At 37.6% G+C, this 144,179-nt stretch overlaps 4 protein-coding genes across 6 annotated transcripts; 3 read left to right on the top strand and 1 right to left on the bottom strand.

Moving 5' to 3' along the window:
• Positions 1-26,042: 26,042 nt before the first annotated feature.
• On the top strand, positions 26,043-69,255 carry kifap3b (kinesin-associated protein 3b). Of its 2 annotated transcripts, none has more exons than XM_022672890.2 (20): positions 26,043-26,229; positions 27,899-28,030; positions 28,590-28,741; positions 28,849-28,907; positions 29,793-29,934; positions 30,981-31,080; positions 33,392-33,516; positions 33,639-33,737; positions 34,475-34,653; positions 38,646-38,808; positions 41,126-41,226; positions 42,973-43,081; positions 44,575-44,687; positions 45,304-45,469; positions 47,697-47,822; positions 48,336-48,434; positions 49,918-50,003; positions 55,828-55,993; positions 57,654-57,732; positions 64,863-69,255. In XM_022672890.2, exons 1-20 carry the CDS (start codon positions 26,198-26,200, stop codon positions 64,939-64,941), a joined length of 2,307 nt encoding a protein of 768 aa, XP_022528611.2. In that variant the 5' UTR covers positions 26,043-26,197; the 3' UTR covers positions 64,942-69,255. The 2 variants fall into 2 exon arrangements, with proteins under 2 accessions (XP_022528611.2, XP_022528562.2); XM_022672841.2 differs by having other exon boundaries at positions 28,846-28,907.
• A 1,419-nt stretch (positions 69,256-70,674) lies between these two features.
• Positions 70,675-72,579, top strand: mblac1 (metallo-beta-lactamase domain containing 1). Its single transcript, XM_007245066.4, has 2 exons — positions 70,675-71,171; positions 72,259-72,579. Exons 1-2 carry the CDS (start codon positions 70,764-70,766, stop codon positions 72,505-72,507), a joined length of 657 nt encoding a protein of 218 aa, XP_007245128.3. The 5' UTR covers positions 70,675-70,763; the 3' UTR covers positions 72,508-72,579.
• Positions 72,580-73,944: 1,365 nt separating this feature from the next.
• On the bottom strand, positions 73,945-128,120 carry niban1b (niban apoptosis regulator 1b). Its single transcript, XM_022672993.2, has 14 exons — positions 127,967-128,120; positions 100,797-100,927; positions 97,976-98,104; positions 96,710-96,824; positions 94,348-94,512; positions 90,484-90,599; positions 86,198-86,302; positions 83,460-83,622; positions 82,057-82,244; positions 80,691-80,837; positions 78,495-78,605; positions 78,018-78,125; positions 77,526-77,637; positions 73,945-76,081 (listed from the first exon to the last, which is right to left on the bottom strand). The coding sequence occupies exons 1-14, from the start codon at positions 128,019-128,021 to the stop codon at positions 74,970-74,972; spliced, it is 2,757 nt and encodes a 918-aa protein (XP_022528714.2). The 5' UTR covers positions 128,022-128,120; the 3' UTR covers positions 73,945-74,969.
• A 2,214-nt stretch (positions 128,121-130,334) lies between these two features.
• Positions 130,335-139,406, top strand: rnf2 (ring finger protein 2). 2 transcript variants are annotated; one of them, XM_007245065.4, is made up of 7 exons: positions 130,335-130,396; positions 132,719-132,838; positions 133,874-134,034; positions 134,309-134,524; positions 135,933-136,205; positions 136,584-136,755; positions 137,304-139,406. In XM_007245065.4, exons 2-7 carry the CDS (start codon positions 132,752-132,754, stop codon positions 137,403-137,405), a joined length of 1,011 nt encoding a protein of 336 aa, XP_007245127.1. In that variant the 5' UTR covers positions 130,335-130,396; positions 132,719-132,751; the 3' UTR covers positions 137,406-139,406. The 2 variants fall into 2 exon arrangements, with proteins under 2 accessions (XP_007245127.1, XP_007245126.1); XM_007245064.4 differs by having other exon boundaries at positions 136,566-136,755.
• The last annotated feature ends 4,773 nt before the right edge of the window (positions 139,407-144,179 follow it).

Genomic DNA, 144,179 nt, shown 5'->3' with positions numbered 1-144,179 from the left:
TATCAGTGGTTAAAGACTTCCTCTGTAAAAAGTGTCCTAAATATTTTGGGAGTGAAGTAAATTAAAGCTCTTTATTTATTAGTCAGAGTCAGTGTGCTGCTGTACTCATCCATATACAACTACAGCAGAGCAAAAGTTTGGAAACACTATCAAGTACAAAACAAACATATCCTACATGGTCCAAATATGTGTTAACACCACTTCTAATGCATGCATTCAGCTACTTTATGGTACATAAATTCTTGGTTTCTGTGGTACGAGGCAGACTGTGCTTACATAACCCAAGACTGGATACAGAGTAGAAGGTAAAGCAAGATAAATTGTAGTAAAGCAAAGCATTATAGAGTGGGGTAGAAAGAGGTAAAGCGAGGCAGATTGGGCCAGAGTAAAGCTAAACAAAGTAAAGTGAGTTTGAATTAGGTAGAGTGAGGTTGAGCAAGGTAGAACAAGGTAGACTGAGGTAGACTGAGGAAGAGCAAAGCAGAGGGAGGAAGAGCAAAGTAAAGTGAGGTAGAGTGAGGAAAAGCAAGTTGGAGGGGGGTAGATTAAGGTAGTGTAAGGTAGAGTGAGGCAGAGTGATGCAGAGAGACATGGAGCAAGATAGAGTGAGGTAGAGCACAGTAAAACGAGGTAGAGTGAGGCAGAGCAAAATAGAGGGAGGTAGAGTGAGGCAGAGTGAAATAGAATGTGGCAGGGCAGGGTAGAGTGTGGTAAAGTGAAGTTCAGTAATGTGGGGTAGAAAAAGGTAGAGAGAGGCGGAGAAAGGAAGAGTGAAACAGAATGAGGAATAGTGAAATAGAGCATGACAGAGTGAAGGAGAATTTGGTTGAGGAAGGTAGAGAGAGGCAGACTGGGGTAGAAAGAGGTAGAGCAAAGCAGAGTGAGGTTGAGCAAAGTAAAATGAGGTAGATAAGAGCAAGGTAGAGTGAGGTAGAGTAAAGTATATGGAGGTAGAGTGTGGCAGACCAAGGCAAAGGGAGGTAGAGTGAGGCAGATTGGGCCAGAGCGAAGATGAGCAAGGTAGAACAGGGTAGAGTGAGGAAAGTAAAGTGAGGTAGAGTGGATAGAGTGAGATAGAGAGAGGCAAAGTGAGGCAGAGAGATACTAAGGAAAGTAGAGTGAGGTAGAGCAAGGTGAAATGAGGTAGAGTGAATTAGAATGATGAAGAGTGAGGCAGAGAGAGATGGATCAAAGTGATATGAAGTAGAGCAGGGTAGAATGTGGTTAAGTGAAGTTCAGTAATGTGGGGTAGAAAGAGGTAGAGAGAGGCAGAGTGAGGTAGAATGAGGAAATGTGAAACAGAATGAGGCATGGTGAAATAGAGCATGACCGAGTGAGGTAGAGTTAGGTTGAGGAAGGAAAGCAAGATAGAACAAGGTAGAGTCATTACAGAAAAGTAGAGAAAAAAAGTACAGAGAGAGATGAATCGAGGTGATATGAAGTAGAGCAAAATAGAATGAGGCAGGGCAGGGTAGAGTGTGGTAAAGTGAAGTTTAATAATGTGGGGTAGAAGGAGGCAGAGTGAGGTAGAATGAGGAAGAGTGAAACAGAATGAGGCATAGTGAAATAGAGCATGACAGAGTGAGGTAGAGTAAGGCATAGTGAGGTAGAGTTAGGCAAAGTGAGGTAGAGTAAGGCAAAGTGAGGTAGAGTTAGGCAAAGTGAGGTAGATTTAGGCAAAATGAGGTAGAGTAAGGCAAAGTGAGGTAGAGTAAGGCAAAGTGAGGTAGAGTTAGGCAAAGTGAGGTAGAGTAAGGCAAAGTGAGGTAGAGTAAGGCAAAGTGAGGTAGAGTTAGGCAAAGTGAGGTAGATTTAGGCAAAATGAGGTAGAGTAAGGCAAAGTGAGGTAGAGTAAGGCAAAGTGAGGTAGAGTTAAGCAAAGTGAGGTAGAGTTAGGCACAGTGAGGTAGTTAGGCAAAGTGAGGTAGAGTTAGGCAAAGTGAGGTAGAGTTAGGCAAAGTGAGGTAGAGTTAAGCAAAGTGAGGTACAGTTAGGCAAAGTGAGGTAGAGTTAGGCAAAGTGAGGTAGAGTTAGGCAAAGTGAGGTAGAGTTAGGCAAAGTGAGGTAGAGTTAAGCAAAGTGAAGTATAGTTAGGCAAAGTGAGGTAGAGTTAGGCAAAGTGAGGTAGAGTTAGGCAAAGTGAGGTAGAGTTAAGCAAAGTGAAGTAGAGTTAGGCAAAGTGAGGTAGAGTTAGGCAAAGTGAGGTAGAGTTAGGCAAAGTGAGGTAGAGTTAAGCAAAGTGAAGTAGAGTTAGGCAAAGTGAGGTAGAGTTAGGCAAAGTGAGGTAGAGTTAGGCAAAGTGAGGTAGAGTAAGGCAAAGTGAGGTAGAGTAAGGCAAAGTGAGGAAGAGTTAGGCAAAGTGAGGTAGAGTAAGGCAAAGTGAGGTAGAGTTAGGCAAAGTGAGGTAGAGTTAGGCAAAGTGAGGTAGAGTTAGGCAAAGTGAGGTAGAGTTAGGCAAAGTGAGGTAGAGTTAAGCAAAGTGAGGTAGAGTTAAGCAAAGTGAGGTAGAGTTAGGCCAAGTGAGGTAGAGTTAGGCAAAGTGAGGTAGAGTTAAGCAAAGTGAGGTAGAGTTAGGCAAAGTGAGGCAGAGTTAGGCAAAGTGAGGTAGAGTTAGGCAAAGTGAGGAAGAGTTAGGCAAAGTGAAGTAGAGTTAGGCAAAGTGAGGTACAGTTAGGCAAAGTGAGGTACAGTTAGGCAAAGTGAGGTAGAGTTAGGCAAAGTGAGGTAGAGTTAGGCAAAGTGAGGTAGAGTAAGGCAAAGTGAGGTAGAGTTAGGCAAAGTGAGGTACAGTTAGGCAAAGTGATGTACAGTTAGGCAAAGTGAGGTAGAGTAAGGCAAAGTGAGGTAGAGTTAGGCAAAGTGAGGTAGAGTTAGGCAAAGTGAGGTAGAGTAAGGCAAAGTGAGGTAGAGTTAGGCAAAGTGAAGTAGAGTTAGGCAAAGTGAGGTACAGTTAGGCAAAGTGAGGTAGAGTTAGGCAAAGTGAGGTACAGTTAGGCAAAGTGAGATAGAGTTAGGCAAAGTGAGGTAGAGTTAAGCAAAGTGAGGTAGAGTTAGGCAAAGTGAGGTAGAGTTAAGCAAAGTGAGGTAGAGTTAGGCAAAGTGAGGTAGAGTTAAGCAAAGTGAGGTAGAGTTAGGCAAAGTGAGGTAGAGTTAGGCAAAGTGAGGTAGAGTTAGGCAAAGTGAGGTAGAGTTAGGCAAAGTGAGGTAGAGTTAGGTAGAGAAAGTAGAGTGTAATAAAGTGAGGTAGATGGAGTGATTTAGAATGATTTAGAATTCTCCATATTATCCATCATGCTAATGCTAACAGGCTAATTGTCAGCAGCATGGCGCTGCGTGCTCTTTTGAACCGATGTGCTGCATGAAGAGCTTCCCCAGTGGCTTCTGTTGTCTGTGTAAACAGGTGGGTTGCTATGGAGGGTGGTGTGGATGATGTGTGGCATTGCCGCGCTGGTGGAGCTCCAGGCCGTTTGGCTGGAGCGAGCGGGCCGAGATCAGAGCGCCGCTCCGGGCGTCTTTCTCCACCTCGCTCTCTGACAGCTCTTAAAAAGCCATTAATGAACATCTGGTTGAGATTAGCTCGGTGTTGCCATCAGTAAGACAGAGCCGGCCGCTGGCAAAAAAACTAGCGTCCCCCTGCGAGTGTGCCTGCCCTCCCCCCTGCGCTTCCCCCCTAAAAATAGTTTATATATTCTTTCGAGTAGCGTCGGTGATAATGAGAAAATAAGCAGTTGGAGCAGACCGGAGGACCTTCTGAACCCTGAGCTCAGAGAGGACTCCTGCAGTGCAGCGCAGAATTAATCAGTACTGAAGATCCTACTGGAGAAAAATTGGATGCGGTGTGCTCTGGACCAAAGATGACAAAAATAAATAAAATAAACTAACATCCAGAATGTTATTAGAAACCAAAATCTTATTAGAAAAGTCCAAAAGCGAGGGTCTGTCATTGTGTGGAAGTGTGTCAGTAAACTTCTCTTATGCAGCATTAATACAGAAATTTACATTGAAATCTTAGAACAACATGCATGTGTTTCATTCTTCAACTCGACAATGCAAAAAAAACACGAGCCGCACACGTCATGCAAGTGCATCTCAAAAAATTAGAATCATTGAATATCATTAAAAGGTTATTTTATTTCAGTAATTCAGTTTAAAATGTGAAACTCATATATTTTATAAATGTAATTACTAACAGAGTGATCTATTTTAAGCATTTTTTTTATTGTTGATGATTATGGCTGGCAGCCAATAAAAACCCAAAAATCAGTGTCTCACTGAGTTGTTACTTTTGGTAGCCAAATCCTGCTGGAAAATGAAATCTGCATTTCGAAAGTTTCGTTTTTACAGTGTAGTGTTGGTGATAATGAGAAGTAAGCAGTTGGAGCATGCAGGAGGACCTTCTGAACCCTGAGCTAATGCTGTTATTCTTCACCGCTAAAGTGAATCTGACTGTGTTCAGATTTGTGAATATAACATTTTTTTTGTATTCAACTAATATTCATTCTGAGCTTCTTGGTCTCTATATATAAATCCAAGATATGTCATGCTTTATCTTCTAAACTTCATTTCATTTATTAATATACATCCATTCCTGCATTCCAACCTTGATACACATTCATACACACAAGTTGGGAAAGGGCAATTTTGAGTTAGTAACGATACTAACCCTTTATTGCTGAAATCTGTAAAATACTAAAAAGCAGTCTCCATGAAAGCCTGAGTCTCTGAGGAGTACAGATGATCAGAGGAACATTGCTTTTAAACTTTTCAAGAAACTGCAGTGAAAGGTGGCTCTGCGAAGTACTGATATAGGGGGGATAAATACTTTTGCACATCACACATTTTTTAGATTTTTATTTGATTACATTTCTTTAAATCTACGCATCATTTTCGTTCCACTTCACAATTATGTGCTATTTTGTGTTGGTCAATCACTTTAAATCTCTATAAAAAAAACATTGAAGTTTGTGGTTATAAGGTGACAAAATGTGAACATGTTCAAGGGGTATGAATACTTTTGCAAGCCACTGTAAGTGTTGTGGGAAGAAATGGAAACATTACAAAGTGGTTTATCACAAAATTGTTTATCACCTTAGTTTGGAGTGTGCAGCAGGTCTGAAATGCAGGAATGGATGTTTATTAATAAATGATCTGAATCATACTGAGATGGTTGCACAATTTGTAGGATGGACCACAGTGGAGAAGAAATGCTACTTTGGTTGGGATTATTTTGTCGCTGCTGTTGTTGTTGTTGTTGTTTTTAACATGTCCTGTTTCGTGCATTCTTATCCCAGTGATTCACAGATCAGGATGTGGTCCCAGAATAAAAACTCCAGGGATTCATAAGTGAGTCACAGCAGAATAAAACTTGTGACATTCCTCCGGGCTTTGCACTCAGCAGAGACAAACAACCAGTCTGAGAAGCAGTTCATCTCGCCTACCAGTGTGTGTTTTAACTGGCACTGCATGATGATCATGTAACAGATACACGGATCACACGGACGATAGTGCAGAATCAGCAGAATCCTGCAGAACGGGTCCGGCCCACTTCACACAGTAACTTGCGTGTCTCTGAGTTTCACCCTAATCAAAGCCTACTGCTGCACTCACAACCAATAATGTTCATGGCAGTGTATCAGCGTGTGTTTGTGTGTGTGTGTGTGTGTGTGTGTGTGAGTCACCGTGTGAAACCCAGTTGCCATGTGTAGAAGAGTCTATAATAAGTGCAGCAGCTGGAAAGCGAGTGATATACGTTCCATCTGGAGCCAAACCCACCAGCCTGTCAACTCCGTACTGACCCACAGCCAGCAGAGCAACTTCAGCAGCAATATGATGCACACAATCAGTACCAGCAGCACCATGTCAACACACTGCTAATCCTAAACACCAGCAGTGTCATTACTGTAACACAGCTTATTAGAAACATCAGAAGTGTCATTAGTGTACTACTTCTAATTCTAAACACCAGCAGAGTCATTACTACTGTAACACTTCTAATTCTAAACACCAGCAGAGTCATTACTGTAACAATTCTATTTTAAACACCAGCAGAGACATTACTGTAACACTTCTAGTCTAAACACTAGTAGAGTCATTACTTCTGTAATACTGATAATCCTGAACATTAGCACTGTCATTACTGTAACACTGCTAATACTAAACACCAGCAGAGACATTACTGTAACACTGCTAATCCTAAACACTAGCAGTCATTAATATAACACAACGCTAATCCTAAACACCAGCAGTGTCATTACTGTAACACTGCTAATTCTAAACACTAGCAGAGTCATTAATACTGTAACACTGCTAATTCTAAACACTAGCAGAGTCATTAATACTGTAACACTGCTAATCCTAAACACTATGAAATGGTCATACTGTAACACTGGTCTTCATAAACACCAATCAGTACTATATGTAACATCAGCTGTAACACTGTAATTTTCATACTGTGAACACAGTATATACATATTGTAACACCCGATGTAAAGCTTTAAAATGTTCATACGGTTAAGTTTGTTCTTTTAAAAGCCAGCCATGTCATTACTGTAACACTGCTAATCTTAAACACCAACAGTGTCACACTTTAACACCAGCTGTAACACTGTAAAATGGTCATTCATAAACACCAATCAGTACTATATCATTTTAAAAACCTGCAGTGTCATTGGTAACACTGCTTTTCCTGAATACTGAATACTAAACTCTGAAACTGTCATTCAGTAACAATCCTCCCTTAACACCTGTCCTGTCAAATTGTAACACCAGCATCTTTACATGTCTAACCTTGAACACCAACTGGAACACTGGAGCCCATCCTCCCATGGTGCCTCCATGGGTTAAAAAGTGTCGCTAAAGTGTCTTTTAATGAGACAAAGTACCCTATTGGCTGCCCTTCCAATGGGGAAAAAAGTGATTGAGTGCCCAAAATGAAGTGCCCTTCAGCCCTTCCAGTAAAAAGGGCACTGTTATGAAGTGCCTTCTATGTTACACGATAAGAAAGTTCACCTTAAACACCATCAATATCCCAAACACAAGTGATAATATACAACCAGGCATAAAAGCACCACAAACCTTTTTTTATCCAACTCACTGTAAAAATCACTACTGATAACCACCATCAACATCGTACCAATCATCCTGAACCTCCTTCATTATCCTAAACACCCATCACTGTCTGAACCGCTGTCTTCTGAATCACATATACATATATCCCTCCACCACAGCTTTGAACGTAATAAACCCTCACTTCCTCCTCAGCTTTGGGAACAGTGTCAGTTTTGAGTTAGTCCTGAGAAGTTCCAGGCATGGAGAGTGACGTCTGGATTCAATGTAATTTCACTGATTGGTTGCACACACCGTGCACAAAGGTTATTCGGCTTAAAAGTGACTGGCTTGTATTTGAAGAAACAGCAGGAAGTGATTAAGTTGCGTGGAAGTCATGGTTTGTTCTGCGATGTCCTGGAACAAGTGTAGCAATCTCCTTCACCGTTCTCCAGCGAGAGGGGGGGTTTGGTCAAGCGTTCAGCACTGATGCAGTCCATTAAAGTGGTGCACTCTGCTTTAACCACCTGGTATGGCTGCCAGTCTAAGAATGGTATTAGGCGAATAGATTGTTAGGAAACTCTGTAACGCTTTATAATACAGCCGGTGTTTTAAAGGGGAAAGTGTTGTGTACTATAATACTAATACACTACATAATACAGCCCCCTCCCTGTTGTTTCTGAGTACTTACTGAGTAAAGTACTGTGTACTTAGAGAGTAAGAACAGTAAAAATCAGGTGAGATGTGTGTTTATTAACCATTATTATAAAACCTTGTGGTTTCTGTGTATTAAGGAATGCATTTTCTTTAAAATCTCAGCATTCATGATTGTTTTATTGAAGATATATATATTAATATTGGTGTATTTTAGTCTTGACATTACAAACTATACGTTTTCTACTCTACTCCACCCTGACTGTTTTTAGCTGCTCCACCCTTGACATTTGTCTCATCTTATTTTTCAAATTGAAAATAATTATTAGAATAAAAATTGGAATAATTCCCTGGAGTGTGGCTGGAACGAAGCCTTCATAACTGCCATGAATAAAAGGAAAAATTATTATATATTATTTAATATGAAATTTGCACAACAAGTTTAGGGAAACTGCAGGTTCTCCTGTGCTTTATTTTGACCTACATTTAAGTTCGAGTAGGACCCCATAAGTATTTAGTATTTACTGATTCATAGAGAGCAGATACACCATAAGTGTTGGGAAAGTACATGGTAAGTTTCAGAAAGTTACTTTGTTGTTACACTCCTGTTTCTGGTTGTAATTTATTTATACGTACAGTTAAAGTACATATAGGATCTGGTAAGTATTTTGAACGTACTGGTTAATTTAGAGAAGTTACACCATAAGTAAAGGGAACTAAAGGAAACTTACCCTCTAAAACCTGGGCTGTATTATAAAGCGTTACCGGAAACTCTTTCTGAATTTTTAATTTGTGATATTTTGTTGCACAGCTAAAAAAATGTTATACTAAGAAGAGAGCATATAAGGGAGCACGACATTCTAGGATAGTTTAGTATCTGACACATCAGCAGTTGTTGGCTTGATAAACAGGCTCAAATATCCAGAAAGATACAGCTTTCTTTAGATACCTCTCAGTCTACTGTTTTGTTAAAAAAGGACATTTCAAAGAAACTGAAAACATCTTACCATGCTGTTAAGTACTTCCTTCAAAAACTAGTGTCTAAAAACAGAGAACTGTAATAAAAGGATGGAAAAAGGAGTGGGAGACCCCGATGCACAACTGGGTTGTCAACTGACAGCTGCGCTAAATGGATACCGTGAAACACCAGAATCAGCATCAAAGGTGAAGAGGAGTCTTCAGGATTCTGGACTTTGTAGCAGATTGCTAAGAAAAAGCTCTATTTTACACTTTCCAATAAAAAGAAAAGACTGACATGAGCAAAAGAGAAAAGACGTTGAATAATACAAGTTTTGAAAAAGATGTTGTAGATAGATGAGTCCAACTTTGAGATCTTTGGCTCAAACTAAAGAACATTTCTGAGGCACAGAAGCAATGAAAAGATGCAAGAGTTTTAGTGCTTTTAATGGCATCTGTTAAGCATGGTGGAGGATGTGTGATGGTGTGAGAATGCTTTGGAGGTGGTAAAATAGGAGATTTAAATAGAGTGAAAGGTAAGTCTACCACAAGATTTTGCAACGCCATGCCATACCCCGTGGAGAGCACTGGATTGGGGCCAATTTCATCCTACAACAGGATAATGAAATTACCTCCAATTATCTCAAACAATTGTAAGATAGAATGACTAAGGTCTATACTTGCAGTGGCTTTTATTACGGTGGCTTTTTGATTAAGACAAAATATGAAGTAAACAGTCATCATTTCCATTAAAAAGAATATTTCTTACTCTGAAAATGTCTGCATGTCCTGTTTATTTGCCGTATTACCTGATTATCTTATTTGTGTTCGACACTAATTTTTAAGTTTAGACACACTTTCTCTTTTTTTTTTTTATTTCTTACATTGTCAGCTACTACTATCGTCTAGACTACAAAGAAACAAACCAAAATACTTTGCTTTTATTTGGGGAGCTGTTTGTTAACTTGCGGTTTCTGAGACTGGTAACTCTGATGAACTTATCCTGTGCAACAGAGGTAACTACTGCTTTTCCTTTCCTGGGGTGGTTCTGATGAGTGCCAGTTTCATCATAATATTTTTGATGATCTCTGCGACTGCATTTGAGAGTACTTTTAAAGTTCATTGATCAAAGTATTATTTTCGTTGCTTAGTTCAGTAGTTTTTACATAATCTGGATTAGAATATTACTCAAACAGAGCTAATTACTGTATACCTGTAACTCTACCTCTTCACTACTTTACTTTAACTGATGCTCTCAAACACTTTATTAAGAGACAATAAATTCAAGTAATTAACTCTTGATGAGTTCAGCACAGCTGTTAACTGAAAGCTTGAATTCCAGGTGATTCTACCTCAAGAAACTGAATGAGAAAATCCAGCCAAGATGTGAAAATCTGTCTAATCTAAGCAAGAATCTAAAATATAAAACATTTTTTAACATTTTTGTTTCATAAATAATTCTTAATGTTTTTCTTCATAGTTTGGATGACTTTTGTATTAATCTACAATGCAGCTCTGACTGGATGTCAGTGATAAAGGCTGAATGCTGTGGTATTTTGCTAACATTTTAATGGAATTCCTTGCTGTGGAAGAACATGTACTGTCTCCAGAACATTAATGGCTCGGAGCAGTGTAAGAGTGAGTGTTAATACTTAGCTTTAGCTCTTAAACTAAGGATGAGCTGCCACACAAGAGCACAGCAGGAAAATAAACAGCCCGGATCAACCACAAACCAGCATGGGGAACTCCAGCAAAACCAGCTCATTTAAAATACAGTGATGTGGCAGTCTGGATCTCCACTGCTGAAGTGCAGCCCGCAGGCCAGATCTCACCCGTGACATTCGAGTTGGCCCTCTAGAAACCTCTCCTCTCCACCCAGTGAGAGAACATTCATTTTATTATTATTTACCATGTTTTACAGGTAATATATTTATTTAAAGCTGATGTCTGTAAGTTTTGGGATTTAGGGTCCTCTCTGGTGAAAATGAGTAATTGCACCAAACATGCGGAAGAATCATTTTAAACTGGGCGGGTGTGATGCGGTCTCCTTTCAGAGCGGATGAATCTGAATCCAGGTTATGTTCAGTTAGAGAAAGATAGAGAGTGCGTTTAGTCAGAAATTACACTCCTTAGTTTCTTTGGTTTTACTATGAGTGAATGAGCTACTCTTCTGAAGTCTCCATTGCTCCACCAGCCGCTCGCGTTCAGTAAAACTGAGCTGGATCCTCTTTTAGAGGCTGTACGTGTGATGTAAGTACGTAAAGACACGTGAAGTGGCCAGAAAAAGAACTCCCGCGACAAAACATCCCAGTTTTTAGAATAAATATAATAAATAAGGCTTAGCAGAGGTGGTCATTTCAGCACACTGGTACCATTAAACACAATATTTTGTCCATATTCTTCTCCACTCAGAAATGTTTTTGCTTTCAGCTTAGAAACTAAATAATACGGAATGCCCTTTAATTTATAATATTATATATTTTATGTAATTAAGTTTAAAAATAGTTTATAAAAAGGTTTATTGATTGATACACTGACAATATACATGAGCAGTATGAGAAAATGTGTTAATGAGCCCTATCTTACACCCTGTGCAAGGCATGTTGCAAAATTAATTGCTATCTTACACCCCACCAACAGTCTATTTTCATGTCTTGTGCCTGTGTCGTTTAAATAGCAACACTGATTGTGAATATATCTACAATGTTGGACGTGGTGGTCTGGAAATGTGGGAAAAATGTGTGTTCAGGTATATTTCTAGCATATAGCTATCTTGACAACAGAAAACACAGGTGCCCCACTGACTTATTAAAACCCTGACAACAGTAATCAGTCAGTCAGTGGTCTGGTAGGTATGTGGCTGTGATTGCTCTTTAAATTTAGAGATAAAAATAGAGATAGATCGATCAGTGTTTTTGTGGGCGATTATGATCGGCTGATCGCCTATACCAATCAAGGGCGGGGCCAAATGGAATATTAACCATTCCAGGCGATTTCCACTTGGTAATGTGTTGTCATGCATGGTGTCTGTATTATGCCATTCATCGTCTCTGAAGATGAAATGTAGGATGAATTAAGGATGATTGGGAAAGTCTTTGAGCTTTCTTTATGGAATAAAACAGCCAAACAAATGATTCATTTCTGTAATACTGAAAATGTTCATTTTGATTTCGTGGTTTTACAGCCAGGGCTCAGCAAAAACCTCGTACAGCTCAACTGTCCCACATTAAAAAAACAATACAAATGAGGATTTGGAGAGTCTGTGAATCCCTGTTGATATAGAAATTGTACTCTGTCTTGTATTGGTTGAGTGATGCACTCGGAGGAGGGGTATCCAGTTAGTGTTGTTACTTTTTTAGTCTTTACTTTTTTAGTCTATACACATTCTACAATATGTGTGATTGACTCAGAAACTGCAAAAAAAAAAATCAAAGAAACGACAGACTGACAGAGCCAAGCATTGTGGAACCAAGGAGTAAAACAGTGGCTGTTAATGAGTGAGTAGCTACAGCCATGGTGCAGCTTTGTAGCGTCATCTAGTGGTTGTACGAGGAACTGCAGCTTCATGTGACCAAGCAGCCTCTACAATGCCTCTCACACAGTGTTGTTGTAATTCTTAATTGCTGAAAAAATGGTTTGATTGGCTCACAGGATCAGCTAAATTAGATATAAATATTGACCGACCACCATGTGATCGCATGGTTTGGCTTAGAATTGGCCGATATTTTAATCTCTAGTACTGGTATTGAATTGGTAAAAATTTGAAAATTGAATACTTTCCAATTTCGCAAAGCTTACATAAGATCATATATTTATAATTCTGCTGTTTGTTGAAACCTTCCAGCAGTTGCAGCAATTCCCATTTGGTCTTAAGTTCGATTTGTCCAAAAGGATTGATTTCAGTCCTGATGGTGTTCGGATCCGCTCGCGCTCACCCTGCTGAAGACCCGCTCCTCCGTCCAGATGGTAAAAAAAGAAGCGAGAGAGTGTTGTTCTGCTTTTCTCTAAATCACGCAAGATTTCCACTAAAGCGCGTCTCGTTCTGACGCAGCTTCTCCAGAGCTATGTGAAAGGATTCATATTTTCCACCCTGCGTGTCCAGGACATTTACAGTTGGCGTCAGGATATCAGTTGGTCAGAGAGGAGGCACTTTGAAGTGCTTGTGGTATCGGAACATCTGCAGGCAAGATGTGAGCGGCATGTAGGGAGTGGAGGGGGTAGAGGGGAGGGTTCGGGGGGGCCTTCTGGGCCTCGCCTGTCTTCCCCCACATCATGTGACAATGAACAACATTCCTTAACTCTTTCTCCAGCGACTTCGTTGCAAAACCCGTTCCCGGCTTCAGGCCGGCGTCATAAATCTGCCGGCAGCGGCGCGATCGTCAGCGCAGCGGCGTTTTTCCCCATCTCCTGAATAATGATGTACTTGGCTGAGATGCCTATAAGACCCTGGGGGTCCGGCGATGGTTAGCAGCCCCTGATTATCTTCAGAAGGTTCTGCTGCAGCAGGTTATGGAGGGGAGCTTCCTGCTAAGCCGCACGACCGTCTCCAATTTCAACGGCACTTACAGAAGACGGCTCTGCGCTCTTAAAATTAAAGCATGCTGAAGAGTTCCTGGCTTAGAACGTACCATTCTAGGAGTTTTACTTGAAGTTATCCCTATTGGTGATCTATACAAAACTTGCCAATCCCTGTAGTAGAGTAAAAGTACTACCAATAAAATCTGAAATGAACATGAACCTACAGTATTTGCACCATACCTTATGCCAGGCATCTTGGGCTAAAAGGGTATACACCGCATTTCAAATTAATATGCAAATGATATATTTGCCTGATTTTTCTAAATGGTTGATGCAAATGACAGTCAGTATAATAAAAGTCATCACCTGTTAGAGTATAAATCGAATTTTATTGAACAAACCTCACGATGATAACAGTATATTCCTCAAAAATAAAAATAAAAAACTCAAAATTCACTGTTCCAAATTATCATGCACAGCAGAGTTTCAAAGTTCAGAGTTTTTTCAAACATTTTAGAGGTTGTAAAGAAGCAAAAATGGTCATTTGTTGAATTTGCAGCAACATCAAAAGCTATTTCAATCAAAAACATCCTAACAGGCCAAGTTACATGTTAACATAGAAACCCTTCTTTGATATCACCTTCACAATTCTTGCATCCATTGAACCTGTGAGTTTTTGAAGAGTTTCTGCTTTAATTTCTTCGCATGATGTCAGAATAGCCTCCTAGAGCTGCTGTTTTGATGTGAACTGCCTCCACCCTCATAGATCTTTTGCTTGATGATACTCCAAAGCTTCTCTATAGGGTTCAGGAGGTCAGGGGAAGATGTTGGCCACACCATGAGTTCCTCTCCTTTTATGCCCATAGCAACGACACAGCCAATGACACAGAAGTATTCTTTGCAGCATGAGATGGTGCATTGTAATGGAAGGCTTTTTTTTTTTTGTACCATGGAAGAAAGTGATCAGTCAGAAACTCTGTATACTTTGCCGAGGTCATTTTCACACCTTCAGGGACCCTAAAGGGGTCTACCAGCTCTCTCCTCATGATTCCGGCCCAAAACATGACTCCGCCCCCTCCTTGCTGACGTCACAACCTTGTTGGGACATGGTGGCCATCCACCAGCCATCCAATACGCCATCTATCGGGATCATCCAGGGTTGCATGCGTCTTCATGTATGTCTGGTTCACTGCAGCCGTTTCTGCTTGTGAGCTTTGGTTAGGGGCGGCTGAAAAGTAGGTTTATGCACCACAGCAAGCCTTTAAAGGATCTACACCTTGAGGTTTGCGGGACTCCAGAGGCACCAGCGGCTTCAAATACCTGTTTGCTGGTTTGTAATGGCATTTTAGCAGATCTGCTCTCTTAATCTGTTGAAATTGCCTGACAGAAATCTTCCTCATTTTGCCTTCATCTGCACAAACCCGTCTGTGCTTTGAATCAGCCATAAATCTCTTCATAGTACAATGATCACGCTTAAGTTTTTGTGAAACATCTAATGTTTTCATACCTTTTCTAAAGCATTGCACTATTTGTTGCTTTTCAGCAGCAGAGAGATCCTTTTTCTTTCCCATGTTGCTTGAAACCTGTGGCCTGCTTAATAATGTGGGACATCCTACTTTTAGTAGTTTTCCTTTAATTGGGCTCACCTGGCAAACTAATTATCACAGGTGTCTGAGATTGCAGATTTAAGTGATCCAAAGAGCCATGAGACACAATACCATCCATGAGTTTTTTGTAAAGAAACCAAAAAGATAATCTTTATGACACTTAAATCTAATTATATATAATAATAATAATAATTTGGAACCAGTGTATAGCGTTTGTATTTTGCGGGTTTCGAGCCACGCAAGGAGTACTTTTCCCGATGTTACGATAGCAAAGACACACCGACACGCTCTAACAGTAGAACAGTAAAATCCTAAAATACAGCCGTCGCTGTCGAGTTTAAAGCGTCTACTGTAAACCCGAGTAATTCCACAGGCGTGTAAATGTAGGTCAGCAGCAGTGGGTTTGGATCTCTGGCACCACGCTGATCCCACAGTCTGACACTTTAAAGAGCCGAATGAAAGCGTCCTCAACTCAATTACAACCCAACCACGGGACAGAGACTTAATCAACAGTTTAGTCTGCAATAACCATAACAACCACACCACAAGACATTTTCACATTTCATTAATAACAAACGCTCCGCCAAGATATCCCCGCCTTTTCCATAAACTCCGGCAGACAGCGGCGGAGCCATTTGTACCCATTATTAAAGTCATATTTCACAGCTTCGTCCATAAATCACTCTGAAATGTTTCAAATTAGCTGGATTACTGCTGTTGCTTATTTCTCCGCCGCCGCTGCGGGGTGTTAAAATGCTCTGACGTGTCGCAGGACGAGCTGCAGTGCCAGCCTGAGCCTGAAAAACTCAAAAACATCATCTGTTGTGGAAAAACTGTGGAAATCAGCTATAGCAGATGATTGTTCCCAGCAATGACTGTATACATTCTAGTGAAGCTACCACAGGTCTGTAGCCTGGCTTGGAACTGGCTGGTTTCAGTATGATGTGTAGCTCCACCCATTCCCAAATATTTCAGTAACAAAACAGACTTGCCCATTTTCCTCCATTTTTTTTTTCTTTTCTAAACTGTCTTTTCCTCTCCAATGGAAAAATAAAAGGTATTTTCATAGTTATCGCAATGAGAGGTTTCAGGAAAAACACATTAAAACGAGCTGTTATAATATTGTTAATAACAGGCAACTCAGCTTCACACCTGCCATCAAAAGTGCTCCTGTCTCTCCAACACTCAGCTCTACCTGCTATCGCCAGCCTCTGGACTACAATACCCAGAATGCACCACACACAGCCATGACTCTCAAACTGTCAGTGTGTCCCAATTCAGGGGCTGCATCCTTCGAAGGACGCTGTTTACGAAGGTGTGTCCTTCGAAGGATGGGTAGGCTGCGATGGCGGTACTGAAATGGGACAGTCTACCCTATGGAGTATTTCCTGTTTCCTGTTTGAGATTCTACCGCCACAACCAAAGTCAGAGCTGAGAAATGAGCCAGAGATTTTGATTCTAGTTTTGCTTCAGACCACAAAATACCAAACTAATAAAGTCCAGGTTAATTAACTGTGCAGTTGATTAAATATTTTAAATGTGAACGGGTGGAACTGAACATAAACAAAAAAAGGGCGTTTGAAATGAAGTTGGAAGTATTATTTAGTTTATATTTATATATAGTATTGTGTAGTTTATAGATAAATAAATACTATATATATAAACTAAACAATACTTATAAATAAACTAAATAATACATTAATACATACACACACACATAAATATATATATATATATAATTTAGTTTATGTAAATAAATATATAAGTATTTATATATCTATAAACTATAAACATATAACAACATAAACATGATACCACATATATAAACTAAATTATATATATATATATATAATTAATAATTAATATATATATAATAAAAGCTAAATAATATAAATGATATAATATATAAATAATATTTATTTTAAAAAAGTATTTATAAGAGTAATTTAAAAGAGAAGGTGTGTCTAAACTTTTGGCCTGTACTGTATATTGAATTTATTTGTAAAAATCAGTTTTTATTGTCCTTTTTTATTGTCCGTCCTCCAGCTCAAAGCTAAAAGGTAAACCTGGCCTGGCTGATGGGCTCTGTGTGAGATAAGGTTGAAAATGAGATTATTGTCTGAAGCATCACTTGAACATGAGCTCAGCGTCAGACCTGCTAACGTCCCCGGAGCCCTCCGAATCCAGCATGGCCCGGTTTCAAGAGCTGATTCGAGCACAGGCCCGGCCCGATGACTCACTCTGAGAAATGAAAACATTTAATTATGGGAGTAAACGGGTTTCGGGGAAGACGATGACTAACATGTGTGAGCCATTTTGGCCCATTATAGAGTAGTATATCTGGTAAAGGTCAGTGGGCTGAATCCAGGGGAAGTCACGTGGAGGGTATCCTGAGATAGACCCAGGCTGGGTTCTGTAAGACCACACATGAAGAGTGATTATGCAGGATTTGGAGCTGTTGTTTATGACATGGTTTCACTGTAGATCTGTCTTTTGTGTAACAGGAATTCACAGCAATGCTAAAAAAAAACAGCTGGACCAGTTTAAGCTGGTTGAGCTGATTGGGTTCGATGGTTTAGCTGGTCTACAACAAGCAGGATCAACTTGACCAAGCTGAAGAACCAGCATCACCACTAAGACCAAAGTGGTTGACTGGTATGACCAGCAAGGCCACAAAGATGTTTAATTACCTTAGACCAGAGACTGTAAAAAAGATGGACGCCGTGTCTCCGTTCCCATTCATTTCATAAAAATGAAGCCAAAATCATCCGCCATGTTGGTGATCCTGAAACCCGATTCTGCGCAGTAGAGACCAGAGGAGGGAGAAAGACTATGGAGAGACAGCCTACTCATTTAAATAACCCCGCCCCTGAGGGCTACCTCGAGGTCACAGGCTGCAGAGCTGAGCGGAGCAGAGCTGACGATCTGTTATTGGTCCCGCCCATAACCAGCCCTTTTACAATAACCACACCTTTTTGAATAGAGCTGAATAACGTTTTTAAAAACCGAATTCTGTGGGGATATAAAATTTAACAGTACAAGCAGAGGTTACTCTAGCTGCTGCATTTAAATAATGGAGATAGAATTACAGTATATTAGAAAAAAACGTGATTGAAAGTTGTCTGTTTTGCCATTGAAACCTATGGGGATGGGTGGGGTTACACAGCTTTCTGAAACCGAACAGCAGGGGGCACCCGACCTGTGGTGGCTTCACGTTTGAGAGACGATGCTCTGTCCAGTTATACACAGTCTATGCCTTAAACACATAGAAAATTAATAATGAAGTTATTCAGACTGTGAAGAAACACATAAGGACTCATGTAGTAACTTAAAAGTGTTAAACAACCCAAAATACTTAGATGCACCTATCTGGAACTCTGTTAACTTGCGGTTTCCAAGGCTGGTATCTCTGATGAACTTATCCTTGTTCTTGCTTTCCTTGGGCAGTCCTTTACTTAGTTGAGTAGTTCTTGCTTCTCATAATCTGGATTAGAACTCAAATAGAGTTATTCACTGTATACCAACTCTACCTCTTCACAACTTTACAACTGATGCTGTCTTACTCATTAAGGGCCTTTACACCCTGTGCAAGGCATGTCATGATGCTCTTTGCTACCTTACACCCTGTCAACAGTATATTTTTACACAGGAATATATCCATGTCATAGTTTGTGGTATTCTCCAAATGAAGTTAAATTTATGCCGTGTTTCATTCTGCAGGAAACACAGTTGATTTAAACCCTGACAACAGTCAGTAGTCAACAGTCCATACCTATCTTAGGTACGCATGCTACGCCATGCTCGTGCACACCCCCGCTACTTACACACACACACACACACACACACACACACACACACACAGATGTGCTGTAGCATGCAGTTCCAGCTTTTACATCAACAATAAACTAAATAAAGAATAACATAACATTACTGTTACCGTAAATTACCTTCTGACACACCTTTACAGCGTTAAGGAGCAGGTCAGTTTCCTTTACAGGGAAGTGTAGAAGTGCTGCGCTGTTGAGATACCAACATGCCAAAGTCAGAGCACACCTGCCTCTTAAAGGAAATGGCAAGTGACACGTTGATTGATTTATTTCACAACATACGCAAAACACACCAATAATTAATTTAGAGAATTAGTTCATGCCTTTGGTGCCTATAGATTGCTAAATAACTCCACATGTTTTTCTTCATAGGGTAACACTTTATAATACCTTTCATTAATATATTTTTAACTAATGATCAGTAGATGTGAACAAAGCAGTAGTTCACCAGAATTTGAATATTAACAAATGCTCACAAATGACACTTATTTATTAGCATGGATATTCATATTAAAAATGTTAGCAAATCATTAACTCATCAGAATTTGAATATTAACAAATGCTCACAAATGACACTTATTTATTAGCATGGATATTCATATTAAAAATGTTAGCAAATCATTAACTCATCAGAATTTGAACATTAATAAATCGCTAGTAAAGAGTTTTTAAATAGTTAAAATGTTAATTAATTGCAGTTCATGTTGCCAATGCATTCATTAGTATTAGCAACTTTTTAGTTTATTTAAATGTGAAAAATAACAGTTATTAATTATTAGTTAATGGTATATTAATGAAAGTTATTATAACGTGTTACCTGTGTCCAGACGTTTAACTGTACTGTATATAAAGTCATGCTCAGCAGGCCTTCAGCTTGGAGAAGAACCAGTAATGTCCCAACCCAAGCCCTTAACCACTAGGACACAATGTAAAACACGGCTTCAAAGCCTCAGATGGGGCCGTTTTCATTTCCAGCGGCTCTGAAACGGCCTCGCAGCATTTTGTCTGGATGGAAACGAGCGAACTGTGTTCCTGTATATTAAATCAGACAAAGCTGAACGAGCGCCAGAGCGGAATACAGAAACACTGTCTGAGAAAGACAACAATAGAGCCCCTCTTCTATCTGTCCTCCCATCTGAAAACAATTTCTTCCTGCAGTGTGGGTTTCTGATTGGTTACTGGAAAATGCTTATGATCCCATTCCTGAAAGACATGCACTTTTTTATCCTTGGGTTTGGATGAGAGCGAGAGAGAGAGAGAAGGTGGGGGGGGGGAGAAAGGTCAGGGGGATGTTTTAGAGGATGATGAAGGACAAATTGGATTTTGGAAAGGCCTCAGACATGCCAGCACATATCAATTATGTGTTTGGTCCAAACTTCCTTTAGCACAAGGGTGACCTCCAAACAAACATTTCAAAGCTCTTTTGCTGTAAGAAAGCACGGATGTTGTTCTGCACTCTATTCTATAAAAATAAAGCCAGAAATGTCCACCATGTTGTTAAATCTTTTGTTTGTCATGTTGTCAGATTCTGTGTTCCAGCGTGTACAATATATCTGTGTAGTGTAAAGCTGCTTTAACACAGAACACTGAAAATTTACAGCTGCATTTTCATACACAGTGTTTTTAATGGGACGTGCAGCGTAGATGTGAGCAGTGAATGCAGCACATACTGCGCTCTTAGTGTATAAACAGCACGGAGCAGCAGAGACAGCGTTTGTTTATAGCAGTATATTGTCTAGCTAATTTATCAGAATAAACTGCACCTTATCAGCAGTTTAGCTCAATTAAAAAGAAGTATATTTGATAGCTCGGTCGGATCAAGACCAATCACTTTTTTTCCAGAAAAAAAAAAAGAAAAATCTGAACTGCAGAAGTTGGGGTCACAATTGGTGCCGTAATTAACTTGCGTTAAAAAATAAATAACCCATTGCTGATTTCAAATGAATTGCGTGCGTTAATGCTTCAACGTTGACAGCCCTAATATACAGTATATACACCTGGGAAACAGGTGTATAACTGGTGTTCTTATAGTTACGATGTTCTTAAAGTTGTTCAGAAATCGCTAAGATCCTTCGTTATTGGGAAATGGATCTCTGATCATTGGGTAATATGACACAAACCAGCACAGTGCATAGGTTTGGGTTTCAAAAAAGAAAATCTCCCATTTAGATATTCATTTAAATGATCCGATATCAATACATAAACCAAACACTTATCTATAAAATTTGCATATTTTTTCCAAAGTACTGGTATATGAATATAGTAACACTCAATGTTACTAAAAGCTAGTTAAACATGACGTGTCACATTTTAGTGAATTTATATCTCACTCATATTATCGGAAAAATGCATTTTCTAAGTTTTCCATTTAACCTTATTTAAAACTGACTTGGGCAAAATGAAAAAAAAAAAGATTAATAAGATCCTGCTTTAACCTGTATTAGTGGATTGCAGGGTGAACTGAGCTTATGCAGGGATTTCCAGTACCGCAGTGCAGCTTGAGGGCCTGAAGATCACCCATATCAATACAATATCAATACAATCAATACAATCATTTACAATTATCAAAAGTCTTTACAATTTTTTATTTGAGGAATATTTGTCTAAAATTGTTTCATAGTTATCCACCCTTGTTGTCCACTCTGTCGTTTTTCTACCCTGTCGTTTTTTTACCACATCTTTGTCCACCCTGTCACTGCTATCCTGTTGGGTTCCACCTCGTCATTGTCCACTCTGTTGTTGTCCTCCCCATCATTGTTCACAGTGTCACTGCTACCCTTTTATTTTCCACCTCGTCTTTGTCCACCCTGATGTTGCCTACCCTGTCACTGACATCCTGTTGTTTTCCACCCTGTCGTTGCCCACCCCATCTTTGTCCACCCTGTCACTGCCACCCTGTCGTTGTCCACCCCAAAGTTGTCCACCCTGTCACTGCCACCCCATTATTGTCCATCCAGTCACTGCCACCCTGTCGTTTCTTACCCTGTCATTGTCCACCGCATTGTTGTCCACCCCATTGTTGTCCACCCCATCATTGTCCACCCTGTCACTACCACCCCATCATTGTGCATCCAGTCACTGCCACCCCATTATTGTCCATCCAGTCACTGATACCCTGTCGTTTCTTACCCTGTCATTGTCCACCCCATTTTTGTCCACCCCATCATTGTCCATCCAGTCACTGCCACCCCATTATTGTCCATCCAGTCACTGCCACCCTGTCATTTCTTACCCTGTCATTGTCCACCGCATTGTTGTCCACCCCATTGTTGTCCACCCCATCATTGTCCATCCAGTCACTGCCACCCCATTATTGTCCATCCAGTCACTGATACCCTGTCGTTTCTTACCCTGTCATTGTCCACCCCATTTTTGTCCACCCCATCATTGTCCATCCAGTCACTGCCACCCCATTATTGTCCATCCAGTCACTGCCACCCTGTCGTTTCTTACCCTGTCATTGTCCACCGCATTGTTGTCCACCCCATTGTTGTCCACCCCATCATCCAGTCACTGCCACCCTGTCGTTTTCTCCACTTTGTCATTGTTCACTCTGTCTTTGTCCACCCTGTTGTGCTGCTTGTGGAAACAGGATGGACAGATGCCTGACAGGAAATAAAAAGTAAAAATAAAAAGTGATTAATCTGGGAAATATAATTTCTGTGTAGTCTGAAGTCTTACAAACATGATGAATATTCAAAAGAATTAAAAATCTTAAATCTTTGGTCTGTCATTTAAGTTTCGACAGACAAAAGGCACAATATTCTGATAATAACTCTGGTGTTCACAGTTAGAATGCTAAAAAGAGCAAGAACAGTTTGCAGGCAACATAATCTTTTTTATTTTATTTTATAATTTTATTTCTAATTTTTCCCATTTTTCTCCCCAATTTACACGGCCAATTACCCAACCCACTCATTAGGACTCCCCCTATCACTAGTAATGCCCCAACACACCAGGAGGATGAAGACTAACACATGCCGTAACACTTTTCGAGCTGCTGCTGATGCAGCATTACCGAGCAGCATCACAGCGCGCTCGGAGGAAAGCGCAGCGTCTCGGCTCCGGTACATCAGCTCACAGACGCCCTGTGCTGCAGACATTACCCTAGGACTGATGGGGGGAGAGAGCGCCATCTACCCACCCAGAGGGAGCAGGGCCAATTTTGCTCCCTCTGACGCCGGCAGCTTGATGGCAAAGCTGCATGAGCTGGGGTTCAAACCTGCAACCTCCTGCTCATAGTGGCAGCGCCTTAGACCGCTGGACCACTCGGCGCCATAATCTTTTTTTTATATTCAGAACACTGAGTACGCACATACACACACATGCATATACACTCATCAGACTGGACAGAAATCCCTCATAGCAGTTCCACTGATCTCAGGTCTTTTCTTCCCCCTGGGTTTCCTCTCACTGACTGATGGCTTTATCAGGGAACTATTGCACGCTGTTCCTGCTCTCTCAGGGATAAATTACAGAGTGATGATTTGTTTGGGTCGGTATGTGTTTATTAGACCTGCTGTCTGATGTAGGAGGGATGTAATGTCAGAGCGAGGTGACGGGGGAATTCCTATCTGAGGTCAGATCTGATCTGACTCTGTAAATGCTTTTATTCCCTATAGAGAGTCTGATCACTGCTGACAGACTAATCACACACAGTGCAGTTCTTTACTCAACACTGTGGCAGTGTTTCTCTCTCTGTAGGTTGTAGTGTATTACCTGCTCTAACACACCTGGTTTAACTCAGGTTAACAGAAAGACCTGATCATTAGGTAATGTGACACAAACCAGCACAGTGCAGTAGGTGTGGGTTTCTTAAAAAAATATTGATGTTTATAATTTATATAAACACAAGTCGGATCTATTAAATTAGCCTATTTTTCCAGTGTGTCAACATCATTCATCTGCAGAGCTGGAGATGCAACTGTAGGCATGCAGTTTAAGACCAACTGTTTCAAAATATGTCATAGATCTAGAGAAGCTAAGCTAACGATAGCAATAAGTTTTATTCTCACTCAAACTTACTAAAGCCTACTGGACTAGTTAAACAAAAGGTGTCAATAAATGTATGATTTATCACTTGCATTTAGCAAACAAGTTAGCATTAGCATTTTCCAGAAAAACAGACGGTTGGACGTTAGCAGGGGGTTGTATTATTGATGGACTAATTTGCATATCGTGAGTGTCCACATACCAAAGTACACAGAAACATCATCCTCACCTATAGCAGCGTTGAACCAGAGATGGCGCTGCAGATGTGGGAATTACCACAATAAAAGCGTTTTTAAAAGGTTAGGAAATGTTTGTAATAATGTTAAGCAGGACTGGTATATTATTACTTTTAAAGGAACACAGCTACTAATGGAAAAAAATATGGTTTAGGGTTTAGTGGCTTTTTAAATGTGGCAGCAGAAGTTTCAAAACATGTAGTTTTAGAGAATCTAACATTAACGACAGGATTTATTTTTGCCTCACTTAATGTTACTTAAGCCTGATAGAGTAGTTAAACAAGTTTATACTTTTTTGAGATTTCTGTTCCATCCTAAATCGGAGGCAGTTAAGCTCAAGCTAAGCCTAATATGTTAATTCTAAAAACTGGGGTGTTGGGTAGCTTTTCGTGGGAGTTCTTCTGGTCACGTTACGCGTCTTTATGTACTTGCGTCACACAAACAGCCTCTAAAAAAGCATCCGGCTCAGTTTTACTGAACAAGCTTCTGGTGGAGCAACGGAGACTTCAGAAGTGGAAACTCAGAGCTCAGTAGCTCAATCACCCATAGTAAAAACAAAGTGTGTAGTTGAAGTGAAGTTTCTGACTGACCGTACTTGCTCTCTCTCTCTCTCTGACTAAACATAACCTGGAATCAGATTCATCCGCTCGGAAAGGAGACCGCATCACGCAGGCTCAGTTTCAAATGATTCTTCCACATGCTCTGTGCAATTACCCATTCTTCCCAGAGAGGGCCCTAAATCCCAAAACTTACTGACATCAGCTTTAAGTAATAAATTCAAAATCTATTTTAAGGTAATTTCTACGGTGGCCGAGAAATCCCAGCGCAGTGCAAATTGAAAAGCGCTGCAAAAGCACAAAACACATCCATCAAAATTATAACACAGGCGCAGCAAATAGAAAAACGCGCTGCAAAAAGAAAAACGAGCTGCAAATAGAAAAAACGCGCTGCAAATAGAACCACAACACAAAGGAAGTGAGTCACAACACAACGGAATTTTCCCGGGGGACCTTAAAAGATGCTGTACCAGCTGTATACAAAGGACAATAAGTGGCAACAAGCTTCTGAAAAGTAAGTTATGTTTATTACCTGTGATTACCACGGTTGTGTGCATATTATTAAAAGTTCTGCTTCACAAAACGCCTTGTTTGCCACTTATTGTCCTTTGTACACATAGTGAAGTCCGAGACGTTACTGAAAACGCAGCTTAGCTGGTACAGTATCTTTTAAGGTCCCCCGGGAAAATTCTGTTGTGTTGTGACTCACTTCCGTTGTGTTGTGGTTCTATTTGCAGCGCGTTTTTCTAGTTGCAGCGCGTTTTTCTATTTGCTGCGCCTGTGTTGTAATTTTGATGGATGTGTTTTGTGCTTTTGCAGCGCTTTTCAATTTGCACTGCGTTGGGCTTTCTCTGCCACCGTAAATTTCTGAGAATCACAGCTAAGTATATGTAAATATTACATGTACATTGTTGTTCGTTGTTATAACATTGTTTTATTATTGACATGTTAAATAATAATAAAAAAAAAGATTAGCCCTTTATGGCACAGTGTTGCCCTCAGGCAACAAATCATTTTTTGGTTATTTTCCCATTTCATACCATACTTTATTTTTATGCATTCATTTCTTTATGTATATTTTATAAAATATTACAGGGCATATGTCCACCCTGGCATATGTCTTGCAAATAGTGACCCTTCAAGATGCCCAGTCTTTGCAAAGCCTTAGCCTGTGACTATTCTGTGAGTAAAAAGTCTACTTGTCTTTAGATATAACAGTTTTGAGGGTGTCAGAGTCTTTTTAGAGTGTTTTCAAAGTCAAATATATAATCAATATATATATATATATATATATATATATATATATATATATATATATATATATTCTATAACACTAATAAGGGAGTATGGAGCAATTTTGGTCACAGCCTTGTTGTATACTTACTAAAACAGTGTATTTTAGTAATTGTTTCCTTTATTTTCTATTTTCTATAATTTTTAATTTAAATTTATATTTGACATATTCAGAGGGAATCACTTAGAAAACCTCCACACAATGTTGCACATACCCCTGGTTGCCTGTTTAAACACAAATTGGACCAAACTGTGTGAGATTAGCAGCAGCCAGTACTAACTCTACCACAGTACTCACACAGCGCTCTTCCGTCCTCCGGGCCTGCAGAGGGCGCTGTTAATGAGCGGGGGAGCGGCTGTGCGGCCGGGCGGATTATCAGCAGGGGGAACGGCGCACTGTGAATGACTGGGATAAAACAGCATATTTAAACCATTAGATTATAAAAACACTGATTAATATCAAACAGAGACACTGCGGAGAACCTTTCAGCTTCATATGAACCGGATAAACCATGCAGGCGGACGAGGCTCAGTATCTGAAACGGTAAGATTTAATATTATTATTATATTATATAGCTAACGTTATAGTATCAGCTGAGACTGAGATTTATGTAGTGTATAAACAGCCGCACACATTAATACAGGGTTTAATATGTGTATTAGAGGGTTTTAATGAGTGTACAGCGGTTTTATTTACAGTATTTAATGTCAGTACTTCTCCTCAGGGCTGTTTTTTTGGGTTTCTGTGATTATTTAGTATCCAGTCTCCTCTCATTCAGGGTCAGCTGGTCTACCAGTGGTCCAGACCCGTTATAAACCTTTTAAATCTGTATTAAATAGGTTTTATTGGTGTATAATCATCATCAGAACAGGTTCAGAGCGCAGATTCAGGCTGTCGGAGCTGAGCTGGTGATGTTGTGGAGATGTAGGTCAGAATCAGCTGGTCTGTGTAATAATGGGCGTGGGCTCCTGTCCTCCTGCCCCCTGCATGATCCCAGTATCAGTGTATACTGTCACTGGTGTAGGTCACTGGGAAATAAATACAGCTCTTTAATATATATATATATATATATATATATATATATATATATATATATATATATATATATATATATATATATATATATGGAAAATATATATATTTATAGGTATATGTCTGAGTGAAAGTCAAATCAACATTGTTGTTTTATTCTATGAACTAGTAACTACATTTCTCCCAAATTCCAAATAAAAATATTGTCATTTACTGAATTTATTTGCAGGAATCAGAAATGGCTGAAATAACAAAAAAAGATGCAGAGCTTTCAGACCTCAAATAATGCAAAGAAAACAAGTTCATATTCATAAAGTTTTAAGAGTTCAGAAATCAATATTTGGTGGAATAACCCTGGTGGTTTTTAATCACAGTTTTCATACATCTTGGCATCATGTTCTCCTCCACCAGTCTTACACACTGCTTTTGGATAACTTTATGCCACTACTGTTGCAAAAACATTCAAGCAGTTCAGTTTGGTTTGATGGTTTGTGATCATCCATCTTCCTCTTGATTGTGTTCCAGAGGTTTTCAATTTGGTAAAAACAAATTTTTAAGTGGTATCTTTTTTCTTTTCCAGAGCCATATATCTCGATTATATGTGTCAATTAAAACATTAAATGTGTTTAATCACAACAATGTAACAACCTGTAATTGATTTCTATGATCCATATCAGTTGATGAGTTTGTTTATTTGGAGTGTTTCTCTCTCTGTTTGGTTTGGTTTCACACAGGCATAAACCTAAACTTACCAAAATGCGCACCAATAAAATACGTGAGCACATCGTCTCCTCTGATTAATCAGAGCTGTCTGGCATGGGAGCAAGAAAGTAAAAATAGTGAGAAGATTCTGTGTTCCTTATCAGCAAAAAGAAGTATATTTGATAACTGGGTCAAATTGAGACCAGACCATGCTCTCATCACAAGCGAACAGCTCCAGAAAAATGTCAGTGCATTGTGTGGGGGCGAGGCAGATTACAGCGGAAGTTAGGGTCAAAATCTGTGGCGTAATTACTTACATTCAAAAAATAATAACACGCTACTGATTCCATGATATGGATATGGTTAACCAGCTCTTGACGAGTGTAGTGTGTGCTGTGTCTTAATATTATTGTACTTATGCTATATCATCTGCCCTTTAATGACAGTCCTTTTGTGTTTTTTGATTGGTCGTATTTAGGAAGGTGAAGCCCGGAAACATAGACGTGCACCCCACTGAGAAAGCCATAGTGGTTCACTATGAGGTGGAGGCGTCTATCCTGGGCGAGAAAGGAGCTGCTGTACATGAGGAGAGGAAGGAGTGTCAAAAGATGTGAGTTTTAATCTTTAAATTAATTAATTTAAAAAAAAGTGTTGCCTTTCCTCACAGTCTCTAAAAACCTTTAATCTTTAATTTTCACGTTTTACTTAATTACAGTAAGTAACAGTAACAGTAAAATCACTGTGATTCTGTGACACTTATTTCACAAGACATTTCTGTGCATCTCTGTTACTGAAGAGAATAAAATACTTCTAAATAAGTAAATACCAGGAATTATGAATTTATTGGTGTCTGTTGAGGAAAATCTTGACAGTTTTTATGTGGCTTTTATAACATTCGTATTAGGGGTGTGTCCTAATATTATTTTAGAGTCATATGGGAGATAAGGGTACAGCTTTTTTTTGTTGTTTGTAACAAAAGGAAAATTCACACTGCTCTCATTTCCCATCAAATAGTATCTACTAGAGACAGATTATATCTGTGTTTATCTTCCATTAAAAGTTAAAATGGGGTTAACATTTTGTTGTGTTCACTCTTCATAAACTCCTCATATTGACAATCTGATCAATCTTTTGGTAATCTCATGTTTTTTCTGTTCTCTGTCTCTCAGTATTCGACTGAAGAGTCTGAACGCCAGCACTGATGTGTCCTCGCTGGCCAGGAAGGTGGTGGAGGAATGCAAGCTCATCCACCCCTCCAAACTGGCCGAGGTGGAGCATCTGCTCTTCTACCTGCAGAACCGGAAGAAGCCCAGCAGTCGAGGTGCTGAAAATAAAAATGTTGTTCAGCAGATCCATTAATTAGATCAAGACAGAGCTTTCCTGATGAATCTGTTCTTACTGATTATTCTCTTTCTTTCTTACTAGCAGAGAAAGAGGAAAAGAAGCTGCTGAAACCCAGAGAGCTCACTCCATTTGAAGGGATGGAGGTAAGGATGGTCAAAAAGTTGTAAATGATGCTGATTTTGTGGTTAAATGATGCTGATGTTACTAGTGGCACATTAAGCGACACTATTAAGGATGCCCACATCGAATTGAGCAAGGGTGTCGCCAAGTTTCCCTTTTAATAGGGAAGCTGGGGGAGGAGCCTAAATAAACAAAACTGTAATTCTTTAAAAAAAAAAAGTAAAAAATGAATTGTTAATCTACAGATTGACTACAGAAAACTGTTTAGTTGGGTGAGTAAAAGCACTAAGAGTGAGTTTTCAGTGAAGTTTCTCCAGCACTAAGGCTGGATGCAGCAGCATTAGCATTAGCATTTGCCGCTAACCGCAGCTCTAGCGGGATGTAATTGCCGCCCAATAGCGCTACACTGAGGAGCCCTGAGTGTTCTAGTAACCCAGGGTGCTATCAGCTAGCAGTTCATGAATCCAATGAACTCTAAACCTCTAAACGGCGAAAGAGCTAGCGCTAAGCTTAGCGGCTAATGCTAATGCTGCTGCACCCAGCCTTAGTGCTGGAGAAACTTGACTGAAAACTCACCCTTATAATGCTGTACTTTAGAGGAGTGGCTTTGCTGCTCCTTAGGTGCACTGTTGATTTTTGGGAAATTTAGAAGTAAAGGCACCCCAGGTCTAGCGCCTCTGCTGGCTGGTTGCAGTACATGTTTATCTTTGCCAGTCCTCATATGTTTATCATCTTTCAATTTTAAACCTTATTCTGCTATATTATCGTGAGAAGGAGGGGCTACACTCTGCATTATGTGGAGTAGCTGAGTTGTAGTCAAGCTGTCACATAGCTAACTATCTAGTTAATCAATAATACTATTATTATTGATCATGTGATCATGCACTGTATAATTGGCTCCATTTCAGCTCGATGAGGAGGCCAACATTAACAAGATTGATGAGTACGTGGAGCTGCTGTATGAGAACATCCCCGAGAAGATCAGAGGCTCCACCCTCATCCTCCACCTCGCCCGCAACCCAGACAACCTGGAGGAGCTGCTGCAGAACGGTAGGAAATCAGCGTCTTTGTACATGAAGAAATGTAATCTAAATATAGTACATTTTAGAGAGAAAGAATGACTAATTTCTCCTGAAAGAGATAAATGGTTGATATGTGGTTATTTGTTGGTCAGCCAAAACAAAAGATATGCTCTATTTTTGTATGAAAATAGAGCAGTAAATAGATGTTCTTTGAGTGCGAAAAATACAGTAGTCACTTCAGACCACCAGTAGTTCATCCATTAAAATCCACTATGTTATATATGTTATACATTTACCTCACGTATAGTTTTCAATACACACACACTTTACCTTCTATTAGAGCTGGGCGATTAATCGATTACAGTTAAGGACGATGTGTTTTTATGAATATCAATTTTCTCTAAGTTTCTCCAACCCTCCCTCCCGCGCTCGCGGCAGCAGCAGTACTAGTTCACCATTCAACAATAAACAAGCAACTGTCCCTAAAACATCTTCCAACTGTGTACCAGGTTCTATATGCACTACAAGTTAAGCTTGTTTGCATATTCATGAGAAAAGATCATCTCATTTTATAGAACACGGGCACTTATTTAAAAGCTTTGTTTTGCAATTCAAGCCCAATGGGGAAAAGTCTTTACTTAATAGGATGTTAAATTGTGCTTGTTTTCTATTTTCTACTTTGTATGTTTTATCAAAAAGGGCACCATTTTATTTCTTTCTATTTGTTTTTTGAGGGTGTTTTTATTTATTTATTTTTTTAAGTTTGAGGGTGCATTGTGTCAGTACCTAAACTATGTTGGAGAAAGCTTTCTAAAAGTTACTAGATGTTCTCACTGTTTACAATAGTTTTTTTGCTTGTTTCTGGTTGCACTTTAACCACAAAAGGGAACATTTTAGGTGAAAACAAATTAAATAAGAACTAGTTTTGTACTTAGTAGTTCATAGGTATTATATTCTTAGTTTACTCTTATTTCTGTAAATTGGGTGCAGTTTGTAATTTTTCATCTGGGCTAATCTAGTGTTAGTATAGGTGATTTAATAATGTGTGTGTGTGTGTGTGTGCTGAACCTACAGAAACTGCACTGGGAGCTCTGGCCAGAGTGCTGAGAGAAGACTGGAAGCAGAGTGTGGAGTTAGCCACCACCATCATCTACGTCTTCTTCTGCTTCTCTAGGTCTATATCTCTATGTTTTTTCTCCTAAATCTCTTGTAATTTAACTATGCAGTCATATTAAGACTATGCTTGAAGTGCAAACAGAGACAGAGCTAAGGGATTAGTACAACTGCCTATGAAACAGTCACGTGTAGGATTTACTTACAGTATTTATATATGGTTTGTGTCTTGTTGGTCACTCTGTTACCGTTTATTGTTTCCACTGGAGCCAAAATGCAGCCAGACATACAACTTAAAAGTAGCAGAAGCATCTTCTATACAAATGCCTGAATTTTCCTCTTCTGCTGAGAGCTGCTCAGCCACCATACTCTATCGCTATCGCTACTGGGTTGCCAGATCCCTCTTAAAAAGTCCACACTTAACTGTTTTTTTTGCCCTGTGAGACAGGTTTAAGCCTGACGAGAAATATCGTCCGTTTTAGTCTCGCGAGATCTCATGCCACGAGATCTCGTCACACCCCTAATAATAAGTGATTCTATCCAAACAAGCTACGCTTTTCATTCAGAACTGTGTGCAGGCTGTGTGCGTGCTGACCACGAAAGAACCCCAGAGGATACCAGACAGATACCAAACACTGGTTCATTTACATTAGCAAGAAGGTTAATGGGGTAAAAACCAGACCAGAGAAGCTTGGAGTAAAGAAACTTTATCACCCAGGGTCACAGATATGAGCTGATGTCCCAAACATGACCTCATTTAGACCTCATTTAGTCAAGAGACCCAGAGAGTCCAACTCTACAGCTCAGCTGCTGCTGGCAGAATGAAATCGGCTCAGTTTCCAGAGCGTGGTCTTGGTGGGATGCAGCAGACGTCAACACTTCACCTCATTATCAGATTGAAAAGCCATTTTAAAGCAGTGAAATCACCTAAAGTGCAGCGCTGTGGGAGGAGCGATGGAAACGACTGATATAAGGTTGCAGGAACGAGACCCCCTGATTGATCACTGGGGAGCTGGGAGACCCTGTACGCTTTGGGCAGGCTTATTTATTTGATCTCAGACGTTTCTCAGTAGATTTGACGTTGGAAATCACAGTAAAGCTTATCAGTTGTGCTCCAAGTGTCACATTTGCTGTGTGAGGGTTGACGGTTGCTGGTGGACGGAGAGTACAGTTGGATGGCTTGCTGTACTGCAGATTTCGGAGGTGGACGGATGTCAAGCATGTTTCCAAATGCTCTCAAAACTTTCTCTATGACTTTGACTTGAGTTTCTAAGGTTATAGTTCTAGCAAATTGCCTAACAGCCACGATTCGTGGTGCAGAAAGCAACCTTTATTTAAATTTGGAGTACATTAAGAGTGGCCCTCATTTACAATGTAGCAGAGGAATTACATAGGGAAGAGATTGACAAAAAAAAAATTAAAAAATATATAAATAATAAAAAACAGCAGTTTAATAAGATATATAAGCTATTTTAAAAAAGATATAAAACAAATAAGGTAAAAATAAGAATTTAAGAGTAGGAATCCTAAAATCATAGGTAAAAAAAAAATCAAAGGTAATAAAACTAATAAAAATGCAACTACAGATAAATAAATAAAACTTAACACATAAAGGAGTAAAATACAAATAAGAAATGACTAAAAACAATAAAAGAAAACAAAGAAACAAAATAAAAATAAAAGAAATGAGGAAAAAAACAGCTAAAACAAACCAAGATTAAAAGCAAAGTTAACTAAAAAAAAAAAAAAAACTAAAACATACCAAAGATCATAATTTTTTTTTTTTAAATCAGCTAAAACAGTGGCAGGCTGTCTAAAGGTGGCTGGAGACTAGGAGTTAAAAATGATTGAGTGACACCAGCGAGCTGAGCTTTAATACAAGCCCACTTCAGCAAAAGTTAGGAATATGGTTAGGAACATTGATATCACAATATACATATATCAGGTATTTAAGTAGCACTCCGTAGTAAATGCAAGCAAGTTGGTCAAATTGATACAAGAGTCCAATTGTCAAGCCAGATTGATACAAGGTTGTGTCTCTACTACGCTAGTGGTGGTGTTAATAATTTAGTCAGCTATGGCTAGCAACCTTACTGAAGCTTAGTGATTACCTGTTAAGCAGAAAAATAGCCAGCTTCCCCATTTCAGTGGCTGTAGCACACTGTTTGTGTGATGTTGTGTTCTATACCTGGCAGTCCTGAGTGTGGAACCACATGGAACACAAGCCTTATGTTCACACATACAGTTACAGTTACTATATTCACTAATACCACTGACAACTTTACTGTACACAACACAAGCCTTATATTCAGCATGTCCTAAACTAAATATATAGAAACTAAATATATATTTTTAATGTGTTTATTTTGCAGCTTCTCTCAGTTTCACAGTTTGATCACGCACTATAAAATTGGAGCTCTGTCTATGAACATCATTGAGCATGAGCTGAAGAGATACGACCTGTGGCAGGATGAGCTGGAGAAGAAGAGCAAGGCTTATATCCTTACATACTTTGCATGGACAGTTTTAGGCAGAAGCTGCCAGTCAGCATCATTACCACCCACCCTCTTCATCCTCACAGTCCTCACAGATAGAGAGTTCTCCTTAACAATCCTTTACGTGATGAAGATCCCGACAACCTGACTCTGCGGAAGGATCATGAGAAAGCCTATAAGAAATACCAAAGCCTTCTGGTGAAGCAGGAGCAGCTTCTGAGAGGTATTGTACTATTTCTAACTGATTTTATTTATTTAGCTTTTTTTTCAGGCTTTTTTTTTTTTTTTACTTATCTTAATATTACAAAAATAGTTGCACCCAGTAGGAAGTGATGGACTGTAATGCTATTCAGAGGAAAGGTAAATGTTACTGGAAACAATAAATTTATTTCAGTAATTCAGTTCAATATGTGAAACTCTTATATTATATACTGGATTTTTCGCAGTATAAGCCGCACCAGATTATAAAAGGCGCTCTATCAATAAATATCTAGTGTATTTTTCTAGTGTATTTTCATATATAAGGCGCACCAGATTATAAAAGGCGCTCCATCAATAAACGTCTAGAGTATTTTTCTAGTGTATTTTCATATTTAAGGCACATTTATCTTTTCCTTCTAATTTAGGAGGTCTCGCTAAGCTAAGCTAATTTAAGTAAACAAAACTGTAATTCTAAAAAAAAAAAGAAAACATTTTCTTTTAAAGTCAAACGAGTGCTGGATGTTACAAATATTTCTCTCCTAAAAACTGTATATTTGGGTGAGTAAAGTGCTTCCGTTTATTTACAGTAAGCTTAAATTTGTAGATTTCCACTAAAGCTAGTCATAGTTAGCGGCTAACGCCGCTCGACAGCGAGCGCTACACTGAGGAGCTATGAGTGCTCCAGTAAGCTAAGGCGATATTAGCCATTAGCTACCCATACATTAATTTAAAACTCTTACTGTGCTTTAACTGTTTCAGTCTCTCTGTATCTGTTGCTGAATTTGGCTGAAGATACCCGGACTGAGCTGAAGATGAGAAATAAGAACATTGTTCACCTGCTGGTGAAGACGCTGGATCGGGACAACGAGGAGCTGCTGGTGCTGGTGGTCTCCTTCCTCAAAAAGCTCAGCATTTTCCTGGAGAACAAAAACGACATGGTAAGTTCAGTTCAATTCAGTTACATTTAATTCAATTTAGTTAAGACAAATTCAGTTAAATTTAAATGAATTAAATTTAGTTTAACTTTATTGTGCTGATACTGAGCTCTACAGAACAAAAAAACACTTCTGGGCAAAATCTCTGCTGCAGTAATAGATAAAGGCCAAATATTTTTGATAGTTTATTAATTATAATCTTTATAGTGTTGATATTCATTTTTTTCCCTTCTATAAGTTTTGGTGTGCCTTTGCTGCTGTAGCAGTTAGAGCTGTGTATTGGCAAGAAATCAGCGATATGATGTATATCACGATACAGGTGTTACAATTCAATAGATCACATTCAATTGCTTTAATTATATATATATATATATATATATATATATATATATATATATATATATATATATATATATATAATATTATTTTTATTTTTATTATTATTATTATTATTTTTTATTATTATATATTTTTTTATCGAAGTAAAAGAAAAGTTGACGTTTTATCCAGTCAGAACAGTAGGGACCTAACGAGGGTTTAAACACAAATCCAAATGAACCTCTGTCTGAAACCAATCATTACCTCGAAATATACAGCATTGCAAAACAAAATATATTGATGTGATAATTATATTTTCTTACTCCCCAAATGATCACCTAACATGGTAACTTGCACCACAGTTTTCAGCTTCATATGTAGTTGCTTTTTGGGGGAAGTTTCTGCTCCAAGGCTGGGTATCAACACTGATTTACAGAATTTATTTGTTCCCAGTTTAATTCAATTTCCGATTCAAATCAGTTCAATTTTATTCAATTTGATTTGATTCTATCTGATCTGATTTTATTTGATTTTATTCTATATTGATGCAGCTAGAAATATTTTAGTTACATTAACGGGTTTGAAAAAGGCTTGAAAAGGCTTGGAATTTATTATAGAAAAAATGTTTGGATTGTTTTTTTTTTACTCTAAATATAAATTGAATAAAAAATGTGAGTGAGATATGAATATAAATAGAATTATGGATATAATATGGATATAAAATGAGATGCATCTTGTTTAGCTGTTCTAACAGGCTTTAGTAACACTAAGCGAGAGTTTCTCTTAACATACAGCATGTTTTGGAGCTGCTGGTCTGAGACTGCTGGTCTACTAGTGCATCTCCAAAAAATAAATAAAAATACAATTGAAAAGTTACTTTATTTGAGAAATTCAGTTTAAAATGTGAAGCTCATATAATATATAGATGTATTACACACAGAGTGATCTATTTTAAGAGTTTATTTCTTTTATGGTTGAGGATTATGACTTACAGCCAATAAAACCCAAAAATCAGTGTCTCAGAAAATTAGAATATTATATAAGACCAACTGGTACATTTGTCAGTGTGGGCAGTGTGCCAAGTCCTGCTGGAAAATGAAATCTGCTTCTTCATAAAAGTTGTCAGTAGCAGAGGGAAGCATGAAGTGCTGTAAGATTTTGTGGGAAAACAAAACTGCACTGACTTTAGACTTGATAATAAAACACAGTGGATCAACACCAGCAGATGACATGTCTCTCCAAACCATCACTGATTGGTGGAAACTTCACACTAGACCTCGAGCAGTTTGGACTGTGTGTCTCTCCACTCTTCCTCCAGACTCTGCTCCCTTGATTTACAAATGAAATGTAAAATTTACTGATGATCAGTGATGGTTTGGAGAGACATGTCATCTGCTGGTGTTGTTTTACGCATCATTTTTAACGTTTTTTGTGTGGGTGGGATGATGTGTCTCAGTGGACAGAGCTACAATAATCCTGCTATCTCCTCCTGTTCTCTGTCTCATGCTTCCCCACTGTCAGCCACCTGCATCCAATTTACTCCAGCTACAGTATATATATATATATATATATATATATGTGCATCTATGAGACCTCCAAATTAGAAGCAGTTGTTTTTATATTACTGTATCCCCTTACGCACTTCTTCTCCCAGATAAAAGAAATGTTCTCCCTGCCTTTAAAATCCCTCAACATGTTCCTGCATAAAAACACGTGTCGGACGGAAGAGTGTGGCTCTGACTGAACCCACTGCAGAAATGAGATTCGGTTTAGATTGATTTCTTCTTCTGGATGTGAGAGCCATTCGCAAATGCATGAAGGATTAAATGCATGATTGAGGTTAAATAGTCATTTAACCCTTGTGTGGTGTTCATATTTTTGTTACTCGTTTACTTTGTTACTTGTATTTAATTCAGCAAAATTAAGCAATTTTACATTAAAATGCTTTACACATGCTTTCTTTACCTAAATTGCAAGCAATATAAACAGCTTACATGGTTAATATTTGCCCTTTACCTTTCTTATGTTACATTTCTTTTAAAAAGTGCTACTCTTTTTTTTATTAGTTTTTTAATAAAATGTAAAAGAAAATGAATTAAACTCAAGATATGAGTCGAAAATTTGTTTAGTTTCAAATTTACAAATGAAGCAATGTTTATTAGCCCTTGGCCAAACATACTGTATGCAATATAAATGTGTAGGGGAGGGGGGGGGGGTGTACAGTGTGTGTTTATCGAAAATGTGTTTTGATATATGTTTTTTCACAAAAAATGAGCCAATGCCAATGAGTTTGAGTTAGAAAAAATATTTTTTTAGTATCATTTGATGAAAAATGAAAACGGGTCCCACAGACCCGAACACCACACAAGGGTTAAGGGTCGTCCCAATACTCAAGTTTTGATCTTGATACCGAAGAGTAGCATCACAGCTCAATACCAAACTATACTGTTTGAAATATTTGACTATATATCCATCAAATTTATATTTACACACTGTTTCAAATACACTATCTCTGGACTGGTTCTTCAAAAACTAATTTGTGTTCATTTTCAAGGATACTTGTTTATTTTCTGGTATATTTTATCCCTCTTTCCTACCATTAACTTCCATTTATTTTCAGCCCCCTACAATGAGCTCTTGTGTGCGACCATTGATTGATTGATTTTTTCTGATTCCACCCTTAGCTTAAATAAAAAAAAAAAGGCTAAAAAATGTAGTTAGGGAGAGGCACTGGGTGATGTATGGGTTTAGAGGTGGGGCAGGAGAAAGAGTGAATGAATGGAAATAATATGATTTAGGGTTTTAGTGGCTCTTTAAAAAAACACTATTTGATTAAAAGATTATTTGTGCTGGGAAATACCGTTAGCATCGGGAGTTAGCCATTAGCCATTGTGGCTAAACCCCTATTGTGAGTTTCATATTAAGAGTCCTCAGGCGAGCTTGTATTCTTAAACTTGTATACCAACAACAATTACTAAGTAAACTTTTTATCAAATATGGAAAAATATATCTAAATTCTCTAAACACATATTTGCATCTTATTTTTAAACATTTTAAGCAGAGCTTTTATACTTTATTACTACAGAGCAATACATTTCAGCTTTTAATGTACAAATGTATTAGTGTTTAGTTACTCTTTGTATTTGAGTAGTCTAGTTTCATGTGAAATGAAGCTCAGGCATTTGTGAGCATCTTTTAAAATGCATAGTAATTTAGTTGTGAAAGTTTCTATTGTCCGGATCCGTTGATGTATTTGTTTATTTGAAGCGTTTCTCCCTTTGTATGGTTTGGTTTCACACAGGCATAAACCTAAACGCACCAAAATGTGCACCAATAAACCACCCAAGCACATCATCTCCTCTGATTGGTCGGAGGATTAAAAAATGGGCCTTATTAGCAGTTTAGCTCAATTAAAAAGGTGTATATTTGATAGCTGGGTTGGATCGAGACCAGATCACGTTCACACCACTTTAAACTATTTAAAAAAATGGCCTTGGGCTGTAAGAGAGATACAGAACTTGTTGTTTACCAGAAGTCAATATTGCCTATATGGGCAGCGATTAAAAACAAAAAGTGAACCTGTAAAACTGTGTTAAATTGTGTTAAATGCAATAATGGTGAAAAATTTGTGTTCACTTAACATTTGTGCTGTAATTGTGCTGTGTTCTCCCGGTCAGGCTGAGATGGACACAGTGGAGAAGCTGGCTCGTCTGATCCCGTGTGAACATGAAGATTTGATGAACGTCACTCTGCGCCTCCTCCTCAACCTCTCCTTCGATACGGGACTCCGCTGCAAGATGGTGCAGGTGGGGCTCCTCCCCAAGCTCACCGCTCTGCTAGGTACCTCTCTCCATTCTGCCCGTCCTCATCGTATAAATTACAGAATTAAACCTAGTTCAGGACTAGAATTTATCTCTGATTGGATGGATGTTGGTGGACACCCCTTTTAATGAATTCATGCAGCTACTTTAAGTAAATTGAGCGCATAAAGAAAAAGAAGGCGTGGTCTGAGTCTGGTTTGGGGTGAGAGAGAGAAGCGTTCCTGGAGCCTCATAGCATTTCTATCCCCCTCTTTTTATGTATTTATCTATTTCTCTCTCTCTCTCTCTCTCTCTCTCTCTCTCTCTGTCTATCTCTCTCTCATTCACTCTCTGTTTTTCTCTGTCTTACTTTCATATTGCCTCTCTTTTTCTCTCTCTATCTCTCTCGCTTTCTCTCATTCTCTCTCGCTCACTGTCTCTCTTTTTCTCTCCATTTGTCTTTCACCTTCATATTGTCTCTCTCACATTCTCTCTCGCTCACTGTCTTATTATCTCTCTCTTTCTCTCTCTTGCTCTCTTTCTCTCACTTTTTTATTGTCTCTCTTTTGCTGTCTCTTTTACTTTCTCTCATTCTCTCTCTCATTGTCTCATTCTCTTTTTTTCTCTCTCACTTTCATATTGGCTTTCTCTCTCTCTTTTTCTGTCTCTTTTTTCTCTCTCTCATTCTCTCTCTCTCTCTCTCTCTCTCTCTCTTATTCTTTCTCTCCTCTCTCTCTGCCAATCACTTTCATATTGTCTTTCTTTTTCTCCCTCTCTCTCTTTCTCTCTCTCACTTTTATATTTTCTTTCTCTCTTTTTTCTTTCTCTCTCATTGTCTCTCATTCTTTCTCTCACTCTCTCATTCTTTCACTCTCTTCTCTCTCTGCCTCTCACTTTGATATTGTCTTTCTTTTTCTCCCCCTTTCTTTCCTTCTCTCTCTCTCACTTTAATATTGTCTTTCTTTCTCTTTTTCTGTCTCTCTTACTGTCTCTTATTCTTTGTCTCTCGCTCTCTGTTTCTCTCTTCTCTCTCCCTCTCTCTCACTTTCATATTGTCTTTCTTTTTCTCCCTCTCCCTCCCTCTCTCTCTTTCTCTCTGTCTCTGTTTCTCTCCCTCCCTTGTGTTTTTTCATTTTCTCTATGTCTCTATATATCTCTTTATTTCTCTTTCTGTCTCACTCTCTCTCTCTCATATGGTCTATCCCTATTTTCTCTTTTTCTGTCTTACACTTTCTCTCTCTCTCTCTCTCTCTCTCTCTCTCTCTTTGCTTTCTCTCTCTTTTTTTCTCTCTCTCTTATTCTGTCTCTCTTATTCTCTATATCTCATTCTCTCAAATTCACTTTGCTTTCTCTCTCTCTCTCTCTGTTCCACTTCCTTTCCCCTCCTTTCCTTCAGGGGTCTCCAGTGTTCACATCTGGTTGTAATGGGGGATGTGTTAATGTGTTGGGGGGGGGGTCTCAGGTTAGCTGCTGTTTTTTTAATGAGTTCTTATGGAGCAGATTCTTCAGTGTGTTTTGTGTTGAGGGAACTGAGGGGCTCCATTACTCTGAAGAGGAAACTGTTATTAATGGGACTGTTTGTCTTGTTTTGGGGCTGTGTGTGTGTGTGTGTGGGTGTGTGGGTGTGGGTGTGGGTTCTAGTTTGGAATGGGTTTGGGTTATTTGCATTAGAGTGTGTCAGAAAAGCTTAAAAAAAACCCCAGCTTTTATAGTTGTCATGTTTACACAAATAGCACCCTTCAAAACGCTCCAAACACACTATAAACACCCAACCAACCACATCGGAGAAACCACGGCAACCATTTGGTCAAACCTGGGTAACCACCTCACAACTCTGAAGCCACCAATTGGCAATTTCCCGGCAACCACCCCGGATAGCATTGCAACGGCTTAGCAACCATCTTGTAACACCATAGCAACACCATGGAACACCATTATAAATCCCCATCAGCACTGTAGGCAGAAGCCACCAGCAATAACTTGGCGACATGGCAACACCCTAGCTACTACTTAAGATTCTGCATTTTCATTCAGGAAATACACTTTTGTAGTTTTGTGTATTAATGTATTACATTTTATTATTATTATTATTATTTTATCTCTGGTAAAAAAAATTAAAATGACAATAATAGAAATAATGTTGTTTATCGCAATTATATTTGGGGCAGTATATGATACAAACAAATCTAGTAATTGAGACAGGTCTATATATAAAAATAAATTTCCACAAATCTTTTTTAATACCCAAAAGCATTTAATTCAACAGGTTTCTTGCAGTTTGGTTTCCATATATGACCTTTTTTGAGCAGGATAATTGATGTTGAGTTTTCCTGTGTTATGATTGTTGTGTTGTGCAGGCAGTGAGGGTTATAAGCAGATTGTGATGTGTATCCTGTACCACATCAGCATAGACGATCGCTCCAAGGCCATGTTCGCCTACACAGACTGCATCCCTCAGGTAAGTACACACTGTACCTGTACACACTCTCCACACAATAAAACCAGTACAGGTCATTCCCCAGTTGCAGTCCCAGTAAACTACGGCTCTGTGTGTTATTTAGCTATTTAGTGAATGATTTAAATCAGTAGTAAACTGATTCAGTTACTGACTGATGTTTATTACAGTTCACAGCATTCAAGCTGAGCACAAAGGGCAGAACACTATAAGCTTCTATAGCCAGCAGTGTCAGTGCGTGATGACGAAGCAAAGGCGGTGCTTTTATACTGTTCTTATCCATATCAAAATTATATCACATTGTGTGCAAACATTTGGACACCTCTAGGATATCAGGGATTCTATAATAACCATTTAGCAACGACATTGCAACTAGGGGTGGTACCTGCACTAAGCTAGCTAAAGCTAGGTATGGTGTGCGCACTACTTTATATAGTTTTTATATTGCTTGCACATTTTTACTAAGTAGTTATTTTCCACTAAACATTTTTATTTACTTAGGCTAAAAAGTTTATATTTTTGTATATAGTTTTCTTTGTGTGTCCTGATCAAAATACTGAAAGGCATAGGCTGCTCTGAGTGTCAGGTTTTTAGTATCTACATGTATCCTAGAGGTGTGATTATTGATTATCAAGAAAAATAAATCCGCCTGATGCTGTTTCTCCATGTATTTTGTCAAAGTAATAATTAATAAACCATGTAATGAACTCAAATCATCAATATTCTTATGCTTTCAACTCATAAACACTCTAGTCTAAACATTTTTGAAAAGATATCTTAGGTGTGAATATATTTAAAGTCTATACATTCAAAAATAAGTAAAAAAAAAAAAAAAAAAGATCGAAACATGATCAGTTCCAGGAAAATATAACAATTCTGCTTCCTTTTACATTTTAAATGATTATATTTTTGAGCAGCTGTATGTCTTCTGGAGTAAAAGAGATCAGGGCATGTGTCTGTCTGATAGAATTACTGTGTTATAAGACCTGAAAGAGGAACTGATAAAAACGAAAAAAAAAAAAACCCACACCAAAACAGCCCAGAGTTCTAAGGGTTAAGCAACACCATAGCTACCACCTAAGATACCTTAGTAGTAAAACAGAATTTCCTGATAAGTTGGTTATGGGAAGTCAGGGAAGCCAAAAATCAAGTCAAGTCAAGTCAAGTAGTTTTATTGTCAATACTGCATATGTACAGGACATACAGAGAATTGAAATTACGTTACTCTCCTTCCCAATTTTACAGCAAGTACAGATAATAGATATAATAAAGGAGAATGGGAGACACTATGTGTACAATACAGCAGGGACACAAATAGACATACATGAGACAAAAAACAAGGTGCAGTGGTGTGGGGGAGGAATAGATATATAAATATAAGTAAATAAGTAAAAATAGATATATAATTATAATATAAAAGAGTGGGAGACACTATATGTTCAATACAGCAAGACACAATAAACATACGTAAGACAATAGTGCAATATTGATGGTGATTGAGATGGAATGACAGTAAAAATAGTAAATAACAGTAGTGCAAATACGGTATATGGTATATAGCTTAAGGCTGGTAAAGTGAATGGGTGCGTAAGTCCTTAAAGTTCACAGTTTAAGGAGTTTAAAGTTCACAGTTTAAAATCGAACCCATTCCAGGCCTCTCTGTGGGTGTGTTTGTAAAATGTTTTAAATGTCTTTTAAATGTTAAAAAAAAACCTCTGTGTGTGTGTGTGTGTGTGTGTGTACACGCAGCTGATGAAGATGCTGTTTGAACACGGAGAAGAGAGAATCGACTCTGAGCTGATTTCCTTCTGCATTAATCTGGCAGCTAACAAAAGGAACGCACACATTATCTGTGAAGGTACAGAAACGCTGTGGAGAAACTCGTCACACAAGCCTTTCTTTAAATGTTTGAAGTAATACAGTGGCTTGCAAAAGTATTCATACCCCTTGAACTTCTTCACATTTTGTCACATTACAACTACTAACTTGTGGTTTGTAAAATTGTCAAGTGAAACGAAAATGATACATGGTTTTTGAAATTTTAATTAAATAAAAATCTGAAAAGAGTGACGTGCAAAAGCATTCAGCCCTCTTTACTCTGAAACCTCTAAATAAAATCCAGTGCAATCAACTGGAGTCCAGCTGTGTGTAATTCAGTCTCTGTAGAAGCTAATTGGCGATTCTATTGGTTGTTTGCTATTAGCATAGCGTATGTAGTTCCAGTGTAAAACCACTGAACCAAACTTCAAACACCAAACATGTGTTATCTATGGAGACCCTAAGGTGACATCATGTTAAAAAAAGAAAAAAATGCATGGCCATGACTTATTAAGGCGTGGGAATGAGATCCTAAGGCATGGCCATGAGTTTAAGTTAATTAAACTGTGGGAACGAGATCCTAAAGCGTGGGAATAAGACAATTAAGGTGGTGAAACAAGAACCTAATGCAATTAAGATTATTAAGCCATGGGAACGAGATCCTAAAGTGGGAATGAGATAATTAAGGCATTTCTATGACTTATTAAGGCATGTGAACGAGTTATTAAATCGTAGCCATTAAGGCGTGGCCACAAGATCCTTTTGTTTCACAGCTAACAAAGCAAGCAGCTCTAAGGGGTTGTGCTCAATATCACTGGCTAAGGAAGGTAAACAGGTCTGTATACTGTCTGCATCTGAGCCAATCAGCTTTTAGTATGATAATTAAGTGTCTTTAACTTAGAATTATGCTATATCTCACTGCAAGAGACTTCAAAATATCACCATAATTCATAATTCATTCAGAGATTAAAATAAAGCCAATAAATCAATTCACTCTCAGTTTTCTTACTAAAGATTATCCTTGGATTAAAGGAGCTTTGATGTCATTTTTTTATTATTTCTTCATGGGCATTAATTTGCCGAAAAGCAAGCATTATTATTATCTGGCTACGACTTCATTATCTCGTTCCCACGGCATAATAAATTGTAGCCATGACTTAATTCAAGTGTGTGAATGAGATAATTATCTCATTCCCAGGCATTAGGGTATTGTTGCTATGCCTTAATAAGTTTTGCCTGTGCATTAGGATCTCATTCCTACGCCTTAATAAGTCGTGGACACGCCTTAGGATCGAATTCCCACGCCCTTATAAGTCGTAGCCACGCATTATTATTTATTTTTTTTTTTTAACATGATGTCACCATAGGAGCTCTGTAGTTAGCTGATTAACTGCACTTGAAAAAAAAGGAAAAACCTTTAAATTTGAGTTTTAATGTTTTAATTAAGACATTTTATTTGTTATAACTGAATATTTTTTATTTTTTTGTGCTTTAACTGGTTTTTTCCTGAAATAAAACTGTCTCTGTTTACAGGGAATGGGCTGAAGATGCTGATGAAGAGAGCGCTGAAGTTTAAAGATCCTCTGCTGATGAAAATGATCAGAAATATTTCGCAGCATGACGGACCTCTCAAACAGCTTTTCCTGGTTAGTTTGAATGCAGTCCAGTCAACCTCATACCTAATATGGCTTTAATCCAGGTAGTGCTGTGCGATATGACGATAAATATCGTGGGGATATCGTTTTTACAGTAATTTGATCAATTATTCATGCAAATATATAAAGTATTCTACGATGAAATGTATTGGCGTGGTCACTTTGCTTAAACTCGGTTTATATAAATGATAATAAAGTAATCTTCACAAAAAAGCTTCATAATGTGGTTTTGCGACACAACGCTGCTTTACGTTATTTGAAGGACACGCGCGGACACGCTGGTTATTAAACTCATGAGAGCTGAACAATGAAGACACATTGTTCTTTAAAAAAAAATGAGCTACTGCATCTGTTTTAATGTATTACATATATTGCTGCACTGTACTACTGGTACAGTGAGTGGATCAGATACAGCAGCACAGAAGTGAGTGGTGTTAATGAAGTGGCTGCTTGGTTTAAGTGTATGTAGTAATTAAAGGCTGCTAATCAGTAAGTGTGTTAAACGTAGCTGTTGTTAAGTCAGGGTGTAGTTGTGTGGTTTGTAATTGCGGTTCTGCGCTGTGGTGTGATTAGCGTAGCCGCTAACAGGTGGTGTTCTGTGCTGCAGGATTACGTGGGGGATCTGGCGGCTCAGATCGGGCCGGAGGAGGACGAGGAGTTTGTGATCGAGTGTTTGGGAACTCTGGCTAACCTCACCATCGCTGACCTGGACTGGGAGCTGCTGCTGAGAGAATACAACCTCGTGCCCTACCTCAAAGACCACCTCAAACCTGGTAACAGCATGCTGTGTGTGTGTTTAATTGGGTGGGGTGTTTGAGTGAGACAGAATAGCCAGAGTTTTTTTGTTGGGGGCCAGAAGGAGAAATATATTTGAAGTCACGGGCCACAGACTCTATAATAAAACAAATAATGAAATATACCACTTTAAATAATACATTTTTCCTGATTATTTCATTTACACACCATTTTACTTGACTTACTATCTTTATCTATCTTTGACAGTGTTGTGTAAACTAAGATTTTTCAAATTGATGTTTCATTGCATGATTTCTCTTAATATTAAACTCCTTAATTACGGCAACTTTTAGACTCTTTGGCCCGTTTTTCTGCGCTAGAAATGCGCACTCTCTCCACTTATAGACTCTTTGGTCCGATTTTCTGCGCTAGAAATGCGCACCCTCTCCGTATTTAGACTCTTTGGTCCGATTTCTGCACTAGAAATGCGCACCCTCTCCGTATTTAGACTCTTTGGTCCGATTTCTGCGCTAGAAATGCGCACTCTCTCCACTTATAGACTCTTTTGCCCCGTTTTTCTGCACTAGAAATGCGCACTCTATCCGCTTTTAGACTCTTTGCCCCGTTTTTCTGCACTAGAAATGCGCACTCTATCCGCTTTTAGACTCTTTGCCCCGTTTTTCTGCGCTAGAAATGTGCACCCTCTCCGCTTTTAGGCTCTTTGCCCCGTTTTTCTGAACTAGAAATGCGCACTCTCTCCGCTTTTAGACTCTTTGCCCCGTTTTTCTGCACTAGAAATGCACACTCTCTGCTTTTAGACTCTTTGCCCCGTTTTTCTGCACTAGAAATGCGCACTCTCTCCGCTTTAAGACTCTTTTGCCCCGTTTTTCTGCACTAGAAATGCGCACTCTCTCCGCTTTTAGACTCTTTGCCCCGTTTTTCTGCACTAGAAATGCACACTCTCTGCTTTTAGACTCTTTGCCCCGTTTTTCTGCACTAGAAATGCGCACTCTCTCCGCTTTTAGACTCTTTGGCCCGTTTTTCTGCGCTAGAAATGCGCACCCTCTCCGCTTTTAGACTCTTTGTTCCGTTTCTGACACGTAGCGTTCAAACTTTGAATCTCACATTATAAAAACCTGTTTAAGAGCGGGCCAACTTTCATTCTATTTCTAAAATACCTCGCGAGCCGCTCCAAAAAAGGAACCGGGCCGCAAATGGCCCACGGGCCGTAGTTTGGACACCCTAGAATTAGTGTAATTAAAATTACAGTTTTAAGGCGATTTTAAAATTGTAGTAATTGCAATTTTACGTACAGATATTTAATCTTTGTAGTCTAAAATACCCAAACACGCTACTCATTTCTGAAGTGTTTACTCGTCTTACCTTGGTTACCGGCGCCTCCCACAGACCAACGCGTGCATATTTTTTTTAACCATTTCGCTGAGTACTAAGCTTAAACTGAAAAAAGTTCCAGCACTTTCAACACAAACACCTGGTGGGATAAAACGTATATTTATCTAAAAATAAAAAAAAACATAGCTTTCTGGTGAGGATCAGTGATTAATTGTCTAAAACAATAATAATCTCTCCTTCGAAGTTTCTTCTGTTTTTTTTTTTTTAAACCTAGTTTTGAAACCCATTTCTTCGTCATCTGTAGTTTGATTATTTTTTTCAGGCCACAATCGCCCAGCACTACCCTCACATGACTGATCACATGACACATCCCAGACCACAGTCACCTGAGTATTGATTTCACCTGTTCACAGCACTCACTCATTCACTCAATCCCTGTCAAGTATTAGATTTGGTTCCGTCCGTCTGTATAAAGCATTTCTCTTTCTTTTGTATTGTTTATTCTGTCTGTGACTCCATTTCGCTTACCTTACTACGATTTATTTATTTATTGACCCTGCCTGTTTTTGACCATGCTGTTGGATTATCCTTTTGTCTCATCCTTTCCTGACTCTGACAAATTGCAGTGTCTGCAGAAATGATTTCTGATCATAAAATCCAAATAGCCAAATTTGTTGTACACTTCTGCTCAATAAATATATATATTTTTCATGTTTTTTACACATTTTTATACTATTTTAATCATAATATTAGGCTAGATTCACACCAGATTATCAGTTCACTCTTGCAAGATGTCTCATTATTGAGATCAGCTACATTTAATCAAATCAGTCCTACACACACACCGTTACTTTAGTTAACCCTCAGCGCAGATGGTAATGCTTGTGTTGGTGTGTTTTGTGTGTGTTTTAGCCTCAGCGGAGGATGACCTGATCCTGGAGGTGGTGATAATGATTGGCACTGTGTCCATGGACGACTCCTGTGCTGTAATGCTGGCCAAATCCGGCATCATCCCCGCCCTCATAGATCTGCTCAACGGTGAGACACAGCAGACAGATTTTATAGAGATATTTGTGTGTGTACATTATGTGAAGGCATTAAATATAGCCTATATTAGCACTATTTTAATATATCAGAATTTAAAAGCTGCTTATCTGGGCAGAAAGTGAGTCATTTCCTCAGTAAAACACTAATACTAAAATGAACATTAACATAATTAACACACATGATTAATCTGAAAACACTAAAAGCCTCTTGCTCCACCTCTCGCCATCTCTGACTGGTGGTGTCATGTGTCCGTCGTCTGTCTCTCATCGGTTATTGGTGGATTTTGCCTTTGTTTTGTGTGAAATTGACCAATAGACACTCCCATCATGTCAGAAACCTGTCAGAAAAATGTCAGAAAAATCTTCATCAGAGACAGGTGTGTGTAAATAGTTTCTGCTGAACTATTGAAAAGCAGCAGTAGCAGTAGCTTAATGAAGTAAAAATGCTTTGGTAAATCAGATTTTAATGATGGTAAATCAGATGTGTTTACCTGTGTCTCTGCAGCCCAACAGGAGGATGATGAGTTTGTGTGCCAGATCGTCTATGTTTTCTACCAGATGGTTTTCCATCAGGCCACCAGAGATGTCATCATTAAAGACACTCGTATCCTTCCTCTCAGAATCCCCCATCATTTTACACAAGTTCAAAACTTAAAGACTGTCTACATAGATACTTCATAACACATTCATAAGCACTGAATACTGTATTTAAAAAGCAGTTGTCACTCTGCTTGGACAAACCAGACACTCACAGATGTAAAACCAGCAAACAGGTTTAATGTTGGAAGGGCACTCCATAAAGTAGTGAAAACCAGTAGAAAAAAAAACACATAAACAGCAAAAACAAACCAAAATCAGGAGAAAAGAGTAAAAAAAAAAACAAAAAAAGCAGAAAATCCAGCAAACACAGCAAAGGGACAAGTAAAAAAAAAAAAAAAAAGTGGTCAAAATTCAAAGTAAAAAAAAACAAAAAAAAAAAACAGAGATGAACGCTTCATATGTTTAGGCGATACCTTTCAAAAGACAAGTGCAAACAAACAGGCCTTAAATACACACAAAGTTAATTGACCATGGCTAAAGGGAATCACTAATTAGTCACAGGTGACAGTGAGCGTGGAAACTGTCTATGATTGGTTAAAAAGAAGCATATGACTGTGGTTTGAGAGGAAGTGGCATTCTGGGTAATGCAGTCCAGCAGAAAAAATAGGTCCAGGAAGCGTGATAGCAATATTTAGATATTTATGGATAGCTTATGTTATTATGTGGCTTAAGTTCTATGAATGATTTTGAGGCCCTCAAACTATTCATTTGATATTCATTCATGGGTTAAGTAACTGTTTTTCTCTCTCGAAATCTATATATCTAGTACATGTCATGTTGCGAGTAATGACATAAACTTTTCATAAATATTCAAATAATGCTTTTTAAATACATTATGTAATGCTCATAAATGTCTTATGAAGCCCCTGGGAAGGTATCCTTCAAATAATGTGCTACTTTTAATTTAAATATCACTGATTCCTTAGAATTTGGATAAAATATGTCTGACAAAATTGCTAATTTTGTTGGAAATTAATAACTTTTTCATGAATAAAAAGTATAATATTTTATCATATTTTACATATTTTATCCACATTCTTAAGAATAAGTGATATACAAAACACAGACTCGAATTTGTCAGCTTTTAAGCTCTTCACAATTAAGTCTAGACCTAAACTAAAACCGATTCAGTATGGTTTAGGTATAAGGTTTATTTAGAGCTTTCTGCACATCACACATTCACAATGCTGCTAGTTCCTGGGGAAAGGAAAAGCATGTTTTCTGTTTTATTTCTCATTGTTGTGTAGCATTTAATAACCTACCCCCCCCCCCCCCCCCCCCTAACTAAATGATTAATATTTGTTTATAGTTTGTGAAGTTTTAATTTAGATGTTTATTGAGTCCAGAACGAGGATTCATTAGTTCTCGGACACCAGGCTCACAGGAAGAGCAATAAAACCTCTCTGTAATCAGAATGTAATGGTTGTTTGGTATTAAATCAGCCTTTTTTTCAGCCTACGCTGTAATTTCCTAAACTCCGCCCCCAGAGGCTCCCGCTTACCTCATCGACCTCATGCACGACAAGAACACCGAAATCAGAAAAGTGTGTGACAACACGCTGGACATTATTGCAGTAAGTACACGCTCTCTATGTGTGCCACAAAATCCAATATATGATTTTTTTTAGTAACTGACTAATTTGACGATTATTATAATTTTTTGATGTCCTCCATTAGTTTTTCCTATTGGTGAGGATCCAAAGCATGTTTAAATGTAACTCGACAGCAAAATTTTACAGCCTTGGCAGATTTTGCAGGACACTTTGATAGTTGAAGTAACTATATTAAATAAATTACAAAGTATATTATGTGAGACAATAACACGTGCAGGATGTTGTTATTTTGGGAAATTTAACTTAAATATGTCTTTAATTGAGATGTAAATATTAACAATGTCTATATTACTTTTTTTTGTTATAATTTTACTAAAAGGGAAAAAATGTTTAAGTATTTCGTTTTTTTTTTTTTTTTTTTTTTTTAATTCATGTAAATTGTCATTAGGCCCAAAAAGTCTGAATTGCAAACTGTTCAAAATAAAAATGTGAATATGGCAATCTTAGACATTAGGTTTGTTCAAGCTTCTGACGGGTGTATTTAAGACAATTTTTGCTGGACCTGGCAACCCTGGCTGCAGCTTGTGGTAACCTCACTGTCTGCTTTCTCTCTATTGCTCCACTAACAACAGAAGGCATATTTTGTGGGATTTAAACACTGAGAATATGTTTAAATGTATAATGAGCTGATGTATAATGAGTAGGGCTCGTTGTCTTGTCCCATATCTGGTGTGTTTACATTTTTGGAGACCCGGAGTGTAAGTCCCCATGTGTTTTTGTGTGTGTATATTGTTTGTATTGTTGGGAGGGGGACAGTTATAATAGTGTAGTGTGGTTTAGGTCTATTATATTGACAATTTGGAGGAAAATGAAGTGGTTAAAAGTAACAGATGGCTTTTTAGGTTGCTTGCAGGATTAGCTTCTGTGCTAACCCGCCAGGCCGATAAATAGCACTACATTGCGAGTGGCCACAAAACACTCACAACTGACAAATTTGGAGTGACTGTTTGTGTAAATACAGGGGTAATACACTACATGGGTATTCTTAATGTGCATTTGCAGCAGTCTATAGTGATGGTTTTACTTGATTGCATTTTGATTGTTACTTAATAAAGGATATTAGGATATTATCATAGATAATATATATACCAGTGACATGCAGTTAATACAGTGGGTACCCCTCCTGCCGTTCAATAAAGATCACTCATTTGTATGCCTACAGTACGCCAGGTCAGCCAAAACATTAAGTACACACAAAAACTCATCAGTCAAGCGGCCTAGTATTGTGAATTCATTGTTTCTCATTGAAGGGCAGCCTTTAAAAAGGCTTTTAATTAAATATGACACAATATCTGTCTCATTTTCAGTCGCAATTCCATGTTAACTAGCTAGCTAACTCTTAAATTAATCCAACATGAGCTCCGTTTTACGAATAACCAATGCATAGCTCTTTCATCAGAGCGTTAAAAAGGGTAGGCAGCAATGGCTCCGCCCCTGTAGTGAAAATCATGAAAATCATCTGATTGGTTAGACTGTCCTATGGCTTTGCTAATAGACTCATTACTACACCCTTCAAAAATCAGAAGAAGGGTCCATGCAGACATTTTAAAAAGCTTTGATTGGTTAAAACCGCTGTCAGTCAGATAAGAGTCCTGTAGCAACTGAAAAACGCAAACTAATGCTTTAAATTAGTTGCTTTTTTATTTTAGTTATGATATATATATGCTTAGAATTTACAATAACTATAAAATATATTTTCTGATTAAATATTATGTAATTATTTACATGCACCTATTGTCAACCCTTCTCTTGAAGGGTTATAAGGGCCTCACTGCACACCACTGATATATACACACCTCTATTGCACATCTGTGTCAGCACTGGATATGACTTAAAGTGTGTGTGTGTGTGTGTGTGTGTGTGAGTGAGTGTGTGTGGGTTTATCAGTAAACGCAGAGTGGTTGGAAACCCGGCTCGTCTGGGGAAGTGTTTCATTGACTTTATTAGCCCCCTCGTTAAGCCCCCCGCCCCACATCAAAGGGGCTGTGGGTGGGTCTGGCTTGTCTCGGAGGTGACGGGCGCCCAGCAGATGGATAGCTCAGTGTTAGCGCAGTGACGGCTAAGCTAAGCTGTAGCCTGCGGCTGCTTTCTGATCAGCCGATACGAGCAGTGATGAATTGACCTCAGTGTAACAGTGCGCTTTGGCACATTCCTGTGTGTGTGTGTGTGTGTGTGTGTGTGTGTGTGTGGATGTTATAATGTAACTTTCTGAGTGTATTTTGGATATTATCAGTACTTAACCTAAAGCAAAGCGTATATTTCATTACAGAGAGCAGAGTTCCTTCGGTGGGTCGGTATAACAATAGTATCACATACGGGAGTAAAGTATTCCTTGCAGTTGCTAAGGTGTTTCTTGGCTGGTGGTTTCAAGGGTGTTAACTGTGGTATCCCAGGTTTTTGCTAGGTTGCTATGCAGTTGCTGTGCTATAGCAACCTGGATGTAAGGTGTTTGTTTGTGGTAGCAAAGGAGGTTGCTATGGCAGATGCCATTTTAAATGTTTCCTATGTTGTCTCAGGTGGTTGCTGTGGTGTTGCTAAGGGTTTTTTTGGTGGTTGCCTTGATATCTCTTGTTATGTAGTTGCTGTTTTATTCCTGGAGGTTGCCAATTCATCCTAGGCGGCTGCTATTGTGTTCTAGGGTGTCGGTCACTTGCTAGTTTAGAGCTTTGCAGTTGCTGTGGTATTCCTAATGGTTGCCTAGATGCCACAGATTGTTGCTAAGGTGTTTCTTGGTGGTTGATATGGTGGTTGCTCTTTGTAGTGACTGCAAAAGCATAGCTAAGTGGTTGCAACTATTCTCTGTGATTGTGAGAGGTGGTTATAGTATTCCAGGGAACAATGCAGTTGTTAACATATTCCTGTCTGTCTGATGTTTTAAAATTCCTAAAAATAGCCAGTTATGGGCTAGGGGGTATGATGAATTGGGATGCTTATCATCATCCAACATCTTGACTTCACTAATTCTCCTAAATCCAATCAAATGCTCCATAATCTACCATAATCTACTAGAAGTCTTTTCTAGATAATGGACACAGTAGTTTTGTATTTACCTAGTATACAACTAAATAGCTCATTCATTTATGTGCATTTATGATGGCTGGTTTAACAACAAGATTGAATTAAGCAGAATAAATGCATTATGTATGTATATATACTATATATATAAATTTGGTATTGGAACCCATCATTATCTATCATAGGTGTTACGTAACTAAAGTAAAAATACTTTGTTATCTTACTTAACGAGAAATGTTGGTTATCTAAACTTTACTGGATTTTTACTTTTACTTTACATTTACACACAATTATCTGAACTTTGCACTACAGTATAGTGCACTGTATGATCTTGTGACTCAGCCTAAGCTTTTATCCTTAATGGCTTTATTTTTTCCCTTTACATTACTTTTACTTTTATACTTTAATTAGTTTTGAAACCAGTATTTTTACTCTTTTACTTAAAAAGCTTGAGTTGATACTTCAACTTCTACAGAACTACTTTAAACCCTAGTATCTATAATTCTACCAGAGTATAGAAAGTGAATACTTTTCACACCTATGGTTATTTTTTTTGTTCGTGCAGAACTGTTCCTTAAAATACAAAATACAGAAATTAGTATACATTTTGTAAAATTAATATATATATATACACACACACTAATACAAATTACATTACATTACATTAAATCGTACGTTGTCCATTAAAAAACTTACATTTAATTTCCCCTTTACTGCAGGTGCCCTAAACCTATAGTTTAGTTATAGTGGTTTCTAAATGCGGTACCACTTTATAATAAGACTACCTTTATAAAACGTTTATAAATGGTTTACAATTAGTTTATTAATGGTTAATAATTAGGTTGTAAATACCTTAAAAATAATTAATAATCAGTTATAACACATATGTGGAAAGGGCAACAATGACCTGTTGTTTGCCAAATAGTGAACCCACAACCATCTATATTGTTGCCCTTTCTACGTATGTGTTATAACTGATTATTAATGATTTTTAAGGCATTTACAACCTAATTAGTAACCATTAATAAACTTAATTGTAAACCGTTTATAAACCCTTTATAAAGGTAGTCTTATTTTCAAGTGGTGCCCTAAATGCTTCCATTTTTGAGTAATAACCACGTACAAATGATGGTGGAATATTTAGTAGATGTAAAGAAATATCGCCAGCAGACTTCTGGCAGTGATACCATTAATTACAGTACCACACTGGAGTTCAGTGAGCTCTTTAGCTCCTCCCATTCATTTATGTATGACTGTTTTAAACTTTATTCTGACTGTATCAGTGGAATTGAATCAAATATCTGAATGCACTGATTAAGAGGTGTGTCCCAGCACTTTTGTCCGTGTACTGTAATGTATATTCCTAAAAGCACAAGTTCTGTTGGGCTCAGATTACAGTTTAAGGTCTTGTAAAGCTCTGGTTCGATGCCCTCTGAACCCGCTCTCAGTCCCGCCGCCGGCCGCTCTGCCCGAATAAAAACACAGATTAATCAGCCAGGCCCCCCTGTGGCAGAGCCTGAGCAAAACACACACTGCTTCAATCCTCTCAGCACCCACCATTAATCATGTGGACAGCAGCTCAGAGAACAGAGCCTGGGCCAGCGGACCCGGACACAGAACCATGGAGAATACCCACATTTCCCTTATTCATGAAAAACTGAATTATTATTATTACGTGTAAAAAAAAATAATAATAAAATACATTATATGTCTAAATATTTTGATATTTTTGGAGAAATATTCTAATAAATGCATTGATTCAGCTACTTGTTGAGTTTCACTCCTCACTAATGCCATACAGTAGAAGGTGGGATTGTGCCAAAAATAAAATCTTTGGCAAAAACTGAAACCGAACAAAATTAAACATTTGAATGAAAGCCAAGTTTCTGCACGTTGTTTTCATTAAATTTGTCACTTTTAAAAAAGACGTATTAGTCAAAAATCCATCCATCAGTTTTCTGTTTATCAGCTGAAAGAGTTATATGTAAGGAATCATATTCTTATATGAGCTGTTTGGATGCTTCTTTATTCTGTTGTCACAATAATGAAACCTGCATAGAAGCACCCTGGCACCACCGCTCACCCGTCAACCCCCATCAGAGCCTCACACACTACACCAGTTGAAGATCTGTCATTGTCTGAGGGAGGGATCTATACCTACTGTCTGTGGCAAGTCAGCTGATGAGCGACATGAGGAAGAAGTACTTTCAAATAATGAGTTTTGTGTTTCTATCGCAGTTAAGCATGAGCTAGCTTGTTCAATGCTCAGAGTTCAGAGGAAAGTGTGTATGTGTGTATTTGTCATGAATCAGTTGCCATAATAAAGAAGTATAATATTAAATATTGAGACATTATGAAACGAAACATCAATTTGAAAAAGACTGTCAAAAATAGATAAAGATAGGAACTCAATTAAAATGATGTGTAACTGATAGTAATCAAGAAAATGTATTATTATAAAAAAGTATATTTCATTATTTGTTTTATTACAGAGCCTGTGGCCCCCAACAAGAACAGTTTGGACACCCCTGGTCTAATCAGACCACAGCAGAAATGCTGCAGTATGAACATTTTACACTGAATATTCAGTGTATCTAAACTAGAAAGTCTTCTCTGGACAGTAGAAAAAGTTACTCCAAAAAAATCAGGATATATTAGTTTTAATCCCCTTAGCTTTAGAAGAAACAATGAATGTGCAGCCCAGTACTTTAGCCAGTTTAAAGTAGCGTGTGTGTAATGAATTTAATATATGTGTGTGTGTTTTGTTTAGGAGTATGATGAAGAGTGGGGGAGAAAGATACAGAGTGAGAAGTTCCGCTGGCATAACTCTCAGTGGCTGGAGATGGTGGAGAGCAGGCAGATGGACGAGGGTGAGCCGTATCTGTATGGAGACGACCCTGAGGGACTGGAGCAGGCGGACCTCTTCTACAGTACCGGTTAGAGCTTTTAATCTCATAATCACACACTCATTAATAATGCTACATGAACGCGTCTAAATGAATGGGTATGTGTGCCAGTAAGAAGCCATTATGAATATATTCTCTAATATTTATGCTATTGATAGTCCTGTACTATATGGCATAGGTATTTGTCCATTCATTGAAACTACCATACTGCTTCTCTCAGTCCAGTGATGCTCTTCTTTTCAAAAGTCGAATGCATAGAATGTGTTAGCATGCTTCATATGGCATATGTAGCAATAACTGATCTCTCACCAGGAGGTACACTACCTAAAAATAGCTCCTAAGAGTCTTTTTATAAGTCAGATCTAATCAAACCACGTCTGTAATGCTTTTTATACCTGCCTGAGACATGACTGCATGCAGAGTTTTGCGGCTAACCATGGTCCATTATTTATTTGTAAATATTTTATAATAATGCGTTGTAATTTTATTACAGTGTACACCCAATTTTTAAGTACAAAATACTCTGTGAAGCATTTACGTGGCTCTTATCTAGGGTCCTGTTAACTTTCAGTTTCTGAGCCTGGTAAACTTACCCTGTTGCAAACTCTTGCTCTTCCATTTCTAAAGCGGTCCTGATGAGTGCCAGTTTCATCATATCATTTTTGATAGTCTTTTCGACTGCACTTGAGGATACTTTCAAACTTCCTAAAATATTTCAGATTGACTGACCTTCATGTCTTAAAGTATTTTTTTCTTTACTTAGTTGATTAGTTCTTGCTTCTCATAATCTGGATTAGAACATTACTCAAATATTCACTACTCACTGTATACCTGTAACTCTACCTCTTCACTACTTTACAGCTGATGCTCTCAAACACATTAAGAGAGAAGAAATTCAAGTAATTAACTCTTGACGAGTTCAGCACAGCTGTTAACTGAAAGCTGAACATTCCAGGTGACTCTACCTCATATAAAACTGACTGAGAAAATCCAGCCAAGATGTGTAAAACTATCTAATCTAAGCAAGAGGAGCTACTTTAAAGAATCTAAAATATAAAACATTTTAGTTGGTTTAACATTTTTTTTTTGTTTTAACACTTTTACTAAATAAATTAATTAATTAATAAAATAAATTAAAATAATTTAATGTCCAAACTTTTGACTGGTACTGTATATCAGTCGTAAAGGCAGAGTAACACAGAGTCTGTTTAATTCTTTGCATTATAGAATTTTATTTTTGTATTTAGGTAAATAATGTATAATTGCACAAACACAATGAATTAGCCTAAGGTAAATGGAATATGGAATATTACATTTAAATAATTAAATATTTTTGAAATAGGGGTATTAGAAAATATTGATAGATCATATCAGGTTTTTTTTTTTTGCAATACATCATGTTTTCTTTCTAGAATTTGATTTATATGATTGCAATATATTGCCTTGCTTACAGTATGTTGAATATATTGTGACCCCTCTGTTGTGATATGAGTTGTGCCAGTACACAGCCCTATTGTTGAACATTATTTTTATGAGAAACACTGAAATTTTGAAATGTTGTCAGGATGATGAATGTGAGCTTTGCAGAGGAAGCAGCTCTGCTGGATTCTTGTCTCTCATATTTGTTTGTTCTCTCTGTGTTGTGTTTGGTTGTGTGTGTGTGCTTGTGTTTGTGTGTGTGTGGTTTCAGATGGAATGCCCCCTGAAGGGGGACTGAGTCCGGACCCCTACAGTCAGTTCAACGCTCAGAACGGAGACTTTAACGGCTGGTGAGTGAGAACTTCAATCCTCCACACTTACTTTTATCCACTTACACTGGTCTCTTCTCCAGTTCTATGGTGTCACCTCAATGTCAAAAATACAAGTCGGGGGCGCAAAAATAACAGGTGAAAAAATTTAACCAGTGTGTTTTAACATTTTAAGTGTGTAAGTGAACTTCTCCTGAGCACAAATGTGAAACTAGTGAGCATAGAAAATATTGCTCTGTCCTCTCGGATGCTTTTTTACCTCGTGCGCTGTGTGAATTACCTGCTGCGGCAGTTTGTGCTTGACTCAGTTTTTCCACTCGTGTTTTGAAAGGGGTGGTTTTGACAGTTTGGGGGCGGAGTCAGGGTCTACCTCCTCCACAAGCCGGAGGAGGGCGGGGAAAGAAGGACGGCAGGAGAGTTAGCTAACTGGCTATGCTAACATCCAAACAACCTGCTCTCCGGCGCGACCCGCTCTGTCTGCCCGGGTTTAGTGCCCAAAGCGACTCGCAAAACACTCAGCCGAGCACAAACTGCTGCTGCAGGTAATTCACACAGCGCACGAGGTAAAAAAGCACCCGAGAGGAGAAAAATGAAGCTTGAGAGCAACATTTTCTTCAGTGCACACGATTCAGTTTTTTTTTTTGGCTCGCTAGTTTCACATTTGTGCTCACAAGAAGTTAATTTACACACTTAAAATGTTAAAACATGTTGGTAAATTTTTTTCACCGGTTATTTTTGCGCCCCCGACTTTTGACATTGATGTGACGCCATACAATCCTCTGACATACAAACACACTCTGGGAGTTTTTCTAACAACCATTAGTGATAAGCAATCCACAGAGTTGGTGTTATTATTCAGAGTTAAAATTCAAATCTAACAAGCTCCGCCTCTTGATTCTGCTGTTTGTGTGTGTGTGTGTGTGTGTGTGTGTGTTGTTTATCTGATAATATTGCAATATTGAACACATTGTTTTGATGAATTCAATTTATGGTACTGTAGAATACATTTATATTAAAAAAGTTATATTAAATACTCTGTGGCAGTAAAACCATGAGAATAACAGATCCACATTCATAAAATAATAGAAAAAAATCTAATTATACTAAATGGCTTAAACTAAATAAGCTAACTTAACACACCAAGGGCCCTATCGTATGTATCTGAAAAAATAAAGCACGTTGTCACCCTGGCCTCTGGGGCTGTCCGTCAATTATATAAAACTTACACAGAAATACAAAGCTACATGTTACCGGTCATTTCTTATCACCAGGGCAAATTTATAAAAATATTAAATATATTAATTCATTAATGAAAATCTGCTCCAGCGCTCAAAAATGCAGCAGGTGCGAGTAGTGTGTGTGTGTGTGGTTTAGCTTAGTTGTGTTGGTTCCCCTGTTGGAGCGTTATATTCACCCTCTTGGTGTTGTTGGGTTGGATGGTGGATGAGTGTCTCCACTCAAGAGTTATTGTGTTATTATGGGAGAACCACTGCAGTGTTTTTTTTTTTTTGCAGTTTTTGATGGTCTCTCTTGTTCTAAATAAAGCTTAGATAGTATAAAAAGATCAAAATTTATTCTGTGGTATAGCTCACATTTTATAATGTTTTATAGATACTCTGGTATATAGTTTTTTGGGTGAAAGTCAGAAAATACACAAAAATAAATTGAAACCAACTTAAAAAGTTTAACTTAACAATTTAATCAACAATTGTTGTTTTACCCTGTTTTACAACCCTACAGTGTCGAATTTCAACTCTTGTGGTAGAGAGTTATTATAACACTATAGTGAGTGGGACCATATGTTATCTAGGACAGTGTTAAATTAAACTCTTGAAATTAAAGAGTTAATTTGACACTGTCAATTTTGCTGTGCAGTCACACACACACAGACTACAGTTTTGCTGCTGCTGTAGTCTTTTACTTCATTTAATCAAGCAATACACACAGATATATTTATAGTACCAGTTTTCTTTATTTTATTTTTTTTATTTTACTACATTGTAGGTTAATATTAAAGACATGAAAACAATTAAGGGACGCATATAGAATTAGGTAGTGAACAGTTAAACAAAAAAAAGTGTTTGGCGTCCACAATCTTCGCCAGTTCTCAGAGCTGGCTGTGTTTCTCAGCACAGGGCTGGAGAATGTGTTTGTTTTGAGTAGATTTTGTGTGTGAGGCTTTTTCCTGAGCCCTGCTGTAAGGGGATAGGTCTCAGATGTGCTGTGTGGCGTTTGGGGGGGGGGGGGGGGGGGGGATTAGGGTCTCGGGGGTGGGGTTTAATTAGAGCGTCTCTCTAAAAGAGACAGAGGTCAGAATAATAATCACACACTCTCAAGTCTTTATTCAGGACGTGTGTGGAGTGATGGGGGTAATGTGTTTATGCAGGGCTGTCGGGATCAAGGAATTTCAGCTGACGACTAATTGCCTACAAATAAATGAGATAAACAATTTAGTTTTGTGTTTGCCTGATAATATTGTAATATTGAACACATTGTTTTGATGAATTCAATTTCTGGTACTGTACAATACATTAACAAAGTTATATTAAATACTCTGTGGGATTAAAACCATGAGAATAACAGATGCACATTCATAAAATAATAGAAAAAAATCTAATTATACTAAATGGCTTAAACTAAATAAGTTAACTTAACACACCAAATATGTTTAGGTTAATTGGGTTAAATGCATTTGAATTAAATGCCAAATACCTTTTTTCCATCTTCAAACAGCAAATAAACATATTTACTCAGATACCCGTCTCTAGGTGGTTGCTGTGGTATCCCTGGTGGTTCCTATAGTGTAGCAAGGTGATTACTGTGGTGTTTCCACGATGTTGCTTTGGGGTTGCTGGGTAATTACTGAGGTATGCCACAGTGGATTCTATAATGCCTCAGGTGGTTATTTGCCCCCTACATATTTATTTAGTTTTTGATATTTATTTCACATACTTACATTTTTTCAGATTATCAAACAAACTTTAATATCAAAGAAAGATATTAAAGATAACCTGAGTAAATATAAAAAGCAGTTTTTAAATGATGCAAAAAAAACACTGCAGACCAAAAAGCACGCAAAGGCCCAGCTCACATTTGCAAACAAACATCTTGATGATGTCGAGGATTCGAGGAAAAAAATCGGTTGGCTGACGAGGCAAAAGTAGAACTTTTTGTAAGATGTGTGTCCTGTTACATTCTACCTAAAACTAACACATGAACAAATACATAACGTAACATAACATGCATAACGTAAAACATGGTGGTGGTAGTGTGATGGTCTGGGGCTGCTGGACAACTTGCTATAATAAATGGAACCAGGAATTCTGCTGTTTATCAGACAGTCCTGAAGGATAATGTCCGGCCATCTGTTCCTGACCTCAAGCTCAGGCGTACTTGGGTTCTGCAGCAGGACAATGACCCAAAAACAGCACCAGCAAATCCACCTCTAAATGACAGAAAATTAAAAATAAAATAAAGGTTTTGGAGAGGTGGCCTAGTCAGAGTCTGATTAAGATTCTGTGGATGATCTTAAACAGGACGTTAATACTGAAAAAGTCTAAAAGTCCTCCTATGTGTCTGAATTAAAACAATTCTGTAAAGAGGAGTGGAACAAAATTCCTCCACACACACGTGAAAGACTTGTTGCCCGTTATCAAACTTTTTCATGTAGGTTCAGGTTGTTTTAAATGGATTTCTATAAAATAATCCCTTGATTAATAACATTTTTATTTAAAAAAGGCTTTTTATATTTACTAAGGCTGTCTTTGTCTGGTATTAAAATGTGTTTGTGTAATTATGATTAAAAAAAAGCAAAAACTAAAGAAATCTGTAGGGGGTAAATACTTTTCACAGCACTGTATAAAATCTGTTTAGTGGGATCTAAGGACAGAGTACAACACTGCCCTCTAGTGAGCGGGGTTTAAACACAGTACTAAATGAACCACTGTCTAACATAAAATTTTAATACAAAAGTATTCATTAAAAACTAATAAAAAAACGAAATATTGCAATACTTCAAAATATTGATATATTGTTAGACACCTTTTGTGTGTGTGTGTGTGTGTGTGTGTGTGTGTGTGTGTGTGTACTTGAATTTGTGGGCACTCAATCATGGCAGCCAAGAGGTGATAGGTCTAAAAGCTGGTGTACTCCTCCACCGTCCCGCAGCAGAGGGGGGTCTCAGGGGGGGCTCTGCTGATGTGAGGGGGGCCGAAGGTGGGCCGGGGTAACCAGAGCCGGGACAGGAGCCGGAGATCAAAGCTGATGGGCTGCAGAACAGCTTTAGTGGAGGGACTGGGAGCAGAGGGAGCTGCAGCTTTATGAAGCAGCGCTGCGCCGTTTCCTGTGCAATCTTACCTCTCAGAACAGTAAAACAGGAGGCGCTTTAAAGCCCCTGACTTTACGGCCGCCCCCAGCCAGACCTCTCGGCCCCCTCCGGCTCCCCGTGACCCCCTCTCCTCTTTTATTGGCCCGTTTGGAAGCCCTCACAGACAGCCAGGTGACATGTTGGCTGTAATTGGGCTGGAATTTGCAGGGCTGAGATCGGATTCCTGGCGATTCCTGTAATCAGAGCCACACCCACTGCTGCATTCTTTCATATCTGCTGCAGAGTAAACTGATTTTGCTGGAGTAACTGTCTCTAATCACCAGGGAAGATTTTCTACTAGATTATGTACCAGCATTGCTGTGAGGATTTGATTGTATTCAGTGACAAGACTATTCAACTTCTTTTCTAACGTAGGAGCTTGATTATGGGTGGGAATCACAGAACATCTCACGATACAATATCATCACAATACGTTGCCCATGATATCGATGATATCTCGATACTGTGATTCTGTGATACTCTATATATTTTTAGACAATTCTCTACAATACTTAACAGGATATGTGTTCCTGAAGTAGATAAAATACTTCTAAATAATCAAATACAATTTTTACAACCAATATTCTTCACCACAGGTTTACCCTATACATTTGATAATGCCAAAGTTTGTATCGACCCTGCAATATGATTGCAATATGAGTGCCATTATTAGCTAGTAATGCACTGTAACCGAAACTCTCCGCCACATACAGGTAACCTAGCAACAATGCAGCGCTTACAAGCCAAACAGCCCAGCTACAAACAGAGCAGCAATGGAACTATTTTAACTCGCGGAGTGTTTATAACCAAACAGATCGTATTTTCTTGTCCTCTTTAACTCAAAATCTTTCAATAAACAGTGATAATGGAACTATTGTATAATCGCAATAATACACTCGAGGTTCATGCTATAACTTGTAAAATTGGCAATATTGCCACGTGCAAGGCCAATATTACACGTTAGAGCACTCCCTCTCATGTATTATTGCTTAAATATAGCATGTGGAGTAATAAAACAGTAAGTCAAATTAAAGGGCGAATCTTTGGGAGTTTAGTGCCGCTATGTTCCAGTAAAAAATATCTATATTTGACACCACAAATCAATACAAGACAATCCAAATGATAAATATATCACATTATTGCCTCATAGCTCCAGTGTAATGGAGCTGTTTCTGCTGCCGGGAGTCTAAACCAGGGCATGAATCTGTCCCACCTGCAGCTCAGATTTGGTGTGACAGGCCTGGCAGGGCGGCAGGAAGGAGACGTATTTCAGACAGAGAAGGGGGAGCGGTGTGGGGGGGGGGAGGTGGTTCTGCTGGAACTGATTGCTGGAAGTGATTTGGGGCTTAAAACAACACATTGTCATGTGCTGCATAGGAGCAAAGCAAACAGCTCATATTTTACATACTGTGGGTCTGAGGTGGTTCCACTGATGAAAGAGAAAGAGAGAAGAAAGTAGGGAGAGTGGAAGTTAATTCATCTCTATATTCATGATAACATTGTTTGGATGATATATTGTACGAGAAATTATTGTGATAAAATGCAATTATTATTGTCATTTTAAGACAATTATATGCCATGAATATAATGGTAATTTAAATTAAAATAATGATAATACACCCTTATACTGTAAAAGAGCAATGGACTTCTGATGATTAAGAATATTCAGACATTACAATTGGAATATTAACATTTTTAAATATTTGAAATTAATAAAGCATAAATAAAATATGTTAAGAAAAGATGTTATTGTTTTGTTATTGCTTTAAATTGCTTTGCAACATAGAGATGAGCAAAAATTATTGATGTTATGCCATACATTGGACGATACATCGATAATAACAATTTTACTATTTAATTTTATTTAATTTTATTATTGCAACAGGCCTAATTAAAGGCCTTCAGTTTTATCACAGCAATTTGATTTAAGTGCTGTACATAAAAGAATTCTGTGATTTTTAACAATTTGATTGAAGTGCAGTACATGAAAGGATTCAGTGATTTTTTAATAATTTGATTGAAGTGCAGTACATGAAAGGATTCAGTGATTTTTTTAGCATTTGATTGAAGTGCAGTACATGAAAGGATTCAGTGATTTTTTAATAATTTGATTGAAGTGCAGTACATGAAAGGATTCAGTGATTTTTTTAGCATTTGATTGAAGTGCAGTACATGAAAGGATTCAGTGATTTTTTAATAATTTGATTGAAGTGCAGTACATGAAAGGATTCAGTGATTTTTAATAATTTGATTGAAGTGCAGTACATGAAAGGATTCAGTGATTTTTAATAATTTGATTGAAGTGCAGTACATGAAAGGATTCAGTGATTTTTTTAGCATTTGATTGAAGTGCAGTACATGAAAGGATTCAGTGATTTTTTAATAATTTGATTGAAGTGCAGTACATGAAAGGATTCAGTGATTTTTTTTTTAAACAATTTGATTGAAGTGTAAAAAATGTCAGGATTCAGTTTGATTTGAAATGATCAAGAATTATTTTCAAAAAACACATTGAATACCTTAAATGCTACTTTTATTATTATTTATTTATTTTTATTTTTTAACAACAAAAGTCATGGGATACCAGTATGTAAATTAGTTGTAAGGTGTTATTTAGTTGGTGAGGGTGTACACTGGGCAGAATGCTCATGGCACGGGTATATTATCAATATCAGCATCAGCCCTCCACCCTACTCCTGTACAGAATGAGACAGCGCCATCTAGTGTTTGTGTACTGTTACTACATCAGGCCTACTTCTCACCTGTTGTTATCCTCTCTCCTCAGCGGCAGCTCAAACGGACGTCCGGCCACCGCTTACGGCTTCCGGCCGGACGAACACTTCTACCACGGAGTGTCCACCTAGAGGAGACACGTCCTGACCAGTCCCTCTCCCTCAGCTCTGCTCACTAGTGAACACGCTGGAGCTTCTACTGCAGGAGAGCGGAGGAACACACACTGCAGACTCCGGAGAGGACTGAGATTTAGAGCTGCTGACGCCACTTTTTAGTAAGGGTCCACTGCAGTGTGGACCATGGTCGCGCACAGGGTAGGATAATACACTGCATGTTTAGATGACTTTATTAGGCCTGTCACCATAATTATATCATCAGTTAATTAAGCAATAATACATGAGAGCGAGGGCTATAATGTGTGATATTGGCAACCGCATCACAGCAGTGCCAATATTACACGTTATAGCACGAACCTCGAGTGTATTATTGCGATTAAACCACAGTTCCATTATCACTGTTTATTGAAAGATTTTGAGATTTTGAGATAAAGAGGATGAGAAAATACCAATATTGATAATATCCATTGTTTTTTCCTGCATGTTCATTTACATAACAAACAAAACAATTAACCAGTATTTAAAGGAGAAATCCTAACAAATATTAACGATTACAAACTTAGACAAAATAGCCCAGCCCTGTTCTCCCCCAGCAATCTGAAATTCAGCACTTTTAGCCAATGCTCCCATCAGAATTAATAAGCTTAAAGCAGCTCCACACTTCATTGGTAGAATTCTGAGAGCCCTGATATTTAAAACGAGGCACTGAGAACTCTAAAAGTGCACAAATTTATTTAAAACACTGTTTATACACACAGGACCCTATGCACAAACGAATAGGTAGGACAGGTGAACAGATTACAAAGTTAATTCAGTGGAAATGCATCAATATTATAGAGATATTTTCAGAAAAATGCTGGAATTCTCGCATTTCCACGGATTTAATTAGAATATTACAATAATTCATCGTGGTTAATCAGTATATGTGTGAACTCATTAGATTTGACCCTGAAGAAAGCTGAATTTCACTTAAAAGTATTGAAGTGTGTAGTAGATGTGTGAGCGGATAGAATAACTGTTATTAGGATGTATTTATCTTATTATTATTAACCAATATTTAAAGGAGAAATCCTAACAAATGATAACGAGTACAAACTTAGGCAGAATAGCCCAGCCCTGTTCTTCCCCAGCAATCTGAAATACAGCACTTTTAGCCAATTAGCCTTATATTGCTAGTGATAGGGGCATATGCATTACTCATGCAAAGAAATCACAATTTGTACATTAATAAGCTTAAAGCAGCTCCACACTTCATTGGTAGAATTCTGAGAGCCCTGATATTTAAAACGAGGCACTGAGAACTTTTAGAACTGCACAAATTTATTTAAAACACTGTTTATACACACAGGACCCTATGCACAAACGAATAGGTAGGATAGGTGAACAGATTACAAAGTTAATTCAGTGGAAATGCATCAATATTATAGAGATATTTTCAGAAAAATGCTGGAATTCTCGCATTTCCACTGAATTAAATTGGCAAAAATTAATTTTTCTTATCAAACCTATTATTTTGTGGTCATCAGTCGACTTGTTGTCTGTGTACTTTCAAAGCTCTCAGTGTCTCGTTTTAAATATCACGGCTCTCAGAATTCTACCAATGAAGTGTAGAGCTACTTCAAGCTTATCAATTCTTTGCATGGGTAAATATATGCCCCCATCATTAGCATTGTAAGCCTGTTGGAAGCATAGACTTAAAGCACTGTATTTGGGAATGCTAAGGGTGAATGGAGGTGGGCTACTCCACAAACGTTAGTACTCTTTATCATGTTTCACTACAACCCATGTGCATTTTACACCAGATTTCTCCTTTAATTGATACACTGGCAGCACAATGAACAGTGCATCAATAACAGCATTACTGCAATTCATATACTACATTCATAGGCAAAATTAAGTCATAGTCACTCCTAATTTATTACAAATTAAAAGTTCATTACATTATTACTCTATTGTGGTATAACATGATTTATCATTGTATTATTATATCATTATATGGTCCTAAAATAATAGTAATAATATTACGTTTATCACAATTATTTCTGGGACAAAACATCAACCAAAAAAATAATTATGGTGACAGGCCTTCTTAATGAAGCTGCTGCGGACAAATAAAATGCTTCCCAGCTTTTTTATTTTATTTTATTTCCTTTTTCCTTTTTTCATTTCCTGCTCACTTTACACTTTTGATTATTTTTTTTTTTTTTGGAATAGTCTTACATTATTTATGTTATTTATACACTTTTTTATAGCTTTATTTTAGATATTTTTTTATGTACGTTAATGACGGTGCACTTTAATACAAAACTTTGCATAGCCACTTGAATTTAACTCTTTAAATCCTTGAGTTATTTTTCCTTCTGACTGATACGTCATATACATACTTGAATATCTGAATACTAGGGCTGTCAGAATATTACAATAATTCATCGGTATATGTGTGAACTCATCAGATTTGATCTTTATTATTTTTTATAATTCAGTAATATTATTTCATGATCTTCCAGAATGCAGATTCACATGTTTTATTACCAACATACATGTTGCCCCAAGTGACTGTATCATATATGCTGATATGCCAAATGTCATTAGTGTGTCCCATGACTTTTGCCATGTCCAATAGAAGCTGAAGAATGCTGCACTGACCTGTGGGATATATTTGGACGTGGAATGAATTTCTGCTTGAGTCACTTGTGGTATATATATTTACATTTTCAGCATTTAGCTCAGTCACCCAGAGCTAGAATTGAACCCCAGTCTCCCACATGGTAGCTTGCTGGCACACCAGCCAATATAAGCAAATAAATAGCACAATCTTTTACTTTGGTAGGACTCAAACCCACAACCTTTAAATTGGATTAAGGAATGTTAAATGCCTGCATAATGCTATACCATGACTTTTGGCATGTCAGTGTGTGTAATATACATATATTTTTACTTTTATCCAGTTAAATATGCACAGGACCTTTTTTTAAAAAAAAAAATAAAAACTCTTATTGACTTCGACAGCCCTAGTTTATGCATAATTGTCTCACTTTGCCAATATCATTTTTACCCTGCCAAAACCATACTGTTGTGTGTATAAAGGAAAAAACCTAATGACTGTTTTATTGTAATACAGTCATAACTCATTGTGTTCCACAGCTTTTTAATAGATAGTAATTTATCTTTAATTTATCTTTAAATATTGATCTTGTGTAGTTATACTGCATTTATAGACTTAACTGACTCAAATCCCTGTTTGATTTAAACACAATACACTGTCCTGGTTTAAATGTGTTAAAGATAATTAAATGTACATTTGCATCTCAAAAAAAATAAAATAATATCATTAAGAAGTTACTTTATTTTAGTAATTTAGTTCAAAATGCGAAACTCATATATTATATATCAGTATTACACAGTGCAGTCTTGTTTTCCCAGAAAATCTTACAGCACTTCATGCTTCCCTCTGCTACTGACAACTGTTATGGAGATGTGGATTTCATTTTCCAGCAGGACTTGGCACACTGCCCACACTGCAGAAAGTATCAGTTGGTCTTAATATATAATATTCTAATTTTCTGAGACACTGATTTGATTTTTGGGTTTTCATTGGCTGTAAGCCATAATCATCAACAATAAAATAAATTAATGCTTAAAATGAGTTTCACATTTTTAACTGAATTTAGTGAAATAAAGCTACTTTTCAATGATATTCTATTTTTCCAGATGCACTAGCATTTTTTTATTTGTCTGATATGTGTAGATCAAAAGAGAAAAGCTGACAGTATTATAATTGTAATGACAGTATTAACAGTGATGTATGTGACTGATGTGATGAGTACCTGAGCCAAAAGAACAGGGTCTGTTCTCCATTATAATCTGTCCTGGACTCTTATCATCGTTTTATCATCCACTATAGAAAGAAAGCAGATAATAAGTCTGTTAACTTTTTTTCCTTATTATTAACGAATCATAATACTGTAACTCAGCACTGTTTGTACTTATCTTATGTTTAACCTCATTTATGTTATTACTGAATTGAAATGTAGCATATTTTCCTTCATTTTTCTTAAATAGGTAACTGACTCTACACGATGAGTTGTACATTATTTTTTATTTGAAATGAACTTGAATTCCGATGTTGATTCTGTTCCTGATTGTTTCCGGGGTCTTCGTATGGCCAGTCCTGCATTCCAACAGCTTTGCATTCTTCTTTCCAAACAGTGCCTGATAAGATCATAAAGGCCTTCGCTGCTATAAAGACCCAGAAACCTGAAATCAGTGTGATATTTCTCTAACTGCTAAACGCCAAGCATACAATAAAACGATGCTCAGCTGAAATAAGCCTGGCATTTGTCTTCATTTCTTAATTTCATTTTATTAATTAATTAAAAATGGAAAAGAAATATGTCTCCGTAAACATAACATTTCACATAAGTTATAACATTTTTTATAAGGTCAGTGTTTTTCAACTTGTGTGGAGCAGGGGTACTGCTAGAGGGCTGGTAACCCAAAATTGTAGTTCTTATTTTCTTTTTGAAAATTTAAGAGGAGTCATGTATTTATATATGTAAATTACTGACAAAAATGATTGGTCTTATATACCACAGTCACATGACCGAAAAATATACTTGAGGGATTAGCAATCTAGTTGGATCATTTTAATGTGAGTCTGAGTTAAGACTTATTATGCTCGTTATGCTCATTATGAATAAATGAGGAAAAATGGGGTCTTTTACAACTAATCTAATTTAATCTTTTATTAATATACAGTACCTGCCAAAAGTGGATACACCCTAAATTAAATGTACTGCATTATACAAAAGCCCAAAAAATATGGGGGGTTATGTGCTGACGGATATTTTACTTAAAAATATTCATTTACACATTAAATAAAAGGGCACTTTGGGGCCACTAAGGCCACAAGGCTCAAGCCCCCAGCACCCCCCGCCACCCCTGATGAACCTCTCATCAGGACTGCTCTAGGAAAGGAAGAGCAAGAGTTTCCTCTGTTTTACAAGATAAGTTCATCACGAGTTACCAGCCTCAGAAACTGCAAGTTAAAAACAGCTCCCCAAAAAAAGAGCACCTAAATGTTTCACAGAGTATTTTGGTTTGTTTAAGATTTTTACATTTTACTACATCATATCTTATAATTCTGTTTTTATATTTCTAGCATCAAATACATATCATTAGATACCTTAAATACTGGATTAATCTACTGTTTATAAATGTATATATGTTGATATAAATCCAAAATAATCCCAAATAAACCCTCTGACCACCAGAGGGTGTTCTCGAGTGAGTCCAAAATAAATGGGAGCAAAACAGGGTTTATAAATGTTTTATCATTTTTATTCTGAAATATTTGCTGATTTTCTAAACACATAACAATGGTAAATGTTGCAGTAACGCAGGAAAAAGCTTTTTAAATAAAACCTTTCATTTTTTTGAAGAGTTTTAAGTATTTTAAATGTGCTTTTCCTGTGCCTCCACCAGTTTCAGCTCACAGTAGCAGTAATGTTAGAATCTCTGCTGCTTAAAACCTGTTAACTGATTATGAAATTAAAAACATACAGGTCAAATTTCTTTGCTTGATTCGAAAAATACTTCAATATACTTTCTTAAATTAAAAGAATATCGATTAAAAGTAGTATAACTTAATATTTTTTATTTTAGTTTTTAGCTTTTAGCTCTATTCACCTCCATTCATTTTGAGCTCGCTCTCGGGCTCCCTCTAGCGGTGGGAGGCGCTCTATAACCCGGCTCCGGTAGAGGCGCGTTAGCATTAGCCGCTAAAGCTAGGCTAGGCTGTGTAACTTAGTTGTGTAGTGTCGCTGAGCGCTGCCCACATGTACTCCGCTCCCTCCGTAGCTAAGCGCGAGTGCACGGAGCTGCGCGCGGGGATCCCGGGAGAGCCGTACAGCGTCTCCGTGCTGAAGGAGGGATACTGCACCGCGCAGCCGGACGGGACTTTCCGGGCTGACGGTACGATCTCACTGATTACCGGACCCCGCACCGTGCTGGTGGACACGGGCGGCCCGTGGGACCGGGAGCTGCTGATCCGCAGGCTGGAGGAGAGGAGCCTCAGCCCGGCGGATGTGTCCGTGGTGGTCGGTACTCACGGGCACTCGGATCACATCGGGAACCTGAACCTGTTCCCGGAGGCGACGGTAGTAGTGGGCTGTGATATCAGCCGGGGGGACACGTACCTGCCCAACCAGCTGGCAGAGGGCCAGCCCTACATCATCGATGACCACGTGAGTGTTCACGCTTTATTATTGACTAAAGTATCGTAAAGCTGGAGCACGTGCTCTTACAGTTGCGTTGGTAAAAAAAAAAAAAATATATATATATATATATATATTTTTTTTTTTTTTTAATGCACTCAATCACTCCTAAAACAAGTCCCAGCACCTCTAAAAGTAAAAGCAAAAAGTTGTTTTTAAACAGAAGTTTGTCTATGGAAATGAAAAAAAAAACTATATAAAACTAAAGTTTGCTTGTGTTAAGAACTTGAAAAAAATACTTGAAGCTAAACTGCAGAGAAGGCACAGTTTCATTTGATACATTAGCCAGATAATATACTGCTATAAACAAATGCTGTCTCTGCTGCTCCGTGCTGTTTTTACACTAAGCATGCTATGTGCAGCGTTCACTGCTCACAGCCACCTGACTCCGTTTACTATGTATACATCTGTGCTGCATGTCCCTTTGAAAACAGTGTTTGAAAGCACAGTGGCTATTTTTTTTTTTTTGCATTCTATGTTAAAGCAGCTTCACACTGCAAAGATGCACATTATATATGCTTTCCTGATCCCACACCAGATAGCTCTTACCAATCAAAAGAGAAAATGTGCTCATGTGGTTTATTGGTGCACATTTTGGTGCTTTTATGTTTGTGCCTGTGTAAAATCCAACCAAACAGAGAGAAAACACCCTTTTATATTCAGCAAATTAAGCTCTAATTAAAAAATCCGTACATTCAAGCTATATAATTGCATTCTACATTCCTTACATTCCTTCATTTAAATATGCACTAGAAAACTTGTCTTAAGAAGAACAAGTGTGATTGTTCGCAGTTAATCACAGAATATTGTTTTGATTAATCAGACTATATTTTTAATCGATTGACTTTTATTTTACTCAGATTAAATTTGGATTTTAACTATTGCAATATAGCACCATGCTTACAGTTTTCATAATATATCATGATATAAAAATATATAGGTTATTATTGCTAACTTGATCTGATATTGGGATGTTTGCAAAATATCATTATATTTTATAATAATTAGACAACATGATTTTGTGTTTACTGATGTTTAAATCCTGTTAATCCTGTAGCTGTCCGTCATCCCCACGCCTGGCCACACCGGCAGGGACGTCAGCGTCCTGGTTAAAGGGACGTCAGCGGGGACGGTTCTGGTTGCGGGGGACTTGTTTGAGTGCTGTGATGATGAAGACTCCTGGAAGGACCTCAGTGAGAACCCCGAGCTGCAGGAGATTGGCCGACAGAAAGCTCTGCAGGAAGCTGACGTCATTATTCCTGGACATGGACCCCTGTTCAGAGTGCACCGGACCCCCCAGAGCTGACTGAGAGGATGTGTATTCAAAGCACTGGACTTATTTTTTTATCACCCAATAAATTACTATTTTAAAACCTAATTTCAGTACATAAGTTGCTTTCATTGGTGCTTTCACAAATTCGGGCCTGCTGATTGGATTTGGACACAGATACATTTCACAGGTAAAAAAAAAAATAATACAACACCATGTTACATGTTTAATACTAAAGTAATCCAAACTATGAAGAAAAACATTTGGAATTATTCAATAAACAAACCAGAATATGTTTTATATTTTAGATTATTCAAAGTAGCATCTCTCGTTCAGATGATTTTCTCAGTTAGATTTATGAGGTAGAGTCACCTGAAATGTTCAGCTTTTCAGTTAACAGCTGTGCTGAACTCATCAAGAGTTTAATTACTTGAATTTATTGTCTCTTCATGTGTTTGAGAGCATCAGTTGTAAAGTTGTGAAGAGGTAGAGTTGTTATACAGTGAATAGCTCTATTTGAATAATGTTCTAATCCAGACTATGGCAAGAACTACTCAACTAAGTAAAGAAAAAAAATACTTTAAGAAATGAAGGTGTGTCCAAACTTTGGTGCTGTACATATCAAATAAGATAAAAGTATTTTAAACATGGTGGATAAACGTGAAATATTTCTCCTGGCTTGTGTTAACAATTTTTTTTGTTGCAGGTTAAACGGGCTTGTTTAAAAATACAGGATGAAAATTATTATTATTATTACAATTTTTGAGCCATAAACTACACAATTCTTGGACTACATTAGTGTAGTAAATTTGAATATGGAAAATGACTGATTTTAATTGTTTCTTATCTTTTATGTTAACATACAGTACATACAAACACACACAGCCCATTAGCATGTTTCCTTTCCAAAAGCTCTCCATTAAACTTTTACCCACAATAAAAGATCATTTTAAAAGCATCAAAAAAGCTTAAGTCCTAATATGAACAACAGTATATAAAAGATATACATACAGGGGTTGGACAATGAAACTGAAACACCTGGTTTTAGATCACAATAATTTATTGTCTCGACAGACAGTTCTGGTGGAAACAGGAGAGTTGAGGTGCACATTAAATTCTGCCGTGATTTGATCAGCCGTGGTTTTATGTTTTTTGGATACAATCCGGGTTAGCACCCGAACATCCCTTTCAGACAGCTTCCTCTTACAGCGACCACAGTTAATCCTGTTGGATGTGGTTGGTCCTTCTTGGTGGTATGCTGACATTACCCTGGATACCGTGGCTCTTGATGCATCACGAATACTTGCTGTCTTGGTCACAAATGCTCCAGCAAGACGTGCACCAACAATTTGACCTCTTTTGAACTCTGGTTGTGTGCATAATGTTGTGTGCATTGCAATATTTTGAGCAGAACTGTGCTCAAAACTGTATGTGTATATATATATATATGTATATATATATATAAATATATATATATATTCATGAACTGCTAATGTATGGTTATACATTAGTAATACTCATTATACTCAAGTAATACTCATTTATGTTGGTACAAAAATGTTTATTGTTTTAATATAAAAGGCCACTGGTTTGATTTTTCTATGTACAGTGTTTTGCTCATATCAGATTACACTTAACTGTAAATCATGGGTGAGGTTTACGTCTTGCTTTATGGGGCCCAAAAACGTACATTTATTTCATTAAAATGCATTTAAAGATAATTTCAAAAATTACATTAAGATTTTTCCGTTGTCCATAGCTTCATTCATTCATTCATTCTGATCTTTACACATTTACTAAAAACAAATTTTGTATAAAATCTGATATTTATATTTCGTAATCGCAAAATGTCAGTGTACAAAATATTAGAATGTAATATAAGTTTTCAGTTACAATAAAATACAAAAGCAAATGCCATTCCAGTCTATGTTATGTTATCAGCATTAGTAAGTATAAAACCCAGTCCTGTCTGTTGTTGTTTTTTGCAGTTTGTTTATGTTGTCAGTAGAGCTGCAACTAATTATTATTTTGGTTGTCAACTAATCTGATAATTATTCTTCTTATTAGTCGATTAGTCGACTGACTGTTTTTGCCATGCCCACCATGCCATGCTTCCTGTGTGTACAGGTTCTGTTTCAAAATGACAGAAACAGCAAAACATGTAATTCAAATGCTCACAAATGTGAAATGTTCTGATATTTAGTGAGTAAATGTGTAATCGATTGTGTTTGGGCACTTTTTTTTTGCAGACACAGGATGAGCTGAACAGCCCTGAACCCTCCAACATTGCATTGTGTTTCTGTCATCAGCACTTTTAGTAATGCACTGCAGTTACAAATTGACTTGATTAGTCAGTAATGAAGTTTGCAGTCAACAAATTTTTATAGTCTACATTATCGATTATATCGACTAATCGTTGCAGCCCTAGACCTCTAGTCATGTTGAGTCAGTTAACACAGCCAGAGGTTCATTTCTTATTTTAAATAAAGGCCTCCATCCTAAGCTTCACTGCTGGTTGGACAAGGCTTTACGATGTCCTCCACTTCAATGACCTCCACCACCAGATCTCTGATGGCCTTTATGCAGTCCAGCGGCTCTTCTCCATCTGCATCTGAAGAGCTTGAGCAGTCCGCATCGCCTCCACTTAGAATGGGCACTGACTCTGGAAGGTTTTCGCCCTCAACTAGAGGAACTGTGTTGGAGGAAAGTTCTTGGGAATCTTTTTCATTGACCACAGTGTCCTTCCCAGTTGCATCACTCTGGATCAATGGCTCGCTTCTGACTGTGCAGTCAACAGATGGACCAGATGGATCAGAAGACGTGGTCTCCATTGGAGACGTTGGGTCGTCATTGTCTTTAGACTCTGAATCTGTTGGAACTTCAATGGTGGAAGCCTCAGGTTTGGGTGTACCAATGCATGGCTCAACAGGAGCTGATGTTTCTGGTTCTGAGACCGTCTGAGCCTCCATGTTTTCCTTCTCCTCATCTTCTGCAAGAGGAACTGCACTTCCTGCTGCCACTCCAGCTGGTGGGATAAGATATACAGCCTTGTCTGTAGCTTGCTGTTGTTCACTGGACGATCCGGGATCCTTTGATATGACAATCGTCGGGCAATCGTTGAGACTCAACGATGCCAAAGTTGTGACCGTCACGGCTTCGCTCTGACTTTCAGCTTCACTCTGAGCTTCAGCTTCTAGGGTGGATGGAGCCACATCAGGTTTATCAGCAGAAGTATCACATGGAACCAAAGATGGATCAACAGCTGCAGACACCTCAGTCTTGGATTCAGCCTCAGAAGCAGTTGCTGCAACCTCGGATGCTGGTGAAGAGTCTCCAGGACTAGATGCTTCAGCAGGAATCTCTTGGTTCTCCTCCGCTGGAATGTCTTGGTTGCTCTGCTTTTTTGATTGGCTCTCCAAGCAGCCATTGCCCACCAATGGGGAGGTGGTGTTCTCCTCAGGTTTTCGTGTGAGGGGGACTTTGGATGGACTGGATGGGGCGGAGAGAGGGGGCGTCCGGCTGTCGTTTAGGCTGCTCTGACTGATGCACTGCAGGTCCGTGCTGTCCACGAACAGGTTGTTCTTCTTCAGGCTGGCAGCTTCCTTCACCACTGAGTGGGAAAAAGGAGAAGCAAGCGTTAAAAACATGTTTTAAACACCAATAAGATACTGTCACTCTATTTTTTTTTACTGTTTTCTGATCAGTGCCCGCTTTCATACCTTTTTAAAACATTTTTTTCGTCATATTTTCTTACACTCTTAATATATTATGCCATACACTATATGGGGCAGGTTTCCAGAATACAGATAAGGCCTAGTGTTTGACTACACAGCAACACTGATAACAAGGTTGTGTGTTCAATTCCCAGGTCTGCTCTCTCAAATCCAAGGGTGCCCTAGAATAGCTGACCCTGTGCTCTCACCGCTGCTTTCATTTTTTTGCACTGGATCTTTGAAAAGGTGGTGGGTTCAATACCCAGGTCTTCTAAGCTTCCACTCTGCTCCAGGGGTGCATGGAATGGCTGGCGCTCCAACCCCTGCTTTATCATTTTAGACAGCTCTGGTTCAGTAGTAAGAGTGCTGGTTACTGATAACAAGGTTGTGGGTTCAATACCCAGGTCTGGTAAGCCTCCACTGTTGGCCCCTTATCCTTCTCTGCTCTAGTGGTGCCTTACAATGGCTAACCCTGTGCTTTGACTCCAGCTTTCGTATTCTGGGCAAGGTTGATGACAGGGTTGTAGGTTTGATACCCACGTCTGCTAAATTTTCACTGTTGGGCCCCTTATACTGTCATATAATTGCTGTCATAGAATTGCTGGTGCTCCGTCCCCTGTTTTCTCATTGCGGGCAGCTGTGGCTCAGTAGTAAGAGTGCTGGTTACTAATAACAAGATTGTGGGTTCAGTACTCAGGTACTGACCCCTGCTTTCTCATTCTTGTCACAAGTTGCTCAGTGGTTTTTGCACTGGGTCTTTAAAAATGTTGTGGGTTCAATTACCCTTGATCCCATAATCTTCTCTGCTCCAAGGGTGCAATTGAATGGCTAACCCTGTGCTCTCACCCCTGCTTTCTCTTTTGTGGCATGAGTTGATTAGTGGTTAGTGCACTGGGTCTATGAAAAGGTTGTGGGTTCAATACCCAAGTCTTCTTAGCTTCCACTGTTGGGCTTTAATCCTTCTCTGCTCCAGGTTGTGCATTAGAACAGTTGACCCTGTGCTCTGAACCCTGCTTTTTTATTCAGGGCAGTGGTTGGTCAGTGGTTAGAGCACTGGGTCTAGGAAAAGGTTGTGGGTTCAATACCCAGGTCTTCTTAGCTTCCACTGTTGGGCTTTTATCCCTCTCTGCTCAAGGGGTGCATTAGAACAGTTGACCCTGTTTTCTGAACCCTGCTTTTTTATTTAGGGCAGTGGTTGGTCAGTGGTTAGAGCACTGGGTTATTGATGACGGGGTTGTGGGTTCAATACCCACATGTTTGCCAAAAGAATTACTCGTTACTGGATATTAATAATAACTCAATATTACTGTCTCAGACGGGTTTAACCATGAACCAATTTACCTTTGTTGACTTCGTTATTCAGGATGTTGAGCAGTAAATCCTCGTAGACGTTCTCCACCTGAATGAAGTTTGTGTAATCAGCGAAGATGTACTGCTCATAGTTCTGCAGCTCCTACAACACAACAAACAAAGTCACAAAATATTAAAATGTACTAGTTAACTGGTATTTGATCACTATATAAGTATTTTTCACTTTACTTTTCAAGTTTTTCATATAAAAATTACAGGAATGCACTGTCTATTAAAATGTCATGTAACATTACAAGTCAATTCTGTAAAAATTAAATACAAGATGTATTTGGTTTTAAAATTTTGACAAACTAAAACTATAAATGTAAAATAAATGTGTTCTTTATGGATAAGGAGTAAAAAAATTGCCAAAAAATGTTTGTTACAATATGGTAATTTTCTGGTACCCCTGCTGCCAGAGATTTGTATTGTTTGTTTAACTTTTTTTTTTACATTTATTTTATTTAATCGGGTGTTACGTACAGTTTTGCAGGAGGGGGCCAGGTTCCTCCTGATGGCTGGCAGGGTGATGTCCACCAGAGCGTCCTGGAAAATCTTCTTCCTCACTGTACTGCTGTCATAGTCATATTGCTGGAAAAGACACAAACAGCATAATTAATATAAATTTAAAAAACAGCTATTTTCATCTTTTTTCATTTTTAAGTATTTTCATTAATTAAATACATGAATAATATTGATTATATTATTGATATTAGAAATAATAATTATAATTATCACCATATATGTGTGTATTAAGTATGCATTTACATACTTTATGAACTTTCATCTTTTTTTTTTTTAGGAATTTAGAAATTACAAATATTTATATAGTTTCTAATACATGTCCTGCTTTTCTTTCCTTTTCTTTACTTGTACTCCTAGTGTAATTTTAATGAAGGCATAAGTGTGGGTGGTGCTACAGTTAAGTGTATGATTGTTAGTTGGAGGCAGGATAATCACCTTCAGCACTCTGAGTTTGGCTTTCTCCATCACTGTGGCCAGTTTGTCCGGTTTGTCCTTAAAGGCCGGTTGAAGCAGCGTGTCGAATGTGTATACAGCGTTCTCCATCAGCTAAAAACACACAACACAAAGGGTTATGGGTCATTGACATTTCATAACTTTCACAAAAATAATTTAATAATTTTCATATTTATAAAATTTCAGACTACATGGAAATAATATTTCCCAGCTTAATCATTTTATATTTTCACTTGCATCCCACCCTGTTATTGCAAGCTGCATGACAGGATGGACAATTTATTTAAAAATAGTTCATGTTGACCTCATTCTGTTTAAAAATACATTTAGATTTTCTAAATTTACTTTAATTTCTGTGATTTTTTACTGCAACAGGGTGGACAGATTAAGCTTTACCGCTTTAAACTCAGTATGGAGACAATATGAGAAATGATTAAGTGAATGTAATCTTATTAACTGCTTGAGAAAAAGGCTGCAGTAAATGTTTTCAGTCCCTTAAATATAAAACAGTGTAAAGGTTGTGATGTCACTGACTGATAATGTCAAATGATACTTTCTTAAAGGAGCGAGGTTATCCCAAGATGACAGGGTGGACAGGAAATGATTGCACATATTTCAATAGCTTGATATATGTAAGAAATGTAATTTAATATATAAGTAATAGTGCATATTTTAAAAAAGTGTTATTGAACCATGATTACACAAAGAATGATAACACTCAAATCAAAGGAATCATATGCAGAAAATGTACAAAACGTGCTTTAAAGTGAAGGTTAATGTTATTCCTCTGTATGTTTAATAATGTGAGCATTCAGAGTAAATGTATTATAATGTGAAGAATGTACTGTTACACAGTGTTAGTATGTAATTTAAACAACTATAACTATGCTGCAAAACAAAAGACTGTTATACTGATATTGCCCTATAAATATAAATTATTAGTAGTGTAATATTAGTCCTGAGCTACTCCCTGATGTCCTGCAGGGGGAGCCACTGCTCTGAGTCAGATTAGTAAATACTCTGTCAGACACACAGCTTTTCCTGTTAACCACTGTTTACAAAACAGCAGAATTCACTATTTAACCGCTAAGAAAATTAGCATTAGCGCTATCTTCAGAAAGCAGTGACAGCAGGAAGACATTTGTACTTTAGCTGTACTTTAGCACTGGAGCGATACTGCTAATGTAGATAACAACTTCTACCAAGTGGATGATTACACTCCAGTTAGCACCAATTAGCACAATGCTAATGTATTTATACCTGTTTTTACACAAGTAAGAAAAGGTCTATGGTCTATACAATACATGCTCATGAAGCTGTTGATAGCCATGCCCTGGTTGTGCTAAGTATCGCAGTAAAGTACCATCCAAACGACTCACAGGCTTCATTAACATTACCAGGCCAAAGTGACTCAAATCTGCATTTTTTTCACAATGTGGCTAAGATCTGATTTTTTCATGGTTGTGTGAACGTGCCAAATTAAATTTTTTTTAAATCAGATTTTAGTCACTTTCATATGTGGTCCCAAACTGAATATGAATCCGCTCCACAGACATACGACATTAATGTGAATGGTCAAATCAAATTCATGCGAAATTCAAGTGTCTTTTTGCTTTTACGCATTAATTATGCTACGGGTTTCTCTCTCGTACCCACACATCTCTTGGAGCAGCTGTGCATCTATAGCTGCAAAAACAGCAAAAGCAAATTGCCTGGCCTTTTCTGTCCTCCTCGACCTGAACATGAACTTCAGACCAGCTGTTTACTGTTTCTCCACTCCAGCAAAAGATGCTCCACATATGAGCTGCTAACTCATCCATTTCCCCTTTATGAATCTACAAGTCGTCTCTCAAATATAATATTTTTGTTGTTGGTGAAGAAGGAGACGTTTATACAGGTATCAATGTGAGCATGTGAGGCGTTTCAGGGACAGATTTGCTCACATTACATACAGATACAGATCACTTACATTTGTGAATGTGAACCATCAAGATAGCCAAATCTGATCTAAGCAAAAAATCGAATTTGAGAAATGTGGCGTCCAAAATTTGCTAAAAACATTGTGTCTAAAACACCAAACTGTGCTGAACTCCAGATCTCATTACTTGATTACAGGCCAACCACTGTAGTAAGACCATCTGACCCTGTGATGGTCCCCAGCTGCACCCTGAGGCCCACCTGCTGCATGTGGCTCTGGGTGGTGTGAACCAGCAGTGTGGAATTGGAGAATTTGAAGCGGTTCCTGAGCTCCTGCAGCTGCTCCTTCAGGACAGTCACATGCTGATAACAGTCCTCCAGCTGGGCACGACCCACCTCGTCCAGCGTCTACGATTCAGAACACAAACACAGACAGGGTCAGAGTCACAGATTTAATCGCTTCTATATGAATGAATGATGATAATCCATGTCTGGATATGGAGGAGAGTGGAACAACCTGTCAACTAATGTTCTGACAAACCCATGCCCAATAAGCAATATAAAAAGTTAGTTCTATAATTAAACAATTTCTGATAGGATCAGATGTTATTGTCAGACTGTAAAAACTACACACTACGACACTGAAAGTAATAAAAGTGAATTCAATCCAGTATGAATCTGAATGTGTTCAATTGTACAGTCTGACAGTAATCAAGGTAGGTTAATCCAGTATGAATCTGCAGTGTGTGTAGTTTATTCAGTCTGACAGTAATAACTTTGGAGTGTTTTTATTCCAGTATGAATCGGCAGTGTGTGTACTTTATACAGTCTGAGAGTAATAATTATAGGCTGATTATAATCCAGTATGAATCTGCAGTGTGTGTAGTTTATATAGTCAAACAGTAATAACTGTGGAGTGATTTTAATCCAGTATGAATCTGCAATATGTGTGGTTTATACAGTCTGACTCTAATAATTATAGGTTGGTTATAATCCTGTATGAATCTGAAGTGTGTGTAGTTTATATAGTCAAACAGTAATAACTGTGAAGTGATTTTAATCCAGTATGAATCTACAGTATGTGTAGTTCATACAGTCTGAAGGTAATAATAATTGTAATTTAATTTGAATCCAGTATGAATCTGTAGTGTGTGTAGTTTACACAGTCAAAGAGTAATAATTGTAGGTACATTTAAATCCAGTATGAATATGCCGTGTGTGTATAATTTATACCGTTTGACAGTAATAACTGTGGAGTGATTTTAATCCAGTATGAATCTACAGTTTGTGTACTTTATAAAGTCTGACAGTAATAACTGTGGAGTGATTTTAATCCAGTATGAATCGGCAGTGTGTGTAGTCTGTGAGTCTGAGATTAATAACTTAATGGTTAATTTTGATCTAGTATTTATTTACATAAGTAACTGTGGTGGGATTTAATCCAGTATGAATCTTCAGGGTGTGGTGCTATGACCTTTCAGTTCAGGCTATCTGGGGTAATCTGGGGAAATTACACAGATATTCCCTCTTAAATTCGGGCAGGTTTTATTACGTGTAGTAAAGCAGTGCTTAAGGCTTTGGATTTCATTTAAAATATTTTCAGCCTTATTTATTGTTTGACCCGTACTTTAGTGAGTTCTTCTGGACCTCCTCCCGGAGTGAAGTCCCTGCAGACCCGGCTCAGCTCAGCCTCCAAGCGCTGCCTCACAGCCTGGAAGCCTGAGCTCACCGGCCCCATCAGCTCCTCCAGGATAGACGCCAGATACGGGGCCACACTTTCAGAACAGAACTTCACAGCCGGCTCTGAGACCAGTCCTAAAACACACACACCACCGTACAGTATGAATAGCAGAACATGGAAATAATATGACGTTCCTCTTTAACAGTTTATGCAAACTGATTTTTCTCAAAGAGTGAAACATGAATAAGACTGCATTTCTCGGCCTTGACGTCTCTAAAGGCTCTCCCAAAGGATTTGGAGAATCCTTCAAATGTGGCGGTGAAATACTTTCTTTATGGTGCATCCTTCTAGACCAGCTTAAAACCATTTAGTGAGTTCATACCACGCCTCTGATTTATTATGAGAATGGACTGGATGACTCTAGGAAGGGGAGGAACTCTAAAAATGAAATAGCAACAAAGTTTTTTAATATATCTATGCTGATGGGTGTGGTGGTACATTTCTGGTCTATTCCTATCTAGGCAGTGAGAAACACAGGTGCACCATTGTCTGATTTAAACTCTGACAACAGTCAGATGTCCATTCCTATCATAGCAACACACGCACATAATAGTCATTTAAATGACCTGCTCTCGCACCTTCATAGCATGAACACACAGGTCAGTGTCCTCTGCTGAGAAGCACAGAAGCGCCACACCATTTAAATAGCAATCTGCCAAAGTCAGAGCACACCTGGCTCTTATATGGAATCGCAAAAGACACGATGATTGGTTTATTTCATGTTACGCCAAAAACACACCCATAATTAATTAAGAGAATCTTAATCACCTGACTCACATAAATCCCGAATTTACCAATTTTGCAGTTACCAGATTACTAAACGCACATGCACATTAACAGATTACTGAATCATATCATTAAATTCATGTAAACAACTTGATTGGATTACTGACAAAATCTGATTCTTTGCAGTTTCATATTATTACGTGCCTGTAAGTAAGGTGATTGGATTAATAAGTGCATGTTAATGTGCAGGTCAGATTATTAAGTAAATTGTAATTTCTTTGAATTTAATAAGCAAAGAAAGTTATTAACTGTTCACTTAATAACATTGCATTTAAATGTGTTGATAGGATTACTGACAAAATCTGATTTTCTTAAATTATCAGATTATTAAGTGCATGTGCATGTGTTGGTCAGACTGATTTTTACCAGAATATTAATTGTATTGATCCGATTCCTGAAATAATCAGATTTTTTGCTTGTGCTTTGATCATTAACATGCATGAGCTGATTGGTTGTAACCGACGTCACATGTTAAAACATCACAGCACAATGAAAGCACACACCTTGTAGTTTGGTCTGGAGGAAGGTGCGGGAGTTGATGATCTGATCCATGTGGGAGCGTATGAGCGCCTCCTGCTGTTTGGCCGCCTCCCTGCACTCCTCCTTCAGGCTCTGTAGCCCCTCCCTCAGCTGCTCCTGCACTAGAACATATGTAGCCTCCACCGTCTGTAGAACAAACAAACAACAACAAACTAAATAAATTAATAAATCCAAGCAAATCCAGTCTATCATCAGAAGCTCGCTGGTTCAATCCTTCATAATGCTTTAGCCATACATTACAGCCAGGAGTGGCAGTGCAGGTGGACCATATGTCCAACTGTTTGTTGTGGATACCCTTATAATGAGTGCTGCATTTAGCTGCTACTTTAAGTTGCACCTGTCGATGACACTGATGTCCTCAATCTCTAAAAAGATAGAAAACAGCTGAACATTAGATTTAAAAGGCATTTTAAAGTCTAGATGTTATTTAAACATGGAAAACACAAGTATTTAGTGATTAATTATGTATTCTGTTGAGTTGGGCACTTTTGGAGACACAGAATAAGTTGAGTGTAACCTGTGTGAGTAAGACATTGCGTTTCTGTCCCCATCACTTTGTGTAATGCAGCACTGTTACAAATGAACGGTTAGTCGAAAATTACATTTGTAGTCGACAAATTTAAATAATCAACATTGCTGATTATATCGACTAATCGTTGCAGCCCTACCACGCAGCTTGAGTACTGCCAATAGACTGCCAATAGGACTCTCTGGAGCAGATAAACAAATGTGTCCCTATCGGCACCATGTTTACTCTAATGCCAGGTGTGGCCTTGGGGGGTGGGTGGGTTAAACCCTGAAGTATTGAGCTGTGGAGCAGTGAATGACCCCAAGCTCTTGTAGCTGTATGCATAGAAAATCCTCACCACAATGCTCCAAAATCTACTAGAAAGTCTTCTCTTGACAGTAGAGACAGTAACTCCAACAAAAGCAGGATAAACCTCTTTTAAATACGCTTAATTTTGGTAAAAACAATGAATGAGCATTGTTGGAACTGTACTGTTGGATTACAATTAGAAATGAAAACTAATTCTACACAGCATCCAGCACATTCATCCGCACATGCTAAATGTGGCATCTGTCCCACAAGCCCACTGCCTCCTCTACACAGAGCTGCCTTTGTCTGGTTGCTCCAAATTAGCCAGAGCTGCCTCTTTATAGCGGCGCTGCCAGCTGCTGTGGGCACACAGCGGAGTTTATGTTTCACAAAATTTAACTGAATATGATTTTGGGCACGAAATCAGAGATCGTTTAGAGACCAGAGAACCTGACACAGCTACTGTGAACCAGTGTTCCACAGAAAAGCTTTATTATTAAAAAGAAATAATATCAGACTGACACCGTCTATACTTTCAATAATATAATATTATATTAAAAAAAAAATCCACTTTTTCACTTTTTTTCACACTAAGATGCCAAACATCACGGAACATGAGAACATAGGCTTGAGAATGGCTACATCTGAATACATTGTGAGGTGTTATCTTGTGAGTGAGGTTGTCTGAACACTGGTCAGTATGTTCATGGTAAGATCAGACCCCGCTGACATATCCCACAGGTCAGTGCAGTGTTCTCACACTCTCTACTGCACTTATTCATTTCAGATCAGTAACAAAAATCAACCCCAAAATATTAAAATTGACAGACATAAAAACTAGACAACCATAATGAAACGAAAGGTTTGGAGGACGTGAAATGTTTGATTTGTATTCAGAAAAATATTCATTTTAAAATTAAGCTCTGGAAAGCACAAATTTTATTTATTTATATTTATTTATATTTGTTGCAGATTTACTTTAAATTTGAAAAATATTTAATATTAAAGTTACAATTATGATTTTGAGTACCGTTTCTTTCCAAACATGAAAACTTTATATGTAATCCTTTATATTTTTTTTATGTAATGAGGTATAGAAATCCTCAGATATAGATGTGTAGACCAAGGTGCTGCCACTATAATCAGGAGATCGCTGGTTGGAATCCCGGTCATGCTGCTTGAGCATCAGCAGCCGGAATCCGAGAGAGAACAATCAGCCGAGCCCTTCTAAATATGTTAAAGGAGGCGGCAGATAACTTCACGTGTTGGAGGAGGTGTGTGCTAATCTTCACCCTCCTGGTGTTGGGGCATTAGTAGTGATAGGGGGTGGGATAATCGGCATAAGTAAATTAAGGAGATATAAAGATAAAGATATAGGTGTTTAAATATAAAGATATAGGTGTCTAGAAACATACATTTATGCTGCTGTTGCTTGTATAGCAGTTGTAGTGCAACTGCTATACAAGCAACAGCAGCATAAATGTATGTTTTCTGATATTAGACACCTATATCTTTATATTTAAACATATTTGATAGATTAAGGCAGCTTAGAACCCAGAAGGACTACAAGACAGATTCTGAGCAGGTTATTGTCTCCTCAGAGAAAAAGGTCAGCACTGAGTTTCAGCTAAGACTAGTTAACGAGCAGGTTTAATGTCCTCAGTCTGGTAACCCGGCAACCGGGCTTCGCTCTGGGGAGGAAAGGGTGAAGCAGACATCTCTCCAGTGTTCCTTTAATAGTGCATTTTGATTGTTTTGACTAATTAACAAACAAAGAATATCTCATAGCGGCTTCTGCACACTGTGTTTGTTGATACTGTCAGCTTCTGCAGAAATTCATCACTGGTGTATTTGGGTGTGAGGTGTGAGGATGATGTCACCAACCGTGAACCACACTCTCTTCCTCTCCACCTTCTTCCCCTTCAGCTTGGGCAGCAGCTCCGTCTGCAGCGAGGGCAGGAGCTCCTCCATCACATGGTTGGCCAGCACCTTCACACACACACACACACACACATCTATAAAATATGTCCTATATATACATATATAAACACACACATACAAACGGCACATATACTGTATGGACCAAAGTATCAGGGCACCTGCTCATTCACTGTTTCTTGCAAATCAATGGTATTAGAAAGAGTTTATCCTGCTTTTGTTTGAGTACCTGTCTCTACTCTCCAGAGAAGACTTTCTACTAGATTTTGAAAGAGCACTGCTGTGAGGATTTGACTGAATTCAGTAATTAAACCAAAGCACTAATGAGGTTTAATGTTGGATGATAATCACCCCACCGCACTCCCAAACTCATCCCATCAAGGGAATGGATGGAGTTCCATTATTCCAGGAATCCTGTAGTAACTTTAAAGTGTTAAACAAACCTAAATACACTGTGAAATATTTAGATGCTCTTATCTGGGGAGCTGTTAAATTGTGGTTTCTGATACTGGTAACTCTGAAGAACTTATTCTGTACAACAGAGAGAACTCTTATTCTTCCTTTCCTGGGGCGGTCCTGATGAGAGCCAGTTCCATCATAACCTTTTTGATGGCCACTACACTTGATGATACTTTCAAAGTTCTTAAAATATTTCGGATTGACTGACCTTCATTTCTTTTTCTATTTAGTTTTACCACCATCATGCTACCATTGAAACGATCAGACTGTTTACTCTGTTTTCTCTGGTTTTCCACTGGTTATTCTACATATTTAAGATAGCCCACAGAGTATTCACCAGTATGGAGAAGCTCTGACGCACACTGTTGTCCTGCCAACACACACTGGGTTTAGTGATGTAAAATGAGTCACAGAAACAAGAGCTGTCAGACGACCCTGACTCATCCAGTTAAACTGAGAGTCACCCAGTGGCTGAAATGCCTCATACAATAAAATTACTCTACAGCACCACAGCCTCATATTACTCATCATTCAACATCTGGAAACGGAAACAAATCTGTTTCTAACAATATCAAACCAAACAGATCTATGTTTAAACTGATTCTAATATGATGAACACTTGAACTCTCTGGCTTATGATTATTTTAATACACGGTGAGAACTTGTGAGACTCACACTTCTTATTAAGATTTAACACTTCATACTAGTGCATCTCAAAAAATGTATTATCATTGGAAAGTTACTTTATTTCAGTACTTCGTTTTAAAATGCAAAACACATATTATATAGATGAATCAGTATTTTATTAGAATTAAATTATTACATAAGACCAATTAGTACCTTTGGCAGTGTGGGCAGTGTGCCAAGTCCTGCTGGGAAATGAAACCCGCAAATCTCCATAAAAGTTGTCAGTAGCAGAGGGAAGCATGAAGTGCTGTAAGATTTTCCAGGAAAACACTGAAACACTGCACTGACTTTAGACTTGATAATAAAACACAGTGGATCAACACCAGCAGATGACATGTCTCTCCCAACCATCACTGATCATCAGTAAATTTTACATTTCGTTTGTAAATCAAGGGATCAGAGTCTGGAGGAAGAGTGGAGAGACACACGGTCCAAACTGCTCGAGGTCTAGTGTGAAGTTTCCACCAATCAGTGATGGTTTGGAAATGCAGATTTCATTTTCCAGCAGGACTTGGCACACTGCCCACACTGCCAAAAGTACCAATTGGTCTCATATAATATTCTAATTTTCTGAGACACTGATTTTTGGGGTTTCATTGGCTGTAAGTCATAATCATCAACAATAAAAGTAATAAATACTTTAAATAGATCACTGTGTGTGTAATAGATCTCTACAATATATGAGTTTTACATTTTGAACTGAATTACTGAAATAAAGTAACTTCTTAATGATATTAAAATGTTTTATGATGCACCTGTAGGTGCCTTATATTCCTCTAGCCCACGCTTGGCATTAGGCATAATGTCACTAGGTTCATGTTTGATTATCTGCTTCAGAGAGTCCTATTCTATTGGCAGTACGTATGTATAGTCTTATACAGGGACTGAACAGCCTGTGTTTGTGCATGTGCACATCAGCAATGAATGCAGATTAACTTAAAATAGCTGATTGCAGCGTCCACAAATATTTGGACAGATAGTGTATATAGACAATTATTGGACAGGAAGTAGATGGACCTTTAAAAGTATACAAATGTAAAGTCTCAGAAAACACAGTGTCCTGTTTATTTACTCTGTGTTGTAACAGTATAGTGAAGATGGGCCCAGCCCATCACTATCACGCTTATCCTTTTAATCACAAGATTCACAGATTTCAAAGCTGTATGAGCTGTGTGTGTGTGTTGTGTCTGTTGTGTGTGTGTAAGTTGTATGAGGTGACTGCAGGGGCATCCACGGGAAGTGCAGTAGCAGCACAGGAAACACCTCTGTTTTCCTCTCAGTGTTAAAGGACCCTCCTTTAGCCCCCTTATCGCCCCTCTCATCTCACTGGAAAACACATTAGAGCTGCTATGTGAGCCAGAATAAGTACAACAAAAAGAACATCAAATCTGACTCAATTTGTAAACTGGACGGAAATTCTACAAATAAAAACTACTAGTGCATCTCAAAAAATTGTAATATCATTGAAAAGTAACTTTATTTCATCAATTCAGTTCAAAACGAGACACTCATATATTATATAGATGCATTACATACAGAGTTATCTATTTTAATCGTATCAGAGAAAACAAAAACATGATTGGGACACTATTATGGTGCTAGAGGGCCCATTACCCTTGAACCATTTGTTGTGTAATACTGACGCACTATTAAGTACAACTGTCAGATTTGCATCATATTAAAAAATGAAAATCATATTCACTATCACTCTCTCTGTCTCTCTGGCCTGAAAGGGAGTGTTCTATATGTTTCCCTTGTGGTCACGTCAGTTAGACCGAGATCTAACTAAGGCACACCCATCTGGCAACAGGGGACACCACCTCTCCAAAACACACACACATCACACATCACACACATCGCCTTTTAACTCACAAGTTACCTCTACATTATTCACAGTGCTTTACTATGAGCACACTGGTGAGTCTTCAAACTCAGTTATACAGTGCTGTGAAAAGTATTTGCCCCCTACAGATTTATTTTGTCTGAGGGCTAGACATTCTTCTTCAGGATTTGTTGTTAGAGAGCAGAATTTATGGCTCCCTCATTTACTGTTAACAGTTTTCCAGGTCCAAAGCAGCAAAGCCGTTCCAGATCTTTATACTACCACCACCATGTTTTACGTTCAGTATGTTAGTTATACACCAGATGTAACGGCACACACATCTTCCAAAATGTTCAATTTTTGTCTCATCAGGCCAAAGAATATTTACCCAAAGTCCTGATCACCAAGATGTTTGTTGGCCAATGTGAGGCAGACCTTTGTATTCCTTTTGGTCAGCAGTGATTTTTGGAACACTCCCAGTCATCATTAACACTGACCTTGGCAAGTAAGCATGTGAGATCTGCGGATGTTGTTCTGGGTTCTTTTGTGACCTCCTAGATGAGTTGTCCATGCCTTTTTGGAGTAATTTCAGTAGACCTGTCACTCCTGGAAAGGTTCATAAGTGTTCCATTTTTTCTCTATTTGTGAGTAATAGCTCTTACTGTGGTTCTCTGGAGTCCCAAAGCTTTAGCACTCAAACATAGATTTCTATGACTTTGTTTTCTCATCTTTTCTTGAGTTTCTTTAGATTGGGGCATAACGTATTTCTTTTTGAGATCTTTTAGCTGCTTTTATTTAAGTGATTTCTTGATTATACAGGTTTGGCAGTAATTAGGCCTGGTTGTGGTTAGTGATGAAATTGAACTCAGCTTTCCAAATATATGCTAATGGCAGTAAATTCATGGGGGGCAATAACTTTTTTCACATAGGGCCAGTTTGGTTTGGATTGCATTTTTTCCTTTATAAATAAAATCATTTAAAAACTGCTTTTTTATTTATTTAGGTTCTTTTTGTCTGATATTCAAGTTTGTTTGACAATCAGAAAAACTTAACTATGGCAAAAAAGCAAAAACAAAGAAATCTGTAGGGGGCAAATACTTTTTCGTGCCCCTGTAGATAACACCTCACAACTCCTATAGGTAACACTAAACCGACCCCTAAGGCAACATTTCATGACTAATTTACACACTGCTGTCCCATGACTTTTGGCACTTCAGCATACTGTCCATACGTTTTTAAACGCACCATATGCTTTTAAACACACCTGAAAGTCCGAGCCCACCAGCATCTCCCAGGACTCGTAATGACCCTTCTCCTGCCTGTAGAAATGAATGGCTTTCAGGAAGGCCAGGGTATCACATTCAGTCTTCTTCAGAAAGTCTGCAGAGAGAGAGGAATAGAGAAATGGACAGATTAATATACGAGAACTCGTAAAACTTTGTCTTGTCGCCCATGTTCCTCATCAGCGACGGTTGTGTAATACACTGGAGGAAACTGTGTGAGTCTGAGAAGCTTCCCTTATGTGGTCACCCCGATACCAGAACTATGAGAAAAGGAGGAATAAAGAGAGAGAGAATGAGAAAAATGTGTTGGAATGAGAAAGTAGGACGAGAGAACAGCCCTTGGACAGCATCAGAACTGACATCATATTTAATAAGAAGCCAAAAGGCCTTCAGTATGTGCTTTAGATTAAACAGAAAAGACCAACGGCCCTATCTTATACCCTGTGCTCATTGCTATCTAACACCTCGACAACAGTCTATTTTCACACCTTCTGCCTGTGTCGTTTGAATATCAACGGTGCTTGTGAATATATCTACACTGATGAGCCTGGGGTTCTGGAAGTTAGGTGTGTTCAGGTAAATTTCTGGCGTATTGTTATCTTGGCAATAGAAAACACAGGTTTTACTGAATGAGATTGTTAACAGTCAGATGTTAATTGCTATCTTGGCAGTGTTATGCACACATGAACAAGCAGTAGTGCACAAACCTATAGTGAGTGCCTGTTGGCAGGTATGCAAACTTTTACATCAACAACAAACAGAATGAACGAGCGTGAACGAGCTGGTTAGTTTACTCTATATACAGAGAAGCGCTGGGCACGTCCAGGTTTCTGTTTTATTGCATGTTACAACCAAATCACACCCATGATTAATTAAGATAATTAGTACTTATGCCTTATGCACGTTTTAACGGCACGCAAAGTGTACTTTTCCTGTCTTTATGATAGCAAAGACACACTGACACGCCCTAAATTAAGTGGTGCTAAAATAGGGTCCCAAGTAAAAGACATACAGAAAAAAACATAGTTGCACCCAGAATGAATCAACCTAAAGGAATGAAACTTGGTGGATAGTCATGCCATTTTGTTTTGCTAGAAACAACCAAAACCAAAGTACCAATATTAATGGATTGTTGTCACATGTCAAACAAACAGCAGGCCTGGTGTCATGGTGTAGGGTGCAAATTTGTAGGATGTCAAGTCACTTTTGATACTTATTACAGGCACTCTGACAGCCCAACTTTAAGTTCCTGATGAGAGCCAGTTTCACCATTACCTTTTTAATAGGTTTTGCAACTACACTTGAGTATACTTCAAGGTTTCTTAAAGTATTTTATCTTTACTTAGTTGAATAGTTCTTGATTCTTATAATCTGGATTAGAACATTACTCAAATATTCACTATTCACTGTATACCAACTTCACCTCTTCACAACTTTACAACTGATGCTCTCAAACACTTTATTAAGAGACAAGAAATTCAAGTAATAAACTCTTGATGAGTTCAGCACACCTGTTAACTGAAAGCTGAACATTCCAGGTGAGAAAATCCAGCCAAGATGTGTAAAGCTGTCATCTAAACAAAAGGTGCTACTTTAAAGAATTTAAAATATAAAACTTATTCTGGTTTGTTTAACGTTTTTGTTAATTAAATAATTCCATATGTTTTTCTTCATAGTTTAGATGACTTTAGTGTTAATGTACAATGCAGAACATTTAAAAAAACACTAAAAAACATTGGAAAAACACTGGTGTCATAGTGTATTTAAAATATATATGTAAAACAATAGGCGTCCTGCATACTGCACACCTAAATCACACGCCGAAAGGTGTGAAAACAGCACATGTTTCGGTTCAGAGTGACATAGGGCTAGTACTGATGCTGTGCCCTGCTCTGCAGAAGCATGCTAACCGCTAACAGTCGAGTCACCCAGGCCTTTCCCCACACAGGAAGAGCTGCTCTACTGAGCTGGATATTATTAGAGCGTTACCAAGACCACCGAAGAGAAACCGGTCTAAACCTGGTGATGGGCTTTCTGAGCGTGCCCAGTATGCAGCCTTACTAAATTTATTGCTATATATACAGGACACTTGACAAAAATAATAATACGGCTCTAAGAAGTTGATAGTTGGAATGTAATAAAGCTTAATAATGTATTTGTCAATGTAATGATGATACAATATGATAAGTGATAACAGTATTAGAGTGAAAGGATAAGTTTATTGGGGAAAACTGAAATTAATTAAATAGTAGTAGCCGAATTAGTCTGGTAGCCGATCGTCTCTCACTAAGAGTTACACCACCCACAAGTATCCGCTGAGAGCCTGTTAACAGGGCTGCGACTGGGGGAAGCACTTTTCCATGTTCTGAGACATAACTGTAGTAAAATGGGCTTTATAATTATTTTGTTGGTCAATAAATGTATTTTACACATAATATTGAAGGTGTGTCAAGAACACAGTGTTTTGTAAAGAGTAGAAAGAAGCAGTAGAAAGAGTAGAGCAGACTAGAGAGGAAAGTGATAAGATCTTTTCAGTGGGTGTGGAGCTGGAGGAGTGCTGGTGATGTAGCTGTTTTTATTTTGTCTGTTTATTGCGCTTTAAAAAGGCCCCTCCCACACCATGTGCATGAGAAGTTCTGTGTGTGAATGTGTGTGTGTGTGTGTGTGTGTGTCGCTACAACCTACAATTCAAAGTTAGGCCATTACAAGAATGATGTAATTTGTCTCTTTTTTTGGACGAATAAGATTTTTATTAAGTGTTTTACTAACCATATTGCATGTTTTAGTTACGTTAACCCTAATCCTAAAATTAAGATTAGGAAATATAACATACTATAGATACTAACAAATATCTAATACATATGGGATATCATATGACATATACTGTAGATATAGACGGGTAAATACAAAAATATAGATAGGTAATTCACTGAACATTCAACACCCCCGCTCTTTACACACACACACGGTTAAAAACCCATACATAAACTATAAACAAAATACACAATAAAGTAACATTGCTGTTCCTGTAAATAACCTGCTTGCACTCCTTCACAGCGTAAATAAGCAGGTCAGTTTCCTCTGTTGAGAAGCGAAGAAGCGCTGCATCGTTAAAATAGCAACCCGCCAAAGTCAGAGCGCACCTGGCTCTTAAAGGGAATGGCAAGTGGCTCACTGATTGGTTCCTTGGTTGTTTTATTTCACATCATGCCCAAAACACACCCATGATAATTAAGCTGCACAAGGTGTACTTTTCCCTTCGTTATAATAGCAAAGAGACACACTGACACGCCCCAAATCAAGCTGCATGCTGCATGGTTAATGGCTCTCCTACGATCACAAAAAAAGGGCCCAAACCTTCTTAGATTTCAACGGAACTCAATATAAAAGGAGTTTATTTCTGGTAATTTTTGAGATTTTCTACTGGTTAATTCATAAAGAAATTGTCTGTGTTTTTAAATATTGTAGAAAACTAAAAAAATTACAAAAATGGAGATACTTGGATTACTTGGATTTCATTAGACAGCTATAAAATATTTTTACATACAGATAATACAAATGAGTCATATTTGCATTATATTATATATGTAGTACATTATTATCACCTAATGGTACTTATACACAATATAGGGTCTAGCTATAGGGATAATTTTTATATTATTACAAATATAACAATTATCCCTATAGCTAGACCTTATATTGTGTATACATACTGTGCATTTATAATATTGTATATTTAATGGCATGTTTTTATTATTAATTGGAGATGCTTATATTAATGATCAGTGACTATTTTGAAATGTAATAAAAATGAAAACATATTAAAGTGTGTGTGTTAAGTTTACCGCTGTTCTGGTGCCGGATGCAGTCGGACAGTATGGAGATGAACTGGATCTGCTGCTCCTCCTGCTGAAAGCTGAAGTACCAGTCTCTCCTGTAGGGCAGTCTGAGGTACACAGCAAATGGACCAGGAACCGTTACCACAGGTGGTGATCCGTCCTCTTTAGAGCCTGTCAATCAAACACAGAGACAAATCTCAGAGAGAGAGTTTGGCGGTTGCTAGATCGCATTAATGGTACTTGTCTGACTGCATTTTGCCTAGTGTAAAGTTAGGTGGAGAGGGGATAATTAAGGTTTGTTTTTCAGAAGTGAAAGAAACTCTTCCAGTGAAAGAAACTCTTAATGCAGGGGTTGGCAATAGGCGGCCTGTGGGCCAGATGTGGCTACTAGTCTGTAGCAGTCCATCCCATTACACTTAATTTTCCAAAACAGATTTTTTTTTTTTTTGGCCCTCCATCAAATGGCTTGGAAAATATCTGGCCCACAGCCAAACTTAATTGCCGACCCTTGTCTTAATGCTTCTGCATATCAAAAAGATTTTAGACAATTTTATGCTCTCAACATTGCAGAACAAATTTGGGGATGATCCCTTCCTGCTCCAACATAACTACTGCCCACCAGTGCTCAAAGCAGGATCCATAAAGACATGGTTGAGCGAGTTTAGTGTGAAAGAACTTGACTGGGCTGCACAGAGTCCTGACCTCAACCTGACAGAACATTAATTAGAGCAAAGAAGAAGAATCTTCATAAATTCTTCATAAACACACTCCTAAACCTTGTGAAAAGCCTTCCCAGAAGATTTCAAGCTGTTATAGCTGTAAATGGTGGGCCAACATCATAATAAAGCCTATGGATTAAGAATGGGATGTCCCTCAATTTATATTCATGCAAAGGCAAAGTACACATACATTTGGCAATATAGTGTAGTTTACCAGTATTGGATATACTGTCACCTCCATTGCCAGCTTTTCAAACACCTTGATCATTAAATACCAGTTTAACCCATCTGAAACCAGTTACCAGCAATGAGCTGTAATTTTATGATGTCATATATTTAAATAAAGGTAGGGTAAAATATATGTAAAACAGGAAAGGCAAAACTGCTTTATCAAACAAAAATGTTTTATAAATGCTGATTTGATTCTCAAAAATGAAAAAAAAAAACAGAGCTATTGCACAGTTACTTCCTATTTAGGAAAAGCGAAAGCAGGGTGAAGAATTTTACCCTTTGCTCAGGAACTGAAACTGTATTTCTTTAATAGTTGTTGCGTATAGATCCAGAGCCATCTGAGCTGCTTTTGAAAATGTGTTTTTAATAGGTTTACTTTAGAGATGCACAAAAAATAATGTGTGATAACCTTTTCTTAAAGGTTTTTCAACACTGTGATAAAAGGATCACTGCTTCAGCATCAGCAGCCAGAGTCTGAGAGAGTGCAATTGGTCATTCTCTCACTGGATGGGTACTCTTTTCTCACATCCCTCCTAATGTATGTACTTGGTCGGCACAAGCATATGCTAGCTGATGTATCAGTGTTACACGGTATATCGATACTAGAAAAGTATCTCAATACTTCTTCATTAAAAATGGTGCAATACCCTATTTATTTAGTACCAGTATTTTAACCCAATTGGCATCAGCCATATCCGTGGCTGTGTATACGCAAACACATGGGCTTATAAACTATGTTTTGAATCATTGATTTGAATTTGCACTTGATTTGTGAACCGATTCACTCAGTGAATCCCCTTTGTGTAAGTTCCTCAAAGCATCCAAACACCACACAGATCACATAGTAATTCACAAAATATCAGCAGATATTAAAGTTTAAATGTCTACCAGCTTTTAAATGCCTTATTTTACCGTTTTTCAGTGATCAAGTGAATCAAAACAGGTCAGGGCTTATGACATTACTGACATTTTCTGGTTAGGAGGGGATCTCCTTTCACACAGACAGACAGCTCACAGACAAAGTTAACTATTAAAGAAATTCCAGTAACTTATGTTATGTTCTTACTTGAAATGACGAATACATATCATCACACTGTTAATCTTTCTGTTTTTTTTTTTTATTATTAATAGAAAATGTTTTTAAAGTTTTTTAAATGTTCGATCTTCTATTATTCCATTCATTTCTGATGTTTTAGTTTTTGCCTGATATTGTTTAAGTATCAGTACTGAGATATTTAGGCACGTATCGTCTCAAAAGTCATAATTTTGGTATTGTGACAACTGTGGAATTGGGGAGTTTCGGATGAAGAAGGTTGGTGATCACTGATCATCCTGACCTCACACACGTCTTTAAAATTATATTGACACTCTATGAGGTGTCAAGGTGTGCGTGGAGAATGGTGATCAGAGTGACTCACTGTTGAGGTCGGGGAAGGCCTTGTCCACTAGAGCTGAGTATTTCTCCTCTGATGTCAGCACAGTGCCGCCTGTTAGCAGGAGCGTGTGTCGTGCAGGAGTTCCTTTATTGAACGTCTAGATGGAGAATATATTAAACATTATAAAACATGTGAACACTCAAAACCAAGTGATGATGTTGTTTTATTATGTACACTCACTGTAAAACAAATATCTGCACAGAAGGCAAAAGTTACCAATAACAATAAATGATTAATAATTAGACTGATATGAATAATATTTATTGAGCTACACATACAGCCGTAGTGTGTAACACATGTGTAACTTTGCAACATGCCAGACATCTCAGTATAGAGTATAGAGTTGTAGAGGTTCCTAATGGAGTCATTTCCAATGCATCTCATGCATCTTCAATATCCTCGCACAGTTCCTGCAGATTTTGTGGTAAAGGTGGGGTGCTAGAGTGTTGATAACTCTCAATGCATGCAATAGCATCGCATTCCACACATTGTCAATCAGGGATTTTTCATCTGAACATGGCATACCATATGCATCCTAGGGTGTTTTCACACTTGTAGTTGGTTTCTATGGTCGGGATCAGTTGATGAGTTTGTTTATTTGGAGCGTTTCTCCCTCTGTTTGGTTTGTTTTCACACAGGCTCAAACATAAACGCACTAAAATGCACACCAATAACCCAGGCGAGCATATTGTCTCCTCTGATTGGTCACAGGTGTCTGACGCAGGAGCCAGAAAATAAGTATAGTGAGAAGATTCTGTGTTCCAGTGTGCATATCTGTGCAGTGTGAAGCTGATTTAACTCAGCTGAGCTTTTAAACACAGTGTTTTAATGGGACATTTTTAACAGAGTGGTGTGGCTACAAGCAGTGATCGCTGAACATACTGCACGTGTAAACAGCATGGAGCAGAAGAGACAATTAGCGTTATCTGGCTAATATATCTGATTAAACTGCGCCTTATCAGCACTTTATCTCAAATAAGAAGAGTATATTTAATAGCTGGGTCGGATTGCTGTTTTCACACCTGCTCAATTAAACCCCACCACATGCTGACCAAGGTGCCACCACACATAGATTTATTAGACATCATCGCTAAGCCAAAGGCAGAAAACTCTAAAGATTACTTTGCCATCATGTGACACACTGGCAAGACAACCCACCAAAAGATAAAATTTCTGTCGGTTGATTCCTTCTGGGTGGAAATATGTATTTTATGACAATCAGTGTACAGTAAGTGTGTAATGTGGTACCTCCTGACTGTCGTGGAGCTCCAGGCTGTAATCTGATCGGACCACCACAAACCTCTCCTTCCACTTTCTGCTGTCATCGAAGTGCTGGACGCTGTTCTTATACAGCACAGCCGAGGCCTGGGAAGGTTCCTTTACCAAAACAGATGCAAACACACATCCAGTTACAACCCAGAGTGAAATGGGTTTAGTTTTATGTGTCCAAAGTGGGATAAGCTAATTAGTCACCGTATCTTATTAAGGTCAGTACATTTTTGTAAATATTTGATTATACCTTTTAATGGGACAACACTAAAGATATGACATTTTGATACAATGTAAAGTAGTCAGTCCACAGCTTGCATAACAGTGTAAATTTACTGTTCCCTCAAAATAACAACACACAGCCATTAAGGTATAAACCTTATTGTGCCTAATTAACCATTTGTCCCCTGAGTGCACTAAAAAAGAATTCAGTTTTTGCAAACACCTGGAAAAGCAAATCAACATTCTGCAAACCAATCAAGGTTAAGTATAGAAAAAAAAAACTAACCAGACTAAATGTTTATAACAGTAGTTAAAAATATTGTTATTGAATAGCATTGTGATATTCTTTTTTGCAATACAGTATTGTTTCTAAATCAAAAACACAGTATTGGTTTTTAATTATACGTTTGCATGTAAAGATTGGTGTCAGAAGTGGTTCATTCTGTCTTGAGTTGTTAAAATCCCTCTGTTCTGATGATGTATAAAAATTAAACTTTTCTTTAAGTCATATTTAATAAACATGATGTGTGTTTTAATACTCTAGAGTTAACCTACAATTAGTTGCGGTATATTGAATTGTAAGTATCATATTGCGGAGTTCTTGCCATTACACAGCCCTACTCAGGACTGCTGAGTATCTGCTATCTGTAAATAGAAATCAGTTGTTCTGAAGCATTTGCCCTAACAGCAGTGGCTAAAATCAGAGGTAGCAAAATGTTGCAAGTGATTTTTGTGTTAACCACACTCCCAGCATCAGACAACACACCCCAACACACTGCAGAAACCTCAACACAAACAGATGGTCAATGTTTCAATATAAAAGTCAATTTATGAATCTGTTTTAGTCTTTAATAGCAGAATCGATTATTATATCATTACTAAAGTAGATTTCATTACACAGCCACAAAATACAGTTTGATATACCATGCTAAAATTTAATAGAAAATTAACTGATGTATTGGATAACCAGCAACAGACCTACATCAGTCCAACATAAACCAGTGTATGTTATGTAGTTGTGACAACTAATTAAATATAGTGCATGAATATCTGTCAAAATAATTTAAATAATTTTTAAAGAAAATAATCATAGTAAAAAAAAACCTATCATATTAATTGAATCTGAGAAAATTAGAGTTTACTTTGTATGAACAGTTTGACTTAACAACAGTACAACTGTAGTGGGCAGGACTAAAACATTAAACAAACCACTTCTGACCCCAATCTTTACATCTAAACTAGTAATTTTTTTTTTTTTTTTAATATTTATCCTTACAGTATTGCAAAAATAAATATTGAGTAGTAAGTAAGATGTCCCCCATAATTTAATAAACAATTCCCTCAGTTTTAATAAATTATTTTGTTAATTTAATAAATTCCCTCGGTTTTAATAAATTGTTCTGTTAATTTAATAAATTATTTCCTCAGTTTCAATGAATCGTACGGATAATTTAATACATTTTCTGTTTTAATAAATTGTTTTGTTAATTTAAAAAAATTCCCTCAGTTTTAATAAATTGTTCTGTTAATTTAATAAATAATTTCCTCAGTTTTAATAAATCGTACTGATAATTTAATACATTTTCTGTTTTAATAAATTGTTCTGTTAATTTAATAAATAATTTCCTCAGTTTCAATGAATCGTACGGATAATTTAATACATTTTCTGTTTTAATAAATTGTTTTGTTAATTTAAAAAAATTCCCTCAGTTTTAATAAATTGTTCTGTTAATTTAATAAATAATTTCCTCAGTTTTAATAAATCGTACTGATAATTTAATACATTTTCTGTTTTAATAAATCATTCTGTTAATTTAATAAATAATTCCCTCAGTTTAATAAATCATTCTGTTAATTTAATAATTCCCTCAGTTTAATAAATTGTTTTGTCAAGTCAATAAATAATTTCCTTAGTTTTAATAAATCGTTCTGTAAATTTAATAAATAATTCCATCAGTTTAATAAATCATTCTGTTCATTTAAAAAATAATTCCCTCAGTTTAATAAATCGTTTTGTTAATTCAATAAATAATAGCCTTAGTTTTAATAAATCGTTCTGTTAATTTAATAAATAATTCCCTCAGTTTTAATAAATCGTTCTATTAATTTAATAAATAATTGCCTCTTTTTAATAAATCATTTTGTTAATTTAATAAATAATTCCCCTAGTTTTAATACATATATTTCTATTAAATAAGGGAGTTGTGTAAGGATTTCCTCCTGGTTAGTAGTATAGTGGGGCATTTGCTGGTTTAGTGGTGTATTTTACCTCAGACCTGGTAGCTAATCAGCTAGCTTAGTTCTGTTCCTGCAGAAACATAACATTTACACTCTCCATTTTGCGGGCGGAATAACTTTAAATCTTCAGTAGGAATAAAAAAATAAAAGTATTTTTGTTGTTCGCATCATGTTTGGTGGGGACGCACGGTTACACTCTTTCTCTATATCTCTCGCTCTCTCCATCTCTCTCTCTCTCCCCTGTACTAAGCCAATTAGCCTGTTATTTTAATTTCAGTAATAAGTCTAATAGTAATTGTCTGAACTAAAGCTAAATAGGTTATTGTAGCGTGTAAATGACCTTGTGTTTGAGGAGCTGTGTTGGTCCGGTGCGATGCTGCTCCACTTCATCATGCAGCTGTGAGAAAAAGGCCACGCAGTACTGTCTCCTATAATGAGGACTGAAGTTCTTCAGCTCGGCTTCTGTTCTCCCTGAATACACACACACACACACAAACAAACACAGAATCATTTATTAGCCAAGCATGTTTACATATACAATATTCCAGCCAGTACTTTTTTCCACAACATAGACACTTTTATAACATAAAAATGAACGTTCGCCACAAGTTACTAGATTTACCAATGCTAACGTTAGCCACAAGTTACTAGATTTAGAGAAGCTAACATTAGCTACAAGTTACTAGATTTAGATAAGTTAACGTTAGCCACAAGTTACCAGATTTAGAGAAGCTAACATTAGCTACAAGTTACTAGATTTAGAGAAGCTAACATTAGCTACAAGTTACCAGATTTAGAGAAGCTAACGTTAGCCACAAGTTACTAGATTTAGAGAAGCTATCATTAGCCACAAGTTACTAGATTTAGAGAAGCTAACATTAGCCACAAGTTACTAGATTTAGAGAAGCTTACGTTAACCACAAGTTACTAGATTTAGCAAAGCTATCATTAGCCACAAGTTACTAGATTTAGAGAAGCTAACGTTAACCACAAGTTACTAGATTTAGCAAAGCTAACATTAGCCACAAGTTACTAGATTTAGAGAAGTTAACGTTAGCCACAAGTTACCAGATTTAGAGAAGCTAACATTAGCTACAAGTTACTAGATTTAGAGAAGCTAACATTAGCTACAAGTTACCAGATTTAGAGAAGCTAACGTTAGCCACAAGTTACTAGATTTAGAGAAGCTATCATTAGCCACAAGTTACTAGATTTAGAGAAGCTAACATTAGCCACAAGTTACTAGATTTAGAGAAGCTTACGTTAACCACAAGTTACTAGATTTAGCAAAGCTATCATTAGCCACAAGTTACTAGATTTAGAGAAGCTAACGTTAACCACAAGTTACTAGATTTAGCAAAGCTAACATTAGCCACAAGTTACTAGATTTAGAGAAGCTTACGTTAACCACAAGTTACTAGATTTAGCAAAGCTAACATTAGCCACAAGTTACTAGATTTAGAGAAGCTTACGTTAGCCACAAGTTACTAGATTTAGCAAAGCTAACATTAGCCACAAGTTACTAGATTTAGAGAAGCTTACGTTAACCACAAGTTACTAGATTTAGCAAAGCTAACATTAGCCACAAGTTACTAGATTTAGAGAAGCTTACGTTAGCCACAAGTTACTAGATTTAGAGAAGCTAATGTCAGCCACAAGTTACTACATTTAAAGAAGCTAACGTTAGCCACAAGTTACTAGATTTAGAGAAGCTAACATTAGCCACAAGTTACTAGATTTAAAGAAGCTAAGGTTAGCCACAAGTTCCTAGATTTAAAGAAGCTAACGTTAGCCACAAGTTACTAGATTTAAAGAAGCTAACATTAGCCACAAGTTACTAGATTTAGAGAAGCTAACGTTAGCCACAAGTTACTAAGTTTAGAGAAGCTAACGTTAGCCACAAGTTACTAGATTTAGAGAAGCTAACGTTAGTCACAAGTTACTAGGATTAGAGAAGCTAAGGTTAGCCACAAGTTACTAGATTTAAAGAAGCTAAGGTTAGCCACAAGTTACTAGATTTAAAGAAGCTAAGGTTAGCCACAAGTTACTAGATTTAAAGAAGCTAAGGTTAACCACAAGTTACTAGATTTAAAGAAGCTAAGGTTAGCCACAAGTTACTAGATTTAAAGAAGCTAACATTAGCCACAAGTTACTAGATTTAAAGAAGCTAAGGTTAGCCACAAGTTACTAGATTTAAATAAGCTAACGTTAGCCACAAATTACTAGATTTAGAGAAGCTAATGTTACCCACAATTTACTTGATTAAGAGAAGTTAACGTTAGCCACAAATTATTGGATTTAGAGAAGCTAACGTTAGCCACTCGCATTTAGCAAACTAAAGTAAGCACTAATCCAACCACTTTTTAAAAGCCTTTATAAGTTCTTTTCTGACACTGAAGTTGTGTAAAATTGTGTTGTGTGAGAATCATAGCCAAGTGTATGTTTACTTTATATGTACACGTGTTGTGTTATGGACCCATTAAATAATAATGATAAAAAATAATTAATGTTAATGTAATCTTGGGTTAATTATTCTTCATGTAAACAATAATATGTTTAATAATGGCTGATTTGAGTGTTGCTTGTACAATTACAACATCAGTTCTCAGAAAACCTCTGAGAAATCTGAGTAACTGTAATGGGAATATCCTTAAATGAATCAAAATGAATAGAAACAGAAATCACATCAAGATTTTGTGAATTAGTTGTGATACCCAACCCTACTTCTTACCAAAAAAGAGAGTGTTAAAGTCCTGTGGACTGATGAAGTTATAATATAACTTTTTTTGCCACAAACAACACGCAAAGATATGTGTTGGGGACAAATTGTACAGCAGTCAAACGCAAGTGTTATTCTTCGATTATGGTTTTAATGTGCACTTTGTATTTCATAAGATGTATAATAACCTATTCTTTTCTTTCTGTATCAACATGATTCTTCTTTTAAAGAGAGGCTCATTATAGCATCTTTACCCTGGCCCATTCCAAGCACCACTTAGATGAAAAAAAGACGTATTTAAACATTTCAGACGCTGGATTTTTGTAGAAAAACATCTAAATCTGTGATGCATTATCTGAAGGCTGGGCTAAGCCTCAGCTCTCGACTGCGCTGCCAAAATACCACGGCACAGAGTGGAGCACTGGGTCCATTTCAGCTTTATTCCAGTCGCCAGTCCAACTCCAGCTTTCTGCACAGCGCTCTGCTTCTGGAGACGCTTCATTATTTCCAAAAAGTTTCAGGGGAATGTGGTCTGAGATGGAGAATAACGCTATGCCTTACAGAGTTCTAACTGGTGTTTCGGCTGCATTACTGGCAATGCAGCGTCCCATACATCAAACCTAACAGGATGTTCTAGAAGTTGATAGTTGGAATAGTTGGAATGGAGTGAAGCTTTATATGTCTGTATGTAAATCACAGTATTATAGTAACAGGATAAGTTTACTGGGGAAAACTGTAAAATATAAATGAGGCTCTAGTACCCCGTTGAAGGATACAACCCTGTAGCCTGGATACAAGATGAGATACAGTTGGGTATGGAGGTATACATATGGAAGTTCCATATGGTATCCTGCAGAACATTTAACCAAAGATGTTGTTGCAGCTGGGCCTGTAGATCCTACTCTACACTTGTAGGCTGCTGAAGCTGACTTCCCAGCTGGTCCTATAAATACTCAATTGGCAATAAATCTGGTGACCAGGCAGACCAATCTGGGGAAGACATTCTGGAAAACCCATGCTGCGTGTAAAGGAGCATTATCCTGCTGAAAATTGCTTGCAGTTGGAAGTCCTGCCAGAAGAAGCAACACATGTTGCTGCAGGATGCCCTGCACATATTGCTAAGCTGTTAGTAATAATAATAATAATAATACATTTTATTTTTATAGCGCTTTTCAGGATACTCAAAGACGCTTTACATTGCATTAAAAAAACACAATATGAAAATACATAGTAAAATAATCAACATCATCGTCATCATCAACATCATCAATACCATACAATAGAAATCAAATAGAGCAAAACAATCAATGCATAAAAGATAGAAAATTAAAAATTAAATTTAATGAGTTAAAAACAGATGAAGAAAAAGGGAGGAGAGGAGAGGAGAGGAAAAAAGAAGAGGCACACAGAAATGTTACATCATGCGTTGAAAGCAGATCTGAAAAGGTGAGTTTTGAGGAGAGATTTAAAAGTGGGAAGATCAGAGCAGTCGCGGATGTGTTTTGGGAGAGAGTTCCACAGGGAGGGGGCAGCTATGGAAAACGCTCTGTCGCCCCAGGTCCGGTGCTTGGTTCTACCAATGGAGAGTAGATTGGCGTCAGATGATCGAAGTGAACGGGAAGTGTGGCTCATATCACTACTTGGGATAACTGACAGTTGTATAAAATGTTTCCCCAGATCATCACACCAGCAGTTGGGCCAAGATTGAACCTGACCATCGATGGATCCCAAAATGAAGCTGGATTTATAGCTAAAGACAATACAGTCGTAGCCAGTAGCAGTCCAGGTTTTCCCGTTTATAAGATCACTGCAAACACCCCTGTTTTCTTAGTAGTCCAGTAGGCGTACTTCACGGCCCAGCTTAACAATGACTTTATGCAATTCACTTGTCAGACCTTTAATTCTTCACTTTATTGCTGAAATTAGTCCAGTGTTAAGCTAAAGAGCTAAAGGCGCTGTTGCCATGTGGGTCAGCCAGACCTCTCCCTGTGGCAGTTTTCTCCAGTTTCCTACAGTCTTTTGAAGGTGTACTTTACTGCTTTACTGCTACTTTAGGAGCTTTACTTAATACCTGACTGGTAAAATTCATACATGAAGCACACTGGATTATAAGACGCACTGTCAATTTTTGGGAAAATTAAAGAATTTAAGTGTGCCTTATAGTTTAAAAAATACTGTAAATGGCAAAAATAAGCGTGTTCAAAAACCTGTGAACGATACCGATACTGTAGATACCGAGAAATGTATAAAAAAATGACTATCTTGCTTTTCTAAGTAAAATTATGCTTTTCCTCCCTAAGTATTTTAACTAGGAAAAATTTATTTGGGTCTGTCGTAGAGGCATGTCAGACAGTCATCAATCTCTTACCAAGATGTGCACTACTGACAAATAGCCTTTAAGAGCCTTTTTTTTTAAAGTGTACCTGGGAAAGTCAGTGGGTATTTTTAATATGTTTATTTGGACTCCTCTAGCACCAAAAAAGTAACAAATATTTTGAAAGAGTCTGACAGTTGAGCTGGGCTGATTTGTGCTGTGTCTGTGGAGTCGTTTGGGTGATAAAGTGATGAGAAATGAATGGAGCTGCAGCAGCTGCACTGCAGAGGACTGAAGGATGAGATAGTGGTTTCCTGTGGGATTCCTGAGACCGACTGTTTGGGTCTACTTCCTTATAACGGTGCACTGCAGGAGCACAGGGCGTACACACACACACAGACAGTGAAAATGCTGCTCAGACATAGCGTGCTGTGAATTTTAAGCAATACTACTTACTCACCAGAATATTTGCAACACACCACAACCCAGCATGCTCTGACCATACCTCCACTAGATAACCACTAAAGCCTGGGTCTACCCACGTTACACTGCACAGATACATCACATAAGAAAGTGTATGTTTTATACAATGCTGTTGTATGCGCGAGTCTTCACACAGGAGAGAAAAGCAGTGTATAAATACCAAATCTAAATTATACCAAAAATGTTGTAGTTAGTGTATCGAAAAGAGGTATTTAAAACACAACACATTGGTATTTACTCTACCATAAAGGGGTATTAATGTATTATACCAACTAAGCATTTTTAATATATGTATATATATATTTTTTTTTTCTATACGATTACAGGTATTTGTGTGGCATAATAAAAATTTTATTTAGTATATAAAAAAGGGTAATAGTATACAATACATGGGTTGTTACTATATCATAAAGGGTGTTTAGTATACCATACCAAAACATAGCAAGTATTTAGTATGTTATATTAAAAACAAATGGGGGGCATTTAGCATAATACAAATGGTATTTAGTATACCACACCATACCATGTCCAAAACAGTATTTAACAAAATCATGACACAATAGTATTCTGTATACAACAATGGGGTATTAATTTACCATAAGGAGATGTGCATTATAGCATGAATGGGTAATTAGTATAACATACCCAAAGACAAATGTAGTTTAACAGAAAGGGATATTTAGTTTATCATAGTTAGTGTACTATACATTAAGATATTTTACAGATCTACATCTGTAAACACAAAATCAAAAATCAAAAGCTTCTATTCTGTTTTATAAAAGTCTTTTCCACAATTCATTAAAATGCTAACATTTAGCTGTTGCCACGGGCAACCCAGGAAGTGATTGTGAAGTACTGTGGTCAACTCTGTTGCAATAACGAACACACATGCAAGCACACACACACACACACAGACATAGAAAAGTCCTTTCTATATCCACGCTTTTGCAAATGCAGATGCATCAAAAATGTTTGTTTACACGGACCTTGGATACACATGCTTACTCACTCACACACCCCAATAACACACCCAGAACCCCATGAGGGTTAGAGTGAAACAGAGTGAGGGAGAATAATGTAGAGTGAGGTAGAGTGAGGTAGAGTGTCTTAAAGTAATGTAGAGTGGACAGAGTGAGGTAGAGTGAGGTAGAGTGAGGTAGAAAGACAGAGAAAGGTAGATTATAATAGAGTGGGGTAGAGTGAGGTAGAAAAACAGAGAAAGGTAGAATAACAGAGAAAGGTAGAATAAGGTAAAGTGAGGTACAGTGAGGTAGAGTGGGGTAGAGTGAGGTAGAGTGAGGTAGAAAGACAGAGAAAGGTAGATTATAATAGAGTGGGGTAGAGTGAGGTAGAGTGAGGTAGAGTGTCTTAAAGTAATGTAGAGTGGGCAGAGTGAGGTAGAGTGAGGTAGAATAAGGTAGAGTAAGTTAGAGTAATGTAGAGTGGGGCAGAGTGGGGTAGAGTGAGGTAGAGTGAGGTAGAGTGAGGTAGAAAGACAGAGAAAGGTAGATTATAATAGAGTGGGGTAGAGTGAGGTAGAAAGACAGAGAAAGGTAGAATAAGAAAGAGTGAGGTACAGTGAGGTAGAGTGGGGTAGAGTAAAGTAGAGTGAGGTAGAATAAGGTAGAGTGAGGTAGAAAGAAAGAGTAAGGTAGAATAAGGTAAAGTGAGGTACAGTGAGGTAGAGTGGGGTAGAGTGAGGTAGAATAAGGTAGAGTGAGGTAGAGTGGGGTAGAGTGAGGTAGAGTGGGGTAGAATAGGGTAGACTAAGGTAGAGTGGAGTAGAGTGAGGTAGAGTGGGGTAGAATGGGGTAGAATTAAGTAGAGTGGGGTAGAGTGAGGTAGAGTGGGGTAGAATGGGGTAGAATTAAGTAGAGTGGGGTAGAGTGAGGTAGAATAAGGTAAAAACTACTAAACTACTTCTTATTCTGGGTAAAATATGTGAAGCCAAACCAAATGCTAAGAGCCTTTGAGGAGCTTAAACTAATTTAGAAATATATTAGTTAATTTATCACGTTTCCCATCAATAGCAGGATATTCAACAGCCCTACATGTCTCCTGGGTTCAGCCCACTCTTCTGTATACAATCCTAATGTACAGTCTTTACATTCTTCCTGATCATCCTGTCACCTCAGCAGCAGGATCTCCAGATCATTAAGATCAGCTCTCGGTCAGATATGAGTGATGGTTACATCTCGGCCTGGCAGAGGGGACTGCGGGCACTAGGCGTAATTGAATATAATTGCACCATAATTATAGCCACACATAATTACAGGATGTGTTGATGAAGATAGTGTTGGAATGTGCTGAGACAGTCTGAGCTGATATCATGACGTAAAAGCTGAAGCTTTCCAGTGCTGCAGATACCAAACTCAAAAAGAAGTACTTCTTGGTCAATTTAGACTCTACAGCTGCTTTTATACTGCAGGGCTGGACGGTTCAGAGTGGCTTATTCACATGGAGATGGTTTGGCACAAAATGATGATGAAGTTACACTCATATAGAGCATTTCTAGAAACCCAAGGATGCTTTAAAATCACGTTCAGCACTCAGCAATACACACACACACACACACACAAAAATTTAAGAAGCGGCAGCCAATGCACAGCGTACTCTCAACCGGAAACCACCTTCCACCAGAAGGAGCTGACCCAGGATAGATGCCAATGCATATCTAGGGACACAGTCATACATAAACCATAAACATTAATACACAAACATACTAATTATTTGCTAATATGGCTAATAAAAAAACATTGTTAACCTTGGAGTTCCACAGGGTTCAATTGTCGGGCCTTTAAAGCTGTAGAGAGCTGAAGCGTAAGCTTACATACAGGGTCTACTTGGTTAAACACTAAACACAAACAAACCTGATGTTGGGAAAATTATAGGTAAATGCTGTATAGATGTCAATCATCAATATTTTTGTGCATGCATAAACTTTTCTGAAGTCTTTTGGTGTACCTGATCTCCATGGTTTTTGGACTGTGTGAGGAAACCAGAAGAAACCCATGTAGACACAGTAAGAGCATGGAAAAATCCACTGAGGTAGGGACTTGAAGCCAAAAGAGCCCAGCCTGGGAGGCAAACATGCTAACCACTAACCCCTAATGAGCAGACGTCCCAAAATTATAAATAACTAATAAATACATAATAATGTAGAAGTGAGTCTAATTCTACAATGCTCAGATCTGACCTCATATTAGGTCACAGTTGTTGTTTTAAACAGGTTTAATAAGCAAACATGTTGATGAGTTCAGCAGACACACACACACACACAGATCCTGGGGAAACTTCCACATCGTAGGCTAAACAAATACAGCTGAGCATTCTCACTGCACAGACACACACACTGCACACACACTCCACACACATCTGGAGTACGAATTTAGTGTTGAATTGACCTGCATCCTGTATGATGTGCGCACACATACACACACACACAGCTTTATATAGCATCTTCATCTGCAGTTTCTCGGATATCCTGTGCCTTTATAGGCATGTAGGGTCTTTAATACTTTAGTTACAGATGTATGTGTGTGTGTGTGTGTGTGTGTGTGTGTGTGTGTGTGTGTGTGTGTGCGTGCATGCCTACATATCCTGTTCTGAAGTAAGGCATTACAGGACTATGCAAATTACAATGCCTACTTCCTATTTTTAAGGGTATTTACCACCTGATCTGTTAAACATGGTGGTGGGAGAGTTCTATTATTCCCACCCTCTGGTTATGAAAATTTTCCCATCCACACCAGACAAAAACCCTAGGACTAGCATGCCAGCAGTGTATATAGTACTGATAGTACTGCGATAGTACCTCATGAAGAGAGACATTAAAACACCATGAAGAAGTCCTAAACACTACACCCTAGGCTTGTCACAAGATTTTTTTTTGTAGACGATATATTGCCCCAGAAATTATTGTGATAAACGATATTAGTGTCATTTTGAGATAAAATGCCATTGACATAATCGCAGCTATTGAAGCACTGAATACAAATAAACACAATAGACCATATAAATCAGACGATTATCAAATATTATTGAGGTCATGTCCATTTATTGTAAGTCGATAAGTCAATATTCATGACAGGCCTACTACTCCCTACTAAATAGTGTACTGGTCAAGTCAGGGAATTATAGATTCTATAGCTAAACAAATATACAATATACAAATATATTTACATGCATTCATATGTGCAAATCTATTTAGCCTGTTCAGACAAAAATAATAAAAATAAAGCTTTTACTAATCTACAGCTTGGAGAGCTGTTTCAAAATGCGTTTTCTTTTAGTAACCATAAATGACAAAAATAGCCAAAACACATACCAAATAAATTGATCCAGTTACATGTGGCCCAGGTTTTAGGTGCTCCTGTCTTTCCAACACTCAGCTCTTCCTGCGATCTCCAGTGTCCCGACTACAATACCCAGGATGCACCACAAACTGACTTTCATGATCACATGACACTGCACACGGCTCCTCCAAAAAGCCAATCACCTGAATTCTGAACACCTGCTCACTGGCCTATATAAACCCCTCACTCCTCTTCACCTGTTGCAAAGTATTGCGTTTAAATTTTCTTGCCTGTGATTTCCATTTTGTGTATGACCTTGTTTTGTTTTTCGACCCTGATTTTTGCCTGATATTTTCCTGCCTTTGTATGACCTTTGGACTGTTACTAGTTTATGGTATGTTCTCTCTCTCTTGCTGCTGTTCACTGATTTTGACCCAGCTCATTTTGACTACCCCTTGTATTGCCCTTTTGTCAACAAACCTTTTTTGTTGTATCTCCATATATCAAAGATCTGCCTAGCCATGGCACTATGTATAGACTGCCAGCCCAAATTTTTGTCGTATTTAGATTGTATTCAGGTTTATTTCTGCTTGTCTGGACAGCCAGAAACCTAATTAAATCTATTTTTTGCAAGTCAGATTCAAGCCACATTTAGAGGTGGTTTAAAAAATGATTTGTACAAATGCATCATCCACAAGTCTGCACACTCTGGATGATTAATCAGAAATCAGAGCTTCTGATTGGTCAAGAAACAGTTATTTTGAGCAATGAAGGAGTGCTGTCAACATTCCAAGGGTCTGCCTGAAAAAATGCAAGAAGAAGGGGGTGGGGCTCAAGATAAAAAAAAAAAGTCTTACAGAAATTAGAATCTGATCTGATCACTTGCAAATAATCATGCAGACATTCACTTCAACAGATCTGATCTGATGAACAGATCTGGTTTGACTGAATTCTGAACATGGCCTTAGATGTCTGGACCAAACACATTCAATAATGTTGAGGTGTGGGCCCTGGTGTGCTGTTCTGAGAGCAGCAGGAGCTTCTTTGTTCGACTTATCTGTTATGCTTTTTTAAGCTAAGAGCTTCTGATCAGCTCCAGATCTGAGTTTTCAGAGTTGAAAGCTTTAAGTGTTGTTTATCTGATGGGGCAGTGGTGGTGGTGGTGGTCTACCAGGACTCGCAGTAGTTGTTAGGGGGTATTTTAGTTCATTTTTTAACTTTGATTTTTATCTTCTATCTGATCTTTTTGGATCATCTTCGAAAACTTAATGGCTCATGTATGTGTATTTAAATGGTTATTTGTGTGTGTGTGTGTGTGTGAGTTTGTGCGCGTGCTGAAGCTTCCTCTTGTACAGGAAGATGAAGCAGTGATGAAAGAGAAAGAAGAGAGATGGGAGGAACAGATGGTAAGGGTTTCATTTCCTAATATCACAACAAAGCACTTGTTTAATGATCAAAGCTGCAAAAACACTCACTCACTCAGGGTGTAAATCTGTGACCTCGCAACAATGTATACCAATCAGCCATAACATTAAAACCACCTTCTAATATGGAGTACCCATATACATGGACTTCATAAGACCTCTGAAGAACAGAATCAAGATCTCTGACCTTTATCAACAACAAGCTCTACAATACAGAGTTACTATATTCACTAATACCACTCACAACTTTACTACTGTACACAACACAAGCCTTATATTCACCATGACCTTTATCACCAACATTGTATATGCTGTCTGCAATACAAATGTAACCCCATATTAATGTAAGAAATCTGTAATGGTTAAAGGTTTTGCACTGCACTGATGAACTTTAACACACTCTCTCTTCACCCCAGACACCCACAGTCTCTCCACTGACAGTCATACTAAAGGCAGGCCGAGCTGATCTGCTGCAGAGTTTGAAGGATGAGGTCATTTCCTTTAGTGAGCCCCGAAAGCCAAACTCTGAGGCAGCTGTGAGCTCACATTATTTTACAAAACGAGGTCGAATCATCGTATCAGCTGCAGTTACTCTCTCTACACACACACACACACACACACAAGCATCCTCACTGAACAGCAGGGTAACTTTTCTTTACTGTTAAAAAAAACGTACAACCTCAATTTCAAAAAGTTGGGATTCCTGTGCAAATTGTAAATGTGGGTAAATAAAAGTCATTGATAGTTGCTATTAACTTTTCCAAACAAGCTCATATTTAACAAATTATGAAATTATACTTAGATACATAAATAGACATTAATTTTATAGATTTATGTTTATTATCCCAGCATCTTCATGTGATGTCCTGCCCACATCAACCAATAGGATGAGACTTTTGGGCAAAAAACAGGACATAAATAGGAGGAAAGGGACATTTATTTTCTCCTTCTTTAAGCAAGGTTTATTTTGGATGTACAGTACCAGTCAATTATCTGGTCTTTAAAGGTTTACTTATTTGTTTTACTACATTGTAAATGAATACTGAAGTCATCCAGACTATGAAGAAACACATAAGGAATCATGTAGTAACTTAATAGTGTTAAACAAACCAAAATACTCTGTGAAGTATTTAGGTGCTTTTATCTGGGGAGCTGTTAGCTTGCAGTTCTGAGGCTGGTAACTCTTTCTTTCCTGGGGCGGTCCTGATGAGAGCCAGTTTCATCATAACGTTTTTGATGGTCTTTGCGACTGCACTTGAGAATATTTTTAAAGTTCTTGAAATGTTTCAGATTGACTGACCTTCATTTCTTAAAGTATTTTTTTTCTTTACTTAGTTGAGTGGTTCTTGCTAGAATCTGGATTAGAACATTACTCAAATAGAGCTATTTACTGTATACCTGTAACTCTACCTCTTCACAACTTTACAAGTGATGCTCTCAAACATATTAAGAGACAAGAAATTAAAGTAATTAACTCTTGACAAAGATTTCATTATTTGTTCTACTATATTATATTTTTTTACTAAAGTAATCCGGACTATATAAACTTTCTGAAAATATAATATATCCGCAAGCTTTCTGAAAGGTTTAACAAGCTGTGAAGCTGCAGCTGTCGGTGTATTAAGTTTTCAGAGTGAGTGTATTAGTGTGGAAGTAACGGCTGTGTGGTTTGGCTGACCTACTGAGGAAAAACTGCTTTCCCATCCACCCATCCACCCCACCTCTGCCGGTCTGGAGGAGACACCCAAAAAGAGAGACAGCATCAAATCTACAAAAGCTCAAATATCACAGATCTGCTACAGGAAACAGTTACATCTACAGCTGAGGGAACAGCTACAAAAAAAACAGGTAACATTAAACAGTACATGGAGACGCTAAAGAGAAAACATACAAGGAGATGTTACAGGGAACAGCTACAGTATGTGTCAGCAGCTACAGGAAAGAGCTATAGTATAGATCTGCAGCTAATGCAACATATACAGGGAACAGGGAATAGCTACAGCTACTTAAAACAACTACAACTCAGACAAACCAAGTCTCCCTGAAGCTGCGGGAGTCTCCAGCATTTCGGTAGTGGCTCCCTGATGCCCGCGAGTCACATATAATCTCCCGGAATTCAGAACGAGTGCCCCAAACGTGCACACAGGCGACAGACTTTTTTTCTCTAATCGCTTGTGGGAAGGAGAGAGAGAAAACAGAGAGGGTTCTGATTGGCCTGTTCTCTGCAAAGAGTCTGTGAGACAGCCAATCAGTTTTTAGTGTGTGCGGGCAGTGTTTTTCCCCCCTCCTGGATGGGATTTGTTCAGTGAGTGAGAGAAAGCAGATCATGGCGGAGGCAATATTTATAATTATTGTAATATGATGTGAAATGTTTTTGATGTTGTGCATTTTTTTGTGATATTGTAACTGTCATTTTTTGTCAAATAAAGACTTTTTTTCCAAAAAAAAAAAAAAAGGAAAGCAGAGGCAGGGCCTTCCAAAAAGAAAAAAGATAAAACTCATTTCACCTCTGAATACTCTAAATTTAATTAGTAAAATTATAAGTAAAATTTATTAATATAAAAGTAAAGTTTTGTTATCCTTTGGTATGTGTGCAGGTTTTTTTTTTTTTGGCGGGGGGGTGGATAACCTCCCTGAAATCAACTTTTGCAACTTGGGATGTCTGACAACTACAGAGAATAGCTTCGACTACAAGGAACAAATAAAGAGAATTGCTACAACCAGAGAGAACACCAGCAACTACAGGGAACAGCTACAGGTGGAAAGAAAAGCTGAAGCTACATGTGGCAGCTACAATATAAATCTACAGGTAAAGGGAACAGCTTCAGGGAATAGCTAAGCTTACAGCTGTTAAGCTAGGTGTTAGCTAGCTGTTAAGCTAGGTAAGTGCCTGTAAACACATTAAGTACTTTGCTACATTAGTAGCTAACAAGCTAACTAACATAGCTAACTAGCTAGTTAGAATCTATGCCACTTTAAAACTTTACTAACTAGCTAAAGCAATGTATCTGGAAATTAAATACTATTTTCAACAACAAATTCCTAAATAGGGAATGCAAAAACCCTTTAGCCTACGAGACATGTAGTTGTGGGTACTGTCAGGATCCTATATAATCCTTGTGGCTATAGAGAAAAAGCTTTAAGCCACTTTTGATGTCTTTTTTGCTTTAAATGGGACATTTTTAAACATTTTAATACGTTTATAGGCTATACTGGTTATACTCTCACATAAAGAGATTTCAGCAGCTCTATTCTTGCCGTTTAAGGGTTCTGTCACTTTTAAGCAAATAAGCTGTTCCTGGCCACACCATGTTTACTGATGAGTGTTTACCACACATTAATAGTATCTTGTGCTAAATGGCAAAACAAACAAGCTAGTTCATTCTTACTAAACTCATTTTTTTAAATTACTTACATTTCTTACACGTGCATCTCATCTGCTGACTTTGAATGGACGGTAGTTACAGATCCCTCATTCAGACAAAGTCTCAACTGGCATAATGAAATCGAAGTGTCAGCTCTGGTGGGGGTTGCAGGTTTCCTTGCAGGTATTGTGATGTCAGAATAAGGGAACCATTCAAATGCCTTATAGAAGCACATGATTCGTTACATCAAAATCTTTCAGCTGGTTCACAGAAAATTGATGAATGTTTTTGTGCTTAGGGTATTTATAGCAGAAGTTGAGACTCAAGTGGAAATACACAAATGCATAATGCATAATGCGTCCCCTTTAAATTAGATTTTCATTCTTATTTTCTGTGCATCCCACCACACAATAGCTTTTTTACATGCTCGTACTGTCAGTTTAAAAACATATGTGATAAATTCATAATTAAAGTGTGTTTAAAAAGACTTGTTTTTTTTGACAGCGTGGGTGTGGCCAAAATATGCTTGGTCTCAACAGAATATACAGTGAGATAAACTGAAAATATTGAGTTGTTTTAATAGTTGTTATTGTAGGCATCTCTGAAAATAGAATATTTACAGCAAACAGAGGAAAAATTCAGCCCCTGCCACATGGCCAGGGTGTGGGGAGACAGTGCCAGCCATGGAAACACAAACATCTCACACGTGTGTGTTTCACACAGGGAGGAGGTGAGGGTAAGGGTGAGGGTGGGGAGTGTTGGGGCCATGAAGGAGCTCTACAGGCCAGGACACCAGCCAGTTACACCAGCCTCGCCCTGAATGACCTAACGGAGACAGTTTCAGCCAAATCCACCCAAATGTTGCCCATCAGTTGAAGTTTTCTTCTGTAGTTTTGCACAGTAGCTACAAGGCTAATGTTTTGCACATCATTTTCTCAGTCAGATTTATGAGGTAGAGTCACCTGGAATGTTCAGCTTTCAGTTAACAGCTGTGCTGAACTAGTAAAGAGTTAATTACTTGAATTTCTTTTATTTTTCTGTGTTTGAGAGCATCAGTTGTAAAGTTGTAAAGAGGTAGAGTTACAGGTATACAGTGAATAGTGAATATTTGAGTAATGTTCTAATCCAGATTATGAGAAGAACTACTCAACTAGGTAAAGAAAAACGTTACTTTATGAAGGTCAATTCAAAACATTTCAAGAACTTTGATCCTTAGGTGCAGTTGCAAAGACCATCAAAAACATTATGATGAAACTGGCTCTCATCAGGACCACCCCAGGAAAATAAGAGAAAGAGTTTTCTTCTGTTGCACAGGATAAATTCATCAGAGTTACCAGCCTCAGAGTTAACAAGTTAACAGAATCAGAGATAAGAGTATTTTGGTTTGTTTAACACTTTTAAGTTACTACATGATTGCTTATGTTTTATAGGCTTCGTAGGCTGGATGACTTCAGTATTTATTTTCAGTTTTTAGGTAAAAAAAAAAAAACATGGAATGCGAAGGTGTGTCTGGAACTTTTAACTGGAACTGTAATTGTAATTTTATGTATTTAATGTCTAAAAAAATGCTTATAGACAAATGATTTGGTCTATGAGGAAAATCTCTTGTAAATATTTAAAGAACCATTCAAATGATTCCCATTAAATTTTCAGGAGTCAAAGGACCATTTTACACAGCAGTGGTTCTCAACCCCGTCTCCAGAAATCCTTTAAAAATATCCAGATTTATGCTTGATCCCCATGTCTGGAACAACTGGGGGTCCCTGAAGGCTGAGAACCAATATTGTATATAAACCCATGGTTTTGGGCCAAACTGTCACGTTAACATATACTCTACAGCCTAAGCGCTAGAATAACTCAGAACCTTGGAGTCTAACAAAGTGGACCACATAGACAGCTATAAAATGGGAAAATGGGACAAGGCCAATTTGTGGGCCAATAATGAAGGGTTATTAAAACCACAGAGATGTCAAACTACAGAGAGCTTCGGGCACGAGGCAGCACAGCCATCCTAAATCATTCTGCACTCAAACCTCTGCTGCCATGCCTGCTTTTACTGTGACTGAATGAGAAACGGCAGCTATAATTCTTATGTTTATATTATGGGAAATTCGCGGATATTTGAAATGATAAACATGAGGCAGACATGTGGAAACATCATTGCAAGTTTCAGCAAAAGTCCACACCAACTGCGTAACTGTAGAAAAACCAGTACAGCACAGCATCTCTCAGAAGTAAATACACTACAGGTCTAGCGCCTCTGCTGGCTGGTTGCAGTATGATGTGTAGCTCCACCCGTCCTCATATGTTTCAGTGACAAATCAGCAGTCTGAACTGCTATATTGTCATTAGAAGGCGGGGCTACAATCAGGAATGAAGTGATTGACAGGCAGCTTTGGCTGGAACAGAGTGATCATCTGTATTACATGGAGTAGCTGAGTTGTAGTCGAGCTGTCAGATAGCTAACTAGCTAGTTAATCAGTAATGCTATTATTGATCATGTGGCAAATTTGACAACACAGTGGACAGTTTTTGTTCCATATCTATAGAACAGAAAAGAGTGGAACCACAGCGTCCATGCTTATATCGTCGCTGTCCAATGAAAAACAAGTATCTCCAAAACAACAACTTTTCAGGAGAGAAATAAAACCTTCTTAACTTTTAATGAAAGTCAAAAAGAGTAAATGTAAAAAGAGATTATTTCAGGTAATTTTGGAAAATATCTATTTATCCATTCATCAAAAAGTTTTAATAATAAAGTGTAAAGGAGTTTGTGCGCTCAAATTATCTAGTAAATTAAAAAATCATACACACCAGACATTTATAAAAGCCTTTTTAAACTAAAGCAACAGCTACTTTGGGAGAATTTAGAAGCAAGTCTAAATGCACTATGTGGACAAAAGTATTGGGACACCTGCTTATTCACTGTTTTATTTTCTGAAATCAAGAGTAAAGAGAAAAGAGTTAGAGCTGAGTATTAAAAGAGTATTAAAATAATTAAAACTGAGTATTAAAAGAGTGTTAAAAGAGTTAAAACTGAGTATTTAATAAGTGTTAACAGACTTAGAACTGAGTATTAAAAATGTATTAAAAGAGTTGGAGCCGAGCATTAAACAAATATTAAAAGGGTATTAAAAGAATTAAAACTGAGTAATAAAAGAGTATTAACAGAATTAGAACTGAGTATTTAAGAGTATTAAAATAATTAGAACTGAGAATTAAGAGTATTAAAAGAGTTATAACTGAGTGTGAAAGGGTATTAAAATAATTAGAACTGAGAATTAAAAGTATTAAAATAGTTAGAACTGAGTATTAAAACGGTATTAAAAGAATTAGAACTGAGTATTAAAAGAGTATTAAAAGAGTTAGAATTAGAACTATCTCTACTATAGAAGGAAGGCTTTCTAATAGATTTTGAAGCATTGCTGTGAGAATTTGATTGCAATCATCAATCAAACAAGAGCGTTAGTGAGGACCAGATGTTAGATGCTCACCACCTCAATTCAACTGTTTTATTTGTTACTTTTTTCACATGACTTTTTCCCATTCAGATTTTCAGGTTTTTCTGTCTTAAATACATTTTAAGCCTTAAATCTGCAAATGCATCAAAATAAAACTGATATAAAAATGATTTTAAGTAGATTTCCTTTGGAGCTTTTTAAAGTAAATAAGACTCAACTCAAAATGAGGAAGCGGCTAGAGAACAGACAAATAAATGGGTCACATGAAACCTTTCAGAAGTGCTTTCACAGTTTCTAACATCGCCTCAGCGAGGTACTAAAATACCTCAGTGGTCACGGATAATATCAGCCTTTAACTGGGGTGAAACCTTCCTGTTAGTGCTGAAGCTCTTCATGACCCTCGCTGAAAGCTGGTGCACATTCTTTCAGAGTGACCCACAGCTGCAGCTTCAGACCAGAACAAACACTAAAAGAACCCAGCGGTGACTAAACAGCTCCAGAACCAGCTCAGCACTGACTCAGGCCTTAGTGCAGGCAAGTGGAATCCTCATCATCATCATCATCATCATCCTCATCCTCATTGCTATTATTAATACCTTCTGCTTGCATTCAGTGATCCAATGAAGTTTTGGAGAGTGTGGAAAATCTAAAGTATAATAAAGACCAATGTTTCATACATTTACTTTGATTTTTATTCCAGTGCAGACAGTATTCACCAAGATGCAATACTCACTGCTATCAAACAGCCCACCAACAGTCTACAACAGTTTTTATGCTTCAAGTCTGTATCATTTAAATAGGAACAGAGCTTGTGAATATAGCTACGCCAATGGTCATGTTGGTTATGGCTTAGGCTTGTGCTCTTACCCTTTACATTCTGAAATTCCTCTTGTTTTCCATGAATGATTTAATGATATAATGGGCTGTAGAGGGTTTGCTTAGAAATAGTCATTTTTAATAATAAAAAAATATTTTTTCTGAAAGCAATGTTGTCTTACACACTGAAAAAAATTATGCGTAAAATTTACTTTAAAAAAGTTTCGCAACTTTCTGCATTTGCTTTTTTTAAGTAAATTTAATTTCATGTAAATTTAAGTAACTGCAACTGGGTTTCAAGACTTAAATGTAAATAAGTGAACTGAACTTCAGTCAATCCTTTCTTTTGGTAAACTTTACTTAATTTCTGCATACAAAATTACCTAATTACAATGACCAACTTTATACAATATTATTATATACCATTTTAGTTAAAACACACATTCACATATTTACATAATCTCAAAGATTTATTTTGTCAAGAGATCAAGTCTCACTGTCTCAACACATGGATGGCATGTAATACATTATTTTTAGTATACTGTAAAAATATTTACATTTCAGGAATTATAATATGTTATGTATCATAAACTATTTGAGTAATATTGTATAAATTAAGTAATTGTAATAAGGTAACATTGTATGCAGAAATTAAGTAAAGGTTACTAAAACAAAGAATTGATTCAGCAAAAATAAATTAAGTAAAGTTTACTAAAAGAAAGGATTGGCTTAACTTCCTTTCACTTATTTACTCTATATAACATTTAAGTCTTGAAACCGAGTTAAAGTTACTTAAACTTACATGAAATTAAATTTACTTATAAAAAAGCAAATGCAGAAAGTTGCGAAACTTTTTTTAAGTAAATTTTACGCATCATTTTCTTCCAGTGAAGAACTGCGATGAATCAAACTCTTTTGAATTCACTGTTTTCAGCATTATATACAGGCCTTTCTGCTTAGACTGTATTGTATTTACAATAAAGAGTAAATTTGCCTGATTTCTAGTTTAGGATGAACACTTCTTAACTGGATAAGAAAAGCATGTCCAGCTTTAGCAAATCTGTGAGTTAGCACAGAACTGTGTTCAGCTCTGTTCAGCTTTCTCAGGCCCAGACCAAGCGAATAAAGCATGACATCATTCGCAGGGTCTCGCAGAAGGCGCGGTGGGAGTGGTGCAGCGCATCTGCTTAATTAATAACACATTCTGTTCGCTAGTCGCAATCTGGCACTGCTGTGATTCCTGCAATATGCTTCTGAAGACACAGAAAAGAAGTACAGGACTGCAACAGAGAGGCAGGCCATTTTATAAGGGTAAAGGCTAGTTTACACCCTTTTTTTACTATTAACCCTCCAGTTATGTTCATTTGTGAGGAACAGCAGTGGTGTTTATGGGTCAGTTTGACCTGGTCTGTGTTTAATTATCCAAAAGATGACTGAAAGCAAAAAAATCCTAACAAGCAGTGTAAATATTTAATTACTATTTAATTTAACTCCATTGTTACTTATTATATCCATATGTAGTGCAATGGTGTTCATTACCTTTAACAGGTAATGGTTCATTAAGGATAATTCACTATTTTTTCATAAAAAAATACATGTTCACACTTTTTTAATGTTTCACTACTTTTTACTTTTGAAAGACCAGCATATAAAACACAATAGTTTTACATAACATTACAATTTTTTTTTGCTGGGGGTGACTGCAAATATGTGAGATGAATCATTTTCATATTATATGTTGATTGTGACATAATTAAGGGAAGCAGAAGAAGTTTCATACTGAAAAAATACTTTTAACTATTTTTCCTAGATCTTCAAAATTTAAAACAGGTGGGTTAAGGAGGTTGTTTATTGCAACACAAGTCCAGTGACTTTGTACACATCTAAAACTGGAGAGTTTAAATGTCAGTTTGAAAGTTGAGTTTCACTCTCAAAGTGTAATTTTAACTCATTCAGAATTAAAGCGCTGCTGCTTCTGGACATGGTGAACATAAGGCTTCTGTTTTGCACAGTTTTGCAAAGTTTTAAGAGGTATTTGTAAAAGTAAGTGTATTGTAGTGCTTGGTAAAGGTTTGTAAAAGTAATCAGCTGTAACTGAATGAAAGTTTTTGATGCTGGTCAGTGGCATTCAGCTTGGACTTGAGCTTTTGCCCTTTATCTCTTAAAATCCTCCACATTCTTGAACACCTAAAGAAACCATTAAGAATGTTCTTAATCTGTATTTGTATGTAATTGTATTTACAATGAGCTTGCACTTGCACTCACTCTTAAAAAAAAACATAGTGCATCCAACAAGAACAACAGCCTCTCACAGCAACAATAAAAAGCGCTAAATATTTCTTAATGCTAAATCTATTTTGCCATGTGCAGGCAGAGCATATATTTGGCGTATGGTTTACAAAAGTAAACACAGATTAAATCAGTTCATTTCCATTCCACTCGAGGAATTTTCACTAAGAGACCTTTAGGATAAATAAGGCTACACTACAGAAAAGAGCTATAAAGCTGGAGCTAGAGTATAAAGGATTGAAAGGATTCCCAATACAGTTAATAAGTTATTATCATTTAGTGCACTCTTTCTTATCCAATTGATCGTTTAACCCTAATCCTAGTCCTAAACCCAAATTATACCACTGCTGATAATCAGTTTAGTGTCACTCCCCAGAAAGTTTTGGAACAATCATTTGTTTGTTGACAATCTAAAAGATATGACCAGTGTTTCATTCCTCAAGCCAGTCAAGCTGGATAAACTGGTCGTCCAGCTAAGAGCTCGACCAGTAAATAGTATGTTTTTGTTTCAGTTTGAGGATTTAGCTTTTTTACAACCATAATCAACCTGTCCAAGCTAGACCATCAGTATGGCCAAGCTTGACTATGCTTGTTAACCACCCTGACCACCAAGACCAAGCTATATGACCAGACTGCCCGAGATGATGAACCAGCATTACATCACTTTCGATGTTCAGAATACAGAATAATTTATAATGAAAAACAGGAGCAGACACAAACTCCTCCCCTTTTCCAGCTGGTAGCCAGCAGCTGACAAACGGCAAAAAGTATTAAAAAACTGACAAAAGTATTAAGTGAAAATATTCTTTTCTTTATCAGTTTACTACCTCTTAAGAAAGATACAAGCTGTACAGGGCTAGGACAGCAGCAGTTAGCTGAACTTAGCCTTTTTGCATCAAAAAAACTGTCTGCCTCTCTCTGTGTAAATATCACTCAATTAAAACTTGAATAGCACTGCTGAGGACAAATTCATGAATAGAGGAGCACTGCTGAGGTATACTTATTAGTAGAACAGCACTGCTGAGGTATCCCTGCTGAAGTAAATTCATGAATAGAAAGTTAAATACTGAGGTATCTTTATGATTAAATAGCACTGCTATTTAAACTCTTGATTAGAGTAACACTGCTGAAGTATGTTTATGAATTGAATATCACTACTGAGGTATATTTATGATTAGAGTATCACAGCTAAGGTAAATGTATGATTAGAATTACACTGTTGAAGTATATTTATAATGAAAGTAGCACTGCTGATGTAAATTTATGATTAGAATAGCACTACTGGGGTATATTTATGATTAGAGTATCACAGCTGATGTAAATTTATGATTAGAATTACACTGTTGAAGTATATTTATAATGAAAGTAGCACTGCTGAGGTAAATTTATGATTAGAATAGCTCTACTGATTAGCGGAGCCCTGAGAGAGCACAATTGGCTGGGTATATGGTGTTCTTTATATATGGTTATATGCTCTTTATATATGGGTATATGGTGCCCCTCACCACTCCTAGGGTGATGTCGATCAGCATGAGGAGTCTGTGAGCTGATGTATCAGAACCGAGTCGCTGCGCTTTCCTCTGAGTGTGCTGTGATGCTACTCGGTAATGCTGCATCAGCAGCAGTTTGAAAAGAGGCAGTGGCAGAGTCTGACTTCACATGTATCAAAGGAGGCTTGTGCTAGTCTTCACCCTCCTGGTGTGCTGGGGCATCACTCATGGTAGGAGGAGTCCTAATGAGTGGTTTGGATAATTGGTTATGTAAATTGGGAAAAAAATAAGAAAAGAAAAGTTTACTTATTAAAGTCCAAATTATGCACCACTTTAAAATAAGACTACCTTTATAAAGGGTGTATAAATGGATTACAATTAGTTTATTAATGGTTACTAATTAGGTTGTAAATGCCTTAAAAATCATTAATAATCAGTTATAACACATACGTAGAAAGGGCAACAATATAGATGGCTGTGGGTTCACTATTTGGCAAAGAACAGTTCATTGTTGCCCTTTCTAGGTATGTGTTATATCTGATTATTAAACATTTTTAAGGCATTTACAACCTAATTAGTAACCATTAATAAACTAATTGTAAACCATTTATAAACCCTTTATAAAGGTAGTCTTATTTTAAAGTGGTTCCTTTATTTGTTATTAGCTGTCTTAGATGCCATACTAACAGCCAGTTTCGGCAGGCTTGAAGCATGTTCTTCAGAAATGAACTTTGTTTAAGAACTTATAACATATACGTGCCACGTTCCAGAAAAGCAGAAGGGATGTGGTAAATAGTGTGTGAGCTTTCAGCACAAGGAGCTGATTCACTGTGGACTGAGGGCCTTCTCTATTTCACAGCCAGACCACATTCTGCTCTTAGTTTATTCAGGAGCCTCAAGAATCTGATGTCATTTACTATAACCAGCATACAGAGCATTCACCTTCATCACAGTCAGGAATTCTCTATTCTAGTGACACTTCTTCAGAACGCTAACAATCTCACAGCTATTAATGATAATATACTGTATATAGCATTAATACAGTATCAGTCAAAGGTATGGACAAATGTTTTTTTTTTCATTATTTTAACATGTTCTGCATTGAAGATTAATACTAAAGTCCTCCAACTATGAAGAAAAACATATGAAATTGTTTAGTAACCAAAAAAAAAGAGTTAAATAAAACCAGGATATTTTTTTGTATTTTAGATTCTTCAAATTAACACCTCTTGTTTAAATGCCAGCTTTGTACATCTTGGCTGGATTTTCTCAGTCAGCTTTATGAGGTAGAGTCACCTGGAATGTTCAGCGTTCAGTTAACAGCTGTGCTGAACTCGTCAAGAGCTAATTACTTGAAAAGTAGTGAAGAGGTAGAGTTACAGGTATACAGTGAATAGATCTATTTAAGTAATGATCTAATCCATATTATGGCAAGAAGTACTCAACTAGGTAAAGGGGGAAAAAAATAGGTATCCTCAAATGCAGTTGCAAAGACCATGTACAATGTACAATGTTATGATGAAACTGGCTCTTATCAGGGTCGCTTCATGAAAGGAAGAGCAAGAGGTTTCTCTGTTGCACAGAATAAATTCATTGGTGTTACCAGCTTCAGAAACCACAGCTTCTTAATAAGAGCACCTAAATGTTTCACAGAGTCTTTTTAGTTTAACACTTTAAAATTGAATACATGATTCCTTTTGTGTTCCTTCATATTGTAGAAAAAAAAATAATAAAACACTGAATAAGAAGGAGTGTCCAAACTTTTGACTGGTACTTTATATACACAATAAATATCACTTGTTGACCAATAACACTGACTCTCAGCTCTACACGTGCCAGATATTTATTATGATAACTGTCTCAATGCACCTGTTTACAAACACACAGCCACCACCTGTGATGCACTGTACATATTCACACACTGACGTTATGAGGCTGAGTACGACTGTAGTGTTCTGTACTTGAAGTGCAATGAACTAACGCCAAAGCCCTATAATAAACATCAGTCTGTTACAAATGACGAAAATAGTCTATATTTCCTAAAACCAAGTTTGCAGGATGTTTTTACAGTTTGCTGTAACATTATTAACATAAAATTTAAACAGAATTTATAGGACACAGTTGCACATACCAGATGTTATTCAACCATATTCTGTCCCAAAGTTTCTTTAGTAAAGTCCCAAAAAAATGTTATTCCTATTTTTATTTGTTATTAGCAGTCTTAGATGCCATATTAACAACCAGTTTCTGCAGATTTAAAGCATGTGCTCCAGAAAAGTTAGCTAGGACAGCTGGAGAACGGTGTGAACCTGAAAGACTAAAACTAACATTAAACAGCACCAAAAGTAGTGTCAAAAAGGTGGGATAGAGGAGTTTGTGAGAGTTCCCAGTAACAAAGGAATAAAAGAAGTGTGGGTGGGACAATCAAAATTATTTTATATGGGGTTGGGGTCTAACTTATTAAAAGAACCAACCATAATTTCAATTTTAACTATGCAATGGGTCTAAAAATGAACAATATGGACCATTTTTTCAGTATATCACAATATATAATATTAATATTAATTTGATACTGATACTGACAGAGTTATATGTTAAAAATGTAAAAAAAAAAATCACAATATTTGATTAAACAAAATTACCCAGCTCTAGGTCATACTCAGTGGAACCAATAGAAATCTCTGATTCAGTTGGAGGGTAAAAATTATAGGCATATTCATTGAAACAATTGTACTATTTCAACTAGCTAACTAAAGTAAACTAAACTACAAACAAAATACAAACACAATACAATCAGTAAAAGAACACACAATGGCAAAGGACAGCTTTAGCCTTCAAATAGTGCTAAATAATACCAATTATAACAAAATAGAGTTTTTATATGATAGAATTGGTGATCTACAAAGTCAGTGCTCTCTCTGAGATATCATACTGTCTATCTTCAAAGAAAGCTAGGCCTTGTAATTTATCTCCATATATAGTCCAGGAGGATGGATAACAGCTCGGCTTCCTGTGAAATCCAGCACTTCCTCCAAACAGTGGCCAGATGAACGGGCAGGAGAACAATCCTTTAAGCAGCTGTGTTTCAGATACAGGAAGGAAACGCACTGACAGCACTGCACTAAAACCGTCCACACTTTGATGCCTTAAAGCAATGCATCTTAGAGGGAAGTGGAAGTTATTGCATAAATGAGCTGCATTCCTAGATGCTGATGCACTCCACTGACAATCACCTTGAGAATCACACTGACCATCTATTAAAAGCTCTTATAAACAAGAAAAAAAACAGGTAAGCCCAGTTCTGCTGGACTGCTGGCCATTGATTCCATAGAAGGTGAAACAGTTTAATTTCTTTTTTTTTTTAATAGTATGACAGCTAAGTTTGACACATTCACACTACTGTAACAGTTCTATCTTCACTACTTCCCTTTACCATAATATTACAAACTAAGACACATAAAACACATGAAACAACACAATTATCTACATTATCTATGACTATAAATCTAACAAAAAATGTTATTATTAAACCTTGACACAACAAGTAGAAGTAAGTAAGTGAAACTGCCTCTTCTTCACGTAGTACAAAGGGAATAAACCATATAATAAACATTTTCTGATACCTTAAAGACATTAAAGACTCTATAACACTATATGATCAAATTTCCCCAGCCCAGCATATGCTAAAGGTCCTGCAACCACACTCCTGTGCAACCACTCAATACCAACAGCACAATGCTCATCCGCATGCTGCAGACATTACTATGCCATAGCCAGCTGCATTGTAAGTCCTATCCACGATTGAAAATGTGGATATGACATGTCACCCCGCTGCTCATTGAGCTCCACTGGCTACCAGTTGATGCTCGCATCAAATTCAAAACTCTTACAATCGCCTACAAGGTGATGACAGAACAGGCTCCTTCCTACCTGCACTCGCTCCTGAAGGCTTACGCTACCTCCCGGCCGCTGCGCTCCACCAATGAACGTCGCCTCGCTTTGCCAAACAAACATTCACACAAAGCAATCCAGACTGTTCTCATACAGAGTTCCCCAATGATGGAACAAACTACCTTCCACTACCAGATCAGGAGAATCTCTCACTATCTTTAATAAACTCCTGAAGACAGAGCTCTTCAAAGAGCACTTACTCTCCTAACACCTCTAACACACTAACTACTTCTAACCCCATTTCCTTCTTCCCCTCCTTCACTTCTCTATCCCTTTATTTCCCTTTGACCTCCTTTAAGCCCTATCTAAAAATGGGTTATCTTAATTCCTATTACTTTTGTACTTCATTATTGTAAGTCGCTTTGGACAAAAGCGTCTGCCAAATGTAATGTAATGTAATGTAATGTAATGTAGGATGCTTTTGACCACGCTATCAACACTCTATTTACACCTACTGCAGCATCTGTAGGAACTGTGTCAGACTATTTTAGCTGCATTGGATGGATTATTGCAGATGCCATTAAGAACCTCTACAACTAAATGCTGAGATGCCTGGCATGTTGTGTTACACATGCATTACACATGCATTACGTAATACTAATGTATGTGTAGATCAGTCAATATGACCAAAAGTTTTCATATCAGTCTAAATTTAATCAAAATCAGGTATTACCCCTAGTGACCTTTACAGTGTCCAACGTTTCTCAAGTTTCTCTAATAAGAATCGCTTCACACCAAATCCACTAAGAACAACTGCATATAACTCAATATATAGGATTTTCTGTAAGAAACTTGTTTTCTAGCCTCTTTAGAGTCAAAGTCGTCTAGTAATGAGATTTTATGCTATTTTTAATATAGTCTATTTTTTTTTTCAACATATTTCTATAAATCTTTTAACTTTACCTCTGATATAGTTGGCTTTGCTCTCGTCCAAAAGACTGGAGGAAGACACTCCCATGGTGAAGACAGGTCTCTTTCAGGTCCGCTTGCCGTGGCTGTCAAACACAGAGTGGCTGTAAGAGAAAGAGCTAAGCAAACAAGCAAACCTCTGTCTCCATCCATCTCCTCTAGTTCTCTCTCTCTCTTTCTCGCTTTCACACACACACACACACACACACACACAAAAAAACTCACACCCTATCTCACACTTCTCGAGCTGCAGCGCCATCTGGCTCTGCTGATATGCATAATAATAGGCTATATGATGTTATTATTAGTTGAATACAATCAAATATTCACAGGAATCTGCCGTCAGCCACAATAAAAAATAATTACTTAAAAAAATAGTTATTACACTTAATAAAAGAAAACTTTTAATTTTCTGTTCCACCTACGGTTTAAGAGAGTTTTAAACAATATAATTTGATGTAATAAAGACTATCTCTAATTATTATTATTTTTTTTTTAGATATTTAGCATCTCAAAATAAAGACTTTATATCAGGCTATATGATGTTTCTGTGGTAGAATGCTATCAAATCCTCACTGCAATCTTCCATCAGCCATCCTAAAAGATGAGAGGCTGTTACAATAAGAGAAGACTGTTGTAACAGTTGACCATTTAAGGTGGAACTGATCACTTAATAAAATATAATTTAATATAATTTAGACTCACCACTTATAAATAAATGAATTAGTATGCATCTTAAAATAATGAAAGGACATCTTAGAACAATGAAACCGCATATAAAAAAATACTTTTTATTAGTATTGTGGCGTGGAACTCACTTATAGCCTTTAACAAGGCTAGGAGAGCGAAACCCAATTGCTCACACAGCATAAACAGCCCTAAGGTCACTAAACCAACTAGGAATCTACCGGATGGTAGATTCAGAGTGGTGCCCACCACTCTGCATAACCCCACCTAAAAGGGAGGCCCCACACCTGACATCCACTCACACACAGGCACACAGAGGCGGGCACACAGAGACAGGCACACAGCAGCCACACACACACACACACACAGACGCCACAGTATATACAATGTCCCTGTGGTTAAATTCAATCAAATCCTCACTGCACTCTTCCATCGGCCATCCTAAAATAATACAGGGTGTTACTACACCAAATAAATTAAAACTACTTTTAATCTTAAACGTGCTCAAATTAGCATGGATAAATAAATTTTGTCTGATCCACCTTAAATGGTCAGCCGTTACATTGAGGCGGCCCAGTGTAATAGCCTGACCATTCAAGGTGGTACGAAAAATATAATGAGATTTTACTTGATAATGAAAGCATACATGCTAGATTTGTTTTACTTTAGGTTTACTTTATCCTACAGATAAATTAAAAAATGCATTTAAAATTAATAAATTATTGACTTAAATTGAATTTGATATAAATTGTGATATAAAGGCCCAATCATTTTCTACAACCTATATACCAAATTTACACATCTATAAGACAAACAAAACTCTCTTACTTTTAAGTAATATATATATATATATATATATATATATATATATATATATATATATATATATATATATATATATATATATATATATATATATATATATATTTGTAGGCAATAAAACCTAACTGATATCCTAACTCACACTCATCAAGCTGCAGCGCCACCTGGCTCTGACATGCATAGTCGGCTGACCATTTATGGTGGGACGGAAAATTGAATATAATAATATTTAAATATAATAAAGACTCATTATTTATAAATAATGATTTATCATCTTAGAATAATGACATAACATGCATCTCAAAAGATTGAGATAGCATTTCAAAATAATGATGTTCCTATGGTTGAGCCCAATCAGATAATCACAGCAAATTGTCATCAGCCATCCTAAAAATAATACATTAAATAAGAGAAAACTGCTTTTAATTTCACTTTTAACGATGCCCTCAAAATAGTATATTTTAGAAATCCCCGTTCCACCTTAAATTATCAGCTGTTACAATAATACCATCGAACATCGAACCTAAAAAAATATAAAAACACTGATTTTAAATCCACTCTTCAAACGTGCTCAAATTGTCATTTATTATTAAATTATTAATTATTTAATCATCCGTTCCACCTTAAAGTGTAACAATTGGCCATTTAAGGTAGAACAGAAAATTGAATATAATAATGACTCACTCGACCCAAACATTTCCCAAACTATATTCTAAATATACACCTATAAATCTAGACAAACAAAACATATCTATTAAACTAAAAAATAAACTCGATTTATATGTTTTTATTTGTTGTCACTAAACAAGAACTACAATGTCTTATTAGACTACATTTCCCATGATGCGCAGCGGCCACACAATGCCGCCATATCGAGCTATCCAGAAGAACTGGCAGGGTCCACAACACAGAGAGGTAGGAGTGTGTATAAACACGCACAATTTTATACGTTTAATTCGTCTTTTTAACGTGTTAAAGCGGGTTGTTTCACATGGTTAGACATACCTGTTTCATTTTGAACCGATATTGAGTCCATATTTGAGGTTTTATGGGTTAGAAATCGCTGTATTTTTATAAACTCTGCCGTCGTTGTGCTCGCTATCTTAATTTGGCTGCCTGCGATTTTTTCTCTAGTACAACCAAACGGGGGCTTTTTTGGCTCGTTTCGGCTTTAGTTCTACATTTTATGGGGTTGTTTTGATTGTTCTGTTGAGTGTAAGTGTTTATCGGATGGTTAGGTCGTTTAATTTAATGCTGAATGCGTTTTAATAACACAAAGAATGAGAAGAGTAGCTTCGCTGGCTAATGTTATCCTAGCTCCCAGACTGGCCTGTCTGACTGCTGCAGCCTCTAGCAGCTGATCTAGCTTAGCTAGCTAACAGCCTTTCTGTCACTGGGATTCACTGTTTTTTTGATCACTTAAACAGCAATTATATCAAATTAAAGGCTTAATTTAAAGTGTTGCATCTTAGAAAACCGTTCACTTGTCCTTTCCACGGGTTTGTCAGTCAGTTTTCTAAATTGTTTAATGTGTTTTTCCCTCCAGAACACCTGACACAACTCATCAGATCATTGTCAAACCGTTCCAGCTAGCTAGAGGTTATAGTGTTCAAAAAAACAAATAACATACTGTTTGGATTAGGACTGTTCGATATTGTAACAATAAATAGTAATAATATTTGGAAAATATTGATATTCTGCAAATATATAAGTAACTCTCAGTTATATTTTTTTTGTGTTCAACAATGCACAACTATTTATATGACAATTATTCAGTTTTTATATTTGTAGATTTGCCAAAATAGCAGTAAACAGCAGCATTTAGGGCTTAATATCAAATATTATGGGTGTGCCATATCGTATCGTAGGGCTGGAAGATATTGTTAAATAAATTCATATTGATATTTTTGAGATATATGAGTGATTCTCACTTATGATTATGATTTAGATTTGTACATAACTTTTTCATTACTTAAGTATAATTTAATATGATGCACAATCTATTGTTTCCTTTACTTTTTTTTTGTCATATGAATTGTAAGCAGCCCCCTTCAACCTTAATATGCAGCTTTTATATTAAACTAAAAGAGAGTGCAATAGAATAAATAATAACAAAACAATATATAGAATAAAAAAATAAATAAATAACATTATTTGATGTAAAGTAATCCTTTTCAATTAAATAATCAATTAAAAAATATTTAGCATGAATTTTAAGATTTAGGAATACACTGAATATTCGGCAACCAGAATTGTTTGTCAGTAAACGGCAAAACAAGCATTTTCACTGAATAATTTTTACAGACCAATGATAGATCATATACATTCAAATAGTTCTTTATTGGTGTGTCTGTCGAAATGTAAAAAAATAATGAAATGAAATAAGAAAAACTTCAGTTCAGTTTTCTTAAATAAATGAGCACATTTCATGTTATCATATAAATCTAATTAAGTTTCTATCCTTACAGAATATTTTTAGAGGACCAAATTATTTTGAAAATAATAAAACAATACGAGAGATTAGAGTAAATTAGGCTATAATAAAAATTAGGGAGGCAAACAGACAAATCTGCAGCAAAGGCTTTAATAATAATGATGATGAATTGATGAGAAAACAAAAATGATAATTTGTGTAGGGCTGCAACTAATGTTTATTTTGATTAGTTTAATAAGCTGTCAATTATTTTTCCTAATTAGTCAACGATTATTTGAGCCATGCTCTCCATCTCTGTTTCCTGTGAGGCTCATGTTTATAGCTTTCTGTATTGCTCCAAAACAATAGAAACAGCTTAATGCTGGATTAAGAGACCCTCTAAATGCCTGAAGGACTTTTCTTTCGTCGGGTAAATGATGATATTTATTAAGTAAATATAGAATCTGTTGTCTTTGGGTACTTTTGGTAAGTGTGAACATTATGTAGTGTGGCAGATACAAATTAACAATTAGTCAACACTGAAATTTGGAGTCGACACATTTTTATAACTGACATTATGTCGACCATTAAGTGCAGCCCTACCATTGTGCAATAATGTGGAAGTTCACATATACCATATGCTTTTTAGTTACACTGTAAATTTGGGTCTTGTTGTTGTCACACAGTTTTTAACATTATTATATAAAGTGTTATTTGTATTTGTCTGCCTTAGCTCCAGTTTGTGCCTTTTCATTTAACTTTTATTAACGTTTATTAGTCACATAATTGATAAATCAGTGCTCTCTTTCTGTCTGATTTTTCAGGGAGGTGAAACATCTCTCAGTTATTGGTAAAAGATGACTCAGACAGTTCAGACAAATGGGGTTCAACCCCTCAGCAAGACCTGGGAGCTGAGCCTCTACGAGCTACAGAGAACTCCACAGGTAAGAGTGTGCAAGATATTGGCTTTAAACTGGTGTGAATTAATGGCTACTAGTGTAAAATATTTTATATACAATTATTTTACATGTTTGAGGATAAAAATGCAAGAAGAGACCCTGAAAAAACAAGACTCGCATGAGAGGAATCGTACTTCCCTAATCGAAACCAGTTATAGGTTATAAATGACTAATCTATAGGTGTATGAAGAGAGACTCATCTCACGAGATGTGACAAGACAAGATATTGGGTTTACATGAACAAGATGAGGCAATATTTTATAATGTATGTATGTGTATATATCTTGTTTTGTGTTTTTAGACACACACACACACACACATTTGTTATTTCAAAGTTGAAATGTATGATTGAAAATATTTTTATTTGACTTGGACACACAAAGCACAAAACGGCTGATGCATTTTAAAATAATTTGTAAGTCATCTTATAATGGATTTCAATCGGACCTTACAACTACTGTCTATTAGAATCTCTCCAGTGAGGGTTCTGTATTCAAATGGCAACCTAACAAAGGGTTCCATACATACCTGACAACCAATTACTAAATCACTACTAATAAATGATCTGAACGTCCCTTAGCACCATTGTTAGGAATAGGTGTAATTATATAATCATTGATTAGAGATACTTAAAAGTAGTAGTCAAATTGTTTGTCTGTAACCCAATACTATTAAGAATAATTTCTTAATAATAACAAGAAAAGAAAGCATACAAAAATAACTTACAGACAAAAACAAGATTGAAGAAGTTAAATATGGATATATGGATACAATAAAAGAATAAAAAATAAAGAAATGGTAAGAATGTAAAATGCAATGTGCCAAAGTGTGGACATAATTCTGTGCAATAACATTTTAAAAGCCTTAGTAAGCAATACATTGATTTATTTAATATTGTCACACATTAAATATGACTGGGTTGAGCTAGAATGTACAGGTATGTCTATATGAGTGTAAATTCACTGTATATTTGGCTTTACGCTATCTTAATTACTCTATTGTTTGTTCTTTTTCCATTAGGAGGCCATCACAGACGGCCTGGAGATCGCTGTGTCCCCCCGTAGCCTACACAGTGAGCTGATGTGTCCCATCTGCCTGGACATGCTGAAGAACACCATGACCACCAAGGAGTGCCTGCATCGCTTCTGCGCAGACTGCATCATCACAGCCCTCAGATCTGGGTGAGTTTCGGTTTCAGTGCGCTCAGTGTACAGCCCAATGCTGCGCTAGACTGTGGTGATAGATTAAAAACAGAGGGGGATGCTGGGACCCACATAACCCCAGTAACTGGGGCAGTCCTCACATAACCCCGGTTTGTGTGTCAGAATGAAAGTACATTTGAGATATTGATCTTACTAATGACACAAAACTGTGTCTCATTTTCCTTTAGAAACTTCAGTATCGGTACAGTCAGTAGTGGATCTTTAACCTGTGCTCTCTCTTTCTGTCTCACAGGAATAAGGAGTGTCCAACATGCAGGAAGAAGCTGGTGTCGAAACGTTCGCTCCGACCCGACCCAAATTTTGACGCCCTGATCAGTAAAATCTACCCCAGCAGAGACGAGTACGAGGCCCATCAGGAGCGGGTGCTCGCCCGTATCAGCAAGCACAACAACCAGCAGGCCCTCAGCCACAGCATCGAGGAGGGGCTCAAGATCCAGGCCATGAACAGGTCAGTGTCTCTGATACACTGTATATTCAGATATATTATTCTTGTGGAGATCCTTTATGATTAATGCATATAGTTTTAACCTTTTACTTAGATAAATAGACAGATATGTGGATACATATTTTACTGACTGAGATAAAGAGAACCCAGTTAAACAAATGAGACAAAAATATTATACTATATACTTATTAATTTATTTATTGAGAATTTATCCAATAGTACATACTTGTAAGTGGCAAAGTTATGTGAGCCTTTTATCAGGATTAGCAGATCATTTGAAGGTGTTTTGAATCAAAGGGATGCTATCGGGTATGAGTGGGTGGAGCCTGTTTTATTTAAAGAACACGGACCTATCATAGTCTGCTCTTTACAACACGTTTGTGGAAGTGTATCATGATACAAATAGAAGAGATTTCCGAGGAGTTTGGAATCCGCCAATCAGCAGTCAGTGCTGTATATGGTGCAGTCAGCCAATAAATAATTTTAACTTTAGCAGCCTGATGGCTCTGGGGATAAAGTATCTGCTCAGTCTGTGGGTTAAGCAGCTCTGTGACATCTACTTCATGATGACGGTGTGCAGTGGGTGACTATCATTGTCCATGATAGAAAGCAGTTTGTCCGTAGAAACACCTATTGCTACCTATTGCTTGTCTGGTCCCTGTAGAGAAGTGCTGCCAATATGAACCTGTGGAGTGAAAATCCCCCAGCACTGATCTGTGGAGCAGTGGAACTGTGTTCTATGGAATAATTCTCCTGTTTAATGCTAAGCTCTCTGTTGTCAGGCACACCAGACCACACTACACAATTGTTCATATTTTTAAGCAATTCAGATGAATATAAATATAATTCTATTTTGCAATCTAAAATGTATTTTATTATTTTATTTACATTTAAATGTCCACTGTTAAACTTGTGAAAAGGGAAAAGTATAATTACAAACAGTCTGAGAAACAGCTTCATTCCAGTCAACTCCACCTAGCCAACACAAATTTATGATTTTGAAACAACACTGACACTTTACCCACACTGAGACACTTCATCATGTTACTGCTCTTCATTCATTCTCTTCTATGATGCTATAGCAAAGGTGCCTTATGCACTTGCGCTCTGGTTTCATGTTGCTTCTACTTCCCTACTTCCAAACTCTACTAATTATAGCATGTGTATTTATCTTATCTATTTCATTCTTATTTTATTTTATCCTGCATAACGATTGCTCTTTGGGTGGAACTGGACCGTGAGATTACAATATGATTATACCTTATGTTCCACGTGAGCTGCGAATCACAATTAAGTCTTCTTGAATCCTTGTGATTTAATTTATTTTATTTCTTTTAAGCCGATTTTGCTGTATTCGAAAATTGATATTTCTTGAGTGTTGTTGACTCATTTCTGTATTTCCACTCTCCAGACTGCAGCGGGGGAAGAAGCATCAGATCGAGAACGGCAGCGGGGCGGAGGATAACGGGGACAGTTCACACTGCAGTAATGCTTCAGTGCACAGTAATCAGGAGGCCGGGCCCAGCATCAAACGCACCAAAACCTCAGACGACTCGGGTCTGGACATGGACAATGCCACAGAGAACGGTGGAGCGGACATGGCCCTGGACGGAGCCAGCGAGATCGAGCTGGTGTTCCGACCTCATCCCACGCTCATGGAGAAGGAGGACGCCGCACAAACGAGGTGGCTGATCTTTAACATCTTATAGCTGGATTTAATTATAGAAAAAATTGTTTATTTAAATAACACTGTGGAATAACGTCAGTATTTATTAATTAATTTTAAAGTAGGTTTGGGCAATATGGTTAAAAAAAAAAAAAAAGTCAGCACAATATTTAAAAGGCATTTTTACATAAACAATATTGCCCTAACCTTTTTCAAGACCCATGTTATTGTCCTTATCCATCCAATCCAATAGTGGATTAATTACAATGAAATGTAAAAAATTAATTCACCTTTTATAATCAGCGCAGTTGAATTGCCTTCTTCATATCGGTACGCTGTAGGCAGTTTTACTTCACTATCTCTCACTAATGCTTTTAGTTTGATGTTCGTTCACAGGTACATCAAGACTTCGGGAAACGCCACAGTGGACCATCTCTCCAAGTACCTGGCAGTGAGACTCGCCCTGGAGGAGCTGCGTAAGAACGGAGATGCCAGTCCGGTCAATGTGGAGGCAGCCAGTGAAAAACAGTACACCATCTACATCCCCACAGCCAACAACCAGTTCACAGTGAGTACAAGGCCTTCACTTGGAGAGCTTATAACACACAGATAGTGATCCTTTATCAGTAAAAGGTTTATTTTCTTTATTTATGACTTGTGAATTAGGAATTGTTTGTATTGACGCTCCTTTGATAGCAGTACTATAGTAAAGCACAATGTAGGCTAGGCTACCGGTAGCGACATCAACCAAAATTTGAACACTGTATTTTCTAACTGTAACAATAGAGCATCAATAAGCAGCAGGTTAGAAAGGTAAATAACTGATGGTAATCACAGCAGCCCTATAACAGATCATGAGCGACAAATGCTTCCATTGCGACAACTGGCAGCCCAAGAAATTAATCTTAATTTAATATCAAATATTGTTTAGCATAGTCATCGCAATGTACACATGCGTAATAGACACATTGCAGGATGTGCAGTGTCGCAAGCTTGATTCTAAGAAAAAATATCACTGTAAAATAGATGCCAGAAATGTAGCGAATAGAAATTAATAAATAAAAAAAAAAAAGATGAATAATAATAATAATAATAATAATAATGATGTTCCCTCAGGTCCTGAACGGCTCGTTCTCTCTGGAGCTGGTGAGTGAGAAATACTGGAAGGTCAACAAACCCATGGAGCTGTACTTCGCCCCGACGAAGGAACACAAATGAAGTCGGCAGGATACCAGGGTCTGACTTGGCCCAGGATGGACTGATGGAGCTTTTTCAACCTCCCTTACCCCATTCTCTCTCTCTTTCTCTCTCTCTCTTTATCTCTCTCTCTCTCTCATCTGGAGTACAATAGTCAAGGAGCTTTTGCTCCTCAACAACTGTGGCTGCTTTTTTTTTTTTTTTTTTAAACTGTCTTTACTGTCTTTACTGTCTTTTGTAGGCGAACAGGGCAGGGGGGATATGGGGAGGGGATAGGAGTGTGTATCGTTGCGAGATTTACTGAAATCTGACCATGTTTTTTTTTTTCCCCTTTTGAGTTGGCAAGTCCAATTAGTGCCCCTTTTATTGAGCAGCGGTCCATTGACAGTAAGTAGCCTGATGTTGCCTTCACCCGGTCCACCAATAAGATTTCAATAGCAACTACCCGCAGACGTTCTTGTGGTACATTTGATCCATTTTAAGTATGTGATCCATGCTCCGCCCACAAGTGCATTTTTGTACATGTTTTACATGTCTATTTGTTAATATAAATGGTTAAATGACTCACTCTGGGCTGCTGGAACGTTTGTTTACCTGTTTGAGTACCTACGTAACGTTGGGGGTGTGGTTTAGAGGGTCAAGCAGCTGAGCTGGACAGAAGTTTCCAAAAGCTTCCACTGCTTACAGCTGATGGTGGAATATCAATGAGATATTAAGAAATTTCACCAGCCGAATTGCAGAGAGTTCAGTGAGCTCTTTAGCTCCGCCCATTCTCTCACTAGTGACTGTACAGACAGACTGAATGGCTAGGGCCTTGATTTTATACACTTTCATTAATGTGTTCATGTGTGTGTTACATTGTATAGTGTTACATTAGTCCGGTTAGTTTTGGGTTCACACTGCAGTTTAGTGACCGAGTGCACTAAAGAACTTTACTGTGTCTTTTGCTAAACCCCATCATGCTGTCATCATTACCACCAACGTGGGTGGAGTCTCCCTGTGGTTCACACTGATTGGTGTGTAGAATGTAGTCAATTTGACCAATTCCATCCAAATTCCAGGTGTTGTGCCGAATTCTGCCTCCCTGCCACATTCCGACTCCCTTTGAATGCAGGTGTGTTCCACAGCAGAATGAGTGCAGAACAGATTCCCCTCTGAGTCCTTTTATTTCTGTTTATAAATAAGGATTAATCTACAGCTACAGTAGATTAGTACAAAATCATCAGAGTAATCTCTTGTACCCATACTGCTGATTCATAATGATGCACCTGCACATCAAGGATCAGAGTTGGATTTCGGCACAACACAATCCACAGTTCTTCTTTTTCTTCTTCTGGCGTTTAATGGGTGATGATAGGCTGCCTCAACTTCTCTGTAATTGTTCTTAACGTCTGAACCGTCCCAAAAAAAACGTATTGTTCAGTTAATGGTTCAGAAGATTCAGACTGAGACCACATCTTTTGGTAGGACCAAAGCATCTTTCACACCTGCTTTTGGGGTTCAAACCAAACAGGGCAGCTGTGAAAGCACCATAAATTGAATGGATTTTTTAAAAAGTAACTGTAAATCTAGACCTCACAGCAGTTGCTACTATAGGATAGGTTTGTGGGCGAAGCATGAAAAGCTATCTGTTTTGCAATTGGTACATAATTCAACATAGCAATTCCTTATATCATTCTCAGACAGTGGCAGTATCCCCTCACATCAGTGTAGGCCAGTTAGATCCACTATTCTGTGAGAAATCTTAAGTGCATTTTTGATGTAAATGCATTTTCTCCACTGTGCATCACCCCCCACTCAACCAGCCACATCCACTGAAGTACACACCAGATTCTTGATCTATTCATATTTCATTTAAAAAAAAAAAAAAAGAGTGAAAAACTTCCATTGATGACACGCTTTAGAGCATGACATATTTTTAGTTTGACATTGTTTGAGTTCATGTTGTTGTTTGGGGACAAAACAATATGTAAACCACATTATTTGTTTGGAAAATAAATAAAAAAGTATGCAAATGCTGAAGTAAGCTCTTTAATGACCTGGATCAAAGATAAGTGGATGATCAGACAAACGTCCAACTAAGTTTCTTCAATATATTTACATTCTACTAAAATACATTCATTTACAATCAGCATATATGCAGCTGAAACTGTGAACTGCCTAGTGCATCCCAGGGGGTAGTGCATTATAGGACTCTGTGGCGCCACCTAAGCTTTTGTATTTTTTGTATTTTGTACTTTTACATTTTATTTTATATTTGAAATAGTTTTAAACCAGTATTTTTTACAGTTAAAAGACTCAGAGTTAAAAGCTTGAGTTAATACTTCAACTTCTACAGAAGCATTTTAAACCCTAGTATCTATACTTCTACCTACAGAGTAATGAATGTCAAAAACAAATCACACATTTAATAATAATATAACAACAAAACATGTTAGATAAGGTTCAAATAAAATATGAGTTTCAAGATAACAAAAAAAAGTCAGATGAGTCATATTAGCATATTCATATTCAGTGCAGTGTTTTCCTGTAAAATCTTACAGCACTTCATGCTTCCCTTTGCTGACAACTTTTATGGAGATGCGGATTTCATTTTCCAGCAGGACTGGGCACACTGCCCACACTGCAGAAAGTACCAATTGGTCTTATATAATATTCAAATTTTTTGAGACACTTATTTTTTAGTTTTATTGCTTAAAATAGATCACTCTGTGTTTAATACATCTATATAATGTTTGAGAATCACATTTTGATCTAGATTACTGAATAAAGTAATTTTTCTGTTAAGTTCTGATTAATTTATTAATTCTAGTTCAGGATCTTTAGACCAATATAAAATTATGGGCTGTGTAGATAAAGACGGCCACCAGAGGGCGCAAGTGCATAACCTGCAGAAATCAGCTGCTTATACTGATTAATAATTTTTGAAATTGAGTTTGTCATTATGTGATTTAGAAAGAATATGTTTTAATACAGGTTTATATATCAAGTTTGCAATTGCAAAATATGCTCTTACATATAACAGTTACACATTCATGTTTTGTATTTAGCAGGTGATGTCAAGACCCATTGACTAACTAATTTGGTGTCAAATATAAACACAACTGTTAATGTACTGTAAGCTTTGGTAGAAGGTCTGTGTGTGTAATCTACATTCAGTAACGTGCAAAAAGTATTCTTACCTCATACCATTCTTGAACTTTTTCACATTTTCTTACTTTACAACCTTAAACTTAAATGTCTTTTATTAAGATTTTAAGTCATAAACCTACAAAACTAAGTACCACATAATTGGCATGCATCAAGCAGAGAAAATATCTAAGAGTTTGTAGCTGAAACTATTAAAATCAATTCAAGAAATGTCCAACGCATTAAGAAAAATTGGAAAAACAGTGGGAATCATAATCTTACAGGAAGAAATGTGGTCAGAAATTGGTAGAAAAACAGCACTAGAACACAGGGATATGTTTAAGAGTGAAAGGAAAAGCATTTCCACCTGCAGAATGTAAAGGGAACTCGAGGATTGAGACTAAACAGCTATCAAAAATATTCCTTTTTTTTAAGGTAAACTCTTGATAAAGCGCAGTTTATTTAATTTATATTAGCCAGATAATATACTGCTATGAACAAACACTGACTCCATGCTGTTTACACACGCAGTAATGTGCAGCGATCACTGCTCACAGGCACACTGTACGGCCCATTAAAAACACTGTGTATAAAAACACAGCGACAAATTTACAGCATTCTGTGTTAAAGCAGCTTCACTCTACACAGATAAATGCGCTGGAAACACAGAATCTTCAAACTATATATTTTTTTTTTGCTGCCACACCAGACAGCTCTGACCAATCAGAGGAGACGATGTGCTTGCGAGTTTATTGGTGTGCATTTTGGTGAGTTTAGGTTTATGACTGTGTGAAACCAAACCAAACAGAGGAAGAAATGCTCCAAATGAACTCATCAACTGATCCAGACCCTAGAAAGCAACTACAGGTGTGAAAACACTCTTTTATACTCTCTCTCTCTCTCTCTCTCTCTCTCTCTCTCTCTCTCTCTCTCTCTCTCTCTCTCTATATATATATATATATATATATATATATATATATATATATATATACAAAAAAATTGTTTAATCCCATCCCAGGCTGGATTGTGTCCATGTGGGATTTTCAGATCATCAGAATTACATGCTTGTGGAAGCTTAAATGAGAGATTATATCAGAGCTCATGCTGCTGAGAGTGAAGTGTGTCTGTTTCAGTCAGAGCTGTGTGTGTGTGTGTGTGTGTGTGTGTGTGTGTGTGTGTGTGTGTGTGTGTGTGTGTGTGTGTGTGTGAACGCTGATTTCTGGAAAGTTCACAGACTGGGTGTACTGAGGTCAGTACTGACCACAGACAGACAACTATATTCACCCTTTGTGTTGAATTGTAATATGAAGGAGAGTTGAATAATTAATAATTATTCATATTTATAAATGAGTTGATCTGAGAGTATATTTTAAATATTGGTGCTCTGTAGAATACAAATTAATAAATCTAAAAAGGAAGACATATAATATTCTGGTTAACCTACAGTTTATATTATATAATTATATAAATGATATATTTTGCTTAATTACTTTAATACATAATATACATAATATTCAACAATAAAAATAATTATAATTATTTAATAATAATTCAATAATAAAAAACAACACTAAATTCACTTAATTCAAAGTACATTGACTTTTTGGTTTAAAGTATAATTAACTCATTTGCTAAATAACAAATTTTTCAGTATTTTTTTGTTGATTGAGGGAAATCTAGTCTGTTTCAGGTTTGAACAAATGCAGTATTCAAATGAGTCCGATTCAGTTTCTGAGGTTGATGAAAAAAAGGCTAAGGGCCAGTTGTGGTCCCCAGGCAGTAAAATACCCAGGTCTGGTGAAGAGAATAAAGCATCCAAAGCTTGAATCCAGCACTTCAAACACTGAGTAGACCACCTCTGCTGCCTCACGTGCCCACCTGGCATTTACTGCAGAAACATTTCACCAGATCAGATGGAGCTGTGCTTTACTTTGTTCTCTGCTGACCTTTACAGGGTTTCAGATGCTCCAACATAATGGCCAAACCGGATGGATGGACTAGATGGATGGATGGATGGATGAATGGACGAACCGGATGGACAAACCGGATGGATGGATGGACGATCCAGATGGACGAACCGGATGGATGGATGGATGGAAGAAGAAGGGATGGATGAGTGGATGGATGGATGGATGGATGGATGGATGGATGGACGAACCAGATGGATGGATGGACGAACCGGATCCAGATGGACGAACTGGATGGATGGATGGATGGATGGAAGAAGAAGGGATGGATGGATGGATGGATGGATGGATGGACGAACCGGATGGACAAACTGGATGGATGGGCAAAACGGATGGATGGAGGATGGATGGATGGATGGAAGAAGGGATGGATGAACGAAGAGGATGGATGGATGGATGGATGGAAGAAGGGATGGATGAACGAAGCGGATGGATGGATGGATGGATGGATGGAAGAAGGGATGGATGAATGAAGTGGATGGATGGATGGATGAATGAATGAATGAATGAATGGATGGACGAACCAGATGGATGGATGGATGGATGGATGGATGGAAGAAGAAGGGATGGATGGATGGATGGATGGATGGACGAACCAGATGGATGGATGGACGAACCAGATGGATGGATGGACGAACCAGGTGGATGGATGGACGAACCGGATGGACGAACCGGATCCAGATGGACGAACCGGATCCAGATGGACGAACTGGATGGATGGATGGATGGATGGAAGAAGAAGGGATGGATGGATGGATGGACGAACCGGATGGACAAACTGGATGGATGGATGGACGAACCAGATGGACGAACTGGATGGATGGACAAACCGAATGGATGGAGGATGGATGGATGGAAGAAGGGATGGATGAACGAAGAGGATGGATGGATGGATGGATGGATGGAAGAAGGGATGGATGAACGAAGCGGATGGATGGATGGATGGATGGAAGAAGGGATGGATGAATGAAGTGGATGGATGGATGGATGAATGAATGATGGATGGACGAACCAGATGGATGGATGGATGGATGGAAGAAGAAGGGATGGATGGATGGATGGATGGATGGATGGACGAACCAGATGGATGGATGGACGAACCAGATGGATGGATGGACGAACCGGATGGACGAACCGGATCCAGATGGACGAACCGGATCCAGATGGACGAACTGGATGGATGGATGGATGGATGGAAGAAGAAGGGATGGATGGATGGATGGATGGATGGACGAACCGGATGGACAAACTGGATGGATGGATGGACGAACCAGATGGACGAACTGGATGGATGGACAAACCGAATGGATGGAGGATGGATGGATGGAAGAAGGGATGGATGAACGAAGAGGATGGATGGATGGATGGATGGAAGAAGGGATGGATGAACGAAGCGGATGGATGGATGGATGGATGGATGGAAGAAGGGATGGATGAATGAAGTGGATGGATGGATGGATGGATGAATGAATGAATGAATGAATGAATGGATGGACGAACCAGATGGATGGATGGATGGATGAACCGGATGGATGGATGGATGGATGGATGGACGAAGCGGATGGACGAACCATATGAAAGGATGGATGAACCACATGGACGAACCAGATGGATGGATGGATGGATGGATGGACGAAGCGGATGGACGAACCAGATGGATGGATGGATGAACCAGATGGACGAACCAAATGGATGGATG

The sequence above is a fragment of the Astyanax mexicanus genome, chromosome 18, assembly GCF_023375975.1.
Source record: "Astyanax mexicanus isolate ESR-SI-001 chromosome 18, AstMex3_surface, whole genome shotgun sequence".
Classification (NCBI taxonomy): Eukaryota; Metazoa; Chordata; class Actinopteri; order Characiformes; family Acestrorhamphidae; genus Astyanax; species Astyanax mexicanus.
This window is presented reverse-complemented; position numbering and strand designations above follow the sequence as displayed.

Coding starts and splice junctions, on each gene's coding strand:
- kifap3b (XM_022672841.2), top strand. CDS start 26,198: ATGCAGGCGGACGAGGCTCAGTATCTGAAACG. Junction 29,935..30,980: donor GGAGGAGCTGCTGCAGAACG/GTAGGAAATCAG, acceptor CTGAACCTACAG/AAACTGCACTGGGAGCTCTG. Junction 55,994..57,653: donor GGACCTCTTCTACAGTACCG/GTTAGAGCTTTT, acceptor GTGTGGTTTCAG/ATGGAATGCCCCCTGAAGGG.
- rnf2 (XM_007245064.4), top strand. CDS start 132,752: ATGACTCAGACAGTTCAGACAAATGGGGTTCAACCCCTCAGCAAGACC. Junction 132,839..133,873: donor AGCTACAGAGAACTCCACAG/GTAAGAGTGTGC, acceptor TTTTTCCATTAG/GAGGCCATCACAGACGGCCT. Junction 134,525..135,932: donor AAGATCCAGGCCATGAACAG/GTCAGTGTCTCT, acceptor TCCACTCTCCAG/ACTGCAGCGGGGGAAGAAGC.
- niban1b (XM_022672993.2), bottom strand. CDS start 128,021: ATGGGAGTGTCTTCCTCCAGTCTTTTGGACGAGAGCAAAGCCAACTAT. Junction 94,513..96,709: donor GGCCTTCCCCGACCTCAACA/GTGAGTCACTCT, acceptor TTTGATTGACAG/GCTCTAAAGAGGACGGATCA. Junction 83,623..86,197: donor GGAAGAGAGTGTGGTTCACG/GTTGGTGACATC, acceptor TTTGTTCTACAG/ACGGTGGAGGCTACATATGT.
- mblac1 (XM_007245066.4), top strand. CDS start 70,764: ATGTACTCCGCTCCCTCCGTAGCTAAGCGCGAGTGCACGGAGCTGCGC. Junction 71,172..72,258: donor CCTACATCATCGATGACCAC/GTGAGTGTTCAC, acceptor TTAATCCTGTAG/CTGTCCGTCATCCCCACGCC.